At 44.6% G+C, this 126,108-nt stretch overlaps 3 protein-coding genes across 14 annotated transcripts; 1 reads left to right on the top strand and 2 right to left on the bottom strand.

The window, feature by feature from the left end:
* Positions 1-13,998: 13,998 nt before the first annotated feature.
* On the bottom strand, positions 13,999-44,832 carry stat3 (signal transducer and activator of transcription 3 (acute-phase response factor)). Of its 6 annotated transcripts, none has more exons than XM_088906102.1 (25): positions 44,588-44,832; positions 35,588-35,742; positions 33,012-33,156; positions 32,721-32,819; positions 32,097-32,189; positions 31,650-31,731; positions 31,323-31,423; positions 30,934-31,085; positions 30,202-30,360; positions 29,474-29,566; positions 29,204-29,263; positions 28,805-28,834; positions 27,924-28,017; positions 27,760-27,807; positions 27,308-27,391; positions 25,611-25,709; positions 24,555-24,690; positions 23,794-23,846; positions 23,603-23,697; positions 22,897-23,036; positions 22,149-22,364; positions 21,818-21,860; positions 20,757-20,816; positions 17,354-17,460; positions 13,999-16,564 (listed from the first exon to the last, which is right to left on the bottom strand). In XM_088906102.1, exons 2-25 carry the CDS (start codon positions 35,713-35,715, stop codon positions 16,512-16,514), a joined length of 2,370 nt encoding a protein of 789 aa, XP_088762228.1. In that variant the 5' UTR covers positions 35,716-35,742; positions 44,588-44,832; the 3' UTR covers positions 13,999-16,511. The 6 variants fall into 6 exon arrangements, with proteins under 6 accessions (XP_088762228.1, XP_088762230.1, XP_088762229.1 ...); XM_088906104.1 differs by having other exon boundaries at positions 22,152-22,364; XM_088906103.1 differs by lacking the exon at positions 44,588-44,832 and adding an exon at positions 43,360-43,543.
* A 3,485-nt stretch (positions 44,833-48,317) lies between these two features.
* On the bottom strand, positions 48,318-81,064 carry cavin1a (caveolae associated protein 1a). Its single transcript, XM_088906109.1, has 2 exons — positions 77,608-81,064; positions 48,318-53,563 (listed from the first exon to the last, which is right to left on the bottom strand). The coding sequence occupies exons 1-2, from the start codon at positions 78,031-78,033 to the stop codon at positions 52,871-52,873; spliced, it is 1,119 nt and encodes a 372-aa protein (XP_088762235.1). The 5' UTR covers positions 78,034-81,064; the 3' UTR covers positions 48,318-52,870.
* A 7-nt stretch (positions 81,065-81,071) lies between these two features.
* Positions 81,072-125,439, top strand: atp6v0a1a (ATPase H+ transporting V0 subunit a1a). Of its 7 annotated transcripts, none has more exons than XM_088906085.1 (22): positions 81,072-81,165; positions 84,890-85,081; positions 85,868-85,946; positions 86,453-86,550; positions 86,667-86,795; positions 89,020-89,102; positions 91,502-91,628; positions 92,685-92,767; positions 93,609-93,702; positions 96,936-97,148; positions 100,330-100,480; positions 101,112-101,251; positions 101,995-102,152; positions 103,076-103,166; positions 103,408-103,526; positions 103,692-103,908; positions 104,839-104,946; positions 105,831-105,938; positions 109,622-109,639; positions 111,706-111,823; positions 112,233-112,404; positions 122,719-125,439. In XM_088906085.1, the coding sequence occupies exons 2-22, from the start codon at positions 84,965-84,967 to the stop codon at positions 122,810-122,812; spliced, it is 2,517 nt and encodes an 838-aa protein (XP_088762211.1). In that variant the 5' UTR covers positions 81,072-81,165; positions 84,890-84,964; the 3' UTR covers positions 122,813-125,439. The 7 variants fall into 7 exon arrangements, with proteins under 7 accessions (XP_088762211.1, XP_088762216.1, XP_088762209.1 ...); XM_088906083.1 differs by having other exon boundaries at positions 81,089-81,165; positions 89,017-89,102; XM_088906087.1 differs by having other exon boundaries at positions 81,090-81,165; positions 84,887-85,081.
* The last annotated feature ends 669 nt before the right edge of the window (positions 125,440-126,108 follow it).

The raw sequence follows: 126,108 nt of genomic DNA, 5'->3' as shown, positions 1-126,108 counted from the left end.
GGTAGGTTTAGGTTTAGACGCTGGAAGCGCAGAGCTCACTTCAGTTCATGATTCTGTGACAGTTGACAGCATTCGAAATACCGAGCTTGTGCTCTATTACCGTCGTGCGCATTTGAAGACATTTCACACGCAACCAGCTCATTTATGCTCACCAGCGAGCCCTGTGAACGAGCACAATTCGGCCACGAGACCCGGTTAGTTTCACTTTACCCCGGGTTTTCCAAAAGGCGGATGGTTTTAGGCTGAAGTCCTGCAATTCTCAGGAAAGAAACACAGAGCACGTCAGACCTGCACTCTGAAGTCAGAGCACGATTCCTATATGTTTTGTGTAGACTATGAAAACACAAATGCGCGCACACCCTATTGAAACCCTAATATTTTAATGGATCATATTAATCGTCTAATTATTAACAGTTTTAACACTGCTCCCGTGCCGCCTGGGAAACAGCGTCAAAGGTAATGAGCACAACTTGTGAGTTTTACCACAGGAGAGTCTAGCGCATACCTTTACCAATCTTTCCAAGAAATTGACTGCTGCTGGTGTATCTTGTAGGACCACACCCTGTTGCTCTACAAACAAGGTTGAAAGGTGACAGCCATTTAACAATATAAAGAGTTGGAATTGGATTGAAAGTGATTTTACATGTGCAGCATGGTGGTGCAGTGGATAGCATTTCTGGGTTCAGTTCCTGGGGTGCTGTCTGTGTGGAGTTTGCATGTTCTCCCGGTGTTTGCACTGGCTGCTCGGTTTTCACTCATAGCAACCAGTATCGCATTTCCAGTGCGATGTGAAGATAACTCTCATGGCATTGTGGTAGGAGCGGTATGGTATGAATGAAACAGAGAGGAAATGCACGTTTTATTTTGCAGTCATTCATTTTGTGGTGCCCTTTGATTTGTTTTGTGTTCTTTTTTTCTGCATTTTCTGTTTCTGTTTTTAATCAAAGGAAGGAGAGGGCTGTGGAGGAAGGGCTTGATTTGTCCCCCTTGTCTTCAATAACTGGCAAAGTCAGGGGATTCCACTCTTGGTCCTGGAAGCCATTCTTAGGCCTGGTTGCAGAGGAGAGAGGCTCAGACAGCACTCTGCTCCTGGACAAGTCCTGAGTGAGGACACACCCCAGGGAGGCGAGTCAGAGTGACCAATCAAACCTTACTTGCATGTTTTTTGATATGTGAGACAATGCCGGATCAGCTGACAAAAACCCACGTGCACATAGTGAAGAACGTGCAAACTCCACACAGACAGGCACTGGCATCTAGACTCAAACTCGGGATCCTGATGCTGTGAGGTAACAGTGCTGACCACCACACCACCCTGCTCGTAGTTCTCTTTTCAACCACAAACGGTATAAAAAGCTTTCAAACCACTGCAGAAATATTCATTAGTTTGTTGTTTGAGCTGGATACAACTGCAGGTTAGAATGACACCCTGCACCCGCACCATGGACTGGATCATCTCCAGGTGAGATGATTTGAATTCAGTGCAGATTTGAATAATGGCCAACTTCAGTCCCCAAAGGTCAGGCTCCTTTAAGTTCTACAGGGGCCCCCTTCAATTGTCATTTGCATAAGATTTAATTCAAAGGTAATTTGAGTCCTCATTCAGATAATCGCTCCAATTATAAAATTAGTACTGACATAGGATTCTGTGGCCCTCATTAATTGGAGTTGCTCGTCCCTGTTCTAAGACACTCATGCCTTCAGTCCTTAAACATTGCAATACCGGAAGCAGAGTGTCCTACCCTGGTATATTGGTCTTTACCCAGGTCAGCTCTGTTAATGGTTTAATTAGACAAAATGAACAACCTCTCCCAGCGGCCGTCTCTTCAGATGCTGCTTTATTACCCAGAAACTCTGCAGACGCAGGTCCCTGCAGGATCACTATTAGATAGCCGTGGCCTAGAGGTTTAATTTAACCAGAGCACTCTGCTACCCAGCTGTAACTGATCAATAACTTAATCAAACCCAATTTTGTCAGGCTTCTTCAAAAGGAGCTGGGGGATGGCCCTGCTACTGTGCATCTATGTTATAAGGCTACAACAACCCAGGAGATCTGGGGTCTGGCAGTTATAGTTCCCTCTATTACCTAAGGTGTTAAGTCTCTGGGAGGAAAAGCAACCAACTGATGATCTTGAGGTGTGTAGGCCATTATTGGCATGACCGATTGCACTGGGGGCACTGTGAATGATTCCTAATTGTCTAGCTCTCAGAAGCCACAGGGTGAGTGTTTGTTCCCCGTTTGTACTCTCACTTTCCTAATCAAACTAATCGCTTGATCAATTGGATATTTTTTTCCCCGAGTCTTCAGCAGTAGAGGTCATGGTGATAAATAGAAAACCCGCTGGACCACAGATCTCCACTGCTGCAAAGGAAGAATCTTTCTTGCTCTTTCAGCTTCCAGTTTTCACAGCCTGGGGGGCAATCTGCTTTGAGCTGTATAATTCCTGACACAGAAAGAAAGGTAGGCTCAGTGTCAGAGGCACACATGACCTTATTAGTCTTAAAAATACTTGATGTGTCCTGGAGGCACACAGATCTTGATAAACAACAGCTACAGTATTTTTCTCATACAGTAAAGTATGGGCTCGAATCCCATTGAGTTCACAGCAACGATTCGTTCTGTACAAGACAAATGAACCCTCAGTCACACTTTCCCAAGAATGTGACTATAAATCAGCACATTGCAGTGTGTTGGATCGAAACATTGCTTTCATGCACAATGCAAAGTTAAAGATACGCATTCGTTGGTATAATTTGACTACTTGATCTATCAACAGCAACTCTCTATAAAAGCAGAACATGAAAACATTCTTGTGTGTCAATGGTGAAAACCAAGACACCTGATTAAAATGCCATTTAAGCAGTTCCCAGCCATGATCTTTGTGAAAGTTTGTCCCTGACAATAAAATTCCCTTCATGTACTGAATTTGAGGCTGTCTTGTAGGTTTACCATTATTACATTGGTTTAGACATATCAGCACACTAAGTAAGTGGATGTCTTCCCAATAGCAGTGATAACAAAAATATGTGGGTGTCTTTAGGAAATGTTCTATGGTTTGCTCTTGCACATTTCCTTTGATTATGTGAAGCAATATTCATTTTGAAGATGACAAAGTGTTCTCTAATGCCATCATCCCACACTCCCCTGTTTAAATTAAATACAAATACTTTTGAAAGTATTGCAGAAGATTAAGCAGACAAACGTAGCTGATTACAGAAAAAAAATATTAAAGCAAAGACTGACAATGTGGTCAGACCCATTTCTCTTGACACTTAGCATCTGAGATGTACTGAGCAAATTAGACCACTGTTTGCAATTCGAAAACAAGTGCATGCTGTCTTGTTTTCACGGCAACCATTATATACACACACACATAAAAGAGTCAATCTTATCATTTAGAAAGCACAATCAGAAAAATGTTTCCAGCAGTAAGATACAGAATACAAAGCAGGATTACAGAAAACGCTCACTGCTTGGATTTCTAGCAATTTTCCTTTTCCCAGCTTTCCATGAATTTACAGTCCTTGGTACTTTCTGAAGTCTGCGATGACTGTGCCTGCCCAGCTAAGAGACGATGATGACGTGCTTGAGGACAAACCGAAGAGGAACAGAAATGAGAAGTTATGGCCCAGGCTGTGCCACAGAATTCCTGAGCAGGCCTTTTCAGCAATGACTCCCAGATCACCAGCAGTCTTCACACACAAGACCTTTGGTGGTAGATCTAACTGCCGCTCAAAAAACGTATTTTGCGATGCTGGATAGAGACTGATACACACTTGGTCACACTTGCTTGCATGAATTTGCAGAAATCGTTCTAAACTAGTTTATATTTTGTAGAAAACTGTGTCAACCTGGTCAAATGCCTTTAAAATGTCTTTCATGAGCTCCCCCTTTTTAGTACTAAAAATATTCATTGTCTAACCACCCCCCATCCATGCCTCCACGCCACCCCCCATCCTGCTGGTTATTTCTTAGAATTAGTTCTTACAGACCAACTGGAAATGAAGGTATTTTTGTAATACTTATAGAAATGAAGTAAGGTCGTTATAAAGTATATGAACACTTAAGTATCATATTTCAACAGGCTCAGGTGTGGTTCTGATCCCCTAACAATAACCGTGTTGTTCAATGTAAACTATAGGTACCAGTAGTTTATTTATTCATCTTTATTATAATAAACCCATTATAATACACATTTATACACACCTACCCCCTAGTTAAAAGTACCTGTACAGTATTTAAAGATCAAAGATGGATAACTGCAGTTTAAATGTATGAAACTATTGCTGCCTACTGACTTATAAGATTGCTTTTGCTCTCTGTAGTTTCCAGCTCAACGCTTGTGACTCCACAAGTGCTACACAATGAGTGTGATGTGTAAAAATGCATCAATATCAGCTCCTCCCCTTCTTGTGGTGAAAAAAGGCATCTCTGGTAGCGCGAAGAGGACTGATTTTTGAGATAGGCAAAGTGATTATGAACATGTTCTGGAGCATAGGATTATCATACAATGACATCATTTAATTCTCAACTTCAGTATACTGCCGGTCATGATTACGCCTGATTTTCCATGTAAGGCAGTTCCCAGTGACTGGAAAATTGCAAATGTTATATCCATCTAAGAAAGGGGACACAAGTGAATGAGGGAACTCTGGGATATTTCAGTCTGACATGTATTTGATGGGAGGATATGGAAAACATCTTAAGAGCTAAAGAGAACATTATCATTATAGTCAAAATATTACACAGATGTCTTCAATGTAGTGTGTTTAGATTTCTAGAAAGCATCTGATAAGGTCTCACAATGAAGGTAAATTCTCAAACTGCAAACTGCAGGAATCCCAGGCCCCGTATCTATACATTGATTGGAAACTGCTCCTCAGCAGCAAACAGGTGCTACAGTAAGTGGAGAGAAGCCTATCTGGGCTGTGGTCATTAGCAGAGTAACACAGGCATCTCTTTTAGGCCTGCTGCTCTTTCTGATCTACATGAAAGATTTGTCATCTATTTTTAGTCAGCAAACTTGTCAAATGTGCAGATGACATAAAAATAGGAAAGAGAACAAATACATTAGAGGCAGCAAAGATGTTACAAGTAGACTAAGATACCACCCAGGACTGGGCAGATAGAGTACCTGCAGGTAGTTCATGTTCATACTATATATACAAAATGAGGAATGGAAAAACATGTGCAATGTTACATTGCAGAATTCAAATCATGGGGAGTTCAATTTAAGTTCATGCTAAAATTGTACAATGCATTGGTTAGACATCGTTTAGAATACTGTTTACCACTTATGTAGCTACATTTCAAGAATAGGACAAGGACATATCTGCACTAAAATCAAAGGAACCACAGAAGGGCCATATCAACAGCATTAAGGGAATCTTTAACACGGGCAGGTTAAAGGAACTGAATATCTTTAGTTTTGAATAAAGGGGACTTGATTCAAGCAATCAGACTTCTCAAAGGCATTGACAACACCGTAGACTTTGTCACGATCAGCTGTGCCTGTGATCTCTCTGCTCTCAACTACATCCTTCAGTATCCTTTGTACTGCAGTGCACTGATGTTTTTAATTCTCAGACTGGTAATTTAATTTGCAGACTGCATGTAATGACTGCAAACATGGAACACACACCAGCAGGCATACACATTAGTGCTCTGCATCCACACTGTCTGTGCATGCTTGATATTGCTTTAGTTCTTACTATTGCATTAGTTTCTGCCTGATACTTCCAGCTTCATTATGCTGGCAATACTGTATTTTTTTATGCAAAGCATCTTGGAGAGCAAAATGTATATTAACATTTTTTTCTGCTAGGTCATGTAAGACTTTGATTTTACTTCCCACCCAGGGGGAAAAGCATAAGGATCATCGGCTTGTGTAGGAGAGCCTCAACGAGTGTGAGGAAACAAACCTGTCCCTTCCTGCGACCAAGCCCACTGCACCATACTGGCCTCCCCAGGACTGGGGCTCAAGGGGTTAAATCCAGCAGCTGAAAGAGGAAGTGGAAAGCAAATATCAAGATCTAACACTCTCCCACGCTGAATACTCCTTCAGACAATACACTGTCCTTGCCGTTTTGTTATTTTTTCTGCTTTCAATCAAAGAAGGTTTTCCCTTTTCTTCAAACGCATAACTATAATGCTTAAGACACAGATGACAGAGATGTGTGAGGGAGCTCCACACTGTGGCACAATGACAAGCACAAAACTGAGGAGGCTCAAACACACCAGTCTTGCGTAGCTAGAATTCAGTGCATCCAGCAGGGTAGCTGCGCACAGGGTAGGCCAACACTTACGCTACAGACATGGAAGCACAGTGATGAAGACTACAGCAGGTGTTTTGGCACATCATCGCTCGGATTTAATTCTGGGAATCCAACAAAGACTCGTCCAGGAAAGGAGCAGCTGCTTAGGGGTTTAAACATTAAGTTACACAAAGAAAGAAAGGCGGCACAAAAAATGAATGAAGAAACAGAAGGTAAAAAAAAGATGCCTTTTTTGACCAGTGCAAATATTTCTGTAACTACTGCATGTGCACCAAATCCAGCCGGCTCAGGGTGAGTCAAGACAGCAGCGGTGATTGCACTGTTTGCTTTTGTTAATAAAACAGGTTATATTCCACTCTCACCCCTTGTCAAGGCCGGGTCATATCTGTCTCAGCTTTCGGGAACTAAAACCACAGTAGAGTTACTCACAGCTCCCACCCTGACTACAAAGACGATTCTGGCCGCTATTTTTAGCGTTACAATAACTATTGCAGTGACTCATAAACAAGGTGAGACTGACATCCCTCGGAGTGCAGCACAGAACACATGGGAACAGAAGCCAAATCCATTTGATTTCACCCGATATTCCTTTTTTTGTGGAGGAGAGTCTTCAGATCCTCTTTCTGTCTGATTCTTCCTTAAATCTCAAAGACATTCTTCACACAAGGAATGCAATTGCTTGATTGACGGGAGGCCTGTATTTTAGTGGCCCCTGAAAAAAACAAGTCGTTTGAATAGTCTCCACCAAAGCAATACTGCTTCAGACCAGGAGAGAACCGTGGGAAACCGAGAGCTTTTGCAGAATGTTCGGAACGATTCAAGTGGATCACAGATTATTTTGAACCAAACCAGGAGAGCCATATCACCAGGCAACCCGCTGAAGCTCAGCAGGTGGGAGCCTGGTCAGTACCTGGAGGGGAGACCTCCTGGGAACGAATAAGGTTGCTACTGGAAGAGGTGTTAGTGGGGCCAGCAGGGGGCGCTCACCCTGCAGTCTGTGTGGGTCCTAATGCCCCAGTATAGTAACTGAGACACAGACTGTGAAAAGGCGCCTTTCTACAGATGAGACATAAAACGGAAGTCCTGAAGTGCTTATTAAAAATCCCAGGGGGCTTCTTGAAAAGAGTAGGGGTGTTACCTCGGCATCCTGGCCAAATTTCTTATTGGCCTTTACCAATCATGGCCTCCTAATGATCCCCATCTCTGAACTGGCTTCATCACTCTGCTCTCCTCCCCACTGAGAGCTGGTGTGTGGGGAGTGTACTGGTCCGCTATGGCTGCCATCGCATCATCCAGGTGGGGCTGCACATTGGTGGTGGTGGAGGGGATCCCCATTACCTGTAAACAGCTTTGAGTGGAGTGTCCAGAAAAGGGCTATATAAGTGTAAGGAATTATGATGATTAAGTCTTGCTGATCCAGTCTTTCTTTCAGATCTCATGGTGCGTTTCCTTAGGAAACTTCAGCTCAAATTCCCACCACGCCCTGAAGACATCCTGAAGCCCCTGGCATAACCAACCGGCCAAGGACCTTTGATCTCAGTGAATCAGAACCTGGATCTTGGCCTAGGATGTTCAGCCGCTATGTGATTATTGTGAGCTGAAGGTTTCCCTGTGGTGGTCAAACTGCCACTCCAGCTCGCTCTGTTGACGAGCTGAAGGAGGCGGCCTGGATCCCCACTGGGCAGCAGGGACACGGGCTCCTTGCACACAGCAGCTTGCAAGTACTGTACCTCGCTTCCTACTGACCCACTTATCCCTTACATGGCAAGTGCAGAGCATGGAAACTCTACTTCCTCCAAGAGTTTAACCATCAGATGTTTCATTATGAGTACTTCAGAAAAGCTGCAATCAGAACAAACGGGCACAGTGAATGCTGGGAATGACAGCAGTCTTAAAGGAGTTCACCTGAAGTTTACAAGTATTTACTGCCCTTTTCCATCCCATGGCAGTATCTTCTCCCGAGGCCCTCCATGAGGAATCTTCAAAATTCCCCCTTAATCCTTACCATTCCTGCCAATGGCTGTAGAGTAGGTTCTGTTTACAAGTCGCTCAGATTTCTGGGGCATCCTCCGTCCTTCGGCATTAGCCCTTGCATATGTTTGCAGGGATGAGAAACATGGGTTCACATTTCAATTTGCGCTGCATAAGCCAACAGCTTTTTGTAACAAACAGTTGCATCTGTGAAGAGAACGTTACTTTGGGCACTGAGGAGATTGCTGGAGCACGACGACACCTGGTGGTCAGACGTAGTTACTGCACTGTGTGAACCACGCATTTGTTGCAATGGTGCTTTGGGGTTGGTCAAGCACGAATGAAAAAATGGCCAAAAAAGGACTTCAGAGGAAGTCAATGCGATTTTGAAAAAATGGGTTTCTGAAGAACCCACCACTTGGCCCTGCTGTTCTCCACAATGAGACTTCTGAAGCACTCCAGGCTACTGGCAACGGGCTGGAAACAGCCAGCCACAGTAGCCACGACAACGGCCAAGTCACCCCAAAGCACCCTTGAGGTGATGAATGGGGGAGGTCATCTTGTACACAAGTGTCAGAGCAGCTCTGAATTCGACAAGGCGCAAAAATATGTTGAAATCAAGCCTAGAAAAAGATATTATATAATATATATTTGTTTAAATATATATAATTGTTTAAATCAAAACTCAAAATAGATTTTATTTAGATTAGAGGCTGACCTGGAATGAAAACAGCCAGGAACACTGCCCTGCTAGAAGGTATTGATTTACTTCTTTTGCTGTAAAGCAGGGAAAGTGTATTGTGCTTCGGAGCATTGGATAGTCTCTAGAATTTGCACAATAAGCTGTGTTTCAGAGCTCTTGCAATCCTGTGAAGGTTCCACTATGTATCCCCAATAGGACTCTAAGAAAAGCAGGTTATGGATCAAGTTTGAAAAATAATGCAACTAACATACCTTAAACCAGCTGCATTTGAACTGTAAGGGGGAGATATTGAAGACTGATTTTATCATGTTTTTGTGACTCTTTTATCTCCAGAACAAAAAACTAGGTTTCCACCATAGCCTGCAAGTCAATTTTTTGATGCAGTAACCAGAACAGCCCCCTTTCTGTCTGGTGTCTTCTGGCCCATTGGTGAAAATGCGTTGAGGGATGTAGTCTCAGGGCCCTCGGGCATGGGAGATATACTGTACGAATACAGGCAGCGATGGCACAGGCTTCGTCACATTCTGAGCACACATGGATGTACTGGTGAGCTGCTCTCCTCCACACCAAATACTTCCCACTCCATCCACATGTGTTCTCAGAACAGCAGGCTTCTTTCGTTAAAAGCTGGCTTCTGTAAATTAAAATTAAAAGTGACACTGTCCCACCTTTAAGGGCTTGAATGGCTTCTGATTATGTGTTTCAATCAAGTGTGAAGGCATTTACTATTCCCACAGCCTCCGCTGCACAGTGGTACTGGGAGATCATATTCATCATATCCGTGAACTCTGATAATAGCAGCTCTGCTTCCCGCATTTCAGAAATCTGATGTGATTTTAATAACCCCTTTCCCCTCATCTCTAGCCATCTTGCATCATTTTTCATTCATTGAACTGATTCTTTTATCCAAAACAAGTTACAGTCGTACATCTGCACATTCTACTAGTGTGACACAAGGAAAATCTCTAATATCTTTGTATTGTAGGAGCATCCCATCTACAACATGGGCTCATAACCCTCCACCACTCTATGTCGCTGTGTAGGGATTTCACCCACCTTAGCACAGAGTTCAGGACGCAACCTGGCTCAAGACTCTCATGCTATCTCAAAGCAGGAAAGACACCATGTGTTCCTGCCAGGATAAATCTGTTATAGTAAAAATCACAAGACAATCACACTGCACAGAAACCACTTTGTTTTAAGTTGCTAGCAAACTTCTTATGGCTTTTGATTTAATTTTTCTTTCTATTCTTATTCTCTTAGACCCCCTGACATCGTACTTTCTCGCCTTGAGACTGTGTTTGGAGTTTCTGGCACTGCTCATAAATAGTTCAACTCTTTCCTTATCAATTGCTGACACTTTGGGGTTTCAGTTCTGAAGCTGGGTTTGTTAAGTCAGGTGTTCCTCAGGGCTCAATAATGGGCCCCACTTTTTTATTTACATGTTCCCACTTGGTTAGCTATTAAGATCATGTGGTCTGAACGATCATTTCTATACTGATGATATTCAAATCTACGTCTGTATCAAACATGATCCTTAAGTGACTGCCTCTGCACTAAATGCATCTCCGACTCAAATCTTCATCTAAACTGTGGCAGGACATGTCACTCTTATCTGCACACACCATCGACTATGTAAAGCCAATGAACTATTCTGTGGGTGGCATTGTACTTGGTTTTCAATCTAAATTATAGAACTCGGGGGTGACATTTCTTCTAGGCTTGATGTCTAAGGCACATTTGCAAAATACTATGAAAACATCATTCTTCCTTCTAAGAAATCTTGTCAGACTATGTCCTATGTGGTTTCTGAGTGTATCCATTCTGAAAAGAAAGGTTTTGAGCCTAGATTTGAATGCACTCAGGGCAGGTGACACTTTGATATCCTTGGGGATAGAGTTCCAGAACTATTGGGCACAGCAGGAGTAGGCCCTGTCACTCACAGAGCGCAGACAGACTATGGGGACATACAGAAGACCAGACAGACAAAAAAACGAAGGTCACAAGGTAGTGAGTGAAGACGATAAGTCAGACAGGTACTGAGGTACCAAGCCATACAGAGCCTTACAGGTGAGTGTGAGTATTTTTAAGTTGACACAAAACCTGTTGGGACGTCAGTGCAAGGACTCCAGGATAGGAGTAATGTGATCACTTGCATGCAACCTTGTCAGGATTTTGGCTGCTGAATTCTTAACATATTGGAGTTTGTCCAGTGTGGAGTTAGATACCCTAGCAAGCAGGGCATTTGGAGTACTGCATTCTGGTAAAGATAAACGTTTTGACAAGCTCTTCTGTTAGTCAAAGACCTCAGTGCTTCCTCCTGCCTCAATGACCTTTGTGCACAAAGGCTCTTGTGCACAGAAACTGCAGCAATACGCGGTTCATCCTGAATGTGTGGCAGGAGTGTACACCATACGACAAACTCTCAAAACCCTTTAAAAATAAATATGCTAGATTTAATAAACATTGCAAATGTTATTTTTTTAGCTATCTATTTAAAAAAAAAAAGAGAATACATCTTCTGTCTCATTCATAGCTGGAAACGATGCTTACAGTCAATTGTGTGCACAAAGAATACTGCTTAAATCAGAGCTAGTCCCAGTGAATCGCCATTCAGTAGCTCTTAAATTGGTCTAATTTAGCTAATAGATCAATTAGGTAGTTAAGAAGCTGGAATGAAATCCTACAGAGACAGCAGCTCCCTGGGGCTTGAATTATGAGCCTCTGCCTTCAGCTGGGTTCACATTGAACATGAAGTAAAGGGAAGCTCATGTGTTTGACACTTACCTACCACCAGATGGAGGGTATTTCCATAAGTATCTGAGAAACCTTTAGCCCCCCTCTTGTGACAGGAAGACTTTTTGAACAGAGAAATAATAAAAATATTTTTCATAACCGTATTTTACTCAAAAGTATTTAATAAGCAGTGACTATTCAAACAAAGCATTTATGGGGGTTTGGGATGGGTGTATTCTGCAGAGAGAAAATAGACCAGAGGTAGTTTTAGTCCAAAATACAGCTCAGGACTGTCCTTCACTTAGTCCTCTTGCCTCAATACACATTCATCCCACCCACACTCCTCACCAGTCCTAGAATCAGTCCAAGGAAGAAATGCAAATGCTTCCTGTAATAAGTGAATCACTGTTAATCGTAAACTGTGTTTTTCTATTTGATACACCCACATGTCTGCATATGACAGTACTGTACTCAGAACTTCCTTGTTACTAAGAATATGCGGCAGGAATGCACAGCGATTACATGACCTGAATGGAGAGCACAGGAAGCATGACCTAACTGAACTTCATGTAGTCTTTGTGCAGCTGGTGTGAACAACAAACACAGTAAAAGAAACAACAAAAAAAAAACACTTTCATATTCCGCCAAAGGAATTGCCCAATGACCGTAAACAAAAAAAACACAACAGCTTTTTATTTATCCCTCTCAAATTAGCAGATGAGATCTCACTAGGTGGTGGAATACCCCCCTCATTAAACCCATGCTCTGGTTTAATATCTGTGGAGACACAAATACCTGGCCTGCACTTGCTATTTTAGACACGTGTATAAAAAGTGTGCACCTGCTATTACTGTTCTAGATTAATACTCAAATGTGCGCACCTGAACCTTTATGCGAGACCTCATTTTGCCAATTTAGAAATGCTGATCATGTTAATCAAATGCAATGGAATTACAAGTTGTTGCCAAAGCAACAGTAATCAGCAGACAAAAAAATAAAAACACTACTCAAGAGGCTCACTGACAAGAGTGGACATGCTGGATCACAGCCCTCTGAGTTTCCTCTCTTCCAGTCCAGACGAATTATTCTGATGCTGGCAGGCGCAGGAGTTCTGGGATTAGGGTCATTATTTCAGGGAATAAAGTCTGCGGTGTTTCTTGCAGTAGAGAAAATAATAACATCACTGTCTCTATTTCTTAGTGGTACAACAGCCTGTCTTCTCCACGAAGCCAGTTCTGCCTGCTTCCTTCAAGGCTCGGCAGAGGCTGGCATCAAGCTCGCAATTTAACCGGCCGCGTCCCAAATCAAGCACTGTGCTCCACCAAAAACGTTCCTTCATTTCATGGAGTTTCAACAGGTGACTGTTCATTGAGTTGCTTTCATGTTTTTCAAGAGGTATGCCTAGAATACATTTAAAAAATGAAAACAAATCTTGCTTGTTTGACAAGCCTGACAGTTTTTAAAACTGGTTCACAGGCTGAGTAAGGCCCTAGAAAGAGAGACTGTGTGGATATGCGACACTGTGGCAATTGATCAGGCAGCTGGGTTTGCAGTGAATTGTCTGGGGATGTGGAAAAATAAAGCTTGGGTCAACAGTCTGTGGCCCAATCCCCCAAAATCATACAAATGAAAACAGTTCTCAAATTATTTGACCATAAAACACATTTTTCTTCAAATTTCAAGTTCACTATGGCTTTAGTTGGGGTTTAATAGGCCTTGAGGCTGGCTGAGAGCCGGTTCAGAGACAAACGTTACAGCTGGCAGGATGCTCCATTTAGGTCATTAAGCACAAGTCTTCAAAAAGGGGGCGGGGGACATTTTTCACAATAACGAAACTTGAGATGTCAAGAACTTAACCAACACTGGGAGGGAAAGGAACTATTCTCACTTTTCATTCGTCCTCCAGAGTTGCAGAAACATGATATTTGACAATGTAATAAAGTCAAAACCGAAAAAGTACCCGTTGTCGTCACGTGCTCATGAGGAAAGTTTGCAAATTGCGGGGGGGGGGAAACTACTGACACTCAAGAAGTTGTAAAAACCAGACGTGCTATGGAGGGAGGGAAAGTCCCCCAAGAGATGAAACTCGGTTCCACTCGCTGGCTAGATTGTCAGTGGTCCCGCAGGGCAGTGCTGAGAAGGTGATCTGTGTTTGCTCATCAACAACGAGCGTGACACAAACCTCAAGAATGCTGAGGCACAAGACCTGTGTCTTCCCTAGACAACTTTAAATTCTTTGCTTTTCAGATCAGGGTGAAATGCTAAATAATGTGGGGGTGTTTAGAAACGCCAACCACCAACCACGAAACATCTTTGCGTATAACCATTTGTTTTTATTAAAAAGTTACAAGCAATTAGTTACAGCATAATTTACAGAATAAAGAAACATCCTATAGTGTGAAAATTTACACGATTCAAAACCCATCAAAGTAGCGTCGATATCCCAGACAAACCACAAACTCAGAGTCGCCGCCACTGTGGCGGAACGCGGTCCAGACCTGGGCTGTGCGCATTTCACCATCGGCACGCGGCCGAATGAAAGCACAGAGCACCACGGACCCACTTGGGAAAACAACCGAACCTACCCCGGCCCCTTCCCAGCCAACGCAATCCATCCGCGACTCCCTACAGCAATACAGACATTCTCTTCCTATGGAGAAAGAAAAAAGGTAGATTGAGAAAGATGCACATGCAAATGGAAGGTTAGTCTTTGGTTATGCCACTTGGGTTTCATTTCTTTGTCTCTTGCAATGGGAGTAGCAGAGGCCCTGTCTCAAGGAGAACTCCACAAGGACTCCAGAGACTTGATCAGCGCACTGCTGCCGTTAAGCTGACTGCGGTTTCATTTGCTGGGTTTGCTGGGTTCTCAGACATGTTCAGAGAGCAACATGGACACGTGCAGAGAGGGCAGCCACGTTTCCTCATTTATGGCGACCAGACTTTTCCCCTCCCCATTTGTTTAGTTTTCCATAGCACCTGAGTGACGTCTGGAAGACTAATGCACGTAAGACCATACGAAAGGTTATTAATGAGAGGAGGCCGTTTGGGCTCATCTGGACAGTTTGGCAGTTAAGAGACCCAGGGATCTCACCCAGCCATTATATCAAAGAAACCAGAGTACTGGGCATTAACAAAATGGCTGGCTTGTTGCACACTCACACAAGTAAAAGTCCCAGGTATGTCACCTATATATTTGCAGGCAACATTAAGATGGGATCTCACCCAGCCATTATATCAAAGAAACCAGAGTACTGGGCATTAACAAAATGGCTGGCTTGTTGCACACTCACACAAGTTAAAGTCCCAGGTATGTCACCTATATATTTGCAGGCAACATTAAGATGGGATCTCACCCAGCCATTATATCAAAGAAACCAGAGTACTGGGCATTAACAAAATGGCTGGCTTGTTGCACACTCACACAAGTAAAAGTCCCAGGTATGTCACCTATATATTTGCAGGCAACAGCGAGATGGAGCACAACCCAACTGGATCCATATTGCCTGGCACCACCAGTACCAAGATCATTCACTTCAGGCAGGCACTACATATTTCTCCCTTTCTAGAATGGGCCCCCATTAGACCCTATAATTTGATTCAAATAACTATCAAATCTCTTTGGCCACAGTGCAGAGCATCGCTTGGACTCTACTCACATGACAAGTAAGTAATACAAAATTATGTTCAATTCTTTCCTAAAAGATTCATACATCAACCAAAAAAGGTCAAATCCCCACAATTATGACTGCATCCTTGATTAGGAAAGGAAAATGCTTATTAGGAACAAGGAAAACAACCTTGATTCCTTGTAATACGAAACAGACTTTTCAGATCTGCATTTAGAGTACTGATCATATTAACACTGGAGCTGAAGCACTGTAAAATCACTTTGCAGGGCAATACTAGCATGGTCCAATGAACGCTGATTGGATTATTTAGCCTCTTTTGGAACAGCGAGATAGGAGGGTCAGGATGGAGGTTTGGAGACCTTCCCCATTTATAATGGCTGAAATAATACCGACATGATTCTTGCTAACTAAAACATTGGACTTCCGAAAGCAACCGCTACTTAAGGGCATTTGAGGATAACCAGTACTAAACTTAATACCTACACATTCTTTGCTGTTGAGTCAGAGAAAGCCAACAAGAGAAAATATATCAAAAACAAAAACACTGAAAAATACAGGCAAATTTCAAAGCCGGTACTAAAAGACAAGGTGTTCAAACTTGTTAATATCTCTCTTTAAGGAAATTCTCCTGCAAGTCCAAGCTCTCTCTCCCAAACGCGAGCATGGCGTGTCGGTTTCTCAGCAAACCGTTCCAACCGTGCCAGCAACGAACCTAATAAAAAGCTAATCACGTGAAACGAAATTTAGTTTCCGACATAATGCACAGCCTGCTTCAAAATGTAATTCTTTAACCATAAGATATTTTTTAGGAAGTAAGAATAAAGACAGCTTAAAAACACACATGGGAAATAGCTATTACTCCATTTCTCATGAAACTGCAGGATTTTGGCTCCACCGGTCCGCAAGGTGTTAGTGTCAGTGCTCGCTCTCGATTTTGGGGGGCAGGGAGGTGGAACGGCACGAACAGCGAGACTCAAAAAGTGCTGATGTTTAGCTCTTAGAAAATTGGGGTTGACACATGTAGCTGTAGTCTGGAAGAAAGAAATGTCCCCAACTAAAACCTGTCCTAACAGCGCTTATCAATATTACAACAAGAGCAGGTGCAGCAAGAGCCACAGCTATTAAAATGGAGTAAGAGCTTTCGGCCTTCTGTCTTTCAACCAATACAGCGAATGCCTTGGTGGGAAGGACTTGCTTCACATGGGCGAGGCTGCCTCGGAACTGAACTCCATATCCAGGGTGAGAGATTCTGTGGGGAAAAAAAAGGCAAAAAAATTAATGATGCCCTCTGTTGCCTTGTTTATTCCATTGCTCAACTTGAACTTCTGTCTATCTTTTCTCAAAACCGCCCTGGTCAGATCTGGCCCTGTTCTCCTCCACTTACTGGCTGTTGTGCAGCTGCATCCCCACTTCCTTAATGGACACAGGCTTTGCACATGATTTCTAATATACTGTACCTCTTGCTCTGATTACACTGGATGGAAGCGCAAGCCCAACAGAACAGTACCGACATTAATAATGCCACTGTCCAGGATAACTGATCTCCTTCAGAACCACACAGATTCGACCACTGAGGATGTTGAGACGGTTGCAGACTAAACTGGCTGGTGAAAAGTTCATGCAGCTGCTACCTTTCGTGCTCCGTAGGACGAATCCAGCGTTTCAAGTTCTAAAAGTGAGCCCTGATAAAGGGGTGTAGTTGATATTTACAAATTAGGGACTGGATTTTTTTTAAATGAAAGGTTCTGTGTAATCTAAACACTTCGTAACACACTGTGAACTTTGGGACTGCACTCTGCTCCGCCAGTCAGCTCTGAGTAATTATATGACCGATCAATACTCCCTAAGCAAAGTACATGGTACCTCAATGATCTCCGAGAACAGGTGTTCTCGGCTCTTAATAAAGTCCCTAAGCATTCATAGTGGAGTTCCCAGGACTGATCAAACAGTCCTCCTGTACTTGTGTAGGTGGTTCCTCAGTGGCGAAGGCCAGTCAAGCCAGATCTCTATCCCAACGGCAGGCTGATCCCAGACTTACCCAGAGGCCCTCCTCCTGGATTAGGTTCCTGCACTTCGTTGTGCATCAGCGAGTCCAGGGTGCGAGGGGACATGGGGAACAGATCGCTCGTGTTGCCCGAATTGGTGCTGCACAGGTAGAGAAAACCATGAGGTAACACTGAGCCTCTTTAAAAACATAATATAGAAAAACAGCAATCCAGACCTGCATGAACTGCAGGAATTCTGATAGCATTTGCTGAAAAGTAACAAACGATCAGGTGGGAATGATTTACACGCAGACTGCCCTGTTTTTCTAGAATAAGGCTATTCCAATGAAGCTAAAAAATGCCATATTAATTAAGAGTTTTGCACATCTACTCAAAGTGCGGATTCACCAACAAAGTCTCACAGCTGCTGTCTGTGTGTTAATCGTGCCAAGCCTTCTGAGAAGGCAGTGATCTTAATCTTGTCATGCAGTTCTGACAGCAGTCATACAGGCTCAACCCACTAGCCCAAATACCAGACCGATGTTAGTATGTTTCACGGACAAAAGCAATGAAGTGGACTCAGTTTTCCTGTTTTAAGAAGTATTTGCCTGTCTTTTAGTGCCAGAACTAAAGTGCTTATTAGTGAAAGTCAGCATGGCACAAGTCTCTCACGGATTACAGGAAGAACAGGCATTCTACAAATGCATTCTGGATCTCCATCATATAAAATCTGCCCATGCAAACAATGTAGCAATTAACAGCAATCTGCATCCTAATAATAAAAAAGTTAGGATTAAAAACACTTTATGACTGAACGCTTTTAAAAAGCCGAAGGTTGAAAAAAAAACATTACCAGAATGTTGTGGCAAACAGAACTACAGAAGTGCATTGCTGCTACCAAGGGAAAAAAAAACTGCCCCCTTATCTCGTAATTACGAGATAGTGAATTATCTTGTAATTATGAGATAGCAATGATTACTTCAGTGTATGTACAACCTGTTACGTTGTGCACTGAATGCATCTAGAAGCTGAACTTGGCCGGCACTTTCGGTTTAATGATCATGTCAATGTCCAGTGCTGCAGAATTTGTACGGATTTACTTTCGACTGGGGTTTAGTCAAAATGAAATCTTGTAATTTTCAGCAAATATGAACAGAATCATTATAAGCATGAGGACCACTTTTGTGGGATTTAGAGATCAAAGCAATGATGGTTCTGTTATGAGTTAGTTCTACGTGCAATCAGTCCCACTGCTTGAACTGTAAGTCTGCATGTAGCGATATAGGTATTATACAGTATGACAATTGTGCAAGAATTACGATCTCGTAATTACAAGACCATTTTCTCGTAATTACGAGATAAGGGCGAGGATTTTTTTCCCTTGGTGGCAGCAATGCGCTTCTGCACAGAACTATCAGATGTCAGACTTTTCTTTTGGACTGCCAGGCGATCTCCAGGTTGAAGAAGGCTGTTATTTACCTTATGCACCAATGAAATGAAACATAAAAACTCTGATCACGGAAAGCATTGCAAATCTTGCTTTCTTCAGGTGAGGAAGCAGTGAAGAAGGGTCATTTTCATAAAACACTGTCAGTTTAATTCTCCTAGTTTTCCCTATATGAGCTTACCGAGTGTAAAGGTGATATTTAATACTTGGTTCTATGCAAACAGAAGCACACGTTTAAATATCCGCTTCTGACTCTTTCAGACACTGACACAACCATCAGGTAATTTAAGGGTTAAAGAAGCCCAGTGTGTTAGTATTTGAACTATATGCATCAGTGAACGACTCTCAGCAGCCTCCCATGGTTTTAACTTTTGGAAAAGCTTAAACTTCTATATAAAAATTTGCAAGCAACTCTGGAGGCGCAAAAGAACAATGAAAAAGGTGCAGTCAATCAATAATTAAGATGCTGTTTAAGGACTGGGAGCCCCTGACATACTCAAAAATCGCATATGACAAGGAAAAACTTGGAAACCCCTCAGTCTGGCACTGCTCAAACAGCATGTGCCCTGACAATGGCGTGTATTTTTTTTTTTAACTTGAAACCTTATGTTCCAAACAAATATTTGTGTAGCACTCTGCACTGATGTGTTGAAGGATCCTGGTCAACAGGAACCCAACTGGATTACTTCAAAAACCTGTGATACACAAATCTATGGACCAGTTATGTCATCGGTATAAAGACAGCGGGGACTGCCGAGCTAAAAACTGGGATAAAAAATCCATGAGAACTAGTCAACTGTGACCAGGATTACTCGAGCATTGATAGCAAGTCTGCTGTGGAGCAGGGTAGGGCGTTATTAGGACAGGCCCCCGTCATCTTTTCAGGCAAAACGGGGCGATCTGTCACTTGCTGCAAAGCCATATGCTTGCGGTGGTGCCATTGGAAGACTCTGGTGGGCGGTAACTGTCTCGTAAGGCTCTGTGCAGCATGCAGCAGGTCAGAAGATACATGAGCGTACTGGAGAATCACGTCTACAGATCCTCACTAGGAGCCATTTAAAACTTCCCACTGCTGGGAAAATAGTTTTAGGTCCAAATTTACCACGGCATTACAATCCCATTGGACTTCTTTCATTACATCACCTGGAAACCAGCAGGACCAGGGGTATCACACTCAGTTCCTGGGGGGCCTTCTGTTTAAGGCCTTATGTAACTGGTTTTCAGATACACAGTGGGTCTAATTAACTGCATCATTGTGATATTTCTAACCTGGCTCCACAAGATTGTATAAGTAACCTTTAAGTTTAGTAAAGTGTATTTTTTGAGCGATCAACTGTCCTTAAGAAACATCCTGTATGTGACAAAAGCTAAATACTTGAACTGCTTAACTGACAAATCAGGTGGGAACAAAAAACAGAAGAGGAATGAAGTCTGACAGCCCAGAGCAAGAACATATTCTGCACTGCAGCAAAAAGCTTTTGATAGTTTTCCTTATTTGGCAGAAATGCCATTTTTTCCAGCACCCCCACTGGGACTGACTGTTGTCCTTCTTGTGCTGGTTTGACAGGGACATGAAGCAACAACGCATGCATTCGCCAAAGTGCGCCTCAACTGTGGGGACTGCTGCTGCACCACAAGCACTTTCAGGGCTGGACAGCAATCCTGGTCCATGCTGGGTAACAACACAGCCCAGATTCAAACCAGCAGTCTTTTAACTATAAGATGGACACCTTGTTGGATGAGCCACTCAGGAGTCTCCCTTCCCCCTCCAACCCCAACCCATAAAAACATCTCCAATCTTTTTAATAACCAAATGCAAGAGGAAGACTGAGCCCAGCTTCTGCCAATTTCATTTTGCTCTACAGAGACCAGACACAATGCCATGGTACTGACGGGGGTGGGAGGGACAGAAAACTTCAGCTGCCCACAACTCGCCCCAACTCCCACAAGACCAGCACCGCCACACACCATGCCCCCGGCCCCCCGCCCTCCCCAGATCTCCACCCTACCCCGAATATCCGTTGGCCAGCAGCTCGCTGTCCGGCATGTCCATGAACACAGATGGGGACCTGTGGAAACAGGTCATTTCTCACTAGGCACTTGTCTTATCTCTCTCTCTCCGCCGGGAAAATGCCTCTCTATCCTATGCCAGGGGTTTGGCAATCCTTGCCTGCTCCTTTCCATCCCAGAGGAGGATGTCAGGACCACAACTGCAGGGATTCCCAATTCTGGCCCTAGAGGACCTCACACCTGCTGGTTTTCATCCCAGCAGAGCTTAAGCAATTGATTGGTGCCTTAATTTTCCCAACTGGAATATTTTTAAGTTTTTATTGTAGCAATTCTTTCAGAAGACGGGGATTTTATTCTACTTAAGAACCGCAACAGTTAAAAGGCCACATCTCCAAGACCTAAAAATCAGTCAAACAGATCAAATAAATCCTATTATTAGTATTTTAATTAATTGTTCAATTGGACAACCAAGTGCTTGGCTAGAATAAAAGCCAGCAGGTGTGTGGGCCTCCAACACCAGAATTGAAAAACCTTTGCTCCTTACAGTTTAGTACTTCATTAACTAAATTACTTCTGCTGCTGCAGATCACCTAAACCAGGACTACTCACCCTGCAGCCCTTTCCAGTTCACTCCAACACATAATTTTGCTGCAACCAGCTCCTGATTTCTATACAGGATCAGTATAGAAGATAAGAAGCTGGTTTATATCAAAGTGTTGCAAAATAACAGACTGGAAGGGTGGCCAATTAGGTAGCCCGGGATCACTTGGAAAACAAAAGCATGAACTGAATGCCAGTCCAATCCTGATTCAAGTATCTATCGTTGGTGTTTTTCCCTCTCATTCAAAGATCTTTCCCACTCCTATGTATTCCTCCCATATGCTAACATCTTCTCTCATTTCACTAACTGCACCCCTCAGCATAACAGCGTGACGAACTGGCTGGGGTGCTGGGTGGTGTCCTTCAATGTCACGGTTGAGTGAAAGGGTTAAGCCATAAGAAGGCTGCACCCTGAAAAGATGTCATATTGAACGTAAACGGGTATAGAAGCTATACTTACGGGGTCACGCAGATGAACTTTGTCTTCAGATAAGGGACTGTGCCTAATGGGGGAAAGAGAAAAAGGTTGAAATTGTCACATCTCTGCATACAGGGTACAAGCATCTCTCTGCAGAAAAAGGTCCGTCAATCATTTTTCCTTATTCTGCTATACCTCAAATAAAACCTGCATGTCAGAAGCCCGGCTTGACTGTTATGAGAAAGAAGAAAAGCCGACAAAATAAAACGGGGTGTCACTTACGAGCAGCACTGACCCTGTTCCCCCCGGTACCCCGAGGACAGCAGCTTGTAAGGTCTGCTGTGGTGCATAACCAAGCAGGACCATCAACGACTACCTGGGTCTGTGAAATCCGGCTGTTCGGTGTTCTCTGTGCGGCAGTACTTCCCAAACGCTTCCTCCTTGGGGATCTCTGGAAACAGGTACACGAGTGGAGAGACCAGGATGTTGGTGGCATCCATGATCTTGTAGCCCATGATGATCTCGGCGAAGGACATGCTGTTCAGCTGCTGCTTGGTGTAGGGCTCCACGGACTGGATCTGCGTCTTCCCTGAAACACAGAAGCCTTTGGTCAGACCGGGAATTCTCCTACGTCTTCCAAAGCACTGCCAGGAAGAGCCTGGAAGAGATCCAGCGACTCAAAGCCATCAGGCCCATGTGCTGGTTCATTACCCGACAGACTCCAGGCGAGGCGCCAGCTGGTGAGTGGGTATGCATTACAGGAAGACAGTCTGCAAGCTTCACCCAAGAAAAGAAGCTCCCTGAAGCCTGCAGCTGGCACAGGGGAGCCTGATAACTTGCTTTTATCCAACTGCACTCTTAAGGCTCTGCTTTATATATATATTTTTTTGCATATTAACTGACCCTTTTTTCCTTCACTGGGTGATGCCTATAGAAGGTCATGAGATAAATGCTGTCAAATGAAATAATGAAGTGATCTCTTAAGTTGAAAACACCAAACTCTGAGCATTTGCTCCATTTCTGGAGCAACGCCCATGTGCTTTTACAGCTGTGCCTTGAGCCCCACAGCCTGGACCCAAATTCGCATGCCGAGGTTCAGGTCGATGACCACGGCCGCTTACCGCTGATGTCTTTCTCCACCCAGGTGAAGGTGATGCCTCCCTCCTTGCTGCTCTCACTGAAGCGCAGAAGGAAGGTGCCTGGGGGCTTGGTGCTCAGAATGGCCCTCTCGCGCTCCTTGCTGATGAAACCCATGATGTACCTGTCAATGCAGATGGACACTGTCACGGCCGCGCACGACGCCTTTTGCTTTGTGTTCTGGCATTGTAGCGAAAAAGGCAAGAAAATCTACAGAGCGCCTGACTTTGGCATCATTACAGATCTGTTCATGATAAGGTAGCAAAGCACTACAAATAGAACAAGGTGTTGGGTTACAACAGAGAAACAACATTTTATAAAAGGACAGGGTATAAATCTTCCTGGTTCAAGCTTGGGTCTTTACGTGTGACCAGGAACCCCTAAGCAGAGGTGCATAACTGGAAGACTGCCACCTAGTTTTTTATATATTTGATAGACATACAAACACAGGAACAGACTGTGCCTTATATAACATATTTAAGGAACTTATTTGCCACCTAGTTGGGGCAAGAATAAGACGATAAAGATCACCTCAGATCTTGCCTAAAAAGTGACTCTTGCAATAATCTCCTGCAATATCAGTAAAAGCTCTTTTCACTCCTGCTAGACCTAACCCTGAACGACTGAGTGACCTAGAGCACAGAAACAAAGACTCAAGGTTACAGAGAGGAGGCCGTGTTAACACCGCACCCTTCGTTCCACAATGCCAAGATGTACTTCTTCACCAGGTCGATGATATTGTCCAGCCACACCCAGAAAGAAAACCCTTTCCCTGCCATATTCTCCTGTAGGGATGAAAGAAAAATAGAAGACATTTCAAAAGCACGGTTTTATAAAGATTCTTCGCGATGTGCAGAAACGATCTGTCAGGAATTTCTCACCTTGCAGAACTTTGCCCATGTGATCTGACACCCAGAGTAGTTCACGCAAGGTCCTGAGAAGAAAACACCCTCGTTCAATTTTCAATCCTGAATCCATCAGAACACAACTAACAGACTAGATTTACAACTTTTTTCTAAAAGTAATAGGATTAGAATTGTTTCTTGTCTGTATTTTACAATTACCATCAGTGTAACAAAGTCCTTGTTAATTGCATTACTAGGCTGGAAATCCTTAGCAAACACAAAGTCTTACACAGCTATTTTTTTAATCACAGATTTTTAATCACAGAACCACCCTGGCCTCATTTCACTGTTTAGTCATAACAGTACATATCTTAGTCTTCCCGTATGTTCTGTGACATCAGTACAAACGGGAGATAATTTCAAATCGAATGTGCGCATTTCCCGAAATCATACGACAGATTTGCGGGAGTCGTAATCTATCACCACAGTGTCAATATAGGCTTTCGGAATCCAGAAAACAAGTTGTGGAAGAAATGCAAAACATAAAAGAAGACTTGCGCTGTATGTTCTTTTTTTGTGCATATATAAAAAGACGCCGCAAAGCGTCAAGCCTAGAAACAACTCCGATCTCACAGAAAGAGAAAGAAAGCAAGGAGTTAGAAGCAGATGAGGGGAGAAAGGAGGAGGAGGGGGCCAAGCTGACTCCCTGTCTTTGATATCTGTTCTCACGGAAGACGACAAGACGAACACCAGGGAGGAAAAGCCCGAGCCCGACGAGAGCAGAGAAGAAGCCTGACCCAGCAGCTTCTCCGCCAGGGTGGTCAGCTGCTCGATGGTCAGCCCCCGCTTGGTCGTGGAGGAGAACTGCCAGCTCAGCACCTCGGCCACCTGGTCCCACGTGCCCACGGGGGGCTTGGTGAAGAAGTTGACATTCTGGAGGGGGGGGGGGAGACGGGGCCTTGTTAAAAACCTACAAGCACGCTGGCGTTCCTCTCCCCAGGTGACACAGCACTCGACTCAGGAGCCAGCCCTGGGGCGCGTTCCCTCCGCTGAAGGACAGGATGCGTCTCTGTTTTACTGTTTGGTCTCGCCTTGATTTCGCACCAGTGAGGTAGCCCGAGCTAATATTAGGATTAAAAAATATACGTTTTCTAATCCAGTACTGCAGTCATGGCAGGGAAACACCTAAGATTATATCATATTTGCTATTTAATGAGCATTTTATTTGGTGTTTAATAAAAGAACATTAAAGTCTAGGGTCATGAGACATATAGTAGCTCCTTAAAAGGTAATTCTAAGTTCCCGAACTTTTAAACATATGTGATGTTGGGAGCTCAATAATTGTAATTAACAGAGTTTTAAAATGTTATTTCATTTCTTTCCAGGGGAGAAGGTTCCTTTCCTGCCCTGTCTCATGGACTGTGAGCTGCTGCTACAGTCTCTCTCTTGCTCTCAGCACACACACCTGTGATTCATTAAAGGACAATAAAGCCAGGTGCAGCTCTCTGCTGTGCCTCCTTCCTCCCTCCCAGTCAGGGCTAGGGAAAATGAGGCAGTGAGGCTGTAACCCCTTGAACGCTCACTGCCTTAGATTCACACAACGGCTGAAACAGGGCTTCTTCTGGCTTAACCAAGCTTAGGGTTACATGAAGATTTGTGGAACCGAACCCTTACATAACCCAGGCAGTGGGCTTAGTGTACAAAACCTACCTGAGTGAGGCACCAGCATAGCACAACAATTATGTGTTTGAACGCAAATAGATAAGACAGAAAAGACTAGGCGAATGAGTCTTGCTGAACACTCAGATTCCTCTTAGTCACCCTTTTCCCTGCCACTAGGGGGAGCTCTTTACCTTGGGGTGATTGGTCAGCATGTTGTACCACAGGATGGACGCCCAGGCGTTGGGCATCTGGCAGATGTTGGAGATGACGACCACAGGCAAAGAATGCGTCTGAAGAAAGACAAAACAGAAGATGAGTTTTTCTCCCTCACTATCGTGTCTGGAGGAAGGCTCCTGATATTCAAAAGCACTTCTGAAAAAAGAAATCAATTCAGGAGAATATATTAATAGCACAGAGAGCCCCAAGCCCACTTTATTACCTTTGCATCTTCCGCTGCTATATTTGCAATAATATCTCTTGATCACTTGGGAAAAGGAAGTGCTTTTTTAGGAGCTATTAGTAAAGTAATAAGATACTTAAATCATTAAAAATTAAGAGATGGGTTTCTCATTTTCTACTATCAACCTACATTTGGGAGGTGAACCTCTGACATAGGAAAACGATGAATCAGTCTGCAGATAATGACACCCATCTGTACCAATTAGAATTACCATATGGCCCTGTGACCTCCTGGGAATTTCCTGCCAGGACACGGCTTTGAAGAAAACGGAAATTTATAAAGCAACACGCTTTTGTGTGAACTTCCTCACTGTGTACAACAAAGAGCACTGGCCACACTGGTTCCTGGTCTTCCCACACATCACTGTGTGTGAACAGTGGCTTGTAAGTAACTTCTTTTCTTGCAAATGAGTTAACATTTTAAGAGGATTTTCACCGTAGTGAAGCTACAATATTCAACTAAGCAAAGCTGTAGTGTTTTATGATAGTTACATCCAGTGTTAAAGTGTCCTGAGTACAATATAGTGTTAGCCTAGTACTGTAAAAAGTGATTTTCCCTGAACAAAGCAAACTGCCTTAATAAATGAATTTGTTATGCCACACCATTCACAAAGAAGCCAGCAGTATTTTACATCGTGATTACTCTCAGCTTTTTAAACCAAGAAATTCACTCCATTCAACCATAGTTAACAAGTATAATTTTATCGGCAATGACAAAGAACTTTGTAATAGGCGTCAGTACAGATTAGTGTAAGGTTCTAACGCAGACACAGAGACTGCCTTCCCTGCTAATTCTTATCAGCAGAACTCAAGACGAAACGAGCTCTACTGATTCATAACATCTCATTAAAATGCATTTGCAAACCATGAAAATCTAATCTCTGGAACTAAAGCTATAAACCGATATGATGTGTTTAATGAATACAGATTGCAGGGATCACAGTATGCAAATTAAGTTGAGACCACCAGCAACGAAAAACAGCTAGTTGCATTTTCAATATAATTCTACAGAACAAAGACTATGGCATTCTAACAGAATAAGATCTTAAGACAATTCATTGTGTTACCTAGAGGTCAAAGGGCACAAGCCAGTGGGCTATTTAATTAAGCTTTTTCTGGACCACTTCAGCTGTACAAGTTAAAACTGTGTTAATGGTGTAACTGCACTAAGATTACGAGACCTTTCTCGTTTCCCCTCCCTAACTCAGTTACCATGAAGATCAGAGCATTGGTCTGTCAGTTTTTGCTATTTACAGCGAGATGCTGGCATTGTTAAGAACGTGGACTCCATGAGTCAGAAAGTTAAGACAACATTGTCAACTCTGCTTCCATGGATAAGCTCTGAGAAAATTAGAGGTCATGTAGGCTTATTGCTTCAGCAATTTCTGCAGGCAGCTCTGAAAGATGCAGTTTCTGTCCGCACACTGACCTCCAGGTCGATCTTCAGCCCCTGGTGGTAGACCTCAGTCTCGAAGGTGATGAGATGCAGCTCCTCGGTCACGATCAGAGAGGCCTGAACAAAGAAATAATGTCAGATAATGGAACTGAACTTGTCGAAATAACCCACAGAGGGATCAACACCTAAAAGAAGCTCAGCTACCGGAAGGTGTATTTTTGTTTTTTCAGTTTCATTACACATCATATTAACTTTACAAAGGAGTGTTGCCTTAATTTGGGGGGTATTTTAAACCTTGGCATACACCTTAAAATCACAGTGCCTGGATGATGAGACTAATCTTTATCAAAATAAAAGAAAAATAAATTCCATACACGTGAATTAAATTTTGAGTCAGTTAAAAGAAAACCAATTGAAACCAAACCAATTGAACATAAAGCATGTTCTGTTATTCTAGACACGTGCTCAGTTTCGTTCCTACTTACATCACTGTTCGCCCGGCCTCCATTCCCACATCGCTGCTCTCTCAGGGTCTGCAAACAGACAGGACACCCTCTCAGTACCATCATCCACACTCTGGCCCAAGACAGAATGGGGCTGTGCGTCATCAAAGCCTCAGATCCAGTCTGCTAGCAGGTCGCAAACTCACCAGGTGTTTGAACTCAGCGGACAGGCTGCCGTTATTGGACTCCTCCATATTCATCACCTTCGTGTTCGTACCCAAGATGTTAAACTTGCGGGAACTGGAATAATTTCGGATACAAGTGGTCATCAAAAAGAAGCACGTCTCGGCCCGTCTTGAAAACGCCTGTGCGTGGCTGCATTCTCACAAGGGCATTTCTCTTTTTTTTTTTGGCGCAACTGTATTTTAAAACGAAAGAGGCCAAGGTATTTAAGACGTGACAAAAGACCTGACACCAGAGGTTTTGTACTGCGCCACATTGTTAAGAACAAGGATATCGGCTACAGGGCCCCCTACTGGCTGGACCGGGAAAGGCTCCATTCACAGATCAAGCTCGGCCCTTGAGTCTGCAGAGTGGAATTCGGACACCATCGTTCACCACCTGTGACCCCTAGCGTGACACAGGGGAGCTCGAAGTCAGCCAGTGTACCTGAAGCTTGCCCTTCAACAGTGACCCCTGCAGGCTGCCCGATGCCAGAGATTGGATTGATCAAAGACGACTACATTACATTCTGTCCATCGGCGCATACAGGAAGAGTGACAGTTTGGGGTTTTCAGATCCCCCTGCATCCCCAAAAAATATTTTGGCACTGTATTGAACATTATGATCCTCTAGTCCCAAATTATTTCACACATTAACGTTTGCATACTTTTCCACATTCGGAAATATTAGATGAATTTGCTTGCAGGTGGGCAGATCACTTTCATTTATGACAATTCTTGCTATGCACGGTTTCTATCTCCTTCTAACCCTGCTGTTAACACCGGTAATTTTGGAAAGGTCGGGGGGAAGATGCGGAAAAAAAAAGAGGGATTCAGTTTAAAAATACGACAATAGGTTTATTTACCCTCTCAATGCTGCCACATCCCCCGATTCCCTGTCAACAGAGAGCACAGAGGGAGGTTAGTGAGGCCGTCACAGCTACAAGGCAAAATATACCTCAACGGGTAAAAAAAAGTATTTTATAAGCTCACGCTTTAAAAAATGATCCATATAATCATTGTTTAGAGCCAAGTCTTAACTTGATTAAAGAACTGAGCTACTTTGATACTTTGCGTCAATAAGAATGAACTTCAAAGCACCAAGGCTATAAAAAACTAAAAACTGGTTCAACTACAACCTAAAAGAGAGAATGCGTTTAGTAATTAGAGGTGTCACGTACACTGTAATGTAAAATAAATGCTTTTTATAATACATTAACGGGAAGCGTTTGAAAATAGCAAAGAAGAGGTTATCCCTTACTCACTTGTCGATGCAGACTTTAATCTTCAGTTGATAATTCAGCTCGGGAAATTTCACCAGCAACCTGATAAATGGGGAAAAAAACAGATTTTATTTAGATTATTTGTAACATATGATGGCAAAATAAAGCACAGGAGCGTAGGTCACACGGAAAAAGTTTCACCTTCTAAGCCAGTTATGATGAATTGAAGACTAGCTGTCAGGGAAACAAACTGCTCAACTGGGGGGGGAAAGATAAGGTTCAGAAAGAGAAGCCGTGTGTCTTGACACTCACCTGACCTTGGTAGTGAACTGCACCCCTGTCTTAATGACCAGAGGCCTATCGGGGTGCATAGGCATACATGGCTGTCGCTCCACCACAAAGGCACTGCAAACACAGAGAGGGTTACTTAGACACACGCCCACAGGCGCCCACTGAGCCTGGCAAAAACACATGCAAAGGAAATCCCTAGAGCGCCTCCCAAAATTAAAAGCAACGTAAAATTCACCCACGGTGGATAATATGTTGGTGAAATTTCAGGATAACGGTTGTCCAGGAAGTTACAACAGAAAGAGCATTACCTCAAAACACAAGCTAAAGAAATCATCTGTGAAGTTTCTCCTTTTGATTAACGTAATGATCGTGGGTTCATGCAAGCGACATGCCAGATCTTAATAAATCTCTACCTACAGGACTGTATGTATTGTTTCAAAAGCCCAACCACATACATGAATAAGGAATATTTTTCGGAAGTCAGGCTGGGAAAGACATGATGCGCAGGACAAATCGGATCGCATTCACATAACTTGCTCTGCCATCAGAGATCACTTCATGGAAAAAATGGACTTTTGATAAAAAGAATAGGAACTATATTCATATAGCGGACATTAAACGTCACAATGTTCAATCCATAATTTTAAATGCTCAGTAACAATGCCAAATGTATACAAAACTGAAGTCAACTAGGAAGCATGAGCAATCCTGGGAACAGTTTTCCCTGGATCTACAGTATAGCTACATACCTTTTCATGAGGTTCCTGAAGATGTCCACTATCTTCTCCTCCAGGGCAGGCCGGTGCTGGACGATAGGGTCGCCCTTGTAGGACACCTTCTGCTGCAGCTCCTCCAGCTTCTTGATCTGCTGTCTGATCTGCAGCTGGGACTCGGCCAGAGAGGTAATCCTGTCCGCAGTATTGGAGAAGGAGACGGCAGGCAAAAGAGAGAGAATGGAGGCTTAGAACACTGCTTTTCCCAAGCGTGCTACACGGCGCAGGAGAAGTGGATACATCCGTTCTGTAAGGGCCCAAAACATTGCTCAACTAGCATGTTTCTTTACGTGAGGAGATGAGCCAAAAAACATAGAAAGATAAGGAGAAATGAAGGCAAGACAGGCTTGCACATCACTTTGCAAGAAGTACAGAAGAGAAGGGAGAAAATACACATATACTCACAAGACAACATGAAGGAGGCAGGGGAAGGAAAAACGAATACAGTGGAAGAGAGTCAGACAGTTTCTACTGCTGAAGGTAAATGCCGTTCACCTGGGGGGGGGGAGTCAAAGAGTGGACCTGTCGGTTTTTTTCAGTGCCGGACTCGATGTAACCGAAGTATCAGCTAGTGGAAAGATTCACCCAGCGGCGGGGCTAGAATCCTGCAGTGGGAACCGATTGGGAGGTGTGGTGCCCGCCCAGCCCTTACGCATCCCGAAGGAGTGCGACAGGAAGTGCAGGAGGAAGTGGGCTGCTGCTGCCTACCAGGTCTCCAGGCGGTCCAGGCAGATGTTGGGGGGTCCCCCGATGCAGGCGATCTGCTGCCGCCTCTTCCAGTCCGCCAGCTCCTCATCCGTCAGGTTCTTCTGCACGAAGTCCATGGCCGACAGCAACCCCGCCATCTCGGTCACGATTTGCTGTGCAAGGAGAGAGAACTTCAATCGCATCTCATTGCCCTCCTCGGTTTTCTTCAACAGCTTGGAACTTCTCATAGGAGCTCACTATCCTCAAGTGAGTAAATACAAGAAGATCTGCATCCATCCTTTCATTTCATTTCAGGCTCTGAACATCTTTCAGAAGAAATGCATGGAAGCCATGGTAACCTAATTAACCCGATTACAAGCGATAGTCACTTGCTCGTCAGGCTTGCATACCCTTCGGAGCTGATCCAAAGCTGTCAACATCTGCTCCAGCTGTGCCATTTTCTGTCTCGTTGCTGCTGCCTGACTGTTCCCGTTCAGATCCTGGGAGATTTCTGGAAATGATTCAGAAAAAAAATCAGAATTACTTCACTTGGAAAGACAACAGATTGCCTTAGGCGTCTGTTTCAGAAGTCTTAACATCTTCCTCTGAAATGGACTTAAAGGAGAGAAATCTTGGTTTCCTCTGCTTTCCCCAAACGAGTCATGGCTTTTCTCAGCAAGGCTTCAATTGACACCAGCTCTTCCAGATTTGCACCCCCTAATGACTGACTGCCTCACCTCCTTGGCTTTTCAGAGTCTTGTAGTTAAAGTCAAAGTCATCCTGCAGGTTTTCCAGCATTTTCATCTTCTGCTCCATATCCTGAAAGACAAATCCATTTTCTGCATTACAGGAAGAAAAAAATCTTCCAATTCTATTCCAATACAAATCTTTTCCAATTTCTCCATCTCTGGTATCTCCAGGTAGTGTTTCAAGTTTCCCGCTGCAAATCAGATATTCATACATTTCAGGCAGGGGTGAACTGAGCTGCATTTCAGCCGTGCAGTAAAAGGCACAAGCAGCGGCAGAGATGGGAGGGTGTGATGGCAATCCTTCAGCCTCTGGCGCAATAGTACCACCCGTGTGGTAAAACGAAATCCTTCAGCATAAACACCTTCAGCATCAAGGCCTGTTTCTTGTTTTCCCTCCCCACCCAGGATGTTAATAAACACGCGCAAGAGCCACACCTGCACTCTTTTCCTCACGTCCTGCAGGTTGTGCTCCAGAATCTGCTGCTTCTCCGTCACAACCGTGCCCGTGGGGTGAGACGCCTGCCCATCCTGTGCGCAGGAGAGGAAAAAAAAAAATAATACACTCCGCTGTAACATCTTGACTTGTCTTTTTATTCCTCAAACCAGTTCTGATGCAGGCTTCCAAACTGAAACTAGAAGCTCTGCATTCACGGATAATTTTTCCCCCATTGTCTAGGTTCTTTTCATTTATAAAGGAAAAATCTTTCCTATCATCGTGTCTAATTTATAAGACAGTCTAATATAAAGCCTATACAGAAGCGGTCTTAAATTATATTTTTTTATTAAAATAAAGCTAGCATTAATAGAATCTTACTCTGATCTAGGCATTTGGGTCATCACACATTCAAAATGGGCTTTGAGAAATACGTTATGCTGGACAATAATTCAATACAAAAACCTTTACTCAACCCCAAGGGGGCAATTTAAGATAATGTATTTGCTCCTTGGTCCTCTGATGTAATGAAGATTAACCGATTAAGTCCCGATGAGGAGGCAGGGGAGTGGAAAAGTGTGGCACGGCGCGGTGCGGCTCAGGACAGCGTGGTTATGGGAACAGACCTGAGCCGCGGTTGTAGCAGTCTGCAGCAATCGATTCTCTTCCCACAGGCATCGAGCCACTATCCGCGCGATCTCCATGGGCTTTTCCAGGTACTTGCTCTAAAAAAAGAAATGTGTGGGGGGGGGAGAGGCAAGGAATAATAAAGGGCTTTGCTCCGACAGGCACAAGCTTTCCACTCGATATCCAGTGGAAGCACATTCGTTAAGTTATGCCAAGGTAAACGGCTGGAAAAGTGATCCGAAAAGCGCTGCCGGGGCATCTGCGCACACGACCTGCGGGCTGGCCAGTACCTGCAAGTGCTGCTTGATCCTGCGCAGGTTGTGCTGGTAGAGCACGTTGTTCTCCTGGAGGAAGCGGCTGTACTGCTGGTCGATCTCCCCCAGGAGGTTGTGGAAAACCAGCGTGGCGTGAGATTCTTTGTTGGCAGCGTAGGCCCTGAGGTACGAGACATAAACAAACATCATTATTTAATTTACAGATGCTTCCGAGAGTTCGTGGTCATTACCCGACGAACACTCCCCGGGCATTGGGAACCAATCAGTTTGACTACAAGAAGTTTGAACAGAATATAGATGACGTAGTTGTGAAACTCTTCTTCAAGCAGAATGGGACTGAGAGAAGAGCAGAGGGGTTGAAATGTTCTCCTCACTGTTCGCACCCGTTATCCATAGGACTTAATCTGGCCAGGTAAAATGATGGAAGACCTTTCCTACCTCCTCGTGACCTGCCTTGCCTGCTGCTATTTGTTTGCTGGGGGAGAGAATGGGGGCAGAGAGTACATCTAGGCTTACATACTCATCATTAAAGGTCGTATAGCCATTATCAAGACCCATCGTCAGAACATAAAGGCTGCAAAACAGAGGGCATCATTTGGTAAGGAGTCAAAAGTTTTGTTCATTCGCTTCTTGAAGGGGCCTAGTTTGAGTCTCAATCTGGTAGGAAACCTGCTCCAGACAAGCCTGTGGCGTATGGGAAGGGTTTCCTGTTCTCTGTCTAAAACAATGTAAAACATAAACAATTTAAGTTTAATTGAGACCCTCTGTTCTTTGCTACTTAGGCAAAAGGAGTCCATTGGGATGACAAAAAAAACGCAGAATAATCATTCTAGCTCTAACGAATCTGTTTAAAAGTACAGTGATATTGTTTTGTACATTTTCACACTCAAAAGCACCATATATAAGCTAATCTCTGGTAAAGGCCTGCATGGGCTCTCACAGAACAACTCATTAGAGGCATTAACTCTAGTTAATTAACTCCAGCATCAAGTTCTCAGCAGGCAATTTAAGGTAGAGAAAACTGCTTCAGAAATATGGACTTCTGTTCTTCTGTTCTACCTGTACTGAAGCTCTGCCCCACAGCAACAAGCAGAGAGCCATACATCAGTATGACAATCCACGTGGAAGAGTGCTTCAAAATCACTCACGAAGAATCTTTAAATGCTCAACCTCCAGTACTCCAATCACACATAACAAGGGCAGATTGCGAAACTGTAAATAAATGTCAGATTTGTAACTGCGGTCATAAAAATCTGTACCAAAAAAACTAAACAATAAAAAAAAGATCATTCTAAAACATGACATAATGCCTAAGTCCAGTATACTAAAAGCACAAGGAAAAAATTACGAAACCACCCAAGTTCTTACCTTTAAGAAACTCGGCAATAGGACCAGTTGATTTATATGGTTCTAGATATATTTAACAAATATAAGATTTGGGCTTCAGCTCTCCAGTGCTGAGTCACGTCTTGGACATGTGGCTCCAGTTCTACAGAAAATGAGCAACTTGGGATTCTTTTAAACTCCTTCCAGCTGAGGGGCATTTTCTTTTTACTTGCGATTCACAGAACCTGAAACTCAAAACTAACTAACTCTCTCTCTCTCTCTACGGTGGCCATTTGCATGTAGGATAAGCAGCACGATTGTTTCGAGAGATTACAGCTGTGAAGCCAGTTGCTCAGAGTGAAACAGGAAACCGGAAACGCAGAACAAAAGTAATAGCTAATTACTGACCACGTAGTTAACATAAGCTTTTTTGTCTTTTTACGCCTTAACTGTTTGAAAAGTATTTCTGTACAGAACTACTCATGTGATGACTGGCGGACAACGTCAAATAATTTTATGATGAAAGAATGTTTCCCTTTTAACACGCCTGGTGAAATGAGGCATAGTTTTAATGCCATCTGCCTATACCTGTAGTAAGCGATTTCATAAAGCTGATCCGTGCCCAAGTTTGCACGACAAAAACGTTTCGTATAAGGAAGGTTTCTCATCAGTATGACACCTGCTTAAGGCAGCAGGGGGTCACGGACAACAGGAGCCCTAGTATTTAATTCCGATCATGATCTTGATGACTCAATTGAGCTCAATATTTGATTTCGAAGTCAGATCTCTGAGTCTTTTAGGTCTCAAACAGCAGCTATTTAAGCAATACATGAAGTATCTGTAGGACTCTAGCCCTTGAGGACTGAAGCTGCCCATACCTGAGCCTATTTATCGATGTTGTTTCATTTGTTTCAAGTACAATTTAAAGGTCTCATGGCAGAAAAATAGGGGTGTTAAACCACTGCAAGATTTTTCTCCCTAAAGCTCCCCTTATTTGCAGTGATGAAAGTTTCTCTCCTCTGCTTCTGATGTCAAGTACTCCTGCGTAGTGGGGCTGCTGGCACAGAATGGCCACACCACAGTGGCAGGTGAAGTGGTTCCCCATCCACACACAAAGTGCTTTGGACATTTTTTTTGTGATGCAAAAGGGCTACATGAATGCAAGTTTGCACAAGATCCCAAAGCCGGTAAACAGCTGCCAAAGGGCCTGGACAGCTGCCGTCCCCGAGTGCCCCCGCGCCAGCACTAGGAGTCCCGCGCCTTACCAGTCCTGGCTCTCAATCCAGGGGGCGAGGAACTGCCGCAGCTCCATGGGGAAGCTGTCGCTGTAGAGGTGGTAGAGCTGCTCCAGGTATCTGGGGTCCAGCTGCTGCAACTGATTCCACTGGGCCATGCTGACCGCTGCTGTGCCTCCTCAAGCCTGCTCCCAGAGAGAGGAGGAGGAGGTGGAGAGGCAGGAGAGGGGGAGGAGGAGAGAGGGTAACTCATATAAGACAGCACTAAAACTAAAAGAGTAGAAGCAATTGAAACAGTAACATAACATCTTGGTTACAGCTCCCAGTTTCAGGTCTGGGTATGCATGGCTTCTCTGAGCTTTGAGATCTAGAGCTGCAGCCAGCATCTTCCCTGAGTAACAGGAAGAAAAGTGCGGAGGGCAGACGAGACACTTTAATGAACTGGACGCGCGGTGCAGGTCACACGCACTCAGTCTCAAACAATGGCCGTTCTTTTTAGGCGAGACGGCAGCGGCACACATTCAGAAACCTCAAAAGCCAAATCGCAATGGAACGACAGACAACACCTCACCCATTTCCTAACAGCGCGCGGGCTTCCTGCGTCGCTGAAAACGCAAGCACCTACCACAGAGCCGGAAAAAAAACCAAACGGCACGAAACTCTTCAGGATGCTGCGGCTTCAGGCAAGAGCTAAATCTGGTCAAGTTTTGCTGAACGAGACCAAGGCAGGAGTCAGCAGAAATCAGCTCTTAGCTGAGCTGGTTCACAGAGGTGTGAAGAGGGGCAGGGTTGCAATACGCTTCTGTTTATAACAAAAACGAAACCGAAAGGAACTAAAAAAAGTGACAAAAAATGTGTTTATTAAGTATAGGAAGTGTTTAAAAAAGTCCCACACTCCAACTCTTTTGAAGCAGGTTTGATGAGTCTGGAAACACCTGCTACAGACCTAAGTTACATATAGCTATGTAGCTGATGGGGACACCCTTGGCCTCCTTCAAAAATCTGTCTGAGGAGAGCTTCAGATCAGTCACCATTCAGCGACAAACAAGCCAAATGTGCTGGTCATTTTGTAAATCCTTTTGTAAAAGGGTTACATTGAGTCATTTAAGACGGTAATCAGCTCAACTAGGGAAGTTAAAGATTCAAGCGGAATAAAAAAAATCACTTGAGACTCAAGGACTGAAATCGCTGTCCATATCTGTACAAGTAATGTGTGCTTCAGGTTTGGGAAAATACCATGTACTATACAGAGTGAACAATATTATTCATCCTTCTTTACTGTAAGTGTTGATTTCACTAATTTCACTCCCTGGTCACCCCTGAACAGATGACCACCTCCGCTTTTGGACTCAGAGCTCAGTGTGATGGCTCCCCTCATGTGTCATTTTCCTGTCAAACTGCACATCTATGGAAAGCGCACACGTTAGCTTTTCAACGACATCATCTAATCAGTTAGGGAGTTTTCTCAGTTCCTTTACAGTTGCGCAATCCACGGCTTTCCTCCTTGAAGGAGGACGTGTTAAGCTGCTTTCAGACTTAAAACAACTGCCCCATCAATATCGATTATTATCAGTTGTGCAGACTTCTTAAGTTACATCTAGGATGTACGATTTCTATATTCTACGTCCTGGTTGTGACTCGACTCTCTCATGCCGAGAGTCACGGACAGTTTCACTCAAAGCCTCTATTAGCACATTTTACTATGTTAGCTGCTTTGAGAGTTATTGTTTGGTTGAAAATAAACCAATCCGGCCATCTAGCAACCATTTCACTTGCACTGATCAGAGTCTGCAAAACCCCGATCACAATAACTCAAAGTGATCTGCAGGCATTAGTAACTATGAAGCGCCTTCCGGTCAGGTTTATCAGTAACATCGTTGACGTCAGGAAGGTCAAGGTTCTTCCAATACAACACACAGATCTATCAGGATTAACTGCAGACCACATGCTCAGGAGAAATCATCAATCACATTGCTGTTTCTGCTTATGAAAAGAAAATGAAAAGAGTCGAAAAATGAAAAATGTCTGCTTGCACAGTAACACGCATCCACCATGACTTCCAGTATTTACCCCACAGGTCTGCTACAGGCTTAATCTGACAAGATTTCACAGGGCGAAGCTTCACCTCACTGCTCCTCCAGCCCCGTTTCACTTTCTCAGACGGCACTCGAACACAGGGCAGCGCTCAGTTCACAGGGCCTTTCACCTCGTGGCTGGGTGATGGGGTTTTGTTTTTGCATCTTCAGATGTGCAATTCACATTGTGGTCAGGGGTCTGTTCTTTCGACAAACTGCCGTAAAGCCAGTAAAAAGCACCCTCGCATGAGAACGGAAACAATTACTCCCAACAGTGGCATTTCAGAACAAGCTACCCCTTTCTGTTGGCCGACGTGCTTAAACGAGACAATTTAGAGCCGGAGAGAGAAGAGTCAAGCTCTTCTGTTGGCTCTTTTGTGAAACGAAAGGGTAGCAGGCAGCTCCGGATGAGGACTGTTCGATTCCCAGCTGTCTGTCTGGAATGGCAATACTGCCTTCTTAAAAACACTCATCCCTAAACTACATTTGATCAATCATTTAAAATTCATTTTAAAACACTAAAACGTCTGGACCCGTGGTCAAGAAAAAACAAAACCTTAACTTTCAAAATTCACACCACGAGCTTTCACTTCTTCTTTCATGCTTTCATTTGATGTTAGCTGGGCTTATTGGAATACATGACTGGTAACGTTGGCTGGTGGTTACCGAGCCCCGTAAATGGAAGCAGAACACTCCTGATATCATTCTGGGAAGTTTAACGTCCTGCCGGCCCCCAACAGATGCAAACACTTGGCAAGGACAACCCGAAACAAGATTCCGATACAGTGGCTTGGCTGCAGATTTCTGAGCATAGACCGTATTTCCCTGGAGGTTAAGTCCAATCCTCCGGCTGCCTACAAGAGAGGATTTACGATCCAAGATGAATCTTCTAAAATCCATGCTGCATTTACACTACATGCAGACAGAAGAGCTCTAAACTTTTTCTCAATTCTGAAAAAGAAACACCACAGAAGCAGAACACAGGACAGGTACAGCACATGCGTGTATTCGTATTTTCAGAATGTGAAGGACACAATAAAAAAAACAGAAAAGTATTCTTAATTTCTATATTTTACAGCTAACTGTGACTCTGCAACCAGTGTAGCGTTCTTGGCCCTGGATACCGGGATACTGTATGCAAAGTAAGTTCATAAATGCAGTAGAACTTCAGGAGAACTGAAAACTATTTGGTAGAATTACCGGACTCAGTTTCACAAGGGAACTTTGGGAGCTTTCAAATCACTTTAGGGCTAAAATAAAATGCAAATAAGATTAAACTTTGCAAAGGTTTCTAAAGCACACCCCTGTGTATGTGGTCAGGGGAATTAAGTAACATTCACAACCAGGTTCTTGTATCAGAACAGAAAGTATGATGACAGCCCTAGCCTATTTTTACTGCGTTTCAAAACAGCACAGTTTGCAAATACTGTAGGTAAAGATGATATAAAGAGTGGCTGTTCTTTTCGAAATCATATTTGCACTTGCTCTCTGTTAATTAAGGATGCCTATTAAGATTAAAATGGTGCACTAAGCTTTATTTAACAGGCAAAGGAGATTTGGGACAAAAAAAGCATTAATTCTGCCTACAGGGATTTCCCTTCCCTTCATAAAGATTCAAGCAAGAGCAGGCCATTCTGCGCAGCTATCTTGTTTGTGTGCCATGAACTAACTGATCCAAGGATCTCGTCCAGCTGTTTTTTGAAAGACATCAGGGTGTCAGCTGCTACAACAAGCCTGGGCTGTTTGTTCCATAATCTCACAACCCTTTCCGTGAGAAGGGTGTCTGCTGTTCTCAACTTTAAATTCACTTCCGCTCGTGTGAGGGTTGGGCTGACTTCGAGAAGTATGAGCCCCTGAACTAGCCTGTCAGACTAGGACTACCTGATCACTCGTTTGTGGACTGATTGAACAGCAGCAATATACGTTTTGCAATACAGAGATCAAACCGTACAGAATTTCAATCCCATTTCTGGTTATTTCATTATCTCCTTGCCTTAAAATACTGTATTTAGATTTAGACTATAAAATAGCAAGAAAGAACCAAACATTTTCCAGTCGATACTTAGCTCTTTCATGACAAATGCCAAAGCAGTGTAATTTCAAGCAACCAAAAATATGTACTAACTTGCAAAAAAAATAATAATAATTTAGAACACATGCAACAAATCTGTATAAACAGAGCCTCGACAAATCATGACTCAAGCAAAAAACAACGTAGTGACCTATTTTTCCTTAATTCTAGCCATTTCATAGCGTAACAACACACACACAGATTTCAAGAAGATGCACTGAATTCAATGCTTAGTAGAGAAGCAAGACAGTTATACAAAAGAAGAGAAAGTCTAGGCTTATTTTATGTTAAGCCAGAGAAAGTTTCTGATGTAGTCAGATGTCGTGTCTGATCCTGGGGCACTAAAGAGTTTAATACTGAAAGAAAAACAGCATTCCCTCAAATACAACTGGACTTCCCCTTACAAGGAGTTCTTATCATTTTTACTGACTCTAGCGACCTGCATCCCAACTGTAAGTTATGCTGTTCTCAACCAGAAGTCCCTTCAAGCGCCTTTCTTTAGGCCTGACAAACATGATAATGAATTGTTCCTCAGTAACAGAGATGGGCTGCACTGTGCTTCATCTGGTCGAGTTAATCATAAATGCTGTTTATTGGAACACACAAGGGTACCTGGAGCTTTTCCACTGTATCACTCCTGTTAAGTCCCACATCTGAGCCAGTGACCTTCTCTCCTTGTGTCTGGTTACACAGCAAATTCCTGTGTCCTACAGCTTAGTCCTCGTGCTCAGAGGAAACGTCCTTAGACAGAACAGCTCCCCGTCATTATGGCAGTCTGAAGTATTATATCCTCCATACTGTTAAATGTAATAAGGATCAGGGTAGTGACAATCAGAATGTAATTTTAATATTCTAAAAAAACTAGGTAGCCTTTAAAAAGGAATTAGAGGTTAGAGGAAAAGCACTAAACCTTAAAAAAGTGGGATAATTGTGGATTTCAGCTTCCTAGTGCCCAAGAACTGAGTGTGACTCACAACCTGTTCTGAGATTGCTCTGTCCATAATGATTCTGTTGTTGGAGGTGCCTCTGCAATAGCACAGGTGAATTTTGCAAACCACACCAATCCCCTGAATAAGGAAATAGATCTGTTTGTGACTTTTATTTTTCCCAGCTGAAGGAAGCACACATTTGAAAATCATGTAACAGCAAGCCCCTTACCTCTACTACAGTTTGGCTAGAAACTGGAGATACAGAACACACTATTATCTGTGCATTTGGGAATCTCCATTTGTGGACTGCAGGCATGAGAATTACTGCACACAAAAACAAAGCAATTGCAAAATGTCCTACAAGAAGAAGGGACTTCTCCAATTAAGGAGAAACTGACTCCTTTACAAATACAGAAAATGGAGCAAGAAAGAAAATGACAGGCCATGCAGGGAACACAGACCCTAAGATTTGTATTTTACTGTTCCTTCAAGGTTACAGGCAATAGGATAAGAGGCTATCAGGAAACATGAAGCCAAAATGTAACCACAACCACAAGAAAGAGCTGCAGGTGTGTGGAAAGACTGCTGTGGGATGAGGGTTTTAACTGGGGAGCAATTTACGGAAGGAGATATTTATGCCCTGGATCCAAAAGCCCTTGCTGGAACTTACCAGTGGAGTATTCCAGAGCACGTGTTCTTAAACCTCTAGTGAGAGTGTCTCACAACCCAGATTTCTATTTGTGCATCTTGAACGTTATTTTCAGCTCTTGAAAAGCTGCAGGGTATTTGCAACGGGTACCAACTCAGAGAATTCTCAAGCAGGAAAGGGAGGCTCAATCCTGCCTTTGTGCCATAATGTGACCCAACAGAACATGTGCTCCACTGCAACAGCGACCACAAACCACTTGGGGTCCTGGTGCTTCGTTTAGGAACCCATGTTTGCCAATTTGTTGACATAAAACCTGACACTTGACACCTTGACAGAAGACTTTGGCTTCATATATTTAATTTCAAACAGAATAGTTATTTTTCATTATTAGCACAACTGATTTTGAGCCAAGATCTACCTCATCCTTGCAGAATTTTAGCAAGAAACCTTTTCCATGCATCTATTCACTCAGCTAACTCAGCTACTGTTTCAGCTGGAAAAATTCATTTTAAAGCACTCAGATAGTGGTGGAATAGCTGACAGGTTCAAACAAGGGTGCATTTAAGCACACAGTCCTCTTTACCAAGGAGGCGTGGGAGTGGGAGACGATAAGTGCTCAGAAGAAAGAAGAAGAGACAGGGGTGCAGGGGGCGATTACAGGTGAAGTCATTGATAAACCACAGAATATTGGAAACAAAATGTCAGGCTGACGAAGACATTATGAAACACACCTCTAGTATAATCATTTACTGATCCTTCATGATTACGAGCTGAAGTGCAAAAAGACCAAGCCATCGCAACACCTGAATCTAAAATGCAGTCTAAGCCATCAAAGCTCTGTAGCTCAATCAAATAGAACTTAAACAGACATCAGAAAAAAATCGGTACATCTTTGAGAGTGTGCAGTGCTGAAGAGATGTTGAGTGGAATGCCCACACCAGAGCAAAGGAAGGCAGTGGTTAACAGAATGCTCATTTAGACCTCATCAATACAAGCAGCTTCCTGTGTAAGACTGCGTCAACAAAACATTGATCACATACAGACCAATGAGTACTGGCTGCCCACCAGGCGGAGAGAAACCTTTATCAACCCCTGCAGGCTTCAATGAGCCCACTTTCTCCAAGCATCTTCCATGCCCGATGCAGAGCGAGAGCACCAAAAGCGGAAATCTGGGAAAACTCAGACCATGCTTTATGCTAAAAGAGTGGGATCTGCGCAGACTCTAAGCCCAAGTCATTTCTTGAACGGCAAGTGGAAGCACCCCCCCCAACACACACACACCCACTCACTCAACCCAATCCCTCTCCTATCACCCCTGTCAATGGACGACTCGTTGCTCAAGCACGGCAACGATCACGAGTGGAGACTGGCCACCTTGCGGCACGGAGATCGGGTGCAAAGGACCCCCCCCCCCCCCCACTTTTCCAAACCTCTGCTACAGTTCCATTCTCTGGTAAAAGAAAAATTCTCCACCTTCAGCTACGTGCTTCAGGCTGCCAGAGAGGAAATTCCCAAGCCTGTCATGAAGCCTACTCGCGTGTACATCCACACGAGCAGGCGAGCAGGTACCTGTGCTGATCACAGCAAGCTTCGGTGTAAGCCAGAGTTCCCCTTCCCAGCCACTTCAAAGGGCCGAACCTAGCACCTCATTTATCGAGCTACCACAACACATCCACATGCTGCTCAGGCCGTGGAAACTAGCGTGTCTTTAAACCTGAAGAACTGCGATCGATTTGCTCGTCTCAGCCTCCTCCAAAAATCAGAGCTGACCCAAGGCACCGTGAAACTACGCACACGGTTCAAAGACGTCACCTCACCTCTGCAAAAAAAATAAATCCTGTTTCTTACAGGTTGCAAGTACTAAAGAACGGGTATGGATCTCTAACAAACCAAAACAGAAGACAAAGCCTTACCTAAACCATTTGGTTGCATAACCAAAAATAAACGTAGACGTAAGTGTCCGTGCTTTTATTTTTAGGGTTTTAGCAGGGGTGTCGAAATAATCAACAACAAGCCCTTTTGAACTCCTGGTGGATGAAGCAAAGTGAGTTTTTCTCAAGCATTAGTCATGATCTCACCTCCGTTCTGCGCGTAAAAATGAAAGCCAGAATTCCAAAACGTTTCTGAAGGTGTTACTTTGTAACTTCGATTACTAAATAAAAAGATAGCCTTTTGATGTCATCGGAACCGGACACCACAGCAAGCGTGAACGAAGCTCGATTCAGCCCAGCGAGGAAGTCGATTTGACACCGACTGTTCTCTGTCGCTGCAAAAACATTGCGTAATGCTAACAGATGAATCACAAGTGAACAGTAGCACAGAAAACTCGTCGACCTGCCGGACTGTTCTTGGAGCTCGCCTCTTCTCTACCAGGAAGTGTCTTTAATATTTATCCACACACACACACACAAAGTGTTCATGCAAAGAAAATCGTCAATGAAGCTAAACCCACTTCTGCAGACTTCCTCACGAAAAAACACGGTTTTACTCGGTCAACTGAAAGATGAACTGAAACTTACACTTTATCATTTTTAAAAAATCTATCTAATCATATGTATTTTTTTTTCAGTCAGGGTGCCGGAACCCCATTCGGTTCCGGAATCTTGTCAACCCAGTTCTAGTATATGGCGAAATCAAAACTCACCGGGTCTTGGCACCGACTTGGCTGAATGCCGGTTACAGTACACACCATTAAATGTGGAATGACTTCTCATTTATCGAGCCTTAAGAGGGTTTAAATTTAAAATGAGGGGGATCTTTACGGAGTAATTTTGAAAGTGGGCATTCACCCAGGACAGGCGTTTCCATTGAGAAGGCTAAAGGCAGCTAATATCAGAACAAACTCGCCAGGTGTGGGGGTTCACTTGTACGCGCAGATAAGCAGTCAGAAACACGCCACTGTCGCCTTGCCGGGCTCTCTGGAGCACAGCTACTGTACCTTGAAATGATCGCACTGCAGCCAAACACGGAAAATCAATAAAATCTCAATTTAGAGAGGGGGTGGGGACAAAAAAAAAAACAACGTACTTTTTCAAGTCAACGACGTTGGCCATTTCTTTCGCTTTCGCTCAGATTTGGAAACGCGCATCCCCGGGTCTCTCGCTGAGCGGTCCGCTTTTGCACTTGTGTGTTTCTGACACGTCTGGGTGAGTCATGCAATCTATACGCATCCCTCATCTTCAATGCAGAAAACCCGTCATACGCGAAGCTGACCTTAATCCGAGATTACGGGTTTGTTGTTATAAACAAGGTTTTTTTTTAAAAAAAAACTGGCCAAGTCGTAACAATTACACAAGAGCCCCTTACCTGATTTCTCCCTGGAGGTCCTCTTGAAAAATCAAGGTCCCGTAACTGTTTCCTCACAGAAATGCTAAAAGCGAGAAGCGATGTTTTTATAACGGACAGAATCAGTCTGAAGTGCTAACAGTTTGCCTTATTCCCTAACTTCGCTTTTCAGTTTTTCCTCTAACTTTCCCAAACTCGATGGCTGCTGAAAAATCGCTGTTGTTAAGTATTTCCTCTGCCAGCATTGGAGACAACCTAACCCCAGTAGCAGGAAACAGCTCCTTGGCCCAATAACCGTGGAGAATCCTTTCCTGTTACTTAATTATTCATAAAGATGTAAATATCTCATCCAATCAGCACCTCCAAAAACCCAAAAGGGGGCGGGGACAGAAAGCCTAAGGTTAGACTGTGCGCGGCATCGCAGTGTTTATAATTCACGCCCTCACCGCCGTTCTAGAATAAAATCTTACCTCCCTCTTGTGCTTCCGTCGAACTTCAAAAGAATCCCTTCTTTAAAAAAGGCTGCAGCGGAGGGAAGGTGTAAAAGTGCCTGGAACAGCGCGGCTGGAAATCATCTGAGTTACTGGCAGTGATTACGTCACATGCAGTTTAATAAGACAAATGAAAACTGGATTTTTAAGAGCATTGAGTGAGCTATTGCCAATGAAAGGAACTAAATAGCTAGAAAGCTATTAAATGAATCATCAAACATATATTTAGAAGACAATGACAATTTACCTATCAGTCTTCTTTATTTCCTTTTCCCGTTTGCTTTTTGATTAATGTTTCTAGTAAGAACTCCATATTCTATTCTAAACTCTACATTCTACGCATAATAGACGCCCTTTGATAATCAGATAGTTCGAAGTTTTTACTGTTCTGAACAGACACAAACCAGAAGTGACACAGTGAAGGGTTATTTGAATGAAGTTCCCGATAACTGATGAGCCTTGAAGGAGGAGGAGGTGGGGGGGTGTCATTTTCCAGATGGATGTCTGCACTGCATGTGAATTTGTACTGTTGGGGGGTATCCAGTCCTTTTGGTAGCGAGATGTCCTGCCTTCAGTTTTTCTGATTTTCCTCCTTAAGCTAACAGCAAAGTTCATCCGGAAAGCTGTGGGGTATTGTTAAAACAGTCCAGTTCACACAATAACAAGCCCTTGCTGTGTCAAAGACCCCACAGGTTCCTTGGCGCTCTTGTGTGGTGGGAGGAATGAGCTCCTTTCCTGTAGTGGATGGGCAGTTGGTTGGCGCGCGGTCGTCCTGTAAGGCAGTGTTGCTCACCCCTGGTCTGGTCTGGTCTGAGTTCCCATGACTTCATTCCAGATGGGAACCCAGTCTGCTGCCCTCCCACTCCATCATTCAGCTGATGACTAGCAGGGCCAAGGTGACAACGGCTGAAGACGTTGCCTTTCTACTCAATACATGTCCCTTCTATGTTGGGCTCTGGCGTTGTAGGGGAGTTTTCCCAGGAGGATGGGGCATCACACTTCCTCCTCATGAAATGAGCAATTCAGCCAGGCAAACTATAGCACCTGCTGAAAACCCATGTGATCGTTGGAAAACATGCCAACTAAACACAGAAGGCATCCACGCCTATAATCAAACCCAGGAATGTAGAATTACGAATGCCATGGGACCGGTAGATATATCACAACTGCAAACTACTGAAGCCTGGCCAGTACCTGGATGGGAGACTTCCTGGGAAAGCTAAGGTTGCTGCTGGAAGAGGTGTTAATGGGCCCAGTAGGGGGCGCTCACCCTGCCATCTTTGTGAATCCTAATGCCCCGGTATAGTGATGGGCACACATAAAACTGGGGTCTTGACTCTCTGTCCTCATTAAAAATCCCGGGGTTTATCAATCATGGCCTCCTAATAATCCCCATCTAGGAATTGGCTTCATCACTCTGCTCTCCTCCAAACTGAGAGCTGGTGTGTGGGGAGTGTACTGGCGCACTCTGGTTGCTGTCACATCATCCAGGTGGGGGCTACACACTGGTGGTGGTGGAGTGGAGTGGAGTCGCCATTACCTGTCCACAAAAGGGCTATATAAGTGTAACAATTATTATTAAATATTCTGTTGGTTTGCACATACGAGCTGCTGTCTCCCAGCTGGCACTCCGTACTGACTTGCCATGTGAGATATGACATGTACGGTACACATAGATAGAAATACCTTGCTTGTGGACTTACATCACAGACGTCCAGTTCTGCCAATGCGGGTGCTTTGATTTCCCAAACATTGCTTGTTCAAGATTTGTTTTATTTAGCCCCAGTCAACCAAAACAGAAAAAAAACAAAAGCAAAGGGATTCAAGTTACAGTTTTCATCTGAAAGAATTCAGCCTTGACACACGGTGCATTTCCTCTAAGGAAGGAGTAGCTGCAATGAAACACTGGCGGTTATGGTGGGCAACCTGTGAAGCAAACTCCCACAGTGTCTAGCCAAGTTTCCATTCGCACCATCAGAGGTGCCGAGTTATTTAATATCACATTTATTCATGAACCATATATATTTCTCTCATTTTAGATATAAAAAGCGAGTGCTTTGTTAACCAAAGGCTAAAGCCAGTTTGAAGACAAAAATAGGTTTTTGTGAACCAGCTTTAAATCAAGCTGACCAAACAGTAAGTGCTGGTAGGATTTGTGTTATATAAGGAAACGGACGGATTAAAACAGATGAATTCCCAGAATAAAATTAATACTTTCTCTTTCAAACGATGTGACTTTGTTTTACTGTTTATGAAAGCATTTACAGTAGGGACGCAGTGTGAAATCTCCTTCACCCCTTTCTAATTTTTCATTCTGTCTGGTTTCAACAAGCAGGAGAAGAAGTGTAAAATGTTGCCAGTTTGTCTCAGGTGAAACGAAGTCTAAGGTCTGGTCTTTGTGCCCGGCTGCGGGTGAGTGATTTTGTGTCTTCTGTTACCATAGTGATGAGCAGCTGCTTCTCTCTGGACTTAGAAGCTAACCAATGGGCACTACACGAATCAGCAGGTTTCCAAATTAGACTTGGCAACAGCATCGCAGTACGAATGGCATTCCAGTAAAGCTAATCAAAAGATCGGGTGTCAGATTGTGTCCTATTTAAAAGCAGTTACCTCCCTTTGGCATTGTGTTCCCACTTCCTTACTGCAAACAGGCCTCTGTTAAGGATCGGCCTTTTAAACAGATGTATTGTTTATGACTTTCAAATAGTGACGCATGTGACTGACTAGACTATGACGAGACACTCTGTGCACAGGTACACTTAAAATTCAAAGCCGTTCCATATGTGACGTTCTGTGTTGAATGTAACTCACTTTGACGCCTAACTGCAGCTTAGACTGCAATGACGCAGATAACTTTAGACTCTTTCAAACAATTCAAGGTTGAACTCCTTCGCAGGCCTCAGAAGATGAGACAACAAAAACTCAATTCAATCAAGGGTCTGTAGCATTAATCAAAACTGAGAATATGTGCTACATCTACATCTACAGTGCAGGTTAAACCCCTGTTACAGGGGTAGCTGTTTATACATTTGGGGTGACTGGTGAGGCTGGGAAAGACTTGTCTGGAAAAGGACAGTAATGTCTTCATTAAGAACTAGAGCCCATGATATTCTGGGCCCTAGGCCCTAGTCACTGTGTCAGTTTCAGGCAGTCCTCAAGAACAGCTCTCCATACTTACAGTTTCCCATTCTACAGACATACAGATGTACAGCTCTGAGGCTGGAGTTACCACACCAGACACAAAGACAGCGAGACTCTTAGGATGTCAATCAGGGTGTTTTTTTATTGAGTTGTTAGTGGTTAGGCGATTTGCAGTGATACAGTGCAGAAAGCAAGCTGTATTATCTGGATACATAAGATAGCGGTAAAATAAAATCTAATCTATGTGGTCAATGTAAACATAATTGTGTTTTTTTACTTTTGTCACAAAGAAGGGATACATTTCTTTCCTTTCTGAATCTGATCACCAGGATACAGTCATGTTTGCTGATATAAAAATATCCCTGCTGTCTCACAACCAACAGCATTCATAAAGTCATAAAGCAATCAGCAACCTCCATTAAAATAAGCAAAGCAGCCATTTTTTGATCATGCCATAGTGCCTTTTTTCAGAGGAGGCTGGAGTTGTACAAGTACATCTAGGTATCAGATTCTAAAGAGTCCTTTTCATCTCCTCTGTGACAGGCAGAGGTGGATACAGTAGTCAGATGTTCTATTGTGCTTTTCAACCATATTGCAGGTGCTGGCAATAAAAAAGTAATAGAAGGAGCCAGTCTTGTTTTGCAATACTTTATACTATCATGGACTATAACCACTGAAAGAGTAACTCAATCTCAAAAGCCCCTTCCCTTCCTATAGAGACTAGGCAGTGGTAGAGCTGAACTTCATCCTCTCTGTAACAGCTCTTCTGAATACTATCTTGTTGCTGAGGTGCTTGGGGACTCTCAGGTGACAAGAAAAGGAGTTATGTCCAGTTCACTTGTAAGACGCAAGCACCTGCTAGTGTACCTGTCCCCGCGATCTGCAATTTTATTTATATTGTAAAGAAAAACAAAATATTTCATGTAGAGAAATGTGATACGCCTGTTGGCATTTTCTTAAACCCTGCTTGGATGTGACTAAGATTTGAACATGAATAAAGAAAAAAGGCGTGCCAAATGGCTTTTAGACCGGAGGGCCTAACTTATCTCCAGCTGATTCAGAAAAGGTTCTGCATCTGCTCGCGTGACTCGCTGTATCTCGCCAGCCCTGCGGCTGTGCAAGTTCTGCAGCACAGGGGCTGTAGCAGGTACAGTATCTGATTACTGGGAACGTGAAAAAAAAGACCTGAGAGAGCCCTAGTTTGTCAACAAAATGAATATATATATATAGTTTTTTTTTCTTTTCGTAAGGAGGTGTCCACATAGTAAATGTTACAATACTGTCTGTCTACACAGCAGTACATGGCTATTAACAGCCAACAAAGCAGCTACGCTAGCATTCAGCTTCAGATTTTATCAGCGCAATAAGCACACAGACATGTCAGCCTCTCCATCTGTCTCTGGGAGATATGCAGATCCTCCTCCTGGTGGTTCCCAAACTCCCAGCGATTTTTATTTCCTGGCACAACTTCACCTCGACCTTCCTCTCGCCTCCCGCCTGGATACACATTCGCCCCTCTCTCTCCCCTTCCTGCTCCTCCCCAGCCAGCGGCGCTGCGCCTCTCTCGCCGCTCCCTATCAGTCCTCAGAAGTGCTCTTCTTGATTAGATTGCAATCCGTTAATAAGACCCACGCTATCACTGAGCGGCAGGCTTCCCATCAGTGAGAAATAAAAAAAGGAAACCCGGACACTTCTCATAAACCTGTTAAATTTACAGCACAAGAAGTCCTTTTTCCTTAGTGCATTTAATACATATGCAATATATCTCTTTCTAATCATCAATAAATCATCCTGACTTCCTTCTTGACAAAGACACAAGCGTTGAAATTGGAAACGTCTTTCTAACTACATCACTTTATAAAAAGGCAGGAAGAGCTGTTGTACAACATATATATATACTGTATATATTCTAACCTATACAGTCAGTGGCCAAAATATTAGGAACATCCAGCCTAACATCTTGAGCCCACATTGACAGGTGGTGTGTGTTGGGCTTGAGTGGCCCGAGGCAGACTTCCAGCCCAATCCCAGATCTCGATCCCAATGGGATCCCATGCATCCCTAAACACTAAGTTGGCCAAAGGCCACCCTGGCCAAAAAATAAGAGTGATGGGTTTGTATCGCACATATTGAGCTCAGTCTAGAAGACAAAGAGTGGAGACTTTGAAGGCCATGACAAACCTGATGGCAGTGAAGCATGAGCAATAGCATACTGTACATGTGGAAACTAGGTGGAAGCATGTTTATGACGGAGAACAGGACACACTTCTTTATGCAAAGGGTTGTGGGAGTGTGGAACGAGTTGCCCAAGTTGCAGAAGCCGTAACCATCCCTCCATTCAAGAAATGGCTGGATGAGATCTTCGGATCAATCAGCACCCTGTCTATCAAATCATTCTGTTGACTTCATGCTCTTGTGTTTCCAAACCTTTCATTGTCATGTCCCACTCATGCTGTCCCTGCTGCGAATATACACTGTATACACACAAACATATATAGCCATAGGCTTTTACGTATATGTTTGTAGACTGTTCCCATAACAAAATGAACAGACCCATAGATGATGCAATTTGCTCAATCATTACACTATGCTTCTGCACCCAGGGTATGAACATCTTGTATGTATTCTGGCAAACGTTATCTTTTGAACTGTTTTTGCTGACAGCCAAATACATCCCTGTCACTTTACAAATGATCAGGGCTACACCTGAAACTCAATTGTTTTCACCTTTGTAGCCCCTTAGATTGAAACCAATTTGTCCTCATGGCCCGAGGACAATCAAAGATTCACAAGACATCATTAAGCCTCACTTACTGATGATACAGTAAGTAGTCACTCTTATTTCCCAGCGCTCTGATTGGTGCAGCTTTAAAAAATCATATTTGATTTCAGGTAATGTCATTGTATTTTGCACAGATAAGAAAATGGCTTTGTAGAGTAACATGGTTTTTCTAGATGCTCTGCTCACTGTGAACAGCAGGGTAAAACAAGGACATACCAAAAGGAAATATCGTATATCCAGGAGATTAGAGATTACCATGAACTGTTTTTTTTAAAGACCATGCCTCAGATATTGTCTCTGATTACACGGAAGTCTGCCGACATGGAAAGACCACATATGCTATCTGTCATATTGTTAGAATTTGTAATCTCATGTGAGATTATGGCTAAATACAGTTTATAGATTTATATTTACAGTTTAGATATCAACACTGTGAGCATGCATACATACTGTATATTTACAGTGAAACAAGCAATTAAGTACAGGAGGCTTATAAAACTAGCTGGGTTATTCAAATGCTGTATTTTGAAAAATAAGCACCGTGGAGTGATGAAATTTGGTAAACATGATAAAGGGACCGCGGGAACAGTTCTGAAGGACAACGGCAGTGTATGCTTACCACCATTTACAGACCTGCACAAAGCTGTCCAGCATCCACTATCAAGGTCCATCAGAGCATGTGCCCTATGGTCCTGGTCTATGTGTACCACATTTCATTGCTGTACGCAGCCTTGCTCTTACAATATACCCTGATTACTATAACTTTAAAAGCATGCTGTGTATTTAAAAAATCTGTTGCTTGTTTAAGGTTAAACAAACTAATGTGTAATAAGAAACCTAAAAAAGGAAGGCCTCTCTGAATGAAAAATGATGATGTCTGTCATCAATTCAGGACATTATACACTGTCATATTGCTAATGAAGGACAGTGGGTAGTAGTCTCTCAAAAAGGAGGGGGTGTATTCTCTTTGAGAATGTTGGTCTCTCAGCCATGAAATCCTCAACACTGACGTTTTAAACCCACTTTGCAGTTACACTGGAAGGACACAGGATTCATCCAATCGCTCTCATAAAAAAATAGTGCTTTCCCACAAAAAGAACTATTTTACTTTTAGGGAACTGTATGGATTGATGATTGGATCAAGCCAGCCTGTATGGGCTGCTCTGTGGGAGCAATAACTAAATATCTAAGACCATCTGTCTAGTGGTTGTTTAAAATCAAGGGAAAATGTGGAATTCTCTATTGCTTTTTTCTTCTTCTTAACCGACTGATATATATCTCCACATTCTAGGATTACAGAACTTTTCCAAATATGCCTGTCAAAGGGATTAATTCAGACATCAGCAGCTCACACAATTAGTGCTTCTGATGTCAGCCGCATTGAATGAAACAGCTTTGTAATACCCACAGGTATTATTTTCACTTGTCCACTGGCAAGTGTGACAGAACGCTTCAGTTTCTCAATATAATATTTCAAAGAACAACGGCACAAAACGGAAGAGTCCTGTCTCCTTATGAACTCCAGCTCACCCCTTATGATGTTAGAAAACGTTTTACAGAATTTGGGATATGCTGAGAGGGCTTGCAGTACACTTTTACCTTTATTATGGTAATGTTGTCTATAAAAAAAAGAAAAACACAAAAAAGGCTTAAAAAAACAGGAAGCGTACAGGGAAGAAGAAAGATTACAGTCTGAAGGTGTCCCCTGTGCTTCTGTGGTGCTAGGCTAGGAAAGGTGAGGTTAAGGGCTTTTGGGTTTAGAAAATGGTTACAGCACTGATAACAAGACTGCGGCTAAAGACATTGATACCAAAGAGATCCCAGCCTGCCCCCGCCCGTTCTCCTGTGTGCCGAGAGCTCGCAGTTTGGAAGTCCGAGTCTTTCCAGGTCCTAGTCGCTGTCCTCCCGGATCCGGCTCCTCTCCACCAGGACCAGTTCCGTGTCTTCCGCGGCCTCCAGCAGCGTCTGCATCTCGGGGTTGTCTTCACTCAGCAGCTCGCCGCCGTCCACCTCCTCCTCCTGGGCCACCTCCATCAGCTCCGTGCCCTGCCTCTCCGCCTCGCCCTCGCGGATCTTCTTCACGTGGAAGGTGAAGGGGGGCACCTTGTAGACGGCGGTCTTGGAGCGGGCGTAGACCGTGTGGTCGGGGGTGAAGGACTTCTTGATCTTCTCCCGGGAGGACTTCATCTTCTCCTTGCGCTCGGTGTTGACGATGCGCGTCCCCAGCTTGTTCATCTTCTTCTCGATGTTGTGCCGGGTCTTCTCCAGGTTCTCCTTGGTCTTCTGCCGGGTCTTCTCCAGGTTGTCCCGTGTCTTCTGCCGAGTCTTCTCCATCTTCTCCTTGGAGAAGGCCTTCTTGAAGTCGTCCACGCGCCGCATGCTGCTGCGCTTGATGCGCTCCGCCCGGGACTCCTCGATGATCTCCTCGATCTCCACCTCCTCGTCCGAGGACAGCGCCAGCCCCCCCTCTCCGCCCCCCTGCTCCTCCGCCTGCGGCTCCGCCTCCTCGCCCTCCTCAGGCACTCGCTCCAGCTCCTTCAGCGACTTGGACACGCTCACCTTGGACGGCACCTTCACTTCGTCCTGCGGAGAGAAGACAGAGGGCAGGGGACAGCCCGAGATTAGCGCACCTTCCAGGCTAAGGCTGGACAACACTGGTGAACCACACACCTGCTGGTTTCGGTTCCAGCCGAGCCCTCCGTGACACAATCACACCCTTCCCTGACGTAACAGTTGTAAGATTCATTCAAACTGTTCATTCCCAGCTCTTGAACACGGCGGAGTTTAACCCACGTATTTTGTTAGTCAGATAAAACCTCAAACATGTGACTAGAAACCAAAATGCAAATATTCAATTGAAGCAACTGCTTAGATCCAGTGAGGCTTCAATTATCTAATGAAGGTGGGAATGAAAACCAGTTCTTCAAGTTTTCTCTTCAAGATGGAAGATGGACATATAGTCATGTTACAGTCAATACTCTGATGTAGACAGAGAACTGACAGGGCTTTAATAAAGGGATGAGCTTTTCCCCCTTCTTTATCTCCCTAGAGCTGTTCCCACTGGCCCAGGAAGGAAGACACAATCCCTAACACACTGTAACACACTCAGGAATGTATAGAGGCAGAAGTCAGGAACCAAACCGTCCAGATTTCCTACACAATTTGTTTCTGCTTTGCACCGCGACACACCTGTAAACCATAAAAGGAAAACAGTTGAGTAGACTCGGAGTGTACTCGGTATGTTTCCAATACCGCAGATTTCCCCTCTCCTAAAAATTGTAAACAACAGCCGTGCACCAGTGTTAAAATGTTCCAGTCAAGGTTTAATCGCCCTTAGGCGTCGACGATTCAAAAACACGCAGATACCGAGCTGTAGAACCGCAGCTGAGTGTTAATCGAGGAATGAATGCATCTTCACCGGTGCAGCAAGATGGCGCTGTAGTCCCACCAATCAGAAAATAAGCTCTAAGCACGCTGAAGTGCGGAATTCTGATTTTTAATTTTTTTTTCAATGTGTTTTTAAGCGGGATTGCTCACCCTTTCCATGTATACGGGACCTGGATAAAACCTGGGAGCTAGATTAAACCGTAAACTTTAACAGCAAGTGCCTGCCAAGCAAGGTATTCCTGATCACATTGTGAAATACTGTATTGCGTAAAATTAATTCCTGTAAAAACTTATGCAACGTGTTTTAAGTGAATGGAAGATACTTCTCTGTTTTACAGCACGTACACTACAGCTATTATTTTGTACGATGGAAGGTAGATTTTATATTCCGCTTTTATTGTTCAGTGAATAAAATGCTTTATACATCAGGTATTAGGCATGAGCAACGAACTAATTTCTTCATGATGAAAATCAAGCAAAAAGGAACTAATGCATCACATACCATAGAATATTTATGTTTCGTGTAGAATTAAGCGGCAAAAACTGTAAATTTATATAGCACTTTTCTGGGCACTCCACTCAAAGCAAGCACTTTACAGGTAATGGGGACTCTTCTTCACCACCACCAGTGTGCAGCCCCACCTGGAAGATTGCCATAGTGCACCAGTATGCTCACCACACCAGCTCTCAGTGGGGAGGAGAACAGAGTGATGAACCAGTTCAGAGAGGGGGGTTATTAGGAGGCCATGATTGGTAAAGGCCAATGGAAAATTTGGCCAGGACGATATGAGGGACATTTTTGAAGAAGAGATTCCTAATTGTACAAAATCAGAAATAAACATTTTTAAAAAATTAGGTATTCCCAAATTAGCTTCAAGAATGATGTACATTCAATATACCTTTCCCACTAGGAATGCAGCAGGTGGCAATTTAGACTAGATGAGCTTTTTACGAATACATCCCATAATACTTAATAATAATTATGTACATGTATTATGAGACAAGGTCTCCCTCTAGTGGACTGGTCTGTGTAGTGCCTTCCCGAGGGAATTAGTTTGAAGAGAACTCGGTTTTAACATTCGAATACCTTACTTTTTTAATACTACTGAGTCAAACATTTGATAGCAGAGCAATTGTTCTGAAGGCGAGATGCAGGATGGCAGCCCCCTACGTGAATTACAAAGTCTTCATTTATGATGTTTGACTCTCCTACACGTGCCTACAGATTGGAACACCGTAAATGCAATATTCATTCCTAACAAAGGTACAAAACAGAGCCAGGTTGTCCTGCCAAAAATCCTTATCGTAATTATGTCTACCTTTATGGATTTAAATTCGAGGAATCAAAATAAGATTCAGTAATATTGAAATGAGAACCAAGTTCTAAGAGACAGTCAGCAGGGATTTAGTAGAGGTACTGTATATTGTGCTTCAATAACCTACTAGAGTTCACTGACCAAGCCTCTAGTGGAGGACTTATGGGCATCAGACACTTTTATTTCATGTCATAGTCTATCGCATGTTATGGAAACAATTCTTAGACCAAAATTAGAGGATCACCAATGTAGAAATCAGAAACTAGCATATAGTCACCATGGATTTAGAAAAGCAAAGTCCTGCCTCACCACCTTCTTAGAGTTCTTTCAAGAAGCAACAACAGTAATGGTTACATACAGAGCGTATGATATGGTGTATTTAGATTTTCAGAAATAATTTGATAAAGTTCAAAAACATTTTTTTAAAAATTACAGTCCATCACAGCGCAAACAAAAAAGAACCGCCCTCTCACTCCCACACCAGGGCCAGTTTTCCCAGAAGCCAATTAACCAACCAGTATGTCCCTGGACTGTGGGAGGAAACCGGAGCACCAGGAGGAAACTCCCATGAACCTGGGAAGAACATACGAACTCCACCCAGACAGCACCAAAGGTCCGGAATTGAACCCAGGGCTCAAGAGTTAAGAGGCAGAAATGCTGACCACTGTGCCACTGTGTGTCCCTCCTGTATGTACTGTAGACTGTGTGTAAAAGTATTCTAATGACAAGGCTGTTAGAAATATTATAATAATTAATGTGCACAAATATAAAAGCATGAGCTTTCTTTGTTCTCTTTCACTCAGATCAAGTATACACAGAGAAAGAATGGTTAGGTGTGATGATTTTCTGTACTGTCCAGATCAAACTCCACAGCCGCCTGTCTTCCTGTGAAGACGGGAGAGTCAGAAGTGGAGGAGGCAGAGCCCTCCTCAGCCTAGCGCCGCTCTGGGTAAACACAGAGTCGGGTTTCAGCGCTGCTCTCTGGTTGCACCAGGTGGATCCCATCCAGACTCCTGCTAAGACACTTCCACCTCCCGAGACTGCAGTCGGGCGGCACAGTGATGCGTAAGAGTTCTTTGGCAACCGGTGTCACTCTTACTCCTGCTTGAATGGCAGCTGCTGATGCTGCTTCATAGCTCTCGGGGCCTAAGGCACCTTCCGTGTGGAGTCTGCATGTTCTCCCAGATCTGTGATTGTATACATTAGAGCTTTTCTTCAATGAGTTTATGTTGTAGTGTAGGTATACAGTAATCTGTGTTAGTTAGGGAATGAAAGTGTTTGCTTCTGCCTGGGCTCATCACTTTTCATCCATGAGGGAGCCAGAGTAAAGAATACAGTAGGAACATCATGGTTACAGCAAGGTAATGAATAACTGTATAACTGAATAACTTGTATAACTGAATAACTTGTATAACTGAGGGAAACCAGAGCAAAATAAAGTAAAAACAGGGAGTAAGGTATGAACACAGCCAACACCCTACAGATGCGACCCTGGGAAAGCTTCATAGCTGAACATAATAATTGCAAATTCCTAATTGATCCAAACTGGGTAATAGGTTTGATAAACAATAAATAGCTTTCCTCAAGTGACAGCGCACTATCAATGACAGCACCAGCAGGCAGGGCTAAGATTTGTCAGGCAGGCCTCTGTCTCAGAGACACAGCAACCCTTGAGATTTCCCCAAGGGCCTGTGGTGATGTCACACCGCTCCTCCAATCAGAGCTAGCTCTCCTGTACGTCACTGTGGAGCTCGTAGTGCATCAACAAACACATGCGGCTCTGATGGAAGTCTGGGTCAGAGGAGGCCCTCCCGTTGCACTGCAAGGAGTCCCAGCAAAACTGATTCCCAATCTGGACCAATACTAAAACAGGAAAAAAAAAATCCGCTGGCAGTTGTACCCAGAGGATGTTGCTGGCTGCACACAGCACTGGGAACAGAAATCTCACCTGCCACGCTGAATATTCTGGTGGCAGTCTGATGCCTCAGCTCCCCCAACACGCTCTTTCTTTTCACAGTGCAGTAAATATGAAATATGAAGCAGACTGCTGACGTGTCTCCCTCGCACTGGGAGGACTGGGAGGGTGGGAGCAAGGGGATCGTGCCATGTGATGCCAGGACCACTGAGCCTCGCTCAAGAGCTTCGGCCCCTTTCTCTCTCTCCGAGCCTCCGAGCAGCACAGCCACACAGCGAGTTCCCACCTAAAACCTAACAAGTCATCACACATTTCCCACCCTCCTGCCTCCTGCCAAGAAATTAGCTCATTTTTACCGTGCAGGCCCGTAAATGCATTCCTGTCTGCCTGACACTGACAGAAGCCATTATCCAACCTTAAAAGTCCTATTATTAACCTTGTCTGCTTTAATATCCATTTCAGAGTTTTTCCTATGTACAGTACAGTATGCATCCTACTGTTCACTAACGAGAGATCCCAAAGGCAGAACTCACCTCCTCGGACTGATAGAAACACACAAAGCAAACACACCAGAAAACTACAGCAACTCAGTAGTGTGTTGCAACATTCCGTTTGCCCAGATCTCACATCAAAAGAATGTCAGAAATGTTTTTTGCTTGAACTCCTTATCTAGGCTAATGTTTTACAAGGTTACAGGAGGATCAGGCCATGGAAAGCTTTTTTTTTTAACCCACCCCACCCAGCTCCAATTAACCACATTCCAGATGCTGGGAAGTTCATTGGGAAGCAATGTATCTACGGTACTTGGCATGTGGAAACTACACGCATTTTCCATAATCCTGAGACTCTGAGTCATTCCACTGTTCTCCAGTCTATCACAATGCTATATTGTGCTTTGTTCCTAAAGAAAACAGGAACACCCAGAAGTATTACATATAAAAAACAAATCTTGGCTCCGAGCTATGCCATTATTATGATACTAACAAAGGCAACATTTCTCTAAAGAAAACCATCTGCTTCCTCTTTCAAAACAAGCATGCAAAAATAGTTTGACCATGATTATGGTAAAGGAAAACCTATCGACTGAGACCAAAGGATTCTTGATAAGCTCAAATTTTAAACATTTTCTTTACAAGTGCTCAAAGCAGCAAAAAGATCCTGTGCAGGAAGGGACTTTACTGCATTAGTTTTTAGGGAATCCCAAATTATAACAGAAGCAGGGCATGCCCATCACAGGAGTCTTGCAGTTACGTACAATACAGAGGTATGTACTGGTATGTTGTAATGGAAACAGAGTTCTTTGTAGTAAATACAGTTTGCAATATTGTGTCTTTTTGTCAGTAAACCCTTGTCAAATGTTCTCAAATTCTATCGAATTATTTAGCTGCATGCTGGTATTTTAGTCCGTAACTGCATATAATCAGTCTTTGAGAATGGCTGGCACTCAACGTTACTCATTCTCCAAATTCAGAAAAAAAACCTTTTTTGCGCAGTCTGGTAGTCTAGTAATAGCACCCCAGTTTGCTTTACTCTCCAGAGCAAGAGAGTTTTACTTACAGTATACAGCCGGTAAGGATCTGAAGTGTATCTAGAAGTGTATCTATTGGTGGAAGTGATGCGGTACCCTTCTCCCTGATGCTGACCTGCCAATGATACCGAAATACTGTTGCAATTTGTTTGCTTATTGTGATTCACAACGTGAAAGCGACTTGTTTCCTGTCTACGGAGCGAGGACAGGCCGTTGCAGAATGACCAGGTGTGCTGTAAAAGGCTTTGAGGTGGCTCTCACGGTAGCACAGCCTCCTATGGAGCGCTTCTGGGCTTGTTTTACAGAAGCGGCATTTCATTTGGAGTAGTTCTGGGGCCATCCTACAGACTGCTGGCAAGGAGAAAGCGCAGCTGCACGCGTCTCGGCATGCGGTACATTTTTGAACCCATCTGTCCATCTGTCCATCCTTTCATCCATCCAATTCCAGATCAGGGTCTCAGGGGAGCTGCAGGGAAAGCGGGGTGCAGTGGCAAGTTGGGGTACACTGTGCACAGGACGCCCGTCCGTCGCAGGGCAGACACAGGCACAAACACACACACGCCAGGGCCAGTTTTCCCAGAAGCTAATTAACCTCCCAGTATGTCTTTGGACTTTGGGAGGAGACCGGAGCACCAGGAGGAATCTCACGTGAACCTGGGAAGAACATATGAACTCCACACAGACAGCACCCCAGGCCTCCAGTGCTGCAAGGCAGCAATGCTGACCACTGCATCACCGTGCTGCCCGGATAAACAGAAAAAGAAACTGTGCAAACCGCTGCCTCTTTGTTTAGAAGACACAGCTAGTACGCGGGCAGGGCTCCTTTCAGCAGTGAAGTCATTCAGCTCACTAGTGGCTGTCAGACACTGGGAAGCACAGGAGCAGCTCTGGCCGGCGTGATGAACTGGCAGCTCGCGTGTCTTCTTCTTCCTGGCAGGGGACGGCGGTCCTGACTGCGGCAGAGCCGGGTGAGGCTTTGGTCTGCGATTGCCTTTCAGCTGAGTGGTGCATACTCTTCCTCACGGAGCTATTAATCTGCCGGAGAAGCGCGCTGGAAATAGAATGGGAATATGAGGGATCGTACTGCTGGCAGAGAAGAGGGATTTATGAGGAGCTGGAAGTGTACATATGGGGTGGAGGGGGGGGGGGCTGAATTAGTAAAATCCTGGAGGTATTTCTCTTTTTTGACCATGGTAAAATTACCAGACAAGGAATTTAGGAGCTTCTGTGAAGTTTAGTGCCTTGATCCAGTTTGCAGTTCAATTCAGCGTGTTTTGTTATAGAACACTATTTGGAGCATATAACATCTTGAACTATGCAAGGAACAAGTGGACTTATTTAAGTGAACATTAATATTATTAGATACTGTAATATTCTAATCATTCTATGTTACAAAGTGGATGTGATCAGCAAGCCCCTGGAAGGAGAAGACTGGGGTTGCTGTGCAGTTGATACTGAATTCATGAACCAGATCAGCCCCCAAAAAAACATTAACTCCAAACACAGAGCTCAGGGACTGCTAGCCATATAGGTAAACAAATTAACAAGTATATTTCAAAAGATTGGATCAGCAATTGAGTGCTGTAACATTCATACACATCTGTGCACTGTTGTTTCACAATGATCACAGCTAATCCAACAGTACTTTTTCATGATTAAAATCCCTCCAGAGAGTTTACTGACTGAAATACTGCATATTCAGGGTTAGCCTTCTCTCTCCTCGCAGTGTTACTGTGGAGCTAATAAACACTAAACACATCCATTCAGAGATACCTGGCAGTTTTCTTCTTTGCATCTTTCAAAGAAATTGAACATTTTTTCCTTTACTCATCCACAAAATGAAATTAGGTTAAGCTTTGCTGGATGTGGGACTAGTCCAGGAAATCTGTATTACATCTTTCTTTGTAATCAGCCTAAATTTCTTTCTGGAGAAATTGTTAATCTTTAAGTAAAACTACTTGTGATTAATGCAGTCTTAATTTAATCAGAATTCATACAGACTTAGTCCTTCTTAGACTCCTTCCACAATGTTAGGATTACATCTGCTCTCTTGAGTTCACAACTAATCATTTGGTTGCCTGTCCTAAAATGTATCTATGTGCTGCACTGCTCCTCTGACTGATGCTAACTCTCCTGTCAGCTGGCAGTGATGTCACAGAGAGACACACTGCTCCTCTGACTGATGCTAACTGTCCTGTTAGCTGGCAGTGATGTCACAGAGAGCTGCATTGCTCCTCTGACTGATGCTAACTCTCCTGTCAGCTGGCAGTGATGTCACAGAGAGACGCACTGCTCCTCTGACTGATGCTAACTGTCCTGTTAGCTGGCAGTGATGTCACAGAGAGCTGCACTGCTCCTCTGACTGATGCTAACTGTCCTGTTAGCTGGCAGTGATGTCACAGAGAGACGCACTGCTCCTCTGACTGATGCTAACTGTCCTGTTAGCTGGCAGTGATGTCACAGAGAGACGCACTGCTCCTCTGACTGATGCTAACTGTCCTGTTAGCTGGCAGTGATGTCACAGAGAGGCGCACTGCTCCTCTGACTTTTGCTAACTCTCCTGTCAGCTGGAAGTGATGTCATCTTTCACGTCTTTCACTTGAGAGAGCAGGAGTTAGAAGCTAGAGTGGGCTACATCCCCCAGTGGTGGAACTCATCTTGAAAAGTAAATGGCGCCCGTTTCCTTATCTGGTTGTTGCTTGGTGGGCGGCAGGTCATTTGGTTTATTTCGGGCCTCCGCCAGTCAGAATTCCAGGCAGCTCCCTGGCCACCGGCCACTGCCACATTCCACTCCCCCGGCAACAGATACAGCAGCCGCGTTGCCACGGCAACCCCATCGCAAAACAACCCCGGCCTGCCCAGCAGTGCAAAAGGCCACTTCTGGGCCTCCGATGAGGCAAGGAAAGCAGTGCCAGCAACTGCACCTTCAATTTCAGTCTTGCTTCTTTGTAAAACAACCAGTTCAGGCCGCGCAGGCAGATGAGAGAGAATCGGAGGCAGATGACTGTGCTTTGATATCACCGCCTCGTTATCGAGGTCCTGTTTTCAAGCTTGTGAGCCCGGTCAGTGGGTGCTTGTGAATGAATGACTGCACTGCAGAGGAAAGAGTGTGACCTGCTAGTGTACAAACAGCATCAGTGCAACGTGCATTGCCTAGTATTATGCTGCAGGCACGATGGCAGGAATATCCTATTTATCATACGCATGCTGTGCACAATAAACACTCATTGCACTTTCAGATCCTGGAACTACGTTTTCCCCGCTGAAACTGCCATAACATCTGGCCAGCAATGTAGCTTGCAATAAAGTAGCATGTGTGGATTAGAAAACCTTGGTAGCAGGCAAGAAGCACTGTTAGGAATGCAAAACCACAACTGTCTACAGCTGTCCTACTGTAAAACAGGCCTGCGGGGAATCCCCGATTTCCACTGAAAATCAGATACAAGTTAAGTATGATTTCCATTATACAGATTTATACCAAACATTGCCATTTCTGGCCTTAATTATTCAGAATTTGCACGGATTACTGCAAGTACCTTCCAACAGCAGCCAACAATAAATAATCAGGGAATGAGTTTTCAGATACAGACAGTATGAAAACAAATATAACCTGATAGCTATCAAAACCTCTGACATACAGTGGTCTTTCTCTTTGCAGTGCACAGTTCACTATTCTTCTAAATAACAAATATTTAAAAAGGCTTAAATGGAAATGACTCCCTCAATCTCTGGCAATGGAATATGAATTTTGCACAGGACTATCTGGCGGGAGGTGAAGCTGTATTCAAAACATTGCACTGGTTTTGAGCTGAGTCTATGGATTTGGGTTATTAGGACTTCATTCTGCTTGGGCCTTGATAAGCAGACCTCATGGCATTCCGAGATTTTGGATTTACGGCTTCAGAGACAATAAGTGACGACAAACACAGAGGAAACTCTGATTGCACCAGTCTGCCACTCCTTTTCCAGTGCTTCAGCACAGTTTCCATTAGCCACTGGAAAGGGTTGCTCTGGGCAAATTCAGTCACTCGCTGCAGTAAATTAAAAACAAAATTCCTGCCTGTACTGCAAGCTGTGCAACTACAGCTGTCATTAGCGGAGAAACAGAGACCTGAGTCTGCAGAAATTAACTCAAAATTCGAGGGTAACTGGCTAGTTTGAAGGCTGTTTGAGATGCAAGGCGGCCTTCACAGGAGCTGCCAGCGAGACCGAACGCTGAAACACACCAAATTGTGCAACACCGAATTTCCAGGAAACAAATTAACGATGAGCGCATTTTTAGAAGGAAGCTGGCATCTGGATGCCACCCAGTGAAAGAGAGAGAGTTTCTGCCAGTAAAAGAAAAAAATTAATGCTATTGGTTTAGCTGATTTTTAAGTACATCACCAAACTGCAAAAAGTGGAATGGGTTGCTTTGTGCATTTTTCGCGAAGGCCTGAGTTCTCTTATCATGAGTCACTGGCATCATTTTCATTTTGGAGCTCCGTTGCCACAACAAATCCCTCAACTCCCTGCCAAACGAAGTAACTTTTCTTTCTCAATCGATGGTCCCAAGACTGACAGCTTCAAGACAGGCACCCTCAGGAGGCAGCAGCAGACAGTGGAAACCTGTTGACAGCACGCTTCTTTCAGTCATTCTTTTTTTAGATAGCATTAACATTTCCACCGCCAGAGCAGAACCTGCTGCAGTTATATAAGGTCCCCAATTACACACCCATCCTAATAGGGGCCCACACGAGCTGAATGACCTGTGTAAAACGCACGCTCAAGGACACATTCATATTCACAGTTTGGCTATTTTGTTTCCAACATCCATACAATGTTAGGACGTGGCTAACATTTTGCAAAGATTTGCAGAACTTCTGCTTGTAAGAAAAATGTTAAAGTAAGATGATCAAATACAAGAAACTCTACCATGTTAAAAGAGTATTACATTTGCACAAATGATATATTGTTACTCTCTTTGTGAGGGACACCCCAAGACGCTATATTAGATATAGAGATTACGGAACGGTTGACGGATGGATGTCTTGGACACTTTCAATCACAAAAGAATTAAAAGCTTTTGATAAGTCTACGCCATGCAATTGCAACACAAAACGAAGTGAACAGAGGAGGTGGAGCATGCCTGAAGGTGGCGTGTTTTAAAACGTGCCGAGAATTTTTCTCACTGCGGTAGAGTGAAAAAACATGAAAGGGAGCGAGCCTAGAAATGGGGAAAGCGGTCGGGAAAAATCGTCCTGTCTGGCGCGACTCCCCCCCCCCCCCCCCTTGCCGTCTTTTCAGGCTCTTCAGCCCGAGATTAATTAGCGTCCGTCACGCAGAGCTACTAGAACTCACCCCTGTCCCAGACCAGGTGATGAAATGACTAGCCGGGAGCCAGGGACAGCTGTGCAGCTGCCGAGTCAACAGCTGTGTTTTCACAATAGTTTCAGTTCAAAGGCTGGAAGAGTCCACTGCCAGGGCCCAGAGTGTCCCAGCTGCCTGCCTGAGACACACAGGGGCCAGTCGCTCGGCAAACCCTACTCGCACTTCATGACCATACAGTGGAGACAGCATCCTCGCTTCCAGACTTCTCTGACAGCACTCCACACCTTTTGAAATGATCGCCATTTCTCAATAGAGATTCTTGGCGACAGAGCCGGCTCATTGTACACACATTGCCCTCAGACATTGCAATGCCACTTAAACCCACTGGACAACTTTCCCTTTTTTGGCTCCACTGCACCATTTTGATCCACTTTTGTGCTAGACTAAGGTTCCCGAGCGTTGTTTGAACAAAATAAAGGTGGTTTCCCTTTTCTTACTTACTCGTCGAAATCGAGTTCAGATGTGAAACCGTGACCATAGTGGAAGAAAACTGTGTGGGCTGGCTTAGTGCACGTCAGATAAGTACGAATCACAGAAGCATTGCAACCTACAGTATAGTACAACACTGAAAATGTCTGAGGAATAAATGTGGCAGAAAATCATAACCACAGCTGGCACAGTGCAGAAAGAACTGGCGTAGACTCTACTGAAACGCCGCATGGAATTTTTCCGCCAAACAAACTTAATGCCCTTCATTAGGACATGTATGGATTCATTCACTGGCTGATTAATGGCACCGGCTGTTTACCGAAGTTGTTTCAACGAAGGAATTCCAAGGAAGGAGCAGACTATCTCTGCTCTATACGGGAACTGCCAGGAATGAGGCACGCCCTTGAGTTGAATCGATTCTTGTTTGAGCGTGAAAAAAGGATTTTCCGCAGCTCATATTCAGGGAAATCCTCATGACCTATCACTTGATGCTGGAAAGAACTGTAGCGAACCACGCTGCCTGCCTTTGAGTTTTTTTATCGGTTAAATTGCAGGCAGCTTGGCTGGTGTTTTCCTGTTGAAATGAGAACCACGTCCATTGTGCTGCCCAGCACACACTAGCCAGCATCCACCCCGTGATAACGGTTTGGCCCCGAAACAAATGTAGTTTTGCCCCAAAACAAGAAAAAACAACACATGTTACCATGGTGATCTCCCGGGAGCTCTGGGAAACAATTCTCCAAGGGATTCTTTCATCATCACATCTAAACACAAATATTTCAATCACTGGCTTTCCTGAAAAAAATAATGGAAGTCTCCTGATGTAAGAATTCTTTTGCCCATGTTGAGAAAACATTTACCACCACAGTAAGAATGCATGACACACCAAGCCAAATTCCTGATTCTGCTGGACTGGAGCTGCCTTCCTTTAGTGACTGGTATTGTGTCGGATACATGTCATGTTGATATCAAGACTGCTCACTTTACTGTATAGAAAGCTTTGGTGTGGTAAATATAGCTACGATTCCTCTTTATAATAGTTAATATCAATTAATCAGTTGCCAACTTGCCGTTTCTAACACTACCAGGGATACTGTTTGCAGCTGAGTTTTTCTGATACATCAAAGCCATACAGAAGAGATCCCAGATGTCCAGAATGACATCAGTATTTCATTTCACCTTGAGGGAAGTGGTTTGGCTTAAATTGTCTCAGATTTCTGGTTTAAAAGGAAACAGATAAAACAGTGGTATCTTCGCCTGTATCAGAATTTCCGTTTAGCACTTGGGCAAACACAGTCTATTCTGCCAAAGTCATCAAAAGCTTGGATCTGGTGACTGTGTTGCCATAGTGATGTGGTGTTTTGGTTTCCGATTGTAGTGGGCGTGAGCACCACAGCTTTCGGGGAGATTTATAACCATCCAGAGACCCATGACCATCTCTCTCAGTTGCAGGGTCTCCCATGAGGCACTGGGTTCTCAGACTCCCATGATGCCTGCATTCCAGAGTGTTGTACTGTATTTGGAACCCTCATTACATCACTCACCTCCTAATGCCTGATGGGAGAACTAGTCCCATCCCAAAGCAAACTAAAATCCTTTAAAATGTTATGAGCTGAACCCTGTTATATTTTTGTGTGTCAACACACATATAAATACATGAACAGTACGAGTCTGTGGTTTATGTGTAATTCTTAGAGAAAGTAAACACCATAAAACAAATGTCAGACAACACCACACTGAACAGCAAAAACAAAAAACGTCCTAGGACTGTCACCAATCACATGTTCTTATTAGGATGTGTTTTGTTGTGCTGTGTGATAGCTCTTATCAAGGATCTTTCCCTGGGCTGTGTGCTTGAACGTCTGGAATGGTATGTGCAGAACTTTGCTCCTGATTTCCATGTAACCAGCGTTTGTCAGATCCCATCTTAAAATCCTGGAACTTTCTTTCTCCTCCTTTCTGTTTCCATACTTTCCTTCCCCCTGCAGGGCAAGTCCCAACACATTGAGCTGCTGCTCCAGATGTGGCTGAGGAAACTTCTGACTTCTACCCATTTGCGCATTTCAAAGGGGCTGAGTTAATGTTCACACCAGAGCACTGCCAATGTATTGCCTCGAGCCATGAGCTGTCAATTTAGCTGACAGCAACGTCTCGCTGGTAGACTCGTCTCGAACCATGTCGTGTTTTTAATATAACAAAAAAATCAAGAGACCTAGAAATATCATCCTCACTTTGTTCAATACAAGCTTCACAAATCAATTCCAGATCTGCACTGAGCCTGTAGTATCATGCACATATGGCAACTATTTATGTAGTTCAGGTGGGCAGCTGCGTCAGCATGCGTAGGCTGCAAAGGAACAAGTAATAGGTTTATTCCATGCTGAAAAAAAGAAGAAAGAGAACACAACGTTTCGGCCGTGGAGCCTTCTTCAGGTGAAGAAGACACCTGAACACCTGAAGAAGGCTCCACGGCCGAAACGTTGTGTTTTCTTTCTTCTTTTTTTCAGCATGGAATAAACCTATTACTTGTTCCTTTGCAACTATTTATGTATTCCACAAACACAGACCACTATATATGTACGAAGAATAAAAATAAATATATACATTCAAGAGTTCCTTCCTCGGTTCTCCAGTGCCGGGGGGAGAGTTTGGGCACTGCCCTCTGAGCCTGGCAGACAGTCGATCAGTTCTGCGGTTGGCTCTAATTTAAGAAGTACCCCTTGAAAGCAGATCATTCCAGATCCTGCATTCGGAATCAAAGTGCAGGTCTACTCTTTTACATAGTCAAAGAAGACTTCAACCTCAGTTCCAAGCCTCACTTCCAAAGTTCAGGATTAAGAACACATTCCTGGGATCTTTCCAGGTATCTGTGTTTGGATGATGAAGAATCTTTTCTGTAAACGAATTCACCTGCAGTACGTAATGCTTTTATGGGGTAATTTCGATTGTTATGTCTATTGCATGTTACTGCTACAGAACACAGACTGGGCACCACAAAGCATTTCTTTCTGCTTCTGCTTAGATCTGTATGGAGCCCTGTTCTTTATTTATGGGGTGGTGTCCAGGAAAAAGAAATTCATCCTTTAATAAAAACACTGCAGAAAGGGAGAAGTTTTATTAAATTACCATCAGCAAAAACTCTGTAAACATGTCTTGAATAAGCAGCTCAGACTGTGGACTCAAATATGTGGAAACTTACAGAACCCTATACGTAATGAACACAAATGCCTGCACTGTCTTGATAGTGACTACATCATTGTAGTAAATAAGCCACACAAAGTACTAAAAGAGTTGGTGATACAGATTCAGCTCTCAGAATACTGTGACCTTTTCTGCCCCGCTCAACCAAACACTAAAAGAGATGAGTTGAATTTTATTTTGTGTTTTTCCCAGACAATCAGGCTTGATGTTATCACAGTGTATTCTTCTAGCCATAGGAAAGGCAGAGTGAGGTGAAAGAGAGCCCATTGAGATCATGGAGAAAGTATTGTAAAGAATAGGAAGATGGGGCAAACATACTGTATTAATGCACACTGTTAAATTCAAATGTTAAATGTATGCAATGTTAAAGCACCAGGAACACTTCAAAAGTACCATGGAAATTTGCCTTGCTGTATGAGGCATGCCATATACTAAAACAGAATAATTCCTTGCATTTGTGCAGTGTTTTTCACCCCCAAAGAATCCCAAATAGCATAGAGCAAGCGACACACTTTACCAAACTGGGTGATGCCTCACAACACAACAGATAGAAATGTCTTCACCTATTGAATTAAAGGAAAACTTTATAGATCTCCAAATCCCTCAAGTTACAAACAGTGGCAAGGGACCTTTAAGACCCAAACAGTCAGGACCTCGGTTTATCAGAAGGGTGACACCTTTGACATCACCACATTGCCAGTCACCCTATACTGGGGGCATGGGACTGGAAACTTTGGCACCATCTACTGGTCCACCAGCACCTCTTCAGCAGCAGCCTGAGGTCCCCCATTCCAGCCCTGACCAGTCTGCGAGGTGGTAACGCTATACCACGCATGTTACATTTAAATACATTTCTTTCTTTCAGAATAGAAGCGATCCTGTTTCAAGTTCACATGCACGTGAAACCCTGACAGGAATTGCCGCGACAAACAGAATGGCCATAAGGACACGGGATTATTAATAGCTGCTTGCTGGTGGAACAGAAACATGCTCCCCCCCCCCCCACTCACAGCGCACAGGCGAGAAAAACACTGCCTTGTCCTTGATCTCGCACAACTAACAGGACGGGTTTATCGCCCTAATCCACCGCAGAAATATTTAAAAATAGCCACGAGAATGAGTGTGCTTCTGGGGGCTCTAGCCCCTCTTGTCCGTACGGGAAAATGGGATTTGCTGTTTTGTTGAACCTTGCTGTCCTTGCCTCACCCTTCAAAACAAAACTGCGCATGGATTACTGCTTCACATTCAACGTTGGAGGCTTTTCCAAATTCCTTCGTCTGCTGCAGTTTTATCTGCATTTGACCACCATTCAGCACAGCAAAGAAGACGACATCAGGCCACCTGGTTCTGCTCCAGTGACTAAAAGGTTTCTCAGGAACCTAAGTGGGTGATTTGTAGAATTCCCGCACTCTTTCTCCGTGCTGAAATGGAATTTGTTTCATTTACCTTTTACGACAAAGTCGTGGAAAAGGAAATGGTGTGCACAGCAGTTTTGAGTAAACCAGTAGGCCTTAATATCTCTGCGGGGCCCTGTGCAATGCTATACACATACGCCACCAGAAATAAAGACAGAGGCAGTGCAAAAACTATCTGGAGTCCTAGCACGAGAATGTCGGGGTGTGCCTTGCACTCATTGGTTGAGCAGTAAGTCAATTAATTACACCAGGGGGCGGGCACTGGACTTTAAGATGCTGGGCAGTGCAGCCACAGAGAATTAAGCACAGGAAGGAAATGACAGAGAAAGAAAATGCTTCTTGTGTTAAAGTATTACTGTGAAGAAGGAGTGTTTATGTACAGTAGCATGCAAGAATCCCTTGTGTTCTTTGTTTTTATTAATGAAACTACCGTGTTTAAGGCCAAAGTCTCCAGTCCCTCTGATGCAGCCTGTCACACAGCTGGAGACAGGAAGCTGAACAAGGGCTATCCCATAATCCTGCCCAGAAGCTACACGACAACCTCCTATCCAAACCTTCAGTAGTGTCCACTACCACTGCACCACACAAAAACATTACACAGAACCATGATGGACATCAGACAGAGCTCTTCAAACATTTTTTGTGAATGTGATAGATGGACTATAAGGCTGCAGTTATTGTGTTTTATTTTAGTCCTTTCCTACATAACAGGATGTCGGCCTTGTCTTGGAGCAGCCGAATGTGGTTAGAGCTGTTGTTCCCAGGAAAGCATTCCGGATATTACATTTAAATCATCCCCTTGTACGGTATTGTGGGAATCAAGGTCTACTTTTTTAGCGCAGCTCATTTACCCTCTGAACTCAAGGCACCTTAATGATTCTCAATTAACACGTTCCAAACATCCTGGGTTTGTGAGCAACAGAACCGAGAGCACACGCACAGGAAAGCAAGTCATGTCTGATAAAGTTTAGGCAATGTTCGGAACAGCCCCTCATTTCAAGCAAGGAAAACCCTTGGAAATTAAAGATGATTTTTTTCCACAGGCCCGGACAATCAGGAAAGTCTTTTTTTGTCCCTATTTTTAGAACTGGAGTCTTTCTCCGTGGCCTCCCTCCTAAATGCGATTTTGACTGGTCTCCAGCTCTCTCCTCTCTCCATCTGCTCGGTGGATGTGTCCCTTATTCCCTGGCCTCTTGTAACAACAGCAGGCAAAGCTGATCTTGTTTTTGCCAAGAAAGCATTCGTTTGCTAACTTGAGAAACAGAGGCTGCTAAGACTAGCCACTGTAAATAACTTTTTTTTTTCTTTTATACTTTTTCGCCTTTTATGGGCCGGTTCACAGCTGACGGACGAGGGAAAAATTATGGTAAAAAAAGACGGAGTGGGAACGAGCGAGTTTTTTTTCCCCACTTTCCTCCTATTACGTAATGCTGGAAAATGTGGCTGACTGCTGGTTTCAAAGCTCTGCTCAGTTGTTCAGGGTGTAAAAATAAACTATGATGCAATAATTCAGAAGGTGGCATGGTGGCGCAGTGGTCAGCACTGCTGCCTCACAGCGCTGGGGCCCTGGGCTCAGTTTCAGACCTGGGGTGCTGTCTGTGTGGAGTCTGTATGTTCTCCCTGTATTGCTGTATTGATGCTCCAGTTTCCTCCCAAGTGCCAAGACATACTGGTAAGCTGATTGGCTTCTGGGAAAACTGTCCCTGTTGTGCGCACGTGTCAGTGTCTGTATGCTGCTTGCTGGGATAGGCTCTGGCTACCCTGCAACCCAGAGCTGGATGAATCAGTCAGAAAATGGATGGATGGATGGGTGGGTGGAATACTTTGGATCATCTTCCACAGTGTTCGAAGGTGGATTTTTTCAGTTTCAGAGAAAATAAAATCAGGGACAGCTGGGGATGAGCAAGGCAAGCAGAACATTCATTTTGTCGACCTTCAACTCAAGATGGGTGGTTAGCACCTGTCTATGATGCTGCAGGGGATTCGATAAGGAAAAAAAAATGAAGCCTTATAGAAGAGATTAATGAGGAATGACCTGAAGGTTATTTTAAATGCATACTCCAGGAATGCCGTCACACACCTGTATTCCCCATCCACAAGATTCAACTTAAAGGCAACTTCAAACTTTTTTATGTTTTGAAAATACCTTAATCTTAATTATTAAGGTTTTTATCAGCAGTACGTGAGTTTGTAACTTAATATGCAAGAAGTACATGTCTGAAAGCAATACATTATGCATTATAATACATATAAAAATACAACATTTTCTATAAATTTAACAATAAAGTTTGAAATAAATTAATTGTTGAACAAACACTTTACACCTGCGAGTGTCTTGCCTTGACTTAAGTACAGCAATCAGTACTTATGTCTGGGGGGATTATCAAGTGTAACAGCAAATTTAGAAATAGGGTTTGAAGTAAACAGAAATCTTAAAGGACGTTTTGATAAAACTAAAACTGAAGCAGTGCGCATTCTACATTTCCCAAACAAAAAAAAACACACCGAACCCCCCGAAGTCACAAAATCCAAACTAAACCTATTAAACTTCTTTCGAGCTCTCTTACATTTCCATCCTGAAAGATGTGGGTGGTGCTTGCCGGTTTCTTTGCCTTTGCTCTTCATTTGGGGCACAAAAAAAAAAAGGATGAGAAAAGAGCAAGTCTGTCTGGCAGCTGGACACATTTGCTGCTCTGCAAAAGGTTACCCAGCCCCTTTCATGCAAAGCTGAAATGTGTAACATGTCAGACATTAATTCTTCCTCCAAGCGGAGGGGGGGGGGGAGGGAGGGGAATGCCAAGCACATGAATCAGGGTGCTAACTTGGTACTCAGGATCCCTGTCCTCCGATCATCTTCTCAAACAGAGACGGCCAAGTCCAAGGCAAACTCCTTAAACAAAGGGAGCCAGTAGAGCTGCAGTACAGGGAGTCTCTTAGGGAGTACCTGCCCTGTGCCAGCTCCTTAACTCACAGAAGCTGGCACAGTGGTAAAACACGCACACTCGTGCCAGCCTGAAGCGCTGCTTCATGCAGGCACCGTTACAGAGAAACGCACAGGCAGCATGCTTCAATCACTACTGCCGTTTCAACACAGCTGACGCTTTAAATAAAAAAACAAAGTATTCTCTCTAGGCACAATTATGATGTTTTTAGTATTTTCAAAATTTTGCTCTGAACTGTCTTATAGGTTATAACCCTGGGACTCATGTGTTACAGTACTCCAGAAATCTTGTGTGTTCCAAGGAAAAAAAAATGAAGGGAAAATCTTGCACGCTGTTTGAGTACGTCTTTCTTAATATGGTTCAGGACGAGACTCGCGAGATGCGATGTCTGGCTTGTGTTTGCTAAGCCGTTTGGCAGGAGGCGTCTGGGAATGACTCCTGACGTGCTGTCTCATCTGTGCCCTCCGGTTCTTCATTGTACTTTTTATTTGATTAACTGGAGGTGATCCAGTTAATCGCACAGGAATCTTGCATGCCACTGGTTCTCTAGGAATGCTCTTCGCCTCCACTGATGAAGGGTATTGAAATTGGCGGATTACTCAGGAGGTATTGTGGCTTTCCCAGACTCTGTCAGCCCCTTCCTGGAATGCTGTGTGTCTCTCCTCGTATGTATGCTTACAGCGTGTTAATGAGTGCAGAGGAAAGGGAGGAGGCCCCCTGTGTTATTGTTTTAATCTATGAAGTCAATCAAGTACAGCCGCTCCTCAGATGAGCACTCCTACTCTCTGGTCAGATGTCAGTGCAGGCAGCAGACCATCACTTGTCTTCCAGAAGAGTAGGGGGCCAACTGAAGCAAAACTGCATGTCACATGTTCCAGTGTCTTCGAATTTCGGGCAGTTTTGTTGTTCAGCAAGCCTCTTGGGTCTTACTAAAGCAGGACTGCTGTCGGTTATGGAGTTTTGACTTGTGGGTCTCGTGGGCTGAGGTTTTGATTACTTGATTACTTGATTTGACACGCCAGGCACAGCGCTTGAACTGATTTAGCCCTAGTTCCGAAGATAAAGCAGTGAGGTGCTCATCCCATCGAGCGGTTTGTCCCTGCAGAGCAGACAAGGCAGCGCAGTGATCTGTGTAGCAAATCACAGAGCGAAAGGAAGGCCCCGGCCAACAGTCTGAAGCGTGCCGTCTCAGGCACGTGGCTCACGAGGCAGGCAGGAGCTCGCGATAGTGAAAAGCAGCAAGCTTCGCCTCCCAGGCAGCACTCCTACAAAACCAAGCACGACCATCTGGGGCTCTTCATTCAGAAGGGGAACTGGATTTCCAAAGTCGGGATCGCTTTGGAACCCATTCTTGAGGATTAGCTTGCAATCCTATCTGCTATGTGGCATTAATTCACGACTTCCATGAAACAGGTCCGTTCCCTATAAGTAGAGCTTATAGGATCTAAAAAATATAAAACATATAATAAAGGCCAGGAAAAGTGGGTTGTTCCAGTTCCCAGTCTTGAGCCTTTAATCCAAAGCAATACCATCGCCCCCCATCGCCCCCTCATGAATGAATTTAACCCTCCTCCCACGCCTGACTCAAACCATGTACCCTGCCAGCACCATCGTCATCATCATCCAAGCTTTGCGAAGGTGCGGCAGTCCTGAAAGACTCATCTCGGGGCAGAGGTGAGCTCTGTTCTGCCGCCCCCGTCAAGGACTGCCTGATTCATTACTGTCATTTAATCTGACACACAAGCTCCGGCAGAAAATAGAGCAGCCAGTCCAGCCCTGAGAGGGAGTGGCTGCTGATTGTGTCCTGGTGAACACGAGCTTTTTGGATGCTTTTTTTTTTTTTTTGCTGCTGCTGTATTTTAGTTTTCTGGGCTGCAAAAACAACCCCAGCTGGAATCCACACTGTGTCACCTGCCTCCTATTAAGGGAAGAGGTTTGCAAACGCCTGTACTGAGAAACCCTACAAAAGCTCTTAAAGGTCCCACCAAAAAAAGCAAAGAACAAGCTTTGCAAGATACACGGTCAGTCTTCCAAGTTATTTCATGTCATCCCTTGCTTGCTCTGCAGCTGGACCCCTCCAGATGTAGTGTTTAGACAGCAGCAATCTTCTGTATATGGATCTAGAAAGGCTATCACAGATAAACAGTCCTTCTTTCTCAGGCAAACATTGTTAAAAAAGATTCTTCATAAGCCTTCCTGAGCTAGCAGGACTGGATTTGATCCTAGTTTTTGCGGGCTTGGGTCCAGCCTGGACTCCACCATCACAGGCCAAGCCCCATGAATACCACAATCGCAAACAGCCAGGTTGACTGGACTAAGGCAGCTGAAGTGCGCTTTTCAAGGATACAGAAACACTGTCCGCATTGATATGAGCCCACTCTGTGAATTGGTCCAGAACCTTCACCATCCCATGCTGTTCCAGAGTCAAATTTATCTGTGATTGTGCTCTTCTGCCGTACGCTATCCTACATTCCCACTAAATCCAGCTGCCCATTGAGACTAACGTCCAGGAACGCACAGATTAAAGTACAAAAACAAAATTTAGGCAGGGCATTACTTCCCTTTCAAATTCAAAAGTAGAAACTTAAAATAAACTAAGCTACAGAAAGAAATGGCATTACAATTCAAATGAAATTCAATTTGTTCTTGTCCAGAATATGAGTTGACTGCAGCTCTTTCAGACGGTACGCTGCGTTTTACAGGACCATAAAATCCTGCTGTCGCTTTAAAGCTAATGTGTGAATCCAACACTTTCTCAAAGTTATCTAAACTGTTTTCTTTTTAAAAAAGACAGAAGGGAATATGGAACTGTAGTTTGCTACTGCCTGTAAATAGCAATTGATAAGGTGTCAGAAGATAAAATACTAGGCAACATAGTATTTAAAATAAATATAATCCGAATGTAACGACACAGTCCAGATTAGGTTACTAGAGTGCTTTATCTACTAATCAGATCATGACCAGATTTACAACTTCAGCACTGATCCTGAGCTGCTTTCAGCAATATACTTAATTAATGCATCTTAATCAATGCATGGTTAGCATGTGTGTTGTGTTTTGCTTGATAAAAGACTGATCTAAGCAAAAAACAAATAAAACCCTTATATTGAAGGATTCCCACAGGCTCGTAGTTTGTACTTTTAAAGTAAAAACCTGAGCATAGCTCATCACATTTCCGCGAACTGCCTTACACGTAACCTGTACACATACCAGACGAACTCAGACTACTGGCTTGCAGAATCCAATGTGCTGTGTGAGTTACTATTTGATTTATTTTACCAGAAGAGATGTGTAGAGGCGGCAACACAGACGAATAACATTTCAGTCCAGGAGCTGGGTTTCTGTCCTCATGCTTACTGTCAGAGGAAGGAGTGATTGAGATTATTAAACACGATGCCAGAGTCAAAAGTAGCTCAGCTCTGATGTGGAAACTCGGAATGGTTTGTGTCGAAAGCTGTTAGACATTACAGCATGCGAGTCAATAAAGAGAAACAGCACTGGAGCTGAAACCAGTGTCTTTTGAGCTGGTCTTTTTTTCCCCTAAAAGCCTGATCACAGTCTTATTTTCCATTTCTGAAAAAGAAATTGCAAAGCAGGCCCACAGATGGCTTCCATAAGGCTTAAATACAGATTAAGTCACGGATTTCAATGACCTCAGAATAAGAATATGCAACTCCAAAAATACGAACAGGTAACCAAACAAAAGTACACACATCAAGGGCACAATTAATAAAAGGCACTAGTGCAATAGGTAGATTCAGCAATGGCAAAACAACTAGAGTTTAATTAAAGATCTAGTAACTGATATGTCTTCTAAAAAGAGAAAAAAACAGAAGTGTCCATAAGGTTTATTTCCATCCTCATATAAAAATAATACCTACCACTAGCAATCGAATCCTGTTACTACTAACAATATTAACATCTGTAGTACATATTTACTATGTACTATTTCTCTTTCCTAAGGGGTTTGTCATTGGTGTTTTGGAAAAAAACCAAACCCTTAATGTCTCATAATACATTTCATGCAAAAAACAAAACTTACACAACAACATTTAGTGCCATTTAGAAGAAGATATTTATATTTATTTTTCTGATCGTTTTATTCAAAGTGACTTACATTTCCATTGAAATCTACAACTGTAAAGATGTGGGTGAAGTAACTTTCTTAATGGTTCTACAGCAGTATTTCACCTGGGATTCAAACCCACAGCCTCCTAGTTACAGGTCTAGAACCCTCCACACTCCTCCACACTGCTAAAGATAAGCATTTCGGTTGAGCAGAAAACCACATACCAGGCTAACAGTGAAATTATTTTTAGTTGTATTTAAACTAACAGTATAACTAATCTGTCAATATACCATTGGTGCTTTTATAATTTTGAAGCCGCCTAAATGTATTTTACTAAAAAACAATCATACAAGACACTGATCCCGCAGTACCACAGTTCAGGGAAGCCAGCGCCTAACCTAGCAAACAGACTACTGACATACAAAAAAAAACACATTGGCAATTTTCAAAGCAGGCTTATTTAGCATCATGTCTGACTGGGTGAAGTTTAACAGTGAAAACTTGGCAGAGCAAATACAGGATCCTCATTTTTCTACACCAGCTTTGAACCTCTTTTCCTTCCTTTTATCATCGCACCTCGGGGACTGCACACAGCAGCTCCCTTCTTCAGCTCAGACCAACAATTTTCGCTCAAGGTGCTGCAAAACGACTACACCAAGACAGCACCTCTGAGCGTATGATCGTTTTCCTGCTAACTTTAGCTAACACTGAGCTCTGCAGCACACACACCAGGAGAAGTCAGGACGTGCCTTTTGAAAGTCTGCCGGCTCGAATCAGCGCAGCGTTTCTGGTGTCTGTAGCGTCTCACAGTGCTACCCTGACTGGACTGTGAATTTACTTTGTCTTGTAATTATTGTACCTAATGCTTTAGCAGACCTCTAGCACCTATCCTGTTCACACTGGGTGCCAGTGGGCATTTCTGTACATTGCTGCTGAATTCAGACAGCAGGTGGCTTATGCTAAATCTACCCCCAATGACCCCCCCCCCCAATGCAATGCACCAGGAGCGAGCATGGCAACTGACCACGAAGCTCTCGGCGGAGGAGCTGGCTTACCTGGTAGATCATGACTTTGAAGTTGCGCCTCTTGAGCAGCTCCGCTTCGTTGCTCTCCAGCCGCTTGATCTGGCCCGCCTGCTTCTCCAGGTTCTGCCGGACGGTCTTGACGTTGATGCTCACCTTGCGCACCTTCTCCAGCATCTTGTTGACGGTGTTGCTGGTGGTGGTGTGGCTCTTGGCCAGCTTGGTCAGCTCGCTCTGGATGCCCGTCACGGCCCCCTCCATCTCCTGCTGCCGCTGCTCCAGGCTGTTCTGGGTCTGCTGGATCTGGTCCACCGCCCCGATGATCTTGTCCAGCAGGGTCAGGACCATCACCCCGTTCACCTGCTGGTCCGCCTTCGGAGCCAGCTCGTCGCCGGCCGCCTCGTCGTCCGAGAGGTCCGTCAGGGCCACGCGCTCCAGGTCCAGGCTAGAATCGGCCATGGCTGTCGATCTCGGGGCGTGGGGGGGGGGGGGCGCAGAGACAAAATCTACAGGAGCAGCAACCGAGCTTCGAACCGAATCAACCCCTTCTCTCCAGGTGCCACCTGGATTCAAGGTCTTCTTTCCCCTTGGCTTGCCTCCTCTCTTTTTTTCCTTCTCTTTCTTCTCCCTCTCTCTCTCTCTCTTTCCCTCTTTCTCTTCCCTTCTTCTCTTTTCTCCCTCCTGTCTTCTTCACCCTGGGACGCAGGCCAGAGAAACGGCGAGCGGAGAGCTGCTCTCTCACTTACAGCATGTGCGCTCGGGCTCGAATGCCACTGCTGTGCCAAGCCGTCCCTTCAAGCTGATCTTTCTGCACCTTTTTTTTTATTTTTTTTTATTTTTAGCCCCCCCTCCCGGCAGCCCCCATTGGCCGGCTCCACCCCGTAGTGTGAAAAGGCCCCGGCCCCACCTCCCCACCCCCCTCCCTACCCGGAGGGACCCACCCCCTGGGTGGGATGGTTGGAATAGTTCGAGAGGAGATGAGGACTGCTCTGTACATGCAAGCACAGGCACAGCTAAGCGAGGAATGTGCAGCCAGAGCTCCGATCATTTTTTCCAAAGCGTTTTTTCCCCCCCTTTCCCAGGACATTGAAATTAAACTGAGAGAGAGATGAGGAAAGGCGTAAACTGTTGAAACAGCTAGGGGAGTGGGGTGCGATGGGGGGGGGGGGGCGGCTGCTTGGTTGAGGGGGGATGTGAGATGTGAGCGCACTGGCGAAAGGGTCTCCCTGCCCCTCTCTGAGCTTCCACGCTGCAGAAAGAGGCGGAGAGGCAGGGACAGAGACGTGGGATATCCATCCTCATCGAGCGGCCCTAACCTCAGCAGTTTCGGATGTTGGCTGTGGTGCTCGCCCATTGTTTTCGCGAGTACAAAGGGAAGGATCTCTTTAGAAAGGCGCGGGGCATTCATCGGCAAGGTCACATGAGTGAGCCGGGTGACCACAGGTTTATCCTGCCACAGAGCAGGCTGGGCGTTGAGCTCGGCTGCGTTCGGGGAAAACATTTTTGGCCACAACTCCGAGGAGCAAATTCCTCCCCGTGTACTGGAATAAAGAGCTCTGGGGCCCAGGAAAGAGTTAACCGCTCCAAGAGCACACACAGCACGAAAAACTCCTTAACCTCCTCCACGGCCTCCCCATCCTGGCCCTGCTGACCTGCGGTTCGCCTGCGTTCAGCTGAGCGGTCTGTTAACCCAGCCCTTTTCTCAACTGATTCTAGATGATTGATTGCAACTGTGATATTTGGTTCTTGCTGTGGCTCGTCTTGCAGGGTGCTGGTTGGTGGCTGAGGAGGGACTGGGTTCAAATCCCTGGGCCTCCCCAAAACACCAAACATTCATTCCTCATTACTGCATCTTATTAGCAGCTTGAAAGCTGCAACTGAAAATGCCGATGCACATCTAATTAAAGAAATTATAATATTTATCAAAGCTACCAGACACCGAGGTCACCAAAACTGGACTAGAAAGCCCTGACATAGGTGCATAACTCAAAAACACGTTTTTTTTAATTTTTACTAACGGAGATAAACAGCACTGAGGCAGCAGCGTCTTAGCTGCTTTTTTTCAAGCCCCGCACACCGCTACACTGACTACAAGCCGACTTGTCTGCGCAGATGTTATTCTTCAGATGGCCACCAGATGGCGTTTTCTTTCCGAACCTGCGGTCTTTTTCTCTTGCGGCGGGGGAGGGACGCAGCACGGCGTCCATTTAGCGGTGTGACAGACAGGTGCCGGCCCATTCAGCAACGAATGAACCCAGAATGGGTCAGAGGCGATTGCCGATTCAGTTTTGTTTTCTTCTCGTTTGCCCCAATATTGTGGCCTTTCACATGAAGCCAGCTGCAGGGCGCTTCTAAATATACTTCTGTTTAATTACAGCATCAGTGTCAGATTCTTCACAAAGCTGTCTGTAGCTTGCCAAAGCACACATCAGACACAAGGAGCAAACTCGTAAAAAATCTCAGTGTCTCCCTGCTGAAGACTACAGCACTTTTAAACACATACTGACACCATATTATTAACCCTATAGTTCATATATATATAATAATATACCTGATTATAATAATAATTCCTTACACTTTTCTGGACACTCCACTCAAAGCACTATACGGGTAATGGGGACTCACCCTCCACCACCAGTGTGTAGCTAGTAGTGGTGAAGGGGAGACCCCATTACCCGTATAGTGCTTTGAGTGGAAACCAGGTAAGTGTTGTATTAGTGCAAGGATTAATGTTTTAACAAGCTCGATCAGCTCATTACTGCCTTAATGGAACCAATGGATCCAGTTAAGTAAAGAGCTCAGCTGGAAAACCAGCAGGCATGTTGGTCCCCAGAATTGCTGCTTCATCTCTCAAGGATCAGAGCTCTCCTAACTGAACAGGTTTTCTTGATTGATTTCTCAGCGGCTCACAGGTGTTACCAATCTTTTAAAACAGCTGACAAGATGGTGGGGGAGGGGGACTACCTCCAGACCAGTTCGTAATAACTGAATCTTCACAGGCTATGGTCTCCTCTGTTTTCCTTCATGCTGACTGTCAAACAAGTTTTCTCTGAAAACAGTTGTGTGAATGTCATTCATTTACAGACGCTCACTCATGTTTGGCTAAATGCACGCGTATTTATAAGAACGAGAAAAAATAAGCAGAAAGTCTGCACCCCGTAAAGTGCTTCGCTTTTTGCCAATGTAAGTAGCCAGTACCTCAAATAAAACTACAAATAATATATCGGTACAAATTACTAAGGTGCAACTCCACTGGTTTCAGATTGGACCAAATCCTCATCCTCAAAGGTAGCAGTGGTTAAAACGCTCAATAAGTTTTGCATTTTTTGATGTGCTTTTCTCATTTTGAGAATAACATTGTACTTAAAACCCAAGACGTGTTTAAATATGCAGTTTAACGATATGGAAATACTGTACCTTATCGGCCAGCGACAGGCATAATCAGCCCAGCGCTACGACTGTCCTCCAGCGGAGCGCCAGCCCCCCCCTCACGTGATCAGAGTCAACGCGTTCGTGACGTCAGGCCGTGCGGGCGAAGAGGCTGATCAGCTGATGTTTCCTGGAGAAGGAGGTCGGAAAGCTTCAATTACAGTAGGAAATTGACTTATTATTGTTTATATTTCTCACCTCAGTAGATTAAATGGCTCTTAAGTCTTCGCTTTGTTATTATGTTTGAAAATACGGTGCCATGTGAATTTTTAATTACGCTTTTTTTTCTTGCTCCGATCTTAGGTCAAAGGTACGGCGGTAAATAAGGTGTAAATGCTACTTTGTACCGTAATCATTCACAACCCGATCTTAGTATGTACAAGCTGTGTGTTTTTATCATATATACCTTTGATTTTAACTACTGTTTTTGTGAAAGCTCTTATTTCCATAGGTGTTGTGTTCTCTTGTTATGAAATCATCACCCACATTATCTAGATGTAATCATCCAACCTACGCCTCAGGGAAAAAAAAGAAATACTTTACTTGCTGCATCGTTTACTTAAGTACAATTTGCCCTTTTCCACTTCACTTGAATGAAGAAATAGTCAAGTGAGCCCATTCATTTAAACAAAACACGATCGTTCATGTACCAACTTCATATAGCGAGATTCTCGGAATCTCTTAAAAAAATTCTTAAAAGAACAGTTTTTATTTAGTTTAGCACGGAGATTATGGACTATGGCGTTAGGAAACCTTGTCTTTCATTCATACAGTGGTTGCATTTGGGATATTAAGGTGCAGAACCAGGTACTAGTGCTGTATGCTATTAACGTGTTTCCTAGCTGACAAGAAACACGTTTGAATAATACTGTATTTCACCATTTTGAAAAAAAAACGGGATCTAAAATTATACCCTCATGTCGCTTGGCCCACTTTTATTGAGGCTATTGAGAATGACGTGCTTTAAAACCGTAGAAGTGACACACTATTGTAATGGCGCCCTTGACTGCTTTAAAAAACGCCAGTGCTGCAGAAACGCCAGCGCATTGAAACCTATTGGGTTACACGGATTGAATTGCTGCCGTCCTTGTGTATTATAATAGAGGACTCATTCTGTTTCAATCTTGTTTGTTTGATGCACTAACCGCCTAACTGGACGTGTGGGGTGAGCTTGTCATTTGGTTTAAACGGCGATTCAATTTAATTTCTTCCTGTCTCCTTACCCTAGACGTCAATTCACCCGGCCCCTTTAGGTCGGCTTTGCATGATCTAAAACCACCATGTTCTCGTACAGCAACATCTGCGTCCATAATAATATTTCCTTGGCAGTAATATACACCGACCTGAAGGGGCGATTCGTAGAAAAACAAGCAGTGACTATTTTAAGATGTCTTTTTTATTTGTGGATAATGCGGTGTCTCAGTTGATTACTGTAATCAAGTCTTGCTGTGAAGCCGAGAGGCTGTTTTCAGCTGTTGCCTCTGTGCCTCAATAATTTGGAATCCATTGCGTGATGACATAAGAATGATCCACTTGTTCGGCTTTTGCTCTTGACTGCCTTAAATGAAACACTGCAGTAATAGGCTGTTGTTGGTTCAGATTATAGAGACGTGCCGGGGTTTGAAGCCTTCATCTCGCTCGTGCCGAGACTGGTACCCTCATAGTCACGTGGTCTGTAATTCCTTAAGCCTCCGGGGTGGCTGTGCACTGTTGCACACTCTTGCACAATGGTGCTCTCTGCGATGAGCAGCAGCGGGTGAATGCGTGCAGACGCCCTTCACGAGGGGCCTGGGTGTTCATAACCTCCCCCCAAGCAGATGCGTTACATTCGTAGCTCACAGTAGGAGAGCCGCTGTCGTCCTAGATGAGGTCAGGATACGATGCAGTACTAGAAGTGCCGCGTTTCCTAATGTTCGGGCACCTCATCAGTTTGCAGCAGATCTCCTGCCTGGCTCCCGGCCTCCAAGGGGACTGAGTTTTTTCGCTTGAGATCAGTTAGCTTTTAGCAATCAAAATGCACAGGATAGGTCCAATGTTGTCTTCTGGCTTGTACCTGTTCCTGTGCTCGCAGCCTTTGACAGACCCAGGAGAAGCTAAACAAAGCAGCCCATAGACTGTCAGCCCCACCTGCACTTAATTTTAAGCAACTGAGGTACTTCAGTGATTTTTGATCAGGGGTGCTAGAACAGATCTGGCCAGCTGAAGGTAAAGGTTAAGAACTACTGCTTTAAACAAACTAGTGCAATGCAGAATGTGGCTTCCTCTACGAAGGCCTAGATCCTTTCACTTTTACTTCCCTGTAGCCTCAAAACCCTCTGAATTTGTTCTCAGTGGCTCTGAGATGCCACTGCCTTCTTCAATAGATGTCCTTTGGTCACTGAGTGAAAGATGCCATACTCGGGCAGCTTTGACCTGCCTGTGTGGTGATATGCACAGGTGAGTGTGGTGTTTGGGAATGACAGCAAGGGGATGTAATCTTCATGTGGATTCAGAGGTCTGAACTGAGCAGTCCTTCCTTGTAGCAGCTCAGCAGGGACTCTGCTGTGGCCAAACGCATGAATGACAGGCGGTGTTGGGAGGGATACAGAATTCTCTGCCACACAGGATGGGGCGGGCAGTGTGCTTGTGTTTTTGTGCTTTAAGTATGTGCCCGTTCACCACACCGTGACTCTGTTTACCCTTCTGCCTGGAGGATTTTCAAAGGTTTGGATCCTCCTTTTATTAAGATGAGGCTTTTCAAGGGCACACAAAAAAGGTCATCGCTCTAGCTGTGCTACCTGGGCTTTCCTGTGCTTGCTGTTCCAGTCACGCCATGACTGGAGCCCCACCTTGAATGACTCAGGCATCATGAAAAACACGAAAGGATTGCTTCCGTTCCTCATCCGTCTACACTCTTTCGATGCTGGGAGACTCCTTGACTGGTCCATGTAGCCGTCTCTAAGAATTTTCTTGGCATATAAGACTTCATCAGGGCTGAGCCAGTTTTCACGGCATCTCTTTCTGCAATAGCCAGCAGCCTGTTCATATTCTTGAAGTTTCACCAGCTCGCTTAGAAGAGATACAATTAGATGCTGTTGTCATAACTCCAGAGGTCTTGGAAAATATCGAGAATTTCACACCTCTAAGTGGACCAGAACATCTTGGACAGAACCTATACTTATGGTTTTCTTTCTCATGAGATATACTTGAACATATTTTGTGTTTACAACTGTTTGTCAGTGCTCAGGTCAGGTCACAGGGGATGTACACAGTGGTTTAAAGAGTAGCTAGATCCTGTTATGCATAAAGCTGGATCTTAGTGTTTCATTCTGGAACTGGAGATCTTTTATTAGTTTGCTCTGTGCTGTTAACCCTAGCTCCTAATAGGTTAATATGCTTGTTTGCATGTGCACTAAGTTTTCCGTGTGGATTTGTCCCTCTTTTTTGATCGATGTAATCATACCAGGCTGTATAATGAAGCCCCCATTGGTGTTCATTTCTTGCCAGGTTTGCTAATAACAAGCTTTGCTGTGGTTCAGGTCATTTGGGGTTTTATAAAAGCAAGTTTTGGTTCCTGTTGGTCTGGGTAGGAAAGCTGTCATTGGTAAGCTGGGCTGTCTTTTCTCTTTAGGGCCTGAGAAGACCTGTGGTGTGATCATGGTAAATACGTCTTAGAGAGCACAGTTCTTGCAGTCCGAATCTATTTAAATGGGACCTGGAAGCTCCAGTGATTTTGTAGAACAGGATACGTTACTGGTATTGTTGTGTGCTTGCTAGATATATGCATTCAGGACAAAACAGACTGCCCATTTTCACACAAAGTGCAGCTTGTTTTGCAATGATAAAATGGATTGCTCAGCACATTTTCTGTCCTCCTAACCAGTGCTGTATTTCTGTGCTCTAGCAGCTAGGACAGCAGCAGGGCAAGAAGACGTCGGTTCTTATTCCCCACTGGGCCTGATTCGCCAGCCCCTGTGCCGCGATGGGGGAGCTGTTCAGAAGCGAGGAGATGACCCTGGCCCAGCTCTTCCTCCAGTCGGAAGCTGCGTACTGTTGCGTCAGTGAGCTGGGGGAGCTGGGAATGGTCCAGTTCCGCGACGTGAGTCCCTTTGTGTGCCTGTTTTTCATGTGAAGTAAAATCGCCACCTGTCGCGCGACGGTGTGCCATGAGTCTGTCCTGCTCTGCCCTGGTTATGAGCCTCAGTGATGAAACTGGAACTTCTCTCAGACCTTTGTGCTGTCTATCACCCTCGAACCCCTGGCTGGGTCTCGACAGGCCCCGTTAAGAAAACGCTATGTGCTGCGGTTGCCACGCTCCCGAAGTCGGAGAGCTAAATCCTGTCAAACGCATTCCAATATTTTAAGAAGATAAAGGAGAAAATCAGGAGTGGGAGCTAAATAAAGGACACTGGGGAGGGGTTATTAGACCCCCAGATAGATTGTCAGATAGAAAACGTGTGGCTATGCTGTCATAGGTCTTGCAGTACCAAAATGCAACCTAGTTGTACTGCTTGTATCAGAAGGAATAAGTGGCAGAAAGCTGCTAATTCCTTCTGAGGGTCTTCTGAGGATAAGGCAGCTAGGAGTCTGTTCCAGAATCTCAGGGCCCAAGACAGAACTACACCCTGGATGGGACAAGGCAGGACTGGCGTACGAGCACTGACAATTTAGAGACAGTGGTTAACCTGACCAGGTTCTTTATAGAAGGGGTGAGGATAATTAGGGCATGTGGTAAAAACCCGCTTGAGCATGCATACTCCACACAGAAGGTACTCCAGCCAGAAATCGAACCCCCGACCAGGACAGCGATGCCATCATGCTGCTGAGGGGTTTCACAAATTAGCGAAGCTTTTGGAAGTGAAAATATTTTTTTTTTCGCCTGCAGCTCAACCCGGACGTGAATGTGTTCCAGAGGAAGTTCGTCAATGAAGTGAGGCGATGCGAGGAGATGGACCGCAAACTCCGTGAGTGTCCTTTCGAGACCTTAAGCCCCTTCCCTTCCCGAAACTGTATACGGGACTTCTTCCATGCCAGTGGTGCATACTGGCGTACAGTATATGGGATTTCTTCTGTCCCAGTTTCCTTGTTGGTTTGTGGAGCCGGTTTTGTTTGGGCCTTGGCTGCGTCTCGAATGGGGTAGGAATGAGCGAGTGAGTCTCCCCTTCAGGTGCCTTTTGGAGTTTCCCTTGCTGAGCAAAACAGAGAGAATTCAAGCAGCACTGCACAATGTTCTTACTCTTCTTGCAGTGCCCTGCAGTTGCAGTCACACAGTCTCTGAAACGTGGTCATTTCCCAATTTCTAGCTGTGCTTGTGCTGGCTTCTTTCCTTCCTCAAGCAAACTGGCCTGCATTCATAAAGACCCCAGCCTGGATTCTGCTGTTGTGTGTTTGGTGTATCTGGTGTGCGATTGCGGTCGCGGTGCCAGGTGTACATGCCCAGGATTTGACTGAAACGCACGTGTTTTTTTAGGGTTTGTGGAAAAGGAGATAAAGAAAGCCAACATTCCGATCATGGATACCGGGGAGAATCCGGAGGTGCCCTTTCCTCGGGACATGATCGATTTGGAGGTAATGCTGCAGCCCTGGAGGAAGCTGGAGAGAAGGGGTTGAGCTCTGATTTTAGCCGGGCCGTTCTGCCGAGCTCCGTTTGTCCTGACGGTTTCCCCCCCGCCTCCCGCTCGCAGGCCACCTTCGAGAAGCTGGAGAACGAGCTGAAGGAGATCAACACCAACCAGGAGGCCCTGAAGAAGAACTTCCTGGAGCTGACGGAGCTCAAGCACATCCTGCGCCGCACGCAGCAGTTCTTCGACGAGGTCAGGAAGTTCGTTGGCCCCTCTGGAAGGCGTTCCCACCGCCATCATGACAGAGCCACGCTTCTGCCATCGCCATAGTCTGTGCCTAGACATGAGCCAAGTCCTATCCTAGCGCACAGGCAGTGCAAATATGTAGAAAGTGCAGATCCCTGTGTCGGAGGTGACTTAACAGTACAGCAGAACTGGTGAATGATTAATTTCATTACCAGTGCAATTGAGTAAAGGGCTGCTCTTTACCCTGTGGAAAAGCTATTTAATCTGCTTCTTTATCTCTTTAGGAGCTGTTAGGCAGTCAGATTGAAGTAAATAAGTCAACTGCATGTGGTGCTTTACCAACAATCATTGCCTTTCAGACGCTCGGTGGGGTTATAGAGCCCAGGGGAAGGTTCTTAGGGCTCCCCCTCTGGCCGGGCCTGGGTTGTGCACACTGTAGCTCAGCATTCGCTCATTCCCAGTTACGGGGGGGCCTTCGATGGTTTTGTTTTGGTGGGAGCCTGGGGGGGGTGTCTTGCGATCAGTCTTCTGTGTATCTTCATTTCTGATTCTCAAACAACAAACCGAAGTCTGGGGTTTAAGCCCGGTCATATTGTGAAAGGGGCTTTGAGATTTCCCCGGGCTTGGTGTTTAGCATGTTTTAAAAAATGATTTGACATCAGATTTTTTTTTCCCCCGTGGTGAGGGGTAGGGGTGACAGTAGCAGGGATTAAGACATCTAATGATATTTGTCCTTTTCCCAGTCTTCTGTGTGTTGTAATGTCTGAGAGAGCAGTAGGCACTAAGAGTGGAGGTCAGGGCGCGTCCTGCAACTGAGAGCAAGCGAACACGCTGCCCCCATCCCCTGAGCAGAAGACTGGGAAAGTAGCTGTTAATGGCATGCGGTTTCCTCCTCCTCCCACAACTCCTCCTTTCCTTCTCTCTCTCCTCCCTGCCCTCTGTCTCAGCACTCCGCTCTGGGCTCTCCTCTTCTCCATGCTTGGTGTGTCCGGGTTGAATTTTTCTTGCTGATGAATGAAATGGGATTGACCTCTGATCACGTCTGAGATCACCTGCAACTTTAATCATTAAGTAAACTTGTTCGTCCTGAAAATCATCTCTTTTGTGCCAACAAATGTGAGAATCATTTTACACTGGAAAAGCACACAATATGGTATTAGATATTTGATGCTATTCGATATTGAATGCCTTCACTGCATATATTGATACAGGCTGATGGATTGTGTAGTTGTTCCCCTTCTTTGTAGATCTATTTGTCTTTAACTATGCTTTCTTCTCAAGAGTTCGTTGCTAAATCACTTTGCAATTCGAAACAGGGTCTGCAAGGTTGTGCATTTTGCATATGCAGTTCGCAAATGTTTTCCGATAGAACCTGAAATGGATCCAACACCAGTTTCAGTTTCTATTGCTAGTCTTTGACAGGACTTTTGCTGTTTGCTGAAATTGAAAAGGATCTGTTTTTCCCTGTAGTATTCAGAGCTGTTTAATGAGGGGTTTTGTCGGTGACTGCTGTTCCTTAATTTAGGACGGCAGTAGGTTTCTCAAACCCCTTATTTCAAAATGTGTGCATATTCTTAACTCTCTATTTCCTTGTTTGTGCTCAAACCCGTATTGCCTTTCAAAGATGTTATGTACAGATTCCACATTTTTTTTATTCTAAAAATGCAAATATCATGCAATCACTGCAGGTTCACACTTAGTGCACGTGTGCATATTTCAAAACCTTTACACATCTGTGGCCTCTACTGCAATATTTGTCAAGAGCAAAGAAAAACAAAGGAAACTACGATGTAAAGAATGAAATTGATGTTTTTTTCCTTGTGGGTGGGAGAAGTGTCTTCTTAATAGTTGGCAGCATGGGCTGTCCTGGCTAGCCTTGAGCAATTTACTGGTTCTTTCCAGCAAACCGAAACTGGACAAACGACAAACAGCAGGCTCGAGGCCCTAGCCTTGATGCTGGGTTCTGTCCTCGTTTGTACGACTTTTTCATTTGATATTTGTGTGCATGGCTGGTTGCGTTCTTGTACTAACAATCTCCTCTGAACCGCGTTTTTATTCTTTATTTCTCCCAAATCTCTTCTCTTCATCCCTTCATGGCTTCTGTCTTCCAGCTGTCTCTTTCTCCTCTCATTCCCACTCCTGGTTCCTGCGGCCGCATGTCACTAACGAGCTTCATTAGCTATTAATTGGTTTGTGAATTCAGGCTGAATTGCATCATCATCATCAGCAGATGGCGGACCCCGAGCTGCTGGAGGAGTCGTCCTCTCTGCTGGACCCGAGCGAGGTGGGCAGGGGAGCCCCCCTGAGGCTGGGGTGAGTACACAGGTGTAGGCCCACCCATCCCCCACCACCAGACACCTGTCCCTCAGTGCCCTCTGCCAGCCTGCATGGACTGGGCACCTCCTGCGTGATCTCCAGACTGGGAGTTTCCAAAACCAGTATGTTGCTGGCAGGCATATACAGAGCCCTGTCCTGAAATAAAATGTGCAGCAGCCTGGACATAGCAAATACATCTGTGGCACAGCCAAAAGCACAAAACAGAGCAGACTCCAACATAGCGGGATTTATTACTCAGGCTTTGTGCGATGTGCAAGGTCTGACACAGATGCTCATTTTATGACCACACTCTTGATATAGAGCACAGTTATTGTCATGTAGCTTTTGTACAACAATATTGTAGGGCATAGACACTTCTATCTATACCGAAGAAGAATTCCGCCAGTATTATTCTGTTGCTGTAATTTGAAATCCATGTGTATTTGTTGGTTTAAGTGAAACTGGTATACCAGATGCCTCAGTTATGTTTTTTTTGTTACCCTGCTTGCATGCAAGTGAAAACTGACATGCAGACATAGTGGGATGAATTGCAGTTTCCAGTAGTGGACATTTCACTGCAGGGCAGCAGCTCTGCCAAATGAAGCAGAGGATCAGGCACTGCCTTTCTGACTATTTTGTTCAGCACTTAGCAACCAGAATGCAGTCCCAGCTGAGCTGCAGAGCATCCGAGTTATTTACAGAGCCCGAGACCTGCAGCTGGTGTGTTCGAATATCAAAGGTTACACACAGTGGAGTCTTAGCACACACTGCACAATTGCAGCGGGCATCAATTTCCAGCCGATCGTATTTTATAGGGGCCCAGGATTTGGTCACTTAACAGCAGATCAATGGGAATGCAGGCACACTTATTCCAGGCTGGCTCGGGGACCAATATCCTGAAACCTCTGCCGCCGGACCGATACATCACCAGAAAAACAGATCGATGGACACAGAGACAAATTGCTGAGCAGCTTATGCTGTGCAAATGCAGCGCCTGCTTTTCTTTTTCAATGCCACCCAACGCACGGCAGTCCAGCTGAAGCTCGTGCAGAAAAGGGCTTCAGACAGCACTTGCAGATGGATTTAACAACATTGGCCTAACGCTAGTATTGTGCGGTTTTTTTTTTTACATCAAACCAAATCATTGTAAGGTGCTTTCCAAAAAAGGGGAAGGCGGTGTTTCATGTGCCTGGACTGCTAATCTCCATTAATTCCTCAAATTATATTGAGATCCCTCAGATCATGTTTTGCATGGTGTTCCATGGGCGCCTGCCAGTTCAGTTTATAAAAGGATCCCAAATGCATCAAACCTTGGAAACTGCATTTGGGCCCTTGAAACATGGAGACATGCGTTTTTCTTAGCCTTGGGTTTCTCATTAATCCTTTGAGAACAGTCAAAGGTTATTTAAAAAAAAAGAACAGTCTGTGCCAAGATTTCACTGCAATACCCTGTGGGGACTTTGGGGGGAAAAAAACAGCTGTTGGGGGGGAAAAACAGCATTTTATTCTTCTTATTCATTCGTCTGCCACTTTTATCCCAAGTGACTTGCAGATGTTACAATTATCGTTTTTTTCCCATTGTGCACATTTTGATCACGTGTACAGCTGGCGCAATCTGAGGAGCGGATCGTGCTCAAGGGCACAGCAACTGTGTCCCCACCTGGGATTTGAACCTGTGACCACAGCCCTAACCAGAGTTTCTCACTGCTCCCCTTTAGCTGCTGTTAGTGGATTTATGGCAGTGATCCTCACCTCAGCTCCTGGAGAGCCACAGCTCTGCAGAGGTTATAGGAACCTCCAGCCCCTCCGTGACGAAAGGCCTGAAACAGTGGTAGTTAGAGCCAATGATTGATTTACTTGAAGCCATTAGGAGTTCAAGTTGAAATGAAAACCAGATATTGTCGTGGCACTTTGGGACAAGTTCTCGGCACAGAGCTAATTTTAAGATAAGATCACTTCTTTTATTGGCCACAAACAATTTCTTGTATTTAGGAATTTCTTTTCACATATCCCAGCTTGCTCTCCATGAGACACACAGACAGGGAGAGAAGCTGGGGGTCAGAGCGCAGGGTCGGCCATTTATACGGCACCCCTGGAGCAGCTGGGGTGAAGGGCCTTGCTCAGGGGCCCAACGGAGTAGGATTCCTCTGCCGGCCACAGGATACGAACCGGCAACCTTCCAGCCACAGAGCCACCACTCCGCCCCCCTTTTTTTAAAGATAAATTTTGAATCTGGTTTGCTCCAGAGAAGCGTTTTTGCTCGAGCTTGAAGTGTGTAGTAAAAGACGTGGTGTTGCTTGTTTGGGATTTGGATCAGAAGGCCTTGAGTTCTCTGTGTGGTGCCTGACCCACCCCCCCCCGCCCTGCCCCCTCACCGGCTGCGTGTCGCCGCACAGGTTCGTCGCCGGGGTGATCGGCCGGGAGCGAATCCCCATGTTTGAGCGCATGCTGTGGAGGGTGTGCCGAGGGAACGTGTTCCTGCGGCAGGCGGAAATCGAGGATCCCCTGGAGGATCCGGCCACGGTCAGTATCCGGGTTCGGGGGCGGCGGGGTTGGACGTGACTGGGAGAGTGGGTGGAAGTACAGCTTGTCTTACTGGGTCACTTACGGTGAAGCGGTCAGTAACTGGGGGCGAACGGCCATGAACACAGTCTTGCTTGAGGGTGAGGGGCGCTCACGTGGGCTGACCCCTTGGCAGCAGTCCTGGTCTTTCTTGACGGGCCACATTCGGGGGGGGTTGTGACTGAGGGGCCACAGAATTGCACCCCTGGCTCCTCGGGCAAACCAAGACAGCCCGTGTCTGGACCTGCAGTTCCTCTCCTACTGAGCCAGATTACTGTGCCCACAATGCGTGTCCAACCTGTCTCAGGTCAGCCTTAACCCAGCTCACGTTCCCAGTCAGCAGGTGAATAGTCCTGGAGACTTCCTCTTTCTCAGACAATGTGAGCTTTTGCTTTGCAGGAAATGCTTGCAGCTGAAAAACACATTTCAGCAATTTCTGTTGACACCTTTGTTGTCAGCGGGTGTGAAGAACAGATATGGTCTCAGAAGGTGATTTCCACTGTTGAATGTTTTAAAATGCACAGTGTGGTTTTATACCTTTATATATCAGTACCTTTCAGCTATACTGCTGCTTTGATCCTTTTCTTGTTTTATTTTTGTAGGTGTTCTTATAAACAGCTTGTTTTGGTTTCTCTCTTGTCTCTTTGAAAATACGGTTGATTCTGACTGTCAAATGCGGTTCAGAGAGCATGATTAGATGACAGATATCATTCCCAGGAATGAGAAGGGCATTCCATCACGTGGACAAGCACAAAAAAGTATTTGCATGCCCCCAATTATCACCTACATCTACCCCATGATATGTAGCTGTGGAATTGTTTTTTAAAAACAAATTTTTGGTCACAGAGGTGCGTTTTCAGACTGTTAAAAATAGTTTTCCTTGGAGACTTGGTGTTACTGCATTAAGCTGTAGAAAAAGTGTAACATTTGAAAATGACTTGTCTGAGTTGGTATCAATAAATGTGGGTGAATTCGGTTCCACCTTTTTAACACTGTGCAACCCTTCTGTTCCCACAGGGAGACCAGGTGCACAAGTCCGTGTTCATCATCTTCTTTCAAGGTGACCAGCTGAAAAACCGGGTCAAGAAGATATGTGAAGGGTAAGTGCAAAAGCAGGCCAAGACCATCTCTTTTGGATTCCTGAGTTATTTCTTTTCTAAAACAGAGGGCTGGCTTTATAGAGTAAAGTGCAGTTATCTTGAGAGCAGTCTTCCAAACTGCATTGCCTTATTTATTTCCATCCACAGAAAGGCAAGGGTTAAGACTCCTGCAGACTAAATGCCTTCAGAAAATGTGACCTAATTAGCCTCTGCTGTTTCTTCTAATCGAAGAGATTGTGCCTTGTTTATTTGACAAATCCGTTTAATTTAGAAAAATCTGGCGAACTGAAAGTTATCCCATTAAACTGATAGGCTTTCAGTCCATGTGAAAGACTTGAGGTTCGTTTGCTTATACAAAACAACATGTTTTAAAAACTCACTGAGGTTTAAACTCGCTTTGCTTACTCAGCGAAGGCGTCCGCCTGAGCAGTGGTTGAGCTCTGCGGTCAGGGGTTCGAGCCTGGGTCGTGTCACTAGCCGACTATGACTGGAATCCCCCAGAGTGTGTACTGCCGAGGGTGGGGTGAGATTAGTCTTCTGGCTCAGAGTGGCACAGCGCCCACTACAGGCTCCTGGGCTCTAGTGAATAGACACTTTTCCAGTCAAGTGCTGAATTTCCAGCATGAGGCTCTCGTTGGCTGTGATGCAGTAACTCAGTGGTGAGAGGGATCTCAAGCTCCCCTGAGCACCGCTGCGAGCCAACAGGAGAAAAAACCCCACTGGCTGTTCCAGGCAAGGTGACTGTAACCAAAATAACCACCTAAATAATCTCTCTCCATACTTCCTTCATAAAAAGCCACCGTTCTGCTTTGCACTAGCTGTGCTGATCGCTGTGTTTCAGATTCCGGGCGTCCCTGTACCCCTGTCCCGAGACGCCGCAGGAGAGAAAGGAGATGGCCGCCGGGGTCAACACCCGGATCGACGATCTTCAGATGGTACGGAAGTGGGATCTTGATGGTGCGATGAAAGCCCTGGTCCTCAAGGATAGAGGAATCCATTTCTCCAGTAACTGGTTCCGGGAACACGGCAGCTCTTGGAAAACGCAGTAATTGCTAATAGTGTGTCGCAAATAACGTGTGTGAGACCTGCCCTTTCTAAGCCGACGTTAGCACGCAGAAGGAGTTCTGCAAAATGAGGATCTCATCCAGTCCTTTCTTGATAGAAGCTAGGAAATTGGCTTCCACAATACGTCTGGGTAGCTTGTTCCAGCCTCACACAGCCACTTGGGTAAAAACATGCCTCCTGTTTTCAGTTTTTAAACACACCTCCGGCTCGTGCCCTCTGCTGCATGTTTCACTGTTCATCCTGAAGAAATCTTGATGGGTTGATGCTGTCGGGGCCTTTGTGGATTTGGAATGCTTGCATCGGGTCCCCATGTAGTCTTTTCCTTTCGAGACTAAGAAGATCCAGTCCTTCCAGTCTGTGAGTGCAGGGCATTCCCTGAAGCCCCAGAATGTATCTGGTTCTTTGGGCCAAACACAGAGCAGCAGTATTGCTGTTTTTTTATCACACGGCGCCCAAACATCCTAAACGAGGCCGTGCTTTGTGGGAGCTGCGGGCGGCACAGTCAGTTTGCACAGATGACAGATCTCCTGCGATTCTGCCGGTCTATCAGCCTCCGTGGTTTGTGACCTCATGTTGTGTGACAAGCCAGGCTCAGCAGTTTTGCAGGCTGCTTGCAGGGGGCTGTGTTGTTGTGCTGTTCATTTGTGGTTTGTATGTTCATTTCACAACTTCAGTCCATTTCCCCCAACAATTCAGTTTATTCCTTTTATCCACCCCGAGAGATCTTTTCTGTTTTTTTTTCCTGTTGTAATAAGTCACTGCACTTCACTCGTGCCTGCAGGGGTTGTCCATTCTAGATGCTCACTTGCTAGGTAATTGATTCTGGACTCTCACTTTCTCCGTCGTTCTTTCTGGAAGCTCGCTTTCTAGATGATTCATTCTAGCCACAGTATTCAAGCCCTGCCCATTTCCCTGATTTCTCTTCGCGTTCTGATCATCCCGAGGAAACAGGCATTTTCCTTAAGACGAAACCAGGCAATATGAGAGCTGTGTTTTTCAAAAAGCTTTCAAAAGTGGAAACTTTAAGAACTGCCCCCCCCCCCCCACCACCACCACCACCACCTCTGTGCACAACTTTGCCGTCCAGCGCTCTGCAGAAAGAGCCGGAAACTCCAGTTTTGAGAAGCGAACATTGTTGAAGGCACCTGTTGCTGGGCCTCAGTGCTAAAGATAATTTTCCCCCTTGTCATTATGTAAGCCCCCTGCCAAAGCACTCACTGAAGTCCCCTCTAGCAAAGCCATATGGGAAGGCAGATAACTTTATCTACATCCAACATCTGCGCTATGCAGCGATAGGGAGGGGCACGCTTCTGGTCAGTGAGTCAGACCTATTGTTAACGAACCTCAGCAGGGAGGGTGAAGACAACTGTTAATTCCATCCTCTTTTCTGCATAATTTTACTTCTTGCAATGTGTGCCCTTGTGTTTTGCAGCATAAGTGAAAGGGGCTCCTTGAGGCTGTGTTTCTTCAGTGTCTAAGGGCTTCTCAAGGTGCTGTGCAGTGAGAAATAGCTTCACGAAAAAACTCCATGCACAATATTTTGGCCACTGCCGAAAATATTGAGAACCCCCCCCACCCCCTAAACAGTGCCGTGTTGAGCCTCAGCCAGCAGCAGTGTATTCCTTAAGCTTCTGAAGGAAATTAAAGCTATACAAAATAAGCTCTAATAGAATTTGTTAGCCTCCTTTGAAAAATGTGGACTTTAATTTTCCACATTTTTGTATTCACCTGTCAACACGTTCGCAAGTGTATAACGTCTTGGTCGTGCTTTCACTGTGATGCTGTACCTAAGGTTATGGTATTAAATTCAGAGCTGTAAATGCTTCTAAAAGAAACTTGATTCTCCTGTCATAGTGTTTACTGTGGTGAAGTGTGATGCTGTACTGGAAGCATGCTATTATGGGTACATAAAAGACAGAAATTATTCATATAAAATGCGAAGGCGTACCACAACAAATGCAACAACAGCAAAGGTGTACGACTTGAATGGTTCATTTAAGGCGGTGCAGCTGTGTTTGGCGTTACTAAGTGATCCAAAGGTCTCCGCTTAAGATTTTGCATTACCTGGATCACAATATGTCTTCTGGAGCTCTGGGAAGTGAAAACGCTGTCCTTATCGGGGAAGGAAAACAGGCTCTTTAATCTCTCTCTTCTCCCTGGGGCTGATCCACCCACATAGCCGCTCTGAGCTCCCACCGACTCCCTCCCCCTCCCTCGGTGACTGTGATCGCCCACTCTAGCATGGCTGGCATGTCTCTCCCCTGCCTCATGCCAGTGGGCAGCGCCCCCACACCACTGACTCACTCCCAGCGGCCTGTCCTCGGTCCGCCAGCTGCCTTCAGTCACCTGGATCAGTTACAACCCGTCGCGCGCTTTCAGTTGCTGCTTGGCGTGTCAGGAGGCTGACGCGGCCAGGCGGCTCTTTATTTTACCCAGAACGCCCTGCTCCCCTGGCGTGAGCGTGGTTGCGTGGGCTGTGCGTGGGTTAGGGGTGCTGGAGGTGGGTGGGGGGGGGGGGGGGTTCACATTTGCTGATCCTGAGGAATGAGTCTCAGTGAGTCGCACACAGTGCTGGCCCATGTAGCAGCCCGCTGTAGTACAGGACTGGAGTCATGCTACTCATGCAGCTCAGCTGTAATAGAGTATCCCCTCAGACGAATCGCAGTATTTAGAGTTTCAAGCATACATGTTTGCAATCTTTAACAGAAACTGTTATTTTCTTATTTATTAAGTGTAGTAATGACCATTAAAAACTTATGCCCCTTAATTAATTCTACAGTGCTGTGCTCGAGCTTTCATTAGTGTGGCATTAAGATGCTTGATTTCCCACTAAAGATATTTGAACTTTTATAGCTTTTTCATCCATTTACATACCAGCTAGAGCTAAGCATGAAAGCAACAGTATCAAGTGTTTGGGGACAGAAAGTGAAAGATGTTTCTGCAGTCTGGGGGATTGACAGAACAGAAACTGCGGTCTGCGTTGTCAATGTGAACGCTGATCCTGTAGCAGTGTGCACTGGAGGGCAGGAGGATCTGGAAAGTGGATAAAGGGGAAGTGGGAGGGGGAAAGATGTGATCCGCTCCTTCTCCCCATGCCCCGCAGGTCCTGAACCAGACGGAGGACCACCGGCAGAGGGTCCTGCAGGCGGCCGCCAAGACGGTGAGGGTGTGGTTCATCAAGGTGCGCAAGATGAAGGCCATCTACCACACCCTCAACCTGTGCAACATCGACGTCACCCAGAAGTGTCTGATCGCCGAGGTGTGGTGCCCGGTGACGGACCTGGACTCCATCCAGTTCGCGCTCCGCAGAGGCACGGTGAGCCGCAGGGCCTGGGGGGGACACTCGCTCCGGCACTCCGCTGCCGTTCGCTCCCAGCGCGTGTGCACTGGTCTTTCATTCACAGCAAGGTAGTGAGCACCCGTCCGCCGAGCTACAGGACCCTAGTTCTTCGGACTGTTAGTCCGAAGTTCGCAGTGACAGGCACCCTTTCTGTGGGATTGTACAGGAGGAGAGCAGCTGGAGATGTTTTCCACTCTTCCTGCGCTGGTGTTTGTATTGCATGTTCTGTATGAGGGTGGTGTGGCAGCGCAGTAGTTAGCATTGCCTCCTGGCACCTCTGGGGTCCCGGGTTCTATCCCTGGGATGTAATCTGCATGGCATTGGAATCTTCTTCCTTTGTTTGTGTGGGTTTCCTCCAGGTGCTCTGGTTTCCTCCCACAGTCCTGTTGGTTCCTACGGGTACCAGAAATACTGGTAAGTTAATTGGGTACTGGGAAAACTGGTCCAGGTGCAGGTGTGTCTGCACCCCATCCAGGTTGTACCCCGCCTTGTGCCCGTTGCTTTCTGGGATTGGGTTTTGGCCCCCTCATAGCCCTGAATTTGATGAAGAGGTTGAAAAATGGAGGGGTGAGTGCATTCTGTTTGATTGGCTGCTTTCTGCTGAGCTGTGTGCAACCCTAATACGCTTCTCTAAAGAGCCAACCCAAGAAAGCACTGTAATGTGAAGTGTGTTAATAGATCACTTATTGCCTGGCAGTTTAGTATACTCTGGTCTTCTGAGGCAGCATTCGTGTGTTCAAGACCCAGAAGGAATATCATGGCTATAAATCTCCATGCCAAGGATACACAAGAGTGATTGTTGTCTTACGTGCTTTCTTACAGCCTTCTCCTCAAATTACTGATTAAATTTCAGCTAAGGCTGTGTAATAGGTGCAGATGGTCTTAAAACTGCAGAGCAACTGGAAGATATTTGGAAAAAAAAGAGGATATTTATAGGGAGGTATATATGGAAGTTCCTTGTTTTCTTAGAATTGCAGAATTTTATTTTGTCTCAGAAATGCCACAAATGATTTAAGTTTTGTTTTGTAGACTAGAGTCACAGACATATTTGAATTGCTGCTGATAACAGAAAGAAATGCTGAAACCTTTGCATTAGTTGAAATTATAGAGCAAAGTGAGCTATGAACCGTCCAGCGGTTAAAGCAGTAGGAAAAATTCCTTTTGTACAGATGGTCTCAGTGAAGGCGTGAGTCAAGAGGAGTTCAGTGAAGGGAAAGGTGGCAGCAGTGAGCTCAGTGGAAACCCTAAACTTTCACTCCAATCCCTTGGACTCGTATTCTGAAATGCTTCAGTGTTTAACCTCCAGGTTGTTTTGAAATTGCAGTGGATGAATCATGGTGTGGATGAGTCATTTGCCTGCATGTTTTTGAAAGGTCATGCCAGCAGTATAATATACCCGCTGCAAATAAATGTCTGGAGTATCTGTGGCCTCTGTCCAAAATTAATGAATTATTGGGCACTGCATAATCTGTTTGTTCACACTTGTCAGTCCTATTATCTTAGGTATTCAGCTCTGCCTGCTTTTAGTACAGCATAGATCCTTTTGTCTGTTTTGAACATTTACTTCTTTAAGCCTTCATTACCATGATTCATTTGGATATTAAGAATCAGTGTTCAGTGTCCCTGAATACTCATGGACACCTGTTGTGTCGGGGGAGCTCCTGAATTTTTGTTCAAGACCGTTGTGGGTCAGGATAGCCGTGACCTGGCCTGGCTGTGGTGACTTTGAGTTTATTGGTTGAAGCAGGGGTATTCAGTCCTGCTGCTGACAAGCTGCTGCATGTGTGGGTTATTCAGGTCCAAGAGTTGGGAGGAGTTATTTAATTGGTTGAATTAAATCAGTCTCACACCAGTGATGTTTACCACAGAATATACAATGTGAGATGAAAGAGTTCACTCCCGAAGGCATGAGATTGTACAGTTACAGATGGAGCCAATTCAGCACAAGCAGTTCCAGGACCAGCACTGTGGAATTCTTCAGGTCAAAGGTCAAGGTGGGAGAGAGTTGTCAGAATCTGGAGGTTTATGGGACCATAGATAGTTCTGGAATTCTCTCTCTCACACTCATTCTCCCACCTGCTCTGTTTTTCATTTAGAAGACCAGCAGTACCAGTGTGGAAATTCTGGAAAAAAAGTGTACCATTGCTGATGTCTGATTACTGGGAATAGTTTTCCCTGATACGTCCTGAAAAAGCTTTGCACCACAGCACAGAGCTGAGTTTACTTAGGGTCTTGTTTCTTAGGCAGCTGTGTCCCAATACCATGTATTATTGAAAGGAAAAATAGCTCGGATCTCATTTCTTTCCACCTCGCCTTACTTAAGCATACGTTTTCTGATTGGAAATATGTCAAATTAAACGTCCATCTGTAGCTGTACTATGATTTTGGTTATTTTAATCCATTAGTTCCAGAACAATTAGAGACTGTAATGAGCTAAGTATTTGGATTCCATCTCTCTTGAAGTTAATTACAACTGATTAAGAAAAATGACCAGACAGGGCTTTGAAAATGACTATATAAGGCATATTCTTGTTCCCACTTTTTATTGGATTTTTATTTTTGTACAGTATTAAAAAGGCCCATTTGTTGCACTGAGCTAAACATGTAACAGATCTGCATTTCCAAATCACACCCACTGTCGGCTAGAGGTTAAAGGTTCTTCTGCTTTGTACTGGGGTGCAAGGAAACGCCTGCCTGCTTTTCAATTTTCACACCCACGTGCCCCATCTCAAGCCTGAAATGTCGTCCATTTGGATGTAGAGGCAGCAGATGGCTGCTCTCACAACATCTGTCTGCGTTGAGTTTCAGTAGAACCTTTATTTAGAAACCTGTTCTTTTTTGCTTCTCCAGCAGCAATAGGCTGGCGGTGCAAGAGAAAGACGCAGAAAAGAATGCAGAACGCCTGGGAAAACAGCGATAAAAAAGAACGAGCAGGTTGCACAGCAGTAGATATGGCATCGAAGATGAAGTAACGGGGGGAAAAGCAGGCGGTGGAGAGCAAAAACTTTCTGAAAGCTTTTCGCAGGTCTAGGCACCTGCTTTCTGGAGATCATTACACGACACTTTAAAGTAAAAAAAGGGGGATATTTGGGAAGACTGTAGTTAATTTGATAGAGGTATCTACAGTATGTCTGAGCATGGCTGTTTCTGCCCCCAGGAGCGCAGTGGCTCCACGGTGCCCTCTATCCTCAACAGAATGCAGACCAAGCAGACGCCTCCCACCTACAACAAGACCAACAAATTCACGTCCGGTTTCCAGAACATTGTGGATGCCTATGGGATCGGGAGCTATAGGGAGATCAACCCAGGTGAGGCCTCTTTTGCCTTACACTCCGAGTCTATTTGGTGGGCTGACACAGGTAATTCATTGACTAATTAGTTTCTTTCTTAAGGTTTCTCAGAAATTCCTCGCTCCCAAAATCACACTGGTCTTTTAAAAACCTAGACCTTAAAGGTTCAGATATCAGTTAGAATTCAGGAAATGTGATCTTATTATGATCAAAGCAAAATTTAATACTTGTTACAGTGTGCAGGACTTGAGTTACTTAGTTTCAATTTCATTTACTTGCACAGTCCCATTCTAAGGTGCTGCATTTGTGAAACGGCAGGGAAGGATTTAAGGATTTTTTTGGAGAATGTATTTGAAGATGTTTTGTCCTGCAGTTTGCTCAGTTCAGCCTTTTTCAATGCAGCTCTGTTTAAGTAAGGTTTGGGAGGGAAGGGGCTTATGTTTAGGGTTGAATATACCACCGATTTCATAATGTGGAGGACTTGACACTTTGTATCGGCAAACACTACCAGGGAGGCCAGGACCTCCCTCTGTTTTTTCCCCTTAACCCTCAGGGCTAGAGTTAGAGTCTGGTAAGGAATAACTGGGGTCTGAATCACAGAGAAAGGAATCATCCCTCCATCATCTGTTGTGTCTCTCTATGCCTTCAGCTCCATACACCATTATCACCTTCCCCTTCCTGTTTGCCGTCATGTTTGGGGACTGTGGCCATGGTGCCCTGATGACCTGCTTTGCTGTTTGGCTGATCCTCAGGGAAAGCCGAATCCTGTCCCAGAAGAGCGACAATGAGGTATGGACTCTAGGTGACCTGCTGTTGAAAGTTGACAATAGCTCCAGAACTGCCGAGTCACTTGTTTCCACGAGCTGCGTGGGATGTGAGTTCTGTGTGGAATTGCCGAGTCACACATCACTTCGCCAGCTTTTTCCAAGAGCCGAGAACCACCAGGTGCAAAAGTAATATGGAAAAGACCACACCTGTACGAAAAAACACCGTGAACATGCAGTGTTTAACGTAGCTTCATACAGCTGTCCAGACGACCAAGTGCGCAGAACTCCTTCACACCAACCATCAAGGAAAGCCTTTGTCTTCCAATAAATGCATGAAAAACTTTTTTTAAATGAATGATCATTAATATTACCTTGGTTTTAAAATAACTGCACAAATTCACATTTGTACCATTGCGTCACTGAATATAAGATAATGATAAGTATTGAGGGAAGCTGTAAAATACTCGTGCAAGCAGTACTTTCTTAAATTAACGACAAAATGTGGGGATAACCATTTCCAGTTCGGAATTGGTTACAATGCTCGATGCTGGCATAATTTGTAACTGAAAGTGATTATTTTTAATTTTTAAAAAGCTGAGGTCCCGAACCCCAATAATGATTATCCCGCTGTAGTTGTTCAGAGGGGGAGCAAAGCTGATTGTTCCATATTTGTGGAAAGACGATCCGGTCTCTGGGGATGTCGCTCTGACGGTTGAGCTCTGACTTCGTTGATGTCGGCCGGTTTTCTCGCCTGTCTGTCCACAGATGTTCAACATGATCTTTTCTGGCCGGTACATCATCCTCCTCATGGGGGCCTTCTCCATCTACACGGGCCTGATCTACAACGACTGCTTCTCCAAGTCGCTCAACATGTTCGGCTCGGGCTGGAGCGTGCGCCCCATGTTCACCACGGCCAACTGGACGTAAGTCGCTGGGATGTGGTCCCAACTTCCTAGGGCAATCGCCCTAGGTGGTGATTTCCATTTCAATGCAAATACCTACTAGTTGACAAATGACTGCTTAAATCTCCAGTAGTTTTAGAAAATCAGAAGGCACTGGTCTGAGGCAGTGGGCCGAGTCCTAGTGTTTTGGCGAGGTGGCATGTAAGCAACATGCTGAAGAAAACACCATCCAAAGAAATGCTCAAAAACAAGCAGAGAACTCAAAAGCACAGCCGCAGGGGAATCTGTGAGCAAAATCATAGAAAAGCACTGGAATGTGGCACAGGAGCATCCATAAGCGAGGTCAAGTGAAGCACATCCAGAGCACTCAGGTAACGCCAAGACTAGTAAACACTAAGACTGAGCGGCAGTGCAGTGCAGTGCAGGGGCAGGGGCAGGTGTTAAAAAGCCAGGTGATTGACTGCGCACAGGTGCAACTGATCTCCCGCCAGAGCGCGTTGTCACGGCAACCGGTTGCTTGACGGGCCTTCCGGTTGCCGTGGTGATTCTCGCGTGGTTTCCAGCGGGAACGGGTATGACATTTGTGATATCCCTGCTGCTCTGCCTTTCAGTCCCTGCTCCAGGGAAGGTGGCTTTTTCCAGCTGCTGTGGCATGACATGGCCACATTCCTCAATCTTAAAATAAATAAATGAATGAAATAATTAACCACGTTCGTATTCCTTAACTTAAGGGGTTTGTAGGGCCAGAGCATTTACCAGTCTCTGTAGATTTAAAGGAACAGAACTGAGAGTGACATTCTGTTCCTGTGTGAAATTAATTGCAGGATTTTCAGCTGTCCTGTGTTTATTCACCAATGTTCTCCTGGTTTGCTGTGCGAAATCCGACCAATGTTCTTCTTGAACAGATGAAACGACACACAAAGGATGTTATATTCCCTTTCTAGAACCGAGATGCTCAAAGGTAACCCAGTATTGCAACTGGACCCGGCCATCAAGGGAGTCTTCAACGGACCATATCCTTTAGGAATTGATCCGGTAGGTCTCTTGTCCTGATTCCGGCCTAACTTCAAGTGCAGCTAAAAGCTCTGATGGTAACTTACTGGTAATGGCCAAGATGGATCAAATCCCTGGAGGATGTTTTTAGTTTAGGCTGAAGTGTATATGGTGGCATGAAGAAGAAGGTTCTTGACTCTGAACAGAAAATAGTTCTATTGGGTTAGAGAAGGGGAATGTGATTTTGCCGTCCTGTGAGGACCTTCTGATAACCGTTTTCCAGATCTGGAACATCGCCACCAATAAGCTGACCTTCCTGAACTCCTTCAAGATGAAGATGTCTGTCATCCTCGGCATCATCCACATGCTGTTTGGCGTCACCCTCAGCCTCCTCAACCACCTGTACGTACTGCTTTTAAAGCCAGCTGTGGCCAATTCTGTGTTGCAGCGTGGTTTTTGTTTTTCACTCGCTATGTGGCTCACTGTTTTGTTTGTTTGTTGGATCTCATCCGACTGCCGGCTGAATGAAAAAGGAGAGCCCCTGTCATTGCTTGTTTTGGTGTTCAGGTATTTCAAGAAGCCCCTCAACATCTTCCTGGGTTTCATCCCCGAGATCATCTTCATGACCAGCCTTTTCGGGTACCTGGTGATCCTCATCTTTATCAAATGGGGGGCCTACGACGCCGCCACATCCAAAAGTGCCCCAAGCTTGCTCATCCACTTCATCAACATGTTCCTCTTCAACTACAACGACAAGAGCAACAAAATGCTCTACACGGGACAGGTAACCCTGTGCACAACTTGTTCTAGATGTATCAATGCTTATTTATTAATTTCCAAAGCTTTGGATCTCGAATAGGATGTTTTTGGGGATTTTTGTTGTGTCCTGAGCATTCCAGAGTGTGGTAACATGGTCAAAGGTCCTATATGTTCGGGACTCCCCCATGTAACAGGGGTTGAACTATGTAATCCAAGTGTCGCAGTTCAAGTCTGGATCACACTAGTGGCCAGCTATCCAGCAGACAGAAAACTTTCTTATATTTCACAATAAACATCTCACAATAAGTACACACTCATGCAATGTCATGCAATCTCTATTACAAAAGTTCTTAAAAAAGGGTGATTGTCCTTTATCAATCGGAGCAAGTGGATTCTGGGGCTGGATTTGCACAATGGAAGTGTCTCTCTGAGCCCTACCGCTTGCTGTTGTCCATGCCTTTTCCCTGTGCCGGCTCCGAAACTGCGGTCATCCAGTCCTCCGCAGGAGCTCAGTGGAACGGGTCCACAGTCCCTGCCGGCACTCCTTCGCCTGTCCAGCGGACAGAAACTCTTGGGGCAGGCCATCAGAGAGCGCAGAGCTGCTCCTCCTGTTGGCACTTCGGAGCCCGCGGCGTGTCGCCAGTTGACTGGCGCGGACAGGGAAACGGGTCGGAGGGGCCCGTCTGCTCTCCTTCACTCTCTTGCCGAGACCCAAGATGGAAAGAAGCAAATTGATTATTCCAACATTAGCGAAAATTACATTTGTCAATTCTAAGCCTTAATCTGATCTACCTGTATTCAGGGCCTGTAGGTCACCGTCCAGCCAGCAACGTACTCTTAGCATGTTTACAGACTGAGCAAACACAATTCCAGCACACATTCCCTGACTCCGACATTATTATTACCGGCTGGCCTGAGCAGCTGTTCTGCATCGTTCTTTTTCCCGGTTCTCCAGGTGGGGATGCAGTGCTTCTTGGTGGTGTTGGCCCTGCTGTGTGTCCCCTGGATGCTCGTGGTGAAACCCCTGGTGCTCAGACGCCAGTACCTGAGGAGGAAGCACCTGGTATGTATCCGCTGGGCACCGAAGCGCGCTCTGCCGTTTCTGTCCTAGGCTGGCAGGTCTGCTGCCCTGTTCCTTCAGTCAGAAGCCAGAGTCGACAATTTCTGTCTCTGAAATCAGGGCAGCGGCAGGGCCCACGTTTAACTTCTTGGCCTGTTTCGTCAGAAGGTGAAATACGATCTAATGATGCTAGGTTTAAAATCCAGTCACTCTGCACTGACATACATATTCACAGTTAATCAGAGGAATTCAGCGCAGTGGGAGTTTAGGCCACCCTAACTGAGGTGCTCTAAACTGGTTTACTTCTTGGATCCAACACTGTTACATGTCATGTGCCCTTGACTTTTCTTGTGTGTTTATGGAATTCATCCATCCGTTTTCTACCCACTGCGTCCAGTTTAAGGGTCGCGGGGGAGCCGGAGCCTATCCCAGCAAGCAGTTGGGCGCAAGGCAGGGCTCACCCTGGACAGGACATCGGTCCATCACAGGGCAGACACAGACACACACAGGGGCCGGGTTCCCTATTTTCCCACCAGTATGCCTTTGCACTGTGGGAGGAAACCAACCTGAACACCATGAGAACATACAAACTCCACACAGACAGCACCCCAGTTCTGAAATTGAGCCCAGGGTCCCAGCATTGTGAGGCAGCAGTGCTGACCACTTCTGTACCGCTGAGCCGCCCATAATATACGATAATTATCATTGCATTTACCTGTATTGCATTTCTGCTGTGTGTTTATGTTGCACTACGGGCATTGTCGTTGTCTGCCCCAAATACGTTGCCCTGCAGAGGGGGTAATACGATAGAATATTATGGGATATGGTAATCGGTTTAAAAAAAACGTGAGTGGCTGCAGCACTGCAGTGCTCCTCTTCCCTTCCAGGGCACTCACAACTTTGGGGGGATCCGCGTCGGCAACGGCCCGACAGAAGAGGACGCCGAAATTATCCAGCACGACCAGCTCTCCACCCACTCGGAAGACGAGAACGAAGTGAGTCCCGCCTCGCTCGCTCGCTCGCTCGCTGCCGTACCCGCCGCCGCCGCCCGGCTGTCGCAAGTTTTGCTTAAACCGGCCGCACGCATCGCGCCGCTGCTGCAGAAGAGGGCCCGGTGGCCGGCGGGGCGCCTGCAGAGACGGGGGTGTTCCGTGCGATTCGAGCGCTTGGCGTGTCCCCCGCCGCCTCCGAAAAGCGCTTCTGCGCCCTTCCCCGTCTGTGTTCGCTTCAGCTAAGGCTTTTGCATTTGTTAGAGTACGTTCATTTGCCTTGCTCTGTCTGGAGGGCAGCGCATTAAACAAAACCCTTCAGAAAGTGGGGGTGGAGCAGAAAGACAGGTTTCTAACTGCCTAGGAGGTCGGACACAGGAACGGTTCTGAAGGAAGGGGGGGGGGGTGTATTCAAAGTGTCCAAGAAGGACTGCTGTTTCGGCACTGTTTGGTTTTGTATTACCAGTTCCAGTACGTGTTCAGTGTAACTGATTTTAACATAAACTGAAGGGACCTGTTTATTTTACGTTTAAACTGTTTAAAATCCCTTCCATTTGCGGCGCACTGTATATAATTTATACTGACAAGATCATTCTCACTCAGTGGTGTTTATGAACGTGTTGAGTGTATTTTCTTTTTCATCACGCTGGCAGTAAGCTTAACAGTTTTTTTGGTTTGTTTCATTCACAGTACTTTTGTTTGGGGAGACTGACTTCCAGTCCTCGGTGGAAGACTGTAAAAGCGAGTTCTCTCACACAAACATATATATTTTTTAAGCAGATCCAAAAATCCGTTATGTATCGGAGATAAATGACCATTTAGAAACTGTAAATCTGGGGAAAGAGCTTTGGGTACTAAACAACCTGAGAGTAATAAAAAAACAAAACATTTGCTACTCTGCTAGACTAGACAATCAAGAGACATACTAAACCCATTCGGGTTCAGCTGGAATAACCATGAATTATTCAGCACTGGGTGCTTTACTTTGCTCTGCCAGCAGGTTACTTCACTGAAGATCGTGGGTTTGCGTAGGCCACTTTTCATTTTCCATTTCAGCGAGAGGATATATCATATTTTAGGGTTCTTGAAACACGCGAGGGTCGGTCTTCAGTTCGGCGTCATTAGTTGCTGTACAGGCAAAATAAACACAAGCTCAGGAAAATTGGGAGAAAGACACACGGGCTGAGTATTACTGCTGTTAAAAAGGGCTTGCCTGTTGCGTTTCACTTCGCCTCGTTTTCTAAAAACTATATAAAACAATCAGAGTGATCCTCTTTCGGGAAAACCTTTGAGCAGTATGCAGTTTCTTGCAACTCAACCTCCAGATTTGGGTACAAGAGCTGACAGCACGTACACTACTTACATAGAAGCTGCCAGACATCCATCGGTTACAAAATTTACACTGGAGGATCACTGTTTTGTTTCATATATGAGCTTTAAAAGCGCTTCAGAGGCTTAGGAGTTTTTTTTTTTGGTTTAAGTAGCACTATAGTTCTGCTTTAGTCTTGGCGTCTGTTATGACGAAAAGTACAGATTCAAAGAATCACAAGAAGGAAAAGTGTAGCGAATACCCCTTGCTTCTCTGGCGCTTTAGAGCAGAGTTTGGTCTTCGCCTTCAAAAATAAATGCTCAGTTCAATGACCTTTGAGAAGTGGTTGGCTGCATGAAGTTTTGAAGCAACTGGATTTCCTGAATTCATTCCATGAGACACGAGAATGAATTTGCAGCAGCAATGGGAAGCCAGCGGGAGGAGCAGGCATCGGTTGCCTGTTCCCTGCGGAAGCTCCCGTTCTGTTTGAGTGAATTTCCAGTTGCACACAGTTGAATTGGGCTGGAAGCATGTGAGATTGGGGCGGCACAGTTGTAACCCCCCAACCATGCTTCGTGGATTCTGCTGGGTTTCTCTGCTGTGTGCTGTCGGTCAGCGCCGGGGTCCGAATGGTTGTGCAGGCGGACAGCACTCTGATGGAAGGACTGGGCACAGTGGCTGAGCTGCCTGCCCAGCACAACTCTGCAACCCCCTGCTCCATGTCAGTCCTTCTCACGGATTTGATGAGTTTAACGATAATAGGAACCCCGAATCGAGCAACGCTCCACCCAATCTCGTGGCTCTCCTTTAATTCATCAGCAGCTTCAAACCTGTCCAGCAAGGTTACATTTAGGGGTGCACCGATATACAATAAAGATAACCGATCACCGAGCACCGATTGTGGCCGATACAGAAACCGATAACTGATCATTTTTTTGCATTTTAAAACAAGTTCACACTGTAATCCACAGCTGAGGTGTAGTGAGGGTAAGAAAGCTAAAACTCGGTAAAGATGGATCATTGATTAAAAATGGGTGAAAAGGTTCCACACCGCCAACATTTTCACTCTGCAACAGCTGTACTGTACCCAGTCGAGTGGATCAGTGCGTGCACATAGAAAAAAAAACTAGTGGCGCAAACAGAAATAGGGCAACGCATTATCGGTTGTAATTATTGGCTGTAATTCCAATATCGGGACGATAATAATTAATTTTTCAGATTTATCGGTGAATAATACATATCGGCCTCCGATACATTGTGCACCCGTAGTTAAATTGGTCCACTTGGGCCATAATGGAAGGCTCTGTGCTTCCGTTAATTTAAGATCCCGCACGGAGTCATTGTTTCGGAGTCCTTTTCGCTTCCTTAGCGACATCCTGTTTCAAGATTCAGAGGATTATTTTTAGGCTTTTAGGTGGAGTAAGCCAGCAGGTTCATCTTATAAGATAAAGTTCATGCTATAAGACAAATCCAAGAAGTGGCGACTTGTTCTATATGTGTAAACAGTGCATTTTCAATTTTTTTTTGCTTGGTCAAGTTTCTCAAGACTTGAGCTGTAACATAACTGCGCTGCAGAGGGCACTAGGTTGAATTGTACCTGCCTGGCACGCAAGAATGCGCTCCAACAGCACAGTTCCAGAAATCGGTCTTGCATTCGGTTCCCAGTGGAAACCGGCTTTACGGATCTGGCCCTGATTGCTCTCTGAATCAATGAAGGCCTTATACAAAACAGATTATTTAAAGATGCTTAGCTGCGCACTGGGACAGGCTTGTGTGTGGCTGAACACTTAAAGGTGTGCACTGAGTAGACCATGTGTTTTCCCATAGCCTAGACATGCCTGGGCTACAACCACTGCAGGACTGTGAATGTGATTCCCCATTCGGGAGTGGTTGCATAATCAGCTGAGCAGTGCCAGATGTTGGGTGGGGGGCTGCTTTCGACCCATCAGCGACCCCCTGTGTTTTTTTTAGGTACCTTTGAATATGCAGGAGGGCTGCATCTGTCCTCCTGTTCAGAGCGGCTGCTGCTGGTGCTACGGACTCGTGTTCTAAAAAGAACTGAATGGCCTTCAAGTGCACATTAAGAGGAAGAGCGCTGGCGTTCAGCGCTGTTGAACCACTTTGAGTGTTATACTGTAGCAGCGGCCCCAGTCAGGCAAAAATAAGCAAATCCATAAAGGGAGGGATAAAAAATTAATTGTAAAAAGTGATAAATTTGTTTCATAATTATTCTGACCAAATCTGCGCACCCCTTCAGACACAGCATGGTCTTAGTTCTAGATTTTATATATATATATTTATTTCATGATACCTTTTGTTCTCATAACTAACGCATTCCTTCCTGAACACTGCACTAAACTTAACCTGTATTGTTTTCAAGCCTTCTGATGATGAAGTGGTAAGACCTACAGCATGTGTGTGGAGCATGTTTGTCTGTGGGTGTGCATGTGGGTCTGTCTGCCGTGTTCTGTCACTCATTCATTGTCTTTCCCTGCTGTAACACTCTGCTGAGGAGCAGAGCACTGTGTTTGGGTGTGTTGACACAGTGGGTGATGTGGGAATGGGTTTTCCTTCAGCAGTGATGACTCAGACGTGTGTCGATGAAAGTGAAATTACTCTTGTGTTAATCAGTGCAATAATCATCTTTCTAATGATATACGTTCAGAGGTGTGTGTTAAGGAGTTAAGACTTGGGAAGGGGTGTGATTGCCCAAACCATTTTTCTCTCCTTAAAATATCCAGTTTTTAGCATTAAGCTTGAGAATTGTTTTAAATAACAATGTCAAGATGCACATTTGTAAATGCTGCAGATTACAAGTATCCTCCCATCCTGTAGTCAGGCCTCAGTCCTTAAATAAAACTGTTTCTAAAATACAAATTGGGAGCCTTTTTGGAAAGCTTGGGCTTATTATGCCATGTCCTGCAAAATATTACACCCCATTGGATTAATGTCACGTTTAGACTCAAAAAAATTATTTTTCTTGTTTGTTAATCACTTGTTAACCACAAAGAAGAGCAGGTACGTCTTCTAGATAGACTCTGGATGTGGTTAGGAGATTAGAATTGAGCATATACTCACAGCTCTAAATTTTAATTTTTTTGTTGGTAAGCAAATGTTCAATGACTTGAACATTACTTGTGGTTGTCATAGCAGCGCACAGTATGTCTGACAATAACTTCCTGTTACATCAGTTCCACCAGTCTCCTCTCTCACACTGTTTCACTTGCACGCTCGGCTTTGTGCTTGAGACTAGAGTTTGAGGCTGGACTGACGTTGAAGTAAAACTTTTCATCGATTGATTCACGATTTTAGCATCTTCTCCCATCACGGTTTGCTCCGTAGGATTTAGCAGGAATCGTCTTCCTTCGGAATTGCAAGACAAAATAAGTGAACGTTGCATGCTCCACCATTGTCAATTTTTTTTTCATTAAAAAGAACCTTTGTCAAAAAAAGGAGATCAAACAAAGTGAATGTGTTAGTTTTTGAGAACATTAATGTGGTTCGTTGTAGTTTCGAAGCGGAAAAAAAGCATACAGGTTGGAAAGAGGAAACTTGAATTGTTTCCAACACCTTTTAAATCAGCCACAATGGGCAGTAGGTTCCAGTGTTTTGAAGTTAAACTTGCTTCCTGAGGTACACACCATGTCTTACCTTTAAAAACTCTGTTTGACAGATGTATACCTCTTCTTCCTGAGTCACTTCTGAAAGAAGGTTTACAGAAAAAAGAGAGGTTTCTAGGGCTGTAATTTAGCTTTGAAACCTTTTTATGTGTTCCTGGGGTTATTGAGGGTTCACAGAGTCTCGGTGTTAGTCCTTGAAAAGCCCTGTGAATACAACTGCAGTTCTCGCTTGACCAAACAACGAGCACAATGTTTCATGGGCTTAAAACCCGTACTCGTCATATTTCTAAGCTGAACAATAAAATTGGTGAATATGAAACTTTTCTGAAATTCGGATTTGGGCTTCTGTCAATCTTTGGAGTTGTACCGAGATCAGGGCCGTGGGTGAAAATAAAATGAAGTGCTAAATAGGCACAGTTAAGGAGGGTGCAAGAGTTGGACATTTGTTCCACTACAAAGTGCTTCTGAATGTTGAAAATATTTAACATATTTAAAATAATTAAAAAATAAAAGCGCTTACAGCTATAAAATTTATGAAAGGCGTATCTAAAATGTCGTTCAAGTTTTGTAGATCTGGGCAGGTTTTCATGCTTTGCAAATCACTGCTAAATCAGTGTTTTATTTGTTCAGCTAACACCGTGTGGAAGTGCTGTTTCTCACTTAATAACCCCCTTACAACTGATTACAGAAATCAGGATAACTTCAGCTGGTAGCCTGACCAGGTCTAGAAATCACTCTGGACGGCAATCTTGGAAGGTTGTGTCTGTGCGACCGGGCAGGGAGAGTGGGCTGTGTGCGGTCTCGTGAGGCAGGCACTGACTCGAGCTCTCCTCTCTCCCGCCAGTTTGACTTTGCCGACACCGTGGTCCACCAGGCCATCCACACCATCGAGTACTGCCTGGGCTGCATCTCCAACACTGCCTCCTACCTGCGGCTCTGGGCCCTCAGTCTGGCTCATGCACGTAAGTCTGCAGCGTCAAACAACTCACTGTAAAACACCAGTTAAAGCACGCAGCGGGCTTGGAGTGCAAGATCCATCCTGTTTCCCCACAGATTGGTGGTTAGATTCTGGGCTATGTAATTAGCCGACTGTGACTGGGTTAGGGTTAGGGTTAGAGTGGCACATATGTTGTTCTGATCAGTCAGGGCATCAGGTCGGTAGGCAACACTGATGCTTGTGGAGTTGTCGAGCATGTGTGAGCTTACGGTGTTGCCGCCAAGAGGTCTCCTTTTCCACTGTGCGTTGAAAGGAGCAATTGGCCCGACCGCGTTCATTTCAGAGAAGGCTTGATTCTTGTCTTCATCTCTTCTGTGTTGACCTGTTTAAGCGCATTAAGCTCTGGCGTCTCTGACCTCTCTTTCCTCGCACAGAGCTGTCGGAGGTGCTGTGGACCATGGTGATGCATATCGGCCTGTCCGTCCGGAGCTACGGCGGTTTCTTTGGCCTGTTGTTCATCTTCGCGGCCTTCGCGACCCTCACCGTGGCCATCCTGCTGGTCATGGAGGGACTGTCCGCCTTTCTGCACGCCCTGCGTCTGCACTGGTGAGTGAGGGACCGCGGAGCCAGTTACCGTGGCCTTTCCCCAAGCCTGTCAGGGTTCCTGAAACATCTCGATACCCTTGAGAGAGAAATAGCAGTCATATTCATAACTCATTTCCCATTGAGATTTTGTAATGTTACAGAGGTGCTTTAAAGGGATTCCCAGATCAGCATCCTGAAAGGTTGAGCTGACTTATCACAGCTTTGTGGTTTTTGTTTTTCTAGAAGACATTAAAGCATTTATGTAACCTAATTGGTGGTGCCCAGTTGGCAGGGAGCTGCAGTTGTGAGGTTGGGCTTATTCTGCCAGCCCTAACCTCAGCAATCACTGCCAGAGAGTCGGGAAACAATTGGGGATTCAAAATCAAAGGTGTAATAAAAAAAGTTGGCTGATGGCAAAACATGTCAGGCGTGGTTAGTGTGGAGGTGCACGCTGGGCAAATGAACCAGTCATTTCTAGGAGAAAATGACAAACGAATGAAATATCCTATATAATGTCAACAAGAAGAAGGGGCAGATTTATTAATGACAGGATGACTGGGTGTACAGTACATTTCCTAAATGTTAAAACAGCTATTGAAAGCTGATTCACTTTTACCTGTTAAAAACTGACGTTAATTGACAAAACCTAAGGAGACGGAGATGTGGGTATCTGGGAGGGATGATGACAACGTAGCCTTGTTCCCGAGAAAACAGCTAAATGCTTTGGAAAATCATCCTTGAACAATCCATTTTTGAGGTCGCGCTAAAAAATACACACACTTTTTTTATGCTTTGGAAAATCATCCTTGAACCATCCATTTTTGAGGTCGCGCTTGATTGATCCATGCTTGAGAAGCAGGGTTCTCCCACCCCGGTCCTGGAGATCCCCAGTCCAGTACATTTATAGATCATCTTGACCAACCTGTAAGTTACTAATCAATTACGCAAGTTCAATTCGGGGGAACTCTGTTCCTTGTGGAAGGTGTTTAAGATGATCTCAGAATCACTTAATTGAACAAACCATCCATTTAATAATGGCAGTTAAATTAATTGTTTAATAATTAATTAATTAGCTCTAGTAATAGATGAGTTAAAGGTAAGGTAGAAAACCAGCTGGACTGGCTCATGAGGACCAGATCTGAACACGCCTGCTCTAGTGTAACAGCACGTTTGAAAGTACTGTCTCTTCTGTCCAGGTCCTGGAAGGGTTAAGACAAATTGAAAAGGGCTTGGCACTGTGCTAAAGATAGCCTGTAGGCACTCTCTGGAGAGCACAGCATTGTAAAACCTTGATAGGAAAGAATTCCTGCACAGGAAAAGCTGCTCTACTCTGCCTGTTAAGTTAACTGCTGGAATGTCAACTCTGAAGAGCTGAGTTTATTTTTCTTAAACCCTTCCTTTGTCTGCTACAAGCAATTAGGAATTAATGACCACCTTACCTCATAGTTTGAAAAGGAATTTAAAAAAATGTTTTCATTGGAACAGGTTTAAGTAGAGTGTAATGCATTTGGTTTGTTCTTGTTGTCTTGAGGTGCAGTACGTTGTTATTTGAGTTAAACCGTTTTCCACTGCTGTCTGTTCTTTTTCAAAATGTTACCCTTCCTTGACTTAAATTTGAAGAAAACGAAGGAGTGAAACTTTGATACTCTGAATTGATTTTTACTCTTCTAGATGAAATGCAGGACTTTTGCAATAATCCACAGAACAAAACAAAATTGTATGTAAAAAAGAAAAAAGTAATTGTATACATGAAATTGTATGTGTATATGTGTATCAGTTCTACTGTATATAAGGATATACTACATTTTATGTGCTTTTACATTTAAACATAGGACTTCTTAAGTTAGCAAGACACTAACATCCTTTATAAAAAAGAGACCACAAGTGCCTCTGACTCCACAAACAATTAATAGTTAAAAAACAGAGGATTTTCCAAGTTGCATGAGAAAAAGGCCTGAGTGCAGACAAATTCTAAACCAGCGATCAGTTGAAGCCACTGGAGAGTAAGACCCAACTGGTTCAAACCGATGGATTTGAGAACCACTGAGTTGTAGTGGTTCACAAGTGTCACTCTTCAAATCAGTCTTGCAGAGACTCCCAGTAATGGCCCATCTGCCAGTCAGAGAATACAAGCCTGGTATAAAATCACTAGTGGCTACCAGGATTCAAGGCAGTAAAGGCAGGCAGAGTTGAATTTCTCATTTAATCCTAACCATTCCCCTTTCACAGATACCCTGAAGGAGAAATAATCTCATCGACACACAGGCACTTGAAGGAATACGTACACACATTCGCAGATCCACTGTACCCAGTGAATTCTCATGCACACTCGACTGTGAGTCAGTGTTGCGGTATGTTTCTCTTTTTTTCACGCACAGGATTGATGACGAGCCCTGAAAGTTAAGCACGTTCCAGGGCGCCTGTCCTCCCACACATGTCATCTATGGTTTCCTATCCCATGAAGACTTTCCCCCTTTTCTCTGTATTTTCCTCTGACTCGGGGGTCAGAAGGGTCTCGTTCTTGGGCTCTCCAGCTTGGATGATGAAAGCCCGAGGCAGCGCCGGCCTCTGTCCGTCTGCAGGCTTTGAGGCGGGGTGGGCGAGCAGGAAGAGTTTGAAACCCTGTGCAGTTGGGAAGCATGGAAAATTAAAACCCAAAACAACAAGACTTTCTTTCCATCGTTGGCCGGAAGCCAAGCGTTTCCTCTCTGAGGTTTCACACAGGACTGCATCCTACACGAAGGCTTCATGTGATGAATCCATGCTTGAACTCCCTTTCAGAGTTCAGTTATTTCTGCCACACAGATGAGAAGGCACGTTTGCGAAATGAAATAACATTGATCATGTCTTATTAGGTTTTAGAGTGTGTCCCCGTGTATCAGCTTGCTTTCATCAGGCAGTTCACAGGTCTCTGCAGAAGAGCTGCGAGGGGTCTTCAGCTCAGCTCCTGTGGCATGACGGACTGTGGTTCCCAGCCCCTCAGACACCTACAGCTGCCAGGGTGTTTGTGCTGCAAAGTTGCACTCGGTATTCAAGATGGCTTTAGACTGGAGTCAGTAATACAGTCAGGCTTCAGCTACAAGGTACCTAACAGTGCTGCTACACAAAGGGGCTTATTCATTAAACCTCAGCACCCAAGCTCCGGAATTAAAACTGTAAATAAAGCAAAATAGTCTAGATTCTTTTATAATGGTAATATTAATTCCTTACACATGTATAGCACTTTTCTGGACGCTCCACTTAAAGCACTGTACAGGTAATGTGGATCCCCTCCACCACCACCAGTGTGCAGCCCCACCTGGATGATGCAATGGAGATAATTAAGAGGCCATGATTGATAAAGGCCAATGGGAAATTTGGCCAGGACACCGGGGTTACACCCCTACTCTTTTCGAGAAACACCCTGGGATTTTGTAATGACCACAGAGAGTCAGGACCTCGGTTTTATATCTCTGAAGGACAGGGCCTTTTTGTAGTATAGTGTCCCTGGTGAGCGCCTCCTACTGGTCCCTCTAACACCTCTTCCAGCAGCAACCTTAGCTTTCGCAGGAGGTCACCCCTCCAGGTACTGGCCAGGCTCACACCTGCTGAGCTTCAGTGGGCTGCCAGTTTTGAGTTTCAGGGTGATACAGCTGTTAGCAAGTAAGTAAATTATCTTCAAAATGCAACATTCAGATTATAACTGCCAGCATCCCCCATTATGTATTTAAACAACTCTGGGGCCGCTCTCAAGTTGGTTGCGTGCTGGACAGCGCCTGGTATCTTCACAGATGTGAAATTCCTTCTGAAATCCTTTTGCCCTCTTGAGTGCTGAAACTGTTTGTGCCGTCAGCTACGGTGTTGTTCTCCATCATGGACACAGATGGTGTTCACCCCCATGTAGCGCGCGCTCTCTGGTGTGTACTGCCCTCATTACATCTGTGTGCAGACCAATTTCATTGCCCTACGGTAGATTTTTTTAAATGACTGAACTTTTTATGCACCCCCATATTGGTTGTGTGTGGGACAGAGAAGGTAGATTTTTTAACTCCTGGAAACAACCCTGAGCAAAAAAAGCATCACTTTGTGTTTTAGCCAAGAAGACGATAATCTTCCTTTTGATGAAGTGTGCCCTGAATCCAGCTGTGATGAACACAGAGACTGAAGCAATTGCTTCCTTTCCAAAGCAAAGTTGGCATTAGAAAGAGGTAGCAGAACTCTTTCATATGTGTAGTGTCTTTCACGGTTCTCAAATAATTGCTCAGAATTAGGTGTAAGCTCAACAGTGTGCTGTCTATAGCCGGAATGAGTAAGATTATAACACGAACCAGGGGAAGCTTAAGCTCAGCTGAAGTTTGCCTTGAAGTGTTTCAGATCCTGTTGGAAGGAACTAGCGGTGTGACGACAGTTTCTTTTAAGAGATCAGCATCCTAAAATCAACTTTACAGCACAGAACATGGGTTAATTCATTTAAAACCCATCAAAATAATTTCCTGCGTGTACTTCTTATCTAGAAAATTTTAATTTTTCTCACATTGTTTCCTAATGATTAGAAGACGATATGCAAATATACCTTAGATGGTTGGAAGTACTATCAATTTCAGATGTTTTAGGCATTGTACAATTCAGCACTGCATTAAGCATACAGTTTAAGTAAACTCCACTCCACTCCAACGTGACGTTAGAAGATTCATCGTAATTATGTTAACAGGGTAAAATGTAAACCCCTGTTTTGAAATTTGTGTGACCACCAAAGAAGAAGGAAAGGAAAGTGGGGAAAATCTACAGTAGTATTAGTAGTAGTAGCCTTGTGATATCTATTTAAGCATTTTAAACCTTCCCGAATGCATTCTGATAGGTGTGGCAGTGTGGAGCCGCGGCAAGGCTGTGGACAGGGGAGTTGCAGCTCTCTGGCTCCCTCTATAGGCCAAGTTGTGGTACTGGAAACCGGATTTGAGGTATAGGGTGGTGACTGAGGTTTGGGGGCCCAGCTTGACTTTGCCCTCAGCTGGGGAATCCAGGGCGTGTCGTCGCAGTCCTGAGAGAAGAGGAGGAGAGGTTTTTAGCGGGGGCTCCTGGTACGGCTGGTTGTGGCTGCTGTTTTTCCTGGCAAAGTGCCTGGAATATTTGCACAGCACCAGGAGTGTGGAGATTAGGCTGTTCTCCTTTGTGCCTCTAATTGTTCTAATGCAGCTTTGCATTAGGGGGTCTGAAATGAGGCACAACACACTAGTTTCCTTGGACAACCTCACTCTTAGCATAAGTCTTGAAACGCAGTGGCAAATCTCATGCTCCCATACTGCTACATTCGCTCAGGATTACACTGTTTCAATTAAATTCAAGTTATTTTAAAGGACCAAATGCCGGCTGAAATACAGCATCATGTACTTTTTTTTAAAAAAAAGTACTGAAATACCAGGCCAGGGATTGGACAGACATCAGAATCTAAGGGCCCAATAAAAACTAACAAGAAATGGTCCACATTTGTACATCACTTTTAACACAAGACCGGTAGTAAGCTCAGAAACACCCACCGCATACAGTAGTTATCAGGGCAGGAGTTTTTATTTCACACTGTACATGATAAATTGTTTAGTCCAGTCTTTCCTTTGTCAAAGGTCCTAATACATTCTGACTGATTGTATTTGTCTCTGTACGAACTGTCTGTGCTAGGAATCTGTGTTAGAGGCTGTTTGACTCAGCCACTAAATTTATTCAAGGATAAAACAACAAGGTTTTGAGGGAGGAAAAGGATCGTCGGACAGAATTTTAAATGTAATCATTCATTTCTAGGCATAGTTTTAACCAGCGACCATTTTATGAGTTCAAGAAGCTCTCAAACGCAAATGTGTTCTTTTTAATGTGTTGTGCTGAAATCAGTTTAGACCAATATAAAACCAATTCTTACTCCTCTTAAAACCAATTCAAATGTCTTAAGTTGGTCAGGCCTAATACACAAGTAATTAACATAGTGGCACATCCTCTACAAGAGTCAAGCATACCAGAATCTCTGTTTTTCCCAAGGCTGGTGGAGAGAAGGTCGTTACTCCTCAGCTCACAAGCTTCCAAGAACAGGAGGTTGCACTGGGCCTGAATTTCAAAGATGTTGGTAAAATTCCAACACCACCTGTTAATGTGGGGATTTTTACTGAACGGTGTTTGATCCTGAATGCGGTTGGTTATCCCACAGACCTAGCTTTTTATAAGGGAAATAAATCTTTCATTTCCGCATGGTCCTTAACAGAATCTTGAGTAGGCATGTACTATGGAAAACTGGTATAGTGCACAGCCTTTTTCTAAAATCTGAGTTTGGGGTCCTTTGAGTATAAATACACATTACAGGAAGTGCTCCAAGTTATAACTACTGTATGTGTATATACCCCCTGAGGCCTCCAGTAGTAGTTAGCTTTTGCACAAAGGTGTCAGATTCCTTTTTCTCAGCTCATACAGCAGGAGTGACAGACAGGCCTCTGGTTCTGTCTGAGTGTGGGTAAATTCTGGGACAGAGAGCACGTACTGAGACCAGGTCTGCTTGGTTCAGCCGGATGCCTGCTTTTTAGAAGACTGTCAGAGGTATGGCTGACGTGCTTCGGCCCAGGTGCCCCACTAAACGAACAGCACTTGTGGGATTTTCTCCATCTGAGGCTCATCAGCCGAATGTTTCCTTGGATGTCCAAGTTAAAAAAAAAAAGGCCAAGCTTGCCCGTATTTAGCAACTGGTCACACAGCTGGTAGAGGCCTTGGATTCAGCTCATGTCCAGTGTTCACACATTTTCTTGTCTGCGTTTAAAGCTCCCTTTACCTTTTACTCAGTGGCTGGTGAAAATTAAAAGGTCTTGCAGGGCGCGGCACACTGATCTCCTAAAATACCATTCCTCCAGGCAGGCTGAGGAATTCGAAACACTTCTGTGTGAAAGGTCAATGAGTAGATAGTTTATGATGAAATGCCAGAGATACAGGGTTAAAAATAGCGCGATCCTCTGGTTCAGTTCTGAATCCAGCAGCTACACAGCCAGCTCACACTCTAACACGACAATCAGGAGGCGAGGCGCTGGGTTTTCTTCGGGTTTCCATGATGTTTAGGGAAGGACTCCTGGTCTACTGGAGTAAAAGCTCTTCCCATTTCTTTCTCTTCAGTCTTTCTAGACCAGCTGCTGTATCACCCTGCAGCTCACAGCTGGCAGCCCACTGGAGCCCAGCAGGTGGGAACCTGGCCAGTACCTGGATGGGAGACCTCCTGGGATAGCTAAGGTTGCTGCTGGAAAGGGTGTTAGGGGACCAGTGGGGGGCGTTCACCCCACCCCACGGTCTGTGTGGCTCCTAATGCTCCAGTATAGTGATGGGAAAACGGTACTGTAAAAAAGGCATCATACTTCAGATGAGATGTTAAACCAAGGACATTACACTCTGTGGTCCTTAAAAATCCCAGGGCATTTCTCAAAAAGAATAGGGGTGTTAACCCTGGTATCTTGGCCATATATACTCCTGGCCCTTATCAATCATGGCTTCCTCCTCTAAACTGGCTTCGTCACTCTGTTCTCCTCCTGAGAGCTGGTGTGTGGGGAGTGTACTGGTGCACTATGGCTGCTGTCGCATCATCCAGGTGGGGCTGTACACTGGTGGTGGAGGGGAGTCCCCATGACCTGTAAAGCACTTTGAGTTGAATGTCCAGAATAGCTCTATATACGTGTAAGGATATTATTATTATAGTTGCACTGATAACTGGTTCCTTGTTAAAGGGCAGGTGGCTGTACAAGGAAAATGAAGTGACAATTGTCACTCCAGCACAGTTGAGTCTTGTCGGGCTTTTTGTTGGATTGTAGTGTCGGTAAACAGCACTTTGTTGTACACTTGATCCCTGCTGCGCTCAATCCACTAAAAAGCTGAGTGTGCAAGATCAGAGGCACATTGCGATCAGCAGGTGTCGCTGCTACACAGCAAACAGTCGACACCTTGGCAGGCTTCGAGCCCTCGAACCCCAGCAGCCCTGGGGAAGGTGACTGAGAAGCTCACAGTGAAAATCTCCAGATTGGGCAGAGCAGCACCCACTGTGGCCAGTGGGAGGAGCAGGGAGGGGCGGTTCAGGGTGGACGAGTGGTGTGTGGGGCAAGAATACTAAGAATGCCGCAGGATTTTAATCGAATTGTTTTCGGTCCCATTTCAAAAAAGCCTTCATTATCTCCTTGTCACATTCAAGAGAATTTGGTAAAATCTCGAGGGAAAGATGTGCTGTGCTCTCAACACTGCGCTAAGCACAGATCACATCCTACTCGCGATCACAGTGGGGCATGGAGCCTGGATGTGAGCCAGCAATCGCCAGGTTATAATGGCTGTTTCCAGGCGAGCAGCTCTGGTGATCAGGGCAGTTTGTACTTAGGATTGACCAGCAAACCATTGACCATTGAAACGGCTGTTTTGGACGCTTGGCCTCCCTTGCCATAAAAATGGGGCTTCTGGTGTGTTTTTTACAGAGAAAGGCAGCTGGAATGGAAAATTGTTCTCAACCCGTGTAAAAGAGCAGAGGGCTTGTTTTCATTCTGAATCATTTGCTTTTTATTCCTTATTTGGTTCTGCAGCACCAAGACACTGGCAGCTGGCAGGAATCCACACTCTCCTTCTCCCTCACATCCATTTTAGCTGAAGAGTAGATTCCACAGCTAGATCTTAACCCCATTGATACCTCATTATGATGAAGATGTCTTTGTCAGCCAGTTTATCTGCTGAATATTCCCACTTGTATTTGAGTTGATCCTGGACAGAGCAGTTCATATGTGTTGCTTTTTTATCTGTGGAACACTGCAGTTTTTTTAGTGGAGACAAAATTATTACTTATTACTCATATTAAGTGATTATATAGAGTTTTGGCAAATTGAACACATTTGTGCAGGAACAAGAATGAAAGGTAGTAGTGAACAAAATCAATAAACAGTTGCTGCTTGTTCAGAATAAGTGTATTGGATGCTAAGAAGTAATTGGGTGTGTACAGTTTCAGGATATGGAATAATCCAGCTTTCAGTGGGGGCAGTAGTTTTCAATAGAATAGTCTTTACAATAATGAGAGTTAAGTAACTATAAACTCGATAAAGATGATATAGCAACTTGCCACACTACGACAGAGGCTGCCCAGAAGTGTAGATGCTTGTTTAAGGACAAAGAAAGACTACTTGATAAGTTCCTTTATCAGATCTACAGTTCCTAAGAAATACTGATGAAAAGTAGTGTTTACTTCTTGTGTGGATGAAGTTAGATTTTGAAAGTTTTTGAATTAAACTCAAGGCTGGTTTCTCACTGAACTTCTTATTGCATTCAATGAAAATACAAAATTTACACTCTTCTCATGTGAAGTGGCCTTTTAATATGGTGAATATGCTTATTAACTCAAAGTAAGGCGATTATTGTTTTAAGTCATGTATACCTGATGGTCATGTCTTGGAACTCTTAACAGGAATTCCAGCCCTGAACATGGGATTCAATAACACGATCTTGCAGCTGGTGTTGGCTTGCATGCTGTGCATGTCTGGTTTATGTTGAGGAAAAATACTTGAAATAAACTTTGGAAAAATAGCACAAGTGATTTTCCTAACAAGACTGCTTTAAAAAATAGCCCTTAGGCGTTTAATCTGCCAGCACTTCTGCTTATGTCTTATTGGCAGAATGAGAAAACGCAAGTTCTGCATCTTCATGTGGGCTATAAAATGGATTTTAATTTATACACACAAGACTATGCCCTGCAGCTTGCAACCTGCACTGTAAGTGTACTGGTGTAATGGGTAATCTCTCCATCATTTGCTTAAAATCCAATAATTGCCTCGTGATGTCGGTAGTCTAGTAGGCAACAACCCTTCTTCCATACTGGAAATTCCACATCAGTGCCTGAATAATGATGGCACAAACTGTGCAATATGAAGAAATTCTACCATGAAGCAGAGAACCCACCAAAATGGTCTGAAAAGGTAGCTGTGTTGAACCCTAGCTGTATTCCGTGCAGTCAATCTGATCCGCAGCTTAGTGTAGTTACAGTAGCAAAGCAAACCCTCTCTTCATCTGAGCTGAGCTTTTGGGACAAAGTGTCTCTCGGGTAGGGCTTGAGTCTCCTCCTGTCTGCAAACTGCTCTGTAGGTGACTACTCATACCAGTAGCAGTAGCATTCAAGTTAATAGAGAGGGACTCTTTGTGTGTTTTAAAGCTCTTTATAAAGGCTTTAGAAATATCCTTTGCATATATGGTAAAACAACAATTATTAATAGAAAGTGCAATTATTATCATCATTATTCCCTTTTCAAAAGCCGCAGAAATAGGCCGAAAGACTTCCAGTTCTGGGACTAAAATATGCCTGTCTCTTGTCTCTTTCCCCAGGGTGGAGTTCCAGAACAAGTTCTACACGGGCCTAGGCTTCAAGTTCGTTCCGTTCTCCTTCGACAGCATCCTGGAGGGAAGGTTCGACGACTAGACGGCCCCCCCCCACCCCCCGACCCTCTCCCCTGCTGTGTCTTGCTCGTGAGCCTTCTGGTAGTTGCTGCTTTGTCCGAAATCCCGTGTCGCTGTGCCGTACGACAGAAACGCCGTCGCCTGCCCGTGCGCTGAAACACAGACAGCCTAATGTGTCGTGACCTTGTTTTGCTTTGTTTTGTTTTTTTTATCTGAGTAACTTATTGAGTCCTTCTCTTGTAACACTAGTAGTCATGTACAGGAACAGAAAAGGGTGTGCAGGGCTTCTTCATGGGATGAGCGTTCTTTATATCGAGTTGCATTGCAGCACGAACACAATCTGAACACAATGAAGGAACAGCGCTTCGGGCTGTGTTTTATTTACGGGGGTAAAAAAGCAAATGAATGTAGGTGTTTCCAAGGCCTCTGAAGATTTAGTTGCCACATATGGGACTGAAATTTCTCTCCAGCTACTGTATAAACAAATAAAAGGGGCTAAACTCATGAATTGTTGCTGCACAGATCATACTCTTTACGGACATTTGACTAGAATTACAAAATGAAGCATTTTTCATGAATTAAGCTCAGTGTTGACTGTGGGACCCTTTTAACGAATGTCAAAACAGATAAAAAACAGACTTAGAATTCAGTGCACATTAAATTTCCATGGCAACAAAATGCTTACTCCTGCTGTTTATAAAAGGAAAATGGATTCCAAAGTGTATTATACTTGTACGTAGTACGATCTGCGTATTCAAGCCTCAGACACACACTGATTTGCTTCTATATCTTTTAGGAGGAAATATTCCATATTAATTGTATTAATTTCCCACAGAAGACAACAGCTTTATTAAATTGGCACTGTTCCTCACAGCCTACTGGTTAATGTGGTCCAGATTAAGTGCTTCTCTTCCATGCCCAGAATGGACACTGGGGCTGGTTGAAAGAGAATACCTACTTCTGTTCACCTCTGTAGAGAGACACCCAGTGAACCGTTTCCTTCATGTGCTCTGGACAGCATTACATCTGAGAGCCTATCCACGTGTTTTATATCGTTCCTCCTCCGAGAGGTCCATGTCTTTCTGACCGGTCTTGCTGGTCCTACTGGCTTAGCGATGTTTAATAGCGTAGGTGAATTGGGTTAACATGCACACTGGTACTCAGTTAGAACTGGATTATTGGCTTAAAGAGAAGCCCGTTTCAGATGAACTGGATTGTAAAAGGCGATTGTAGAAAAATGTATAGTTTCTAGTGTTTGCTGTTGAGCGAGAAATGAATTTTTGAAAAAGCCATCAAGCGGTCTTATTAAGGGTACTTTGAAAGAAAATGGAGACTACCCCTCCCTCCAGCATGCCTATAACAATATGATCCACTGCCAAATTCAATTCACGCAGTCTGCAGGCCGCCAGATTGTGCTGGAAAACAGGTTGCCAACTTTTAGAGAAAAAAAAAATCAAGGTAGTATATCAGTAGTAGTCTGTTTTTAAAATTGACTGTGAAAATCAACTTAAGAAGGTAAACATGTCTAAATACAGCCCTAAACTCTGGTTTAACGTCATGGTCACCTTCAGTTTTGCAGGCAGGAGCTTGACCTGGCTTCCCTTTTCAACAATACTTATCAAGCCCTGCTTTGCTAAGTCAATTAGGCCGTGGAACTCCCATAGTTTCTCATTTTCCGATGCTTATTAATTAAATAAGGAGGTATATTATCATATCGGTAAGACTGATGTCTCAGTGCCTAGACCAGTGGCTCTCGCTGCTGGTCCTGGTGACCCACACACCTGCTGCTTTCTGTAGCAGCTCAGCCCTCAGTGATACCATCACGCCTTTCACTTCAGTTGACTTAATAATAAGATGAATTTGAACTGTTCATTCCCATCTCTTAACTATGCTGGACATAAAATCCCAAACCTGTGACTAGAAACAAAAACGCAAACAATTCTTTTAAGTATCTTCGTAGGTCACGTGAGGCTTCAGGTATCTGATGAAGGTGGGCTGGAATGAAAACCAGCAGGTGTGTGGGGCATTCTTCGTCAGCATAGAGGGTCACCACCACCAACAAGGCAGTTTTGGAGACTTACAGGGACAAAAGCTGCTGAACGCTGTTGAAAACAAGCTCATGTTGACACGGGAGGGTAACAGCCATGCAGCAGACTGCACGGAGTTGTAATCTGAGCTACTGTTTTTTTTTTTCTGAAAGGTTGCGTTTGAAACTGAATTGGCCCACAGGTTAGGCCTGCCCCAGTGGCATTCTTCTAGAAATGATGCAGTTCAACCGACACCTCCTGTTTTCTTGGTCATGGGTTGCGGTGGGGGGGGCGGGGGGGGAGAACGAGCTGAATAGAAATGAAGCATATCAATCAATCAATCTCTGCCGAGAATTGTATCGGGGGAGCCTGCCTGGTCCTGGGTCTGGCTCTGTGTAGTGCAGCCTCTGTGCTCTTGGATAATCCTGTGCAAGTGATTGTGTTTACAGTGCACGGACGTCTTTGCGTGTGTTTACAGTGTACAGTGGGTCTCTGTGTTTTAGCCGAACATTGTGGGAGCTATGATGTGGACTTCGATGTGAGATTTTGTTTCCGTAATTGTACATTGTGATGTGATTGTGTATATTAACATGATTAAAGAGGAAGCAGCTGGGGAAAATAATTTAAGCTGCCCTTTGTTTTTCTTGGGGTTAAACTGCGTTGTGAGTTGAAACACCTCACTTAACCAGACATAATCAGCTTGGTTTTTACTCATTTAAGTGCCCACCCACATTGGAATTGGCAAAGCAGGTCTGTACCCACTTGAGAGAACAATAATATACAAGAACACAGAACCTTTAATCTGTTGAGGTGGCTGACGTGTTTATAAATATGCTTGTGTGAGACTAGTTGTGCTCCTACCACACTAGAGCAGCCTGCACACCTTGGATAGCGATCTAATTATTTTTATTCCCCAGTTTACCAGGAACTTCATGCAGCATGTTAATTGTTCTGTTCCCAGGCCCTTGAACAGGGCCGGCGCCAGGGGAAAAATCTGTAGAGGGGTGTCTGAAATTCTGCGGGGGGCGGTGATATTTCGGTTGAAACAGAGCCGTTGCAACTACCCAAGTGAAATCTCGCAACCATGCCACTGATTAGTGCTTCATGATGGAAAAAAAGACGAGTCTTCTGGTATTTAGCGGTTAGTACAGTTTCACGTTCAACGGCCCTCTCACAGTTATTGCCTGGAGTGACAAAATGCCACACGCGTTCATTTTTGCAGCTACATCGACAGTAACGAGGTTCTGAATCGTTAAGAAAAAATAGTTGTTAAACCAACAGAAAGCACAAA

Source organism: Atractosteus spatula, chromosome 26 (assembly GCF_055471065.1).
Source record: "Atractosteus spatula isolate fAtrSpa1 chromosome 26, fAtrSpa1.hap1, whole genome shotgun sequence".
NCBI classification, from domain to species: Eukaryota; Metazoa; Chordata; class Actinopteri; order Semionotiformes; family Lepisosteidae; genus Atractosteus; species Atractosteus spatula.
Note: the sequence above shows the minus strand (reverse complement) of the source record. Positions and strands in the feature narration are given on the sequence as shown.

Excerpts from the sequence above, each read along its gene's own strand:
- stat3 (XM_088906102.1), bottom strand. The coding sequence starts at position 35,715 with ATGGCCCAGTGGAATCAGTTGCAGCAGCTGGACCCCAGATACCTGGAG. Across the intron at positions 25,710-27,307 it reads GGCTGAAGATCGACCTGGAG|ACGCATTCTTTGCCTGTGGT; the intron begins GTCAGTGTGCGG and ends GTCTTTCTTCAG. Across the intron at positions 21,861-22,148 it reads GGATTTCACAGACCCAGGTA|GCACAGTCCCTTATCTGAAG; the intron begins GTCGTTGATGGT and ends TTCCCCCATTAG.
- cavin1a (XM_088906109.1), bottom strand. The coding sequence starts at position 78,033 with ATGGCCGATTCTAGCCTGGACCTGGAGCGCGTGGCCCTGACGGACCTC. Across the intron at positions 53,564-77,607 it reads TCAAAGTCATGATCTACCAG|GACGAAGTGAAGGTGCCGTC; the intron begins GTAAGCCAGCTC and ends TTCTCTCCGCAG.
- atp6v0a1a (XM_088906083.1), top strand. The coding sequence starts at position 84,965 with ATGGGGGAGCTGTTCAGAAGCGAGGAGATGACCCTGGCCCAGCTCTTC. Across the intron at positions 86,551-86,666 it reads GGGACATGATCGATTTGGAG|GCCACCTTCGAGAAGCTGGA; the intron begins GTAATGCTGCAG and ends TCCCGCTCGCAG. Across the intron at positions 97,149-100,329 it reads TCGCGCTCCGCAGAGGCACG|GAGCGCAGTGGCTCCACGGT; the intron begins GTGAGCCGCAGG and ends TTCTGCCCCCAG.